The sequence below is a fragment of the Ailuropoda melanoleuca genome, chromosome 3, assembly GCF_002007445.2.
Source record: "Ailuropoda melanoleuca isolate Jingjing chromosome 3, ASM200744v2, whole genome shotgun sequence".
Taxonomy (NCBI): Eukaryota; Metazoa; Chordata; class Mammalia; order Carnivora; family Ursidae; genus Ailuropoda; species Ailuropoda melanoleuca.
In genome coordinates, this window is record NC_048220.1 from 68,627,028 (window position 1) to 68,771,206 (window position 144,179).

A 144,179-nucleotide genomic window follows, 5' to 3' on the forward strand; every position below is an offset into this window, starting at 1 on the left:
CCCATTAGCCTCTTTAGTAAATCCCTTCCCCTGATCACCCACCAAAAACCACTGATCTGATCTCTGTTTCTTTTTTTTTTTCCTTTTTTGTAGTAACAAATTAATTGAATCATTCAGTATGTAATCTCTTGAGTCTGACATTTTTCTGTACATAATGCTTTTGAGATGTGTCCATGTTGGTGCATGTATCTGTAATTTTTTTCTTTTTTGTTGCTATGTGGATATAACAATTTATCAGTTCACCAGTTGATGAACATTTTGGGTCATTTGTGAATTAAGTTGTTGTAAACATTCATATGCATATTCTTGTGTGGATATAGGTTTTCACGTCTCTAGGGTAACCTACATGTAAGTTTACCTTTATAAGAAACTGTCAAACTTTTTTTCCAAAAGTAGAATTCCCACCGGCAATACATAAGTGTGCTAGCCATTTTGTATCCTCATCAGCATTTATATTTAATTAGAGCCATCCTAGTAGGTGTAGAGTGGTATCTCATTGTTTTTCAAGTTTTAATAGTTAAGTTTGTAAGATCAGTTATGAAAGACACAAAAATGATTGAAGGCATGTCAGACTTCAGAAAGACGGTTTCTGTTGCTCTGTTAGACTTGGATGTTGGCTCTTCGCCATGTTCTCCTACTGATGCTACACACTGGACTATCACTGCTCATAAATTATGACTATGCAGTATTCAAGCATACATAGCTCTAGCAGGCACAGAATCTTTGCTTTCAAGCCAGATTGAAATCTTGCTAACACAGGATTTGTAATAGAATCATTGGAAGTGTTTTGCTCCTTTTTTTTTTCCACATAATATGGCAGGGTAACACCTACCTGGGAAATGTTTCTGCTCATCAACTCCAAAATTGAAAAGTAGCCAATTACTTTCTGGAACCCTCCAAACCAGTCTAACATGGAAAATTGGCATTTGCCTCAGTGAAGTGGGAATAAAAGTTGTTAGAGCTACAGCAGAAATTTACTTTTATCTTTACAGAAGTTAGACATCTCTCCTTTTGCCTTTGATTATTTGTTGGGCCTTGTGATCGCTTGCTCTTAATACTCTTCCTCTTGCTGTTAATGAGTTTTGGCTTGGACTGAGGCCATCCTTCAACTTTCCTATGTAATAGTAGTAGTAGTGAGACTGGGTAGGGCTTTTGTCCCTCCTCTGAGTTTTGACTAGACCAGAATCTTCTCTGCCTCATAAGCATAGCAGCTCCTTCTTGACTTCATGATTTTTTTTTTTTTAAATCCCTTCTGAGAATCCCTTTGCTCTTCTTCTCTGCCTGGGAAGTTCTTACATGTCCTTCAAGACCATATCAAATGTAACCTCCTCTAAGATCCACAACTCCTTGAGTCCTGTTAGTCACACCCACTGAACTGTATTTTTGTTTTGTTTGAAAACCAATCACATTGCTTGTGATTATCTGTTCATATCTCTGTATCTTTCCTGGATTCTGAACTCCTGCCAGGCAAGAACCATATGTTAATCATGATTAGCACCTAGTACACACTCAATAAATATTTTTGACTGACTGTACATTTGCTATATAGCTATATTTAAATGCAAAGATTTTCTTCAGCTTAGAAAAGGCATGATTAAAGCATCTGCTAAACAGAAATGTTTGGCAAAGTGGTGGGTGTAAGCTTTGTTTGATCTCAGATAGAACTGGATTCCTCTCACCCTCACCCTCCCAATGAGACTATAAACTTCTTGTAATAGGAAAGAAAAGTCAAAGAATTCAAAGAATTCTGTGATTTTCATCTTCATTATTGCACTTTGATATGTATATAAGTAATTGCTTTAACCATGTCACCAAAATGTTAAGGCTGTGAGACTACACAAACAGTTGTTTAGTATGAGTATATCTCATGTAATATTTGGGAAATACTTACACTAAAAAAAGGGGGGGGTTTTTGTTTATCTGAAATTCAGATTTAACTAGTGTCCTATATTTTATCTGGCAACCCTAGCCAAAGCAAAACCTCTTCGTCTTGTATACTAGAGTGACAGATAGGGAATGGCCAGCGCTCTTGGAAGTCAGTTTAGAAATATATAATGGAAAATGTGAGGCTATTATTGCCCCCAGACTGATCAGGATGGGTCAATTCAGCTGGGTGGTCATCTTGGCCAGTCTAGGGTACAAGGCCAGGAAGATAACTGACGCCAGAAAGAGAAGGAGAAACAGTAAAGTAACTGACACTTGTGGCCATTTGTGTCATGTAGAGGTTTGTAGCTTTGCTAGATTAAAGAAGGCTTCATAATGTATACTACTCTTCTCATGAGAGATCTATTTTTTTCCTTTGAATGTGGGAAGGTTCTGTCACTGCTTTAACCAATAAAATAATAGCAGAAGTACCACTGTGCCAGTTTCTGAGCTAAGGCCCTAAGAGTCTCTCAGTTTTGACTTCCTGTCTCTTAGAACACTCCTTTTGGGAACTACAAGTCTCCATACAAGAGTTCCAGCTTCCCTAACACTGTCATGCTAGAGAGGCCTTGTGAGGGAACTTGTGTTGACAGATCCAGCTAAGCCCACCCATTCTGCCATCCGCATCAAGACAGTGAGGTTGTTGTGGACTCCCCTTGCCCCCAGGACACACCTGAGAGTTGAATATCACCAAGTGAACTCCTTCAATGCCAGAGGAAACAAAAGAAACACCAAGCTAAGCCCAGCCTGAATTTCTGACCAATAACATCTGGAGATACAATAAAATGGTTGTCTTTGTAACCTGCCAAGTTTCAAATGGTTTTATAACACAGCAACAGATAAATAGCACAATGAATACAAACAATAAGTTCCCTGACTCCGTGGTGACTTTGTCAAGAAAAGAATGCCTTCGATCATGGAGTAGTCAAACTTCTCCATTTGTTTGTTTGTTTGCAAGGAGATCTTGTTTGTAATGAAATCTCGACAGAACACTACAACTGAGACCTAACCTAGGAGACAGGTTAACAATGAGAAAATGTGCAGATCTGGGACTAGCTGCAGAGAAGAGCACCACAGGGGAGGAACACTATCAGTCTGAGATAAAGCCATGTATAACTGTGCAGGGGGTAGCAAGAAATCTGGGCTGAAATTACCCACAGCAGCTTTTGCTGTAATAAGGAAACTTTCTGCAATAGAGGGGAAGGCTGAGAGAATGCACACAGAATCTGAGAAGCTCCATAGGGGAATGTCCCTGGGAATCCCAAAGGTGAATGATGCAAGAAAGGGACTGACACTCGACCCAAGCCACCCAGGGCCAAAAACTTTACTAATTTCTCTGTGAGGAAAGATTAAATAAGACCACACCTGGGTTACATATGCTGTAAGTGCTATTTATCTAACTTAATTGTCAAGTAAATCTGTTTCCAGTTTTACTTTGGTTCTTCTCAAATAAGGTCATTTGTTTTCTGAAATATTACCCATAAGATCTCTTTTCAGATATTGCTGGTTGAAAGGTGCCCAAATCTGGGTGGTCTCAAAAGATTATCTAGTTATCTTCTTGGTGCCTCAGGAGGGACCAGATATGAATCAGCAAGGCCTCTGAATAACAGATGCTAGTAAGAGAACAGATACCCAAGGAGGGACTCACCCAGCTTGGACACTGCCAAAAAAAACCCTTCCACACACATTCAGCTGATCGGAAAGCCACTGGTTTATTTAAAGCGAGGCACACCTGCATTAGAAAGGTGTTGTTCTGTTTCAGAATTAAAGTCTAGCATATTTTATTCTTTATGTACTTGAAAAATAATTTGATTTAATGAATATGTATGATGATTATAATAATTTAGTCACATTACATGAACCCTTCTTCCAAGGAAGTGCAAAGCTTTTAAATAAGCCACTTCTAAAAACCGTCACATCCTACTGCACGCAGCAACAATCAGAGAAGCCCTGACTTGGCACGTTACTGTATTAACTTAATAAGCTGAGTGAATTCTGAGGTTAGCTGAGACAGGCCCCTTGGAGGACCTTACAAGAGTTTTATTAGGAAACAAAGAGCACATTTAAAGGTTTGGTAATATTTGTACCCTGGTATTACTCACTATATATGTTCACAGTCTACAAAGCTAACCCTTCCTTCAGAGCCAATAACGCTGCGTGCTGGAAAGCAGATCAGCAGTGGCTCAGATTTATTCGGAATCTATGATGCTGACTGCATGACAACAGAAAAAACAGTCATGAAATGCTATTGCGGAGTGGTCAGTTATTATAACAATAACTCAGTGGCTTGACATTTTCAGCAGTAAAATATCTAGGCATCTGAACTTTAAAAAAAAATCACAGCAATTTTTAGTCATGTCAGCAGAAACATTTGTAACCATGAGACGATTCATTTTCTCGCCTGTTAACCTTCCTATTGGAGCAATTTCTTCCCTGGCTGCCTTGTTTGATGATGAAGTGATCAATTTCTGGACACCTAGCAAGTCACTGTCTATTTGAAACTCTCCAGAGCAGGAGTGGGCGATTATTTTGACTTCAAGCACAAGTCAGTATGTTTGGCTAAACGCAAAGAGCTCCCTGTCAGAGATAACTTAGTGGTAATAGCTCAGTGAGTTTTTAGGAATGGTGTTTCTGGACTGATAGACTCTATTCTTCCTCCTACCTGTCTTGGCTCCAGAGGGCCATAATATCATAGAGACATTCATGGTTCTGTTCAAAGATAGGACCGATTGCTGTGTTGTGGCCACCTCTTCACCTCTGTCACTTGTTCTCTCGCACCTGTTAGGATACGCAAGGGCCACAGGGTGAGGTGGAAAGACACCAGATCCGGGGTCAAGAGACCCAGGTTTGAAATCAGTCTCCCCCTTGCATGAGGGATGGCTGACATATCACTCAGCACTTGGTTTCTTGGTTTCTTCGTTTAGTAAGAGTGAAATGGTTATGAGCCTGAACCCTATAGTCAGACTATCTGGGTTCTCTGTGTTTGGTTTCCCTATCTGGAAAATGATGGTATTGATGGCTAACTCTATAGTGCTTACTTTGTGCCAGGCCATTTCCTAAGTGCTTTCCATTTATATTAACTCATTTAATTCTACTCTTAGAATTTACGTCACCACTCAAAGCATGCCTTAGTTCCCTGCTTGGGAAAGAAGGATGCAAGTGGGAATTATAATTCTTCAGTGGCATTTTGGGAGGTCCCTACTGGCCCTGAGGGTGCTACAGAGGCTGGTGGGCTATGCAGTGAGTCAAGGGGGAAGAGGTGTTCTTGCCAGACGGTACTCAAAACTCCTATGGTCATTTGCAGAGGTACCAACAAGAAGCCTTCCCTCCTCACAGTTTGCCTTTCACCCCTCTCAGTCCCAAGCAGAGCCCTTCTCTACCTACACATGCTTAATAAGCTGCCTATTGCCAAGGAACTCCTTTTTCCCTTTGAAAACTGGCCTTGATGATCATTCTCGCCCAGTTCTACTGGTGCCTGAGTGCTTTGGGGGAAGAGCAAACATGGCATCAGAGACTGTTGGAAAGAGTTCAGCACTGAGACATTTCGGGTCTTATTCTCTACCCAAATGTGCAGAGCCTTTGGTCCAGAAACAGCGAGGGCTGGAGCCATGCTTTTGGTTTGCTGTAGGCAGGGGCTTTGAAGAAGTCTCTGCAATTTGACCTCCTTGTTTGTTTATCTCAATCCCTTGTTTCTATGCTGCTGCCTCTGCTATATTTACATGCTAGTTCTAAAACCCTCATGTTGCCTCAAAATACCAAAAATCACCAAATTGGGCAGAATGTGTAGTTTGCCCCAGCTCTGCTACTAAACAGATGACATCAGACCCCAGAATTTATTCCCTTCAACTGCAGTGGTGGGTTTACAAGGAGAAAGAGTTTACTTCAGTTTACAAGGAGGAAGAGTGTACATCAGTTTACTTCTGCTATTCTTCTCATGTATCATTTTGTGCGAGGGCTTTAATCCCCTTCCTGCTTGACACCCTCTCCCACCAAAGCATTGCTTCCTGATCTGAGGAAAACTGACTTTTTAATTGGTCTGCCTCTCCCAGTCCCTCCACTGACCCTTCAGTCCAAGTTGAGTTATCAAATTTCAGTCTAGAAACTTCCATGGATTTTCAGGGTTTTGAGCATTTTGGAGAATTGGGAGATAAACTGAAGTCGGGCCAGGCAGCTGTTTGTTTTCTCGCTTGCCTCTGCATGTATAAGATATTTGATGCCTATCTTCAAAGAAGTGTTCACCGAATATAAGATATTTGATGCCTATCTTCAAAGAAGTGTTCACCGAATCACAGAGTATTGTGTTAGCAAAGACACTTTCTTGTTGAACAAGTTCCTGCAATTTTAAAGTTTTGGCTCCCAGAGTACATTGTCACTGAGGGGATTGAACTTTGAGGTCAAGGCTTTATGCGGTTTATTATAACAAGGGGTATTTTGTTGATAGTTGTAGGTTATAACAGTAAATTATCAGGGCACCTGGGTGGCTCAGTCAGTTAAGCATCTGCCTTTGGCTCAGGTCATGGTCCCAGGACCCTGGGATCAACCCCTGCTTAGGGCTCCCCGCTCAGTGGGGAGCTGGCTTCTCCCTCTCCCTTTGCCTTTTCCCTGCTCATGCTCGCTCTCTCTGTCCTTTAAAAAAAAAAAAAGCCCAGTAAATTATCTGGTTACAAGTACTAGGAGCTGCAAAGAGAAATAAACCACAGTCTCACACTTCATTTTTCATTTTTGTTTTTCAGATGCAGGGTTGGAGAGAATGAGATGATCTCTTTTATATTTTTCTTTTTAACTTTTTTTCTTTAAAATCTGGCCTGCATTGCCTATTGGTACCTATTCAACACCAACAGCCAACAATTACCACTCTTTTTTCTGGCCCAAGGACTTATTGTTTTAGCTTTTTTTTTTTTTTTTTTTGGTTGTCGTTGTTAAGGAACCATGGAACCGCAGAGGTCATAGAGTTCAATCATCCCATTTGACTAATGAAGAAATTGAGGCTCAGCAGTGAAGTGCTTCTTTCCAGTTTATACAGCTCATCTCTCTCTCTCTCTCTCTCTCTCTTTTTTAAAGATTTTATTTATTTATTTGAGAGAGAAAGAGAGAGAGAGGGAGAATGTATAGGGAGAGAGGGAGAAGCATGTTCCCTGCTGAGTGGGGAGCCCGACGTAGGGCTCCATCCCTGAACCCGAGATCATGACCTGAGCCAAAGGCAGACGCTTAACCAACTGAGCCACCCAGGTGCCTTACACAACTCATCTCTTGCAAAGGTGAGAACAGAACTAGGGCCCTTACTCCAGACCAAATGCTCTTTTCTGTACATGATGTTGTTCGTCTTTCCCTTGTCCCTGCCTATTGATAGCTCCCTTTCTCTAGGCTCTCTAGGGCACGAGATTATAGGATATACAATTCCAAGACACCCCATTTAAGTTTTATTTGTTAGCAGATGGCCCTCGGATACTAACCTTTGGTTGTCTTAAAGAATAGCCCATATCTTATTGATAGAAATTCGTCATGCTGATCTTTATTTAATTCACTGTTTCCCTGGTTCCTCATCCTTTCCAGCTGGTTATTAATTATCAGGCAATATCCTCTTGAGCTGTCTCTATTTCTTAATTACCTTATTAATTGTATTCACATAAATTGATCTCTCTGACATGCTAAGTCTGACTCACGGAGGAAATAAGTCTAATATTCACAAGAGACTTCTACAGTCTCACTACCTTAACTTATTATTTCCATTAGGCAGACTGATATCACTAGAAGCCAGATGTGACTGCTTAGCTGAATGGGCCTTTATCCTAATCATAATTACAATGTCCTTTAACAATTCTCTCTTGCTCACCTTTCTTGCTTACTCAGACACACATGATACTTATCAGTTTATTTCTACCCTACCTGCACTCTTTAATCTTTAACATAGAAGGAATTTCCTCCCTCATATTATCTTGCAGTAATTTTCTATTTGCAATTCAAGGCAATTATGGTGAGTAAATATGAATGTATTTTAGTTCTACAGTTTTTACTGTAACACTGCATCCTAAGGGCCTGATGCCCAATTAAACATTTAAAAACAACTTTTTAAGTCAAGTTTTTACATACAAAGAGAGTTTCTTAATGTGTGCTATTTAAGAACTAATTTTCCCCTTCATGACAAAGTATGCTTCTGTTAACCCCATCTTTTCGGCCAGGTTCCATTTAACTTTTATGAAGTGACAAGAGTAAACAGGTTCTTATAAGTTGGCCATTGTTCCATAAAATCCTTTCTATATTTGCATTAGAAATGGTTGACCAATAGGAAATTAGAGCTGAAGACTAGAATCTCTACCAAAAAAAATAGATCTTAAAAAGAGAATTCTTATGCATGTTTATTTGTGGTTGGCAGCAAGTCAGCTCCCATCTCTTAGAAAAAAAAGAGTAAGATAAATTGAAAATGCCGGTGTTTTCAATAATAAGAAAAATGGTCACCCAGATGCCACCAATGGGCAGATTTTGTTTTTGCTGGGGGTACAAGCACCCAATATGATGATCTACATGACTGAGTCTCTTCATGTTGTCTCTGTGCCTGCAGAACATTCACCTGGGTTCTATAGATACCACTATTTCAAACTACTCCCGGCTGAACTCATCTTTTCACTGCCTTGCCCATTCACTCATCCCGCCCATTCCAACAACTTGGATGTCATCCTCTAGACTCTTCCTCTCTCCCTCTCACCTGCCAAGATGCTTCGTCTAATCAGGAAAGTTGACTTCCGTTGATTTGGCCTTCTTATTCTCTTCAACACATTTCTTGTGGTGCTGCCGCTTCAGCTCCACTCCTCAGCTTTTCTTTCTCAATCTATTGCATCTGATTTCAAAGGCATCCCCTCTTCCATTGAGTGACTTAAGGCCCTCTTTGACCAGCCTCACTAGTCTTACTGCCTTCTTAGTCTCTACTGCCCTTCCTCTCATTCTGCACTTGTGCCAGGTTTAGCCATATCCACAGGTCCCAAACCTCCCATGTAATTTTGTATCCAATCCCTCTGCATGTTCTCTCATTTTTCTTGGAGTGTCATTCCCACCTAATTTTATCTGCCAAACTCTTAAGATTTAGCTCAAGCATCTTTTCCTAGAAAGCTATGGTGGCATCCCAAATAGAGTTGAGCATAATGCTCTTCTTTGTGCATCTTTTTAATTTGTACAGATCTCACCATTATATATTTATTAACTGTACTGCAATCATTTGTGTGCCTGTATTTCCTTTTAGAATGTAACTTCCTCAAAGGCAGGATGTATGGTTTTTATTTTTCATTTTCAGCATCTGGCTCATTATGTCGCACACCATAGATTTCCAGTGAGCATTATTCAAATGAATGAAGAAACCTGTGATTTGTTTAAAATCCTTCAAGTTACATTCTTATACAATTCATGATTTTATACTTATGTTTGGTTTGACCCAAATGTCAATGACCAGTTTGTTGCCCCACAAGTGTTTTTGTCAGCCTCCCTACAAGCTCGCGCTTTCTCTGAATGCCTAAGGGTGAGGTAGAGAAGCAGGCACCCCACACCACGATAGTGTGCCGTCCACCATGGTAAAGTGTCGTGGGGAAGGGAATGACTTTGGAGTGAAACTGACCTCAGTTTAAATTTTGGTTTTGCCCCTTATTCCATGTGTGACTTTGAGCAAGTTTCACTGACTTTCCTGAGCCTCAAAGTTGTCATCTGTAAATGGCAATAATAATAACAGCTGCCCTCCAAAGTCATTGTGAAGATTAAATCAGTTAAACTGTGTAAAGCACTTAACCACAGTCCTTGTTGTGTAGTAAATTCTCAGTAAATGACAGTTGTTATCATTATCAGCACCTTTATTATATAAGCCTCTGTAGCGGATAGGCAGGGAGAAGTGTGGTACTACTTTCCCGTCATCAAGGGACTCCTTTTTCAAAGATAAGTGTGCTACCAGGGTGCTTATTCAAACCGTAGAACACAATTATTTCAGTAACTGTTTTTTCAATTGTCCAAGGACTGGAGCTAACTGGTGCCATTCTTTGCCTAGGAGAGATGTTAATTCATTATACAAAGTATGCCTTAGAGCATTAATTCTCTCCCTTTGAGATGGCACAGTGACCCCCATATTCTGGCGTAAGCTCAGTGGGCTAGTGGGCTGGAAATGTATTTTTAGAATCAGTAATGAAGTTTATAAGACACTTAGGGACATATAAAATAAAAGAAAGGTTTTTTTATATAGACCCTTTTAACTATTTGTGCCTATAAAGTGGAGGGAACAATTTTGTGGTCAAAAGACCGCTGGACTAGAAGTTAGAAGACTAGTTCAGCAGCTTACTTCAGGAACAACTAAAGATGGTTACTCACATAGGTGCTGAGAGCTTCTAACATCTCTATAGTGAGGGTTAGACCCATCCTGTTGACAGTAGCAATTCTTGAGTGTTTTAAATCACATCATATATTTGAAAGTGTTATCCAGTTTATAAAGTGCTATACAGATCTGAGTTATTTTGAAGATGATTATTCTGCTTTACTGCTATCCTGCTTCCTTCACCAGATAACACTAATCAGTCCCGACGTCTAAGAGCAACTTGACTGCTTCAGAAATGAGGAAATGAGTGGCTTTAGCTAAAATTGCCCAACTTTTATCTGTTCTTGTCCTGTCTTTCATTATGTGCTGCTGGGCTTCCCTTGGCCTTTTCCTTGACTATTAAAGATGTATTCATGTGATACCAGTTGCTATTTCTAACTGCTTTTCTGAAAATTGTTAAAAATTCAAAGCATTTGTCCTCTCTGTCAGGCCACTTAACTAAGCTCTCGGACCACAGGGAATAGCCCAGAAAGCCCGGATGAGTCTTTTAATGTGCTGAATGGAGTTACCTTTTGATTTGTCTTTGCAGGTTGGAAGCATGAGTGAATTTAGCTATTATTTCCTTTTTTGGATGTGAGCTAGCTACTTTAAAAATTCTAGTCTGTATTTTCTACTAGCTTTCCCTGCTGGACATTTGTGTACTCTCTCTATTCAGAGCATCAGAAACCAAGGTAGATTCCAGGCCAGTTATCTTAATGGAGAGCAAGTTAACAAATCATGGATCTTTCTTACTAACCCACTGCTGGAGAAAAAGTTGCATTACCTCCAATAGCATTTCAAACCCTCTGACTTAAGACTAGAGTTAGATGTTACCTACACCCAGAAATAATCTGGTTCTTTATTTCCAGCCAAATTTTTCTATACTCAGTAATTATCAAACGTGCCATGTTCTACTCCTTCATTTTTGGTTATTGTGGCTCTCCTCTTGGTACCCTCTACCTTTTCGCTCTCACTGTGGTAAGATTTAACAAAACAAGAAACCATCAATTAAAACTCTGTCTCCTTAATGCTTCCTTGTCCCCTCCTGATCCCATTTGAAATCCTTTTTTTCTTTCTCCGATGCTATTTATCATTTTATGCATTTTAGGAATTGTTGCTAAAAATCTATCCGTATTTTATTTGGTAACTTTTAAGATAGCTTCATGAGTTCTTTTTCTCCAACCCAGATTGCAAGGACAACATCTTAAATTTTCTTTATTGGTACAGAATTTTACCTGGACTTGTAATTATTAAACAAGTTTTTTATTATTACCATTTACTACATATTATTAATACTATTAATAATAATACCTGTGGATTCACTGGTAATAATTGAGGGTCCAGTGGAGACTGTGGGTTATCCCTGAACTCACTTATACATGTGGGGGTGCAACTGGCCTCACTATTGCATTTAATGGGAGAAATGCTCAGAAAACCATGTGATAACATGGGTGTGTTTAAATTGGTGAAAGCTGAATTTTAAAATTATGTGCATGTCAGCATATTATGTTTTAATACTTTGACTCAACCACAAAGCTTTCTCTTATTAGGGACTTCAACTTTTGAAACTGAAGCAGTCCCTTTCTGGCTCCCTCAGGAAAAAGCTGAACAAACAGATGGGCCTTCCTTGGAATGTCAACCAACAAGAGCCCCGCTTCTGCTGACAGAGGTTGTAAATTTTACTGGTGACCCCTCTAGAACATAGGCTCCACTGCCCAGTTCCCCTGGGGAGCTGCAGCTAAAAATAACAAAGCCAGAGCCTATCTTTATTGTACAGTTGCCTTTCTTTAAGAGGCCCAATAATCAGCAAGGCTAACAGTGTAAGTTGAGGTCTATTCTTCATGCCCCTAAAATTTTCTGCTCCCAGCACAGCTGCAGTGGTTACTGTCAGGATTTAACAATTTCAACTACATCAAGCTAAAAAGCTTCTGCATAGCAAAGGAAACTATCACAAAATGAACAGGCAATCTTCAGAATGGGAGAAAATATTTGCAAAATCATGTGTCTGAAAAGGGACTCACATCCCTAATATATAAATATATAAAGAACTTATAGAACTCATACAACTCAAGAGCAAACAAACGAAAAACAATTAAAAACTGGGCAGAAAAACTGAATAGACATTCTTTCAAAGAAGACATGTGAGTGACCAACAGGCGTTATAAAAAGGTGCTTAACGTCACCAATCATCAGGAAAATGCAAATCAAAACCAAAACGAATTATCACCTCACACCTGTTAGAGTGGCTATCATCAAAAAGATAAGACATAACAACTGCTGGGAAGGATGTGGAGCAAAGGGAACTCTCGTGCACTGTTGCTGGGAGTATACATTGGTGCAACCACTATGGAAACAGTATGGAGTTTCCTCAAAAAATTAAAAATAGAACTCCTGTAAGATCCAGCAACTCCACTTCTGGGTATTTATCCAAAGGAAATGAAATCACTGTCTCAAGAAGATATATGTACCTCTATGTTTGTTGCAGCATTATTTATAATAGCCAAGACATGGAAACAACCTAAGTGCCCATCAACAGATAAATGTACAAATAAGATATATATGTGTATATATATATATACATGGTATATTATTTAGCCATTAAAAAAAGGGAATCCTGCTATTTGCAAAAACAAGGATGGATCTTGAGGGCATTATGCTAAGTGAAATAAGTCAGAAAAGACAAATATGATATGATTTCATTTATATGTGGACTCTAAAAAAAACAAACACATAGATAGAAAAGATTGGTTGTTGCCAGAGGCAGCTGGAGGTGGGGAAAGAATGGGTAAAGGAAGTCAAAAGGTATAAACTTCTAGTTATAAGATAAATAAGTTCTGGGGACATAGTGTACAGCACGCTGATCATAGTTAAGAATATTGTATGTTTGCAAGTCGCTAAGAGAGTAAATCTTAAAAGTTCGCATCACAAGAGAAAAACATCAAATGTGAGGTGATGGATGTTAACTGAACTTGTCGTGGTAGTCATTTTGTAGTATATACACGTATCAGATCATTATGTTGTACACCTTGGACTAGTACAATGTTCTGTGTTATTTACATCTGCACAAAACTGGGGCGGTGAAAGCTACCCAGTGCTTTAAATTTTGCCATTTGAAAAATGATCTTTTTTTTTTTAAAGATTTTATTTATTTGACAGAGATAGAGACAGCCAGCAAGAGAGGGAACACAAGCAGGGGGAGTGGGAGAGGAAGAAGCAGGCTCATAGCGGAGGAGCCTGATGGGGCTCGATCCCATAATGCCGGGATCACGCCCTGAGCCGAAGGCAGACGCCTAACCGCTGTGCCACCCAGGCGCATTAAAATGATCTTTTTAATTGATAAATTCTCTTAAGGAAAACCTGGGAACTTTGAGTTACAGAATAATTTAAATTTAAAAAATAATTTGAATAAAAAGTTGATAAAGCTAATTGATTCACATTTTCCTTTGGGTTTGTAGGAGATGAAGACCTTCCCTAATCTCACCTCTTGGATGATACTTACTAGAGAGGAACCAAGAAACTCCATGCTTGGGAGAGGCTGAGCAGCCTGACCAAATGCTTCTTTCATCCATTCCTAAACTTGTAGGAAATTTTAAACTAACTTTTAAACTTTCATAGGTGTCAGACTTCCTTTGCATAAAATAATCTTATGCCAAACCCTACCATTTTTAGTATTGAATATTATTAATTATAGAAAAATTAATAATATAAAAGGATTAGAAATAACCTACATATCCAACAATTGGGAGAATTGGGAATTAGTTATGGTATGTCCAGACTAAAAAGAAAAAAAAAAACTAACAACTTCAGAGATGATGCTGATGATCCAGAAACCTTTCTTTATTAACAGATGATTCCTGAGGTATTAGCTATTCCATGTTTATTGAAGGATTTCTCTCTTCCTTTAAGATGAATCCCAAGAAACCCTGCAAATGTCCCTATAGCCAACAACCTGTGCTTGGTGGAAAATAGGCTCTGGACAGAGATTTGTTAAATCGAATTCTGTCAAAAGTATAACTCTATTTCCTGAGATATCCAAGAGATATCTTGGAATTTTAACATTTTTTTCTTTTTTAAACATTATTATAATCATTATGAATGAGCCAACTTGATTTCACAGTGAATTACCCATCTCTTTTTCTCCAGAGTCTTAATCATTACTGTCAAAGAGAGATGAGCCAGGAACACCTTGTTAATGCCAAAATGGCTAGACTGTCCTGGCTTTTGGAGGTATTCCATATCCTAGGCTGCACCATATGACATTGCCATATTTGGCCAGTTTTTTATTTTCAAAGGTGGTAGTTTTATATGGTTCGCATTAAGACATCTTTTCTCCCCATGTCTGGTGAGCATTATCTGGCCTTTCAGATGTGGACAGAAGAGCAGTTCTTCCTCTGGCTTCTCCCCATTACCGTGCCAACAAGGTAGTGGAGAGGGTTAGTGCCAGCTTGTTTCTCTCACTTAGCTTTATATATGAGTGAATGTGGTAGCATCGCCAGTGGGCTTTAGTTTATGGACAAATGTACCAATTTGGGATTTTTAATTGTCATATATTTTCATTAGCTCATCGTTTTATTATTGTTTCTTCTCACCCCTGTCCTTCCCAGTTCCCTTTCAGTTTTTTGGCCTCTGTACTTTTAGAAGGCAATCAAAACCAGGCTTTTAAGAAGCCTCTAACAATCAGCATGTGGTTTCAGTCATTCCAAAGCTTCACTTGATAGAGTCATGAAGGATTTTCCTTTCAGACAAAGCTAATGGAAATAATATGTGGCAGTTGTGCAAATCTGGTTTGTGAATGTCCAAAATTTATTTTATTATTTAATAACAACAAATGTGGTACACCTTGCATTCTGCACATAAGGTTCCCTTCTTCTGGGGAAATAGGCCATTATTTATGGGTGTGTGGACCGTGGAGGGACTTTGGGGTTGGGTGCAAAACCCAGAGGTGCTCAACCTTGATGGAGGAATAGGGACAGCAATAACTTCTATGCCTGTCTTCTGTCACTCGGATCCGTGCCTGTTTATTGCTTCCTGTGATTCTCTATATCTTACAATAATAAAATACGAGTTCAGGAATTGACCTTAAAAGTCACCTAAGACCGCAGTTGTTGACACTTGCAAATCGCATGAAAATAATGGATTTTCTACCCAGAAAACTGAAATTATATAATGACTACATTTTGAGTTTTATCTTAGAACTTTTAGGCAGCTCTTACAGAACCTGGGGAGTCTGGTGAAGATTTCATGACTTGGGAGTCCTACCAGCGTTTTTATATATAGGGAAACTGAGGACCAGGATGACGTAGTGACTTGCCCCAGAATATAAAACTTTCAGACACAAATTGGAGGGTGAATAAAACTCAGTTCTAGTAGCTCCACTTCTAATTCTCTTCTCTTCCTTTGAGGTTATTGCCTCCTTGTCATTCACTTTCTTATGTGTGGAACCCCATAAAACCAGACTGTAGGAAGAGGTAAGAGAAGTTGACAGAGGGGAGTTTTGTGGGATCCCCACTTCCAAACCTTGCAACCAGGAAAAGTGGGCAGAGACTATACCAAAAGCATTCATAAACTTGGTCAATTTGTTGAAAAAAACATTCAACTCTTTTAGAAAATAACCAAATCATTCATGTTTTTACTTTTTGGCTGGATCAGCTCATGCCCTATTGTAGCTTATTCTCTTTATCTCTGCATATTCACCAGCACTGACCTAGGTCTAATTCTTCTTGCTTTTATTAATTTTCTTCTGAAAGAAACAACCTAAAACAAAGGCTGTACTTTAGGGAAATTATTGCATTAACAATGTCATTTTCTGAATGTCAACTTTATCCCAGCACTGAACCAAATTACCAGCTCTGCCTGGATTTGTTTATAGACAGAAATGTCATGGATTTGGAATGCTTTTTCAATGCATAGATCACTATGCATTAAATCCTCCTCTAACTGGTTTTGCTTTTCCAGTCATAAAAGATAAAGAAATGAAGGGGAAAGATGCGGGTATAATCATTTGTGTGCCAAAGTTTGTCTTATATCACATATGCAAATTAATGTGGCCTTCCTGTTTGGTATTCAACATGTCATTAGAAGAAGGTGGAACAGTCACTTCTCACACTTTGCCATTTTTTGGTCTGAGGCCTTTGTTAGGAACCAGAAGCCCTTCATGGCTCTCCTAATCACTTTCTCTCTAAGTGACCTGGGATAAAGGAAGCCTCAGAGTCCCCCAACTATAAACTGGGGAAAAAACCAAAACAGAACGTCCTCCTGTCTGAGGAGTTTGAACAAGAGATCACCAAAGAGCCTCCCAAAGACAAACAAAACAAAAGAAAAACAAACTTCCGGGAGAGCCACACAGGGTAGGATGCTTCAAACCTGGCATTTTTGCTTCATGCTTATAGTGAGACGCAGCTGACTGCAGTTGACATTGCTCCTCGTTTGGGAAGATCCTGGGCAGCATCTTCCAGATTTCAGGCTGTTATATATCACCTTCATTATTTTTGTCAGAATAATTTTCTCTAAATTGACTCAGACCTTTTTTTTTTTTTGAGTAAATTTTTTTTTTTCATAAAGGGAAAATTAGGGGGCGCCTGGGTGGCTCAGTCGGTTAAGCGTGTGCCTTCGGTTCAGGTCATGATCTCAGGGTCCTGGGGTCACTCCGAGTTGGGCTCCCTGCTCCGGGGGGCCATCTGCTTCTCCCTCTGCCTCTTTCCCCTCCCCCCCCAGCTCACTGTCTCTCTGTCCCTCAAATAAATAAACAAAATCTTTAAAAAAAAAAATAAAGAAAGTTAGTATTGCTTATTATAACTCTTAAGTGACTGTAAAAATAAACACATAACTATGACAATAAAAATTATTGTGTGCCTTTAAAATAGTTTTACATTCAGAATATGTTTAACCTCCTTTGAGATGCCCTGGTCTTGGGGATCTTAGAAACTGGAAACCGGCTTATAGGTCCTGGCTTAGGGATGGAGTAAGGACCCAAAACTCCAAGAATTCGAAGTGACAGAGTGGTTTGATTTCCAGGTGCAAATCAGGGAGAGGATGATGGACAAACTTAGCCAGCTCACAAAGCAAACTGACATGGGCCTTCGCTGGCTCCACCCAGCCTGTTCTCTCCTCCCCCCACCCCCCCGCACCCCGCAACTTGGTCGCCTGGCTCGGACCCCATCTGTGCCTTTGGCTTCAGCCACATGGTTTCCTTTTGGCCACCAGCACTCACAGTGTTGATTTCTGCTTTGGTCCCTGTTTGCCCTTCCTCTCCTGAAGAACCCGGGGCTTGGGCTGCCAGTTTTATAGGGGAAGCCCTTGTCTTTTTATAGCTTCTTGCCTTGCCATGCCTTGATTCCATTAACATCTCAACTGAGTGCAGAGTGCTGCTTTTCCCTCCCCCTTCCTCAGCAAGAAGTGGGGTGTGGCCAGTTCAAAGGAGGCAGGAACACAGGGTTCCTTTGCCTCTGTTAGCACTTCCAGGACTCATGTGGGCCAGAGTTATACTGACCTGTACAGGGCGTTCTTGGTGGGGATTCTAATACTGAGAGGCATTTGCTGTTTTCTGCATGGTCAGATAAGGAGCTATATGTTTGGAAAAGGAGTTTAGAAGAACAAAACCCAGAATGATCAGGCTTTTCCTATGATTTAGACTCCCAAGGTCTGTGTGCAAGTCACTGGGCTTCTCATAAGCCTCAGTTCTTTAACTGCAAGTGAACTGGGGGAGAAGAATGGGAAACCCCGAGGCCTTCTCTGCTCTCTGATTCTCCAGTCCCCTCCTTCCTCCCTGCCCAGTGCACAGCTGAGACCTCCATCTGCCTGGTTCTGGCAAGGGAGGCCTCCTGGTGTCAGGTGGAGCCCGGACCAGGTCCAAAGCCTTTGTCCTGCTGCCAAAGGTCAGCTGTGAGAAGGAAGCTGGACGGTCCGAGAGCTGGTCTTACCTTTTGTGGTGAGACCTGAAGTCAGGGCAGCCTCTGGGGTGCAATGGCGGTGGGTAAGGGGGGGTGTGTACAGCTCAGGGGTTGCCCCACATGCGTGCTGGAAAGGGCGACTGCTCGAACTGAGGATAGAATGAGGAGCAACAGGCCAAAGTTCTGCTATGCTGTGTGGCCTTAGATACAACCCTTAGCTTCTCTGAGCTTTCTCATCTATAAAATCTATGTGTGGAAGAAACACAGCAAAGTCTGGACTAGCTAGTTCAGTAGGTCTCTTCCAATATCAACATTCTTTGCTTCTGTGAGTCTAAAGACTCTGCATTTAATAAATGATTTTATGTGTCTCAAACCTTCAATTCAACATTCATTCCATAGTCTCCCTGCTATTAGCAAACTCTCTGTTTTATCAAGAACATAGATGTGTATTGGAATGAAGGTTCTCTATGATACTCTGGTGCAAGAAATGCCATACTGCAATTTAAAGAAAAATAAGTTCAAATTCTCTCTCAAGAGTGGCAGTGCTCAGTAGCTTTCATTACTGGAGCCCATTCTCTCAAGGGCTGTCAGGCATCCGAAGAAGATTGCTCAGTCAAAAAATTTGAGGAGAGACATTTTTTCTCCAGCCTATCATGGTCACTGCTTAGTTGTTTATTATCCAGGCCAGAATGATCCATTCTATGGCTGGAGCCTCTAATCCCCAAGCTCACCCACCCCATTCCACCCCTGGCCCAACTCAGCTCCAGTGGCCCGGATCCCAAGACTGGAGAGCTCAGGACCCCTTACAACCATATACCATCTGTTCAGAGATCCTGCCATGCTTCAAGGAAGGGCCTGGCCTTCAGCCACTTGCACAACTTGCTGCACTGGCCCCTTTCTCTATTCCAAGAAAGTCACCTCCACGGTTTTGTCACTCACCCCCTTCAACCCCAAAACCAGCTCTACCTCCACTGTCTTAGATATGAACATAGTCACATGGAAGTTTAATGACTCTTTGTAGAATCCCAATTAAATAACAACTTCAAAGGAAAGCCTGTGAAGGAGCTGCCATTCTGGTATCCCAGAAACTTGCTTTCTGCCCCAGAAGCACAAGTCAGTCTAGCCCTTCCAGGCAAGACCAGGAAAACACAGCATAATGGCTGACTTGTTCATTCATTGGAGACTACTTGAGTAATAGGAGTAATATTAAAAAAAAAAAAACCAATAAATGATTCTACTACAAGGGCAATTGAGCATGAGCTCCTTTGATTTCTTGCCTCCTCCACACCTACTAATTGAACTGTACCTACACCCATTATTCTTCTCCAGTTTGAGATGTGGTGCCCCCCTTTGGTTCTGGGCCCACCCAGTTTTACTTGCCAAGATCAGACTCCGCAGCCACCCTCCCTCTTGAAACTTCATTCTTTCCTCTTGTAGGAGTGTGTTCCCTTCAAATAAAGCTTATTTGGCTCCCTCCCGTTCATTGGAAAAGAAATCCACCTTTGGCCTTGTGTCTCTGGCAAATGTCCTATATCTTCTTTCCTGTTATCCAAACTTCTTAATGGGGTAATCCATACTCAATGTGACCACTTTTTGGGTTACGCATTCACTCTGCACCTCCTGCTTCTTCTGTTAAGGCCACCAGTATTTTTGTAATTACAAAATCCAATGGCCATATTTTTCTTTGTGTTTCTATACATTTGGGGGGCATTTGGCAATGTTGATTGTGCACCACTGTCCCCCAAATTAATATACTTTCCCAGTTTGTCTCATTCGTTTCTGCTCCTTCTCAACCATGGGTTCCTCTCTCTATCCACCACTTCCACGCTAGTGTTCCCAGGTGCCTGTTTTCAGCTCACGGCTCTTCTCACTGTTGACTTTCTTGTTGGGTGAATTTGTCAATTCTTGGGAGTTCAACTACCACCTGTATGCAAATGACTTTCTAATTTAATCTCCATCTGAGATTTCTTCCCCCAAGCTTTGGACTCACCAACTCCATTACCTTTCAGTCCTCTTCACTTGGATACTCTTTAGGTATTTCAGATTTGATTTCACAAAAACTAAGTAGCACTTCCCTCTAACCTTAGTCTTTATTTACTGTTTCACCTCTCTTTACCCTCTTTAAAATGTGAGCTCTGGAGCGCTGGGATGGCTCAGTCAGTTAAGTATCTGACTTCTGCTCAGGTCATGATCTCAGGGTCCTGGGATCCAGCCCCCACTCTGCATCGGGCTACCCACTCAGCAGGGAATCCGCTTGTCCCTCTGTACCCCCCCCCCCCCCCCCCCCNCCCCGCTCATGTGCATATTCTCCCTCCCTCTCTCTCTCTTGCAAATAAATAAATAAATAATATATGTGTTTTTTAATGTGAGCCTTGAGACGCCTTGAGAGGCTCAGTCAGTTAAGCATCTGCCTTCGGCTCAGGTCATGCTCCCAGGGTCCTGGGATCAAGTCCTACATTGGTGCTCAGCAGGGAGCCTGCTTCTCCCTCTGCCTGCTGCTCCCCCTGCTTGTGTGCTCTCTCTCTGACAAATAAAAATAAAATCTAAAAAAAATTAAAAATTAAAAAAAATGTGGGCCTTGACTATTCTCTCTTCCTCACCCTCTTCATCCAACTGAGCATTACATACTCATGGTTTCTTCTCCCTTGGGTTTCTCAGATCCATCCTCTCCATGCCACTCTTACTAACACTGCTGTCCTATGTCAAATGTAATTTCCCTTGTGTGGATGATACAATAGCCTCCTAACTGGTCTCCTGGTTTCTAGCCTGTTTCCCTCCATTCTACTCTTTCCAGAGCTCCCCAAATGATCCACTTAAAACACAAATCTGACCCTGCCCCTCTCTGCTAAGCATTCCATGGCTTCCTGGATTCTATATGAGGAAGTACAACTTCTTTTCCTGGCATGCATGGCTCTCTGTGGCCCTCTCTTGCCTACTTCTCAGGTCTTGGCTCCTACCACTCGGACTCCAGCAATACTCAGCTAGCAGTAGTCCTCTGCATACAACCCATTCTCGCTTTTTTTTTTTTATTCTGCTTTTAAAATTAAATGTTTTACTTCAGGGTGTTAGGTTGGTCTTACAATGGAAGCTTCAAGTTCATTTTATATTAAATATTAGAGCCTTTGAGCTTAGGGAAGGAGAAAAGAAAAGGCCAAAACTACATACCTATTTCAATGTCTTTTTCTCCTACAAGGCCAAAAAGGGTACCGGACCTGAGATATTTGTGCACTCTGTTTGATTTAAAACTCTTAAAAAGTATGTCAAACATTTTAGGTTTTCACTCCAGGGAGTTCTTCTGAACCCCAGAGAATCTATCTGTTATGAAGAGTGCACTGCCCTCTAGAGGTATCTTCCAGGGAAGGAACATAATAAATCCAAAATAACGAAAGCATTCTGCAGTTTCTCATGTAAAGCAAATTTTATAAGACCTTTACTATTACTGCCATTTGTCCCAAATGTGCTTTTCCAGATGACTAATTCTTATTCGCAGATTTTCAATCAACTTCAATAATAGTGTTTGGGGAGAAAATACACTATTTGGAGTTAAGGGATTCAAGTTCTAGTCCTGGTTCTCTCACTAATGTCTGCAAACTTAGATCCCTCATCTGTTAATCAAAGTGTGCAAGATCCCATCCACAAAACTGAATTATCAGAAAGTATATTTTAAGAATAAGTTTAAATAGAAGTATCAGGAAATATTAATCATACACTAAGTCTATGCAAGGCACTAGGCTCAGAGATGTTTTGCAGAAGTTAAATGTTTACATTTGATCTTTAGAAAGTTAAATGAAAAGTATTTGAAAAGAAATTTGGAAAACATTTGGGGTTTCAATTTAAATGGAAGAGGTTAGCACTGATACCATGAAAACCTGAAAATGAAACTGAGCTGAAAGTAAAACTCTGGGGTTTCCAAGAGTCTTTTCCAGTTTGAAAGCAGAAATGAATCATACAACCACACACACACACACACACACACACACACAGATACACTTTAATTTTCCATAACGCTCTGGTATAAACTCCATTTAGCCTGATTTCCCCTCCCCTATTTTCAATGAAGAGAAGAAAAAGAAAGTCTTTTGTTTAATGATAACAACCAACTATGATCTCTATACATCTATGTAATAAAGATTGATGATAAGTAAAATTATATTTATCATCTTACAATGGTGGTTGTTTCCTTAGAATTTCTAGTATGTTGGAGAAGGGGAAAATAATTAGGATGCCATTTGTGTTCATAGTGACACCGGGAGGAAGATGCCACAAAGCCTGAAACACACTACCTGGGAGACAAGACGTCTGCATTCCTGTGACTCTACCTGTGCTTGGAGAGATCTGGGGACATCAGGAGAATCTCCTGTCATGCAGGGAACCACATCTGTATACCACACTTACAGCGCTGCCTCCGTGCTGTGGGGTGTAAATGCCTTCTTTGGCATCCATGTTCTTAGATGAAAGATCCTGCCAAATTCAGAGCTGTCCTGCTGTTAGGAGACCAGCAACCTGAATAGACAGAATATTTTCAGTTACAGATCTAGGTATCTTAGACCTGATTTCTGACATCAAGCCAATCAGTTTACCTCTCTCTTTATCAGATTACTGTCTATAATTTTACAAAGTCCTGGGGGCATTATCAGAGAGATGTACCTAAGACACTATCCCAAACATTTTGAACACATACAAGACATTATTACCTAAAATTCTTCCTTATGATTTCATAGCTAAGGAACCCATTAAAAATGTGTGTGCAGGGGGTTGGTCTCAGCCTAGTCTTCTCATAATTCCTTGCTTGAGGTAGTCTTGAAATGAGGAATGAAGGGAGTAAACAGACTTTACTACCAGTGTCCATATTTTTATTCCTGCGAATTGGGGCTCAAGAGTTGTTAGACCAGAATCATTAAGAAATTCTCATCGGGGCGCCTGGGTGGCTCAGTCGATTGAGCCACCGACTCTTGATTTCGGCTCAGGTCATGATCTCAGTGTCCTGGGATCAAGCCCTGAGAAGGACTCTGCACTCAGCAGGGTGTCTGCTTGAAGATTCTCTCTGTCCCCCTCCCTTTACCCAACCCTCAAAATAAATAAATAAATCTTTAAAAAAAAATTCTCAGCATCATCTTCCAAGTGTTAGGCTAAAAACATACTTACATAAATAAATAAATAAATAAATAAATAAAATCAAAGACAAGGACCTTGTTTTATCCTGCTCTCATATCTCAAATGTATTTCAAATTTTGGTTTCAAATATTGTTAAGGTAAGAATCTTTGCTTGCTGCTACAGGATTCTCTGATTTATGACCTAATGCCATGTGCCACCTCATGCTGCTTTGTCTGCCCTCTCTAGGGTTTGGTTCACTTATTATTCTTTGCCCCCCGTCATCCCCCCCCTTTATAATCTTGGTTTACTATATATTAATAGAAGTTTAAACTCCTTTGTGTGCAGTCACAATGTAAGTAACTCACGAGACTGAACAGTATATTTAGATAATGGAAGGTATTGAACGCTGAGTCTGGAGGGGGCAAAGTTGTTCATATCACTTCTCCCTCAGAGAAAACTGCTCTGAGATTCCGTCAAAAGAGACTGAATTCTCAATATGTAGAAATGTGATTTGGTGGACGGTCTTGCTGCTCTTTCTGAGGTATATTCTGTTGCTCTTCCTAGAGGTGAGCCCTGGGGAGGAGGCTGCATTATGGGCTGCAGATGCCCTGCCCAGAGGCCAGGGTAATTGGAAGTGCAGCAGGACATCCTGTTCCTGGGAGACCTTCTGCCTGGTTGTTTGTACCCTAGAGGTTTGGCTCCTGGCATTCTCGCCCATCCTGTTCCTGGGAGACCTTCTGCCTGGTTGTTTGTGCCCTAGAGGTTTGGCTCCCGGCATTCTCGCCCAGACCTTTGGACTTTGGCAAGGCCAATTCTTTGTTTCTGTCTTCGTCCATGTGCTAGTCTGGGTCTTTAGGAGGTTTCGTTTTGTGTGTGTCGAGGCAGTGCAGGCTGCTCAGACTGCCTGGCCATGCGCTTGCCCGTGGACACACTGCTAAATTTCATCAGCAGCAACAGAATATGCACTTAACTTGGAAATAAAAACTATGGCTTGAGCAAAAATATTACAAAACATCTTTCCTAATTCTTGCCGAAACAATGAGGGCCAGTCTCCAGCTTTCATGGTGACTACTGAAGTTTTTGACTACTGCCAGATACCACTGCTGAATACTTGTAGCTATACATCCTGATTGGAATAGTATATAAAAAGAGCACACTCAGAAACTTTGAACACAGTGCCAAGTGCGGAAATATGGTAACACATTAACATAGGGAAATCCTTCAGACATCTTGGTGCCTTGGTGTCTGCATCTATAAAATGGAACCAGAATGTAAAAACAGCATAACAAAACCTTCCTCATGGGGGTTTTGTAAAGGATACCAGCTAGTCCTCACGAAGTATTTTAGGTCTCCTAATTATTGGTCGTATCAGTGCATACTATAGATGGGAAATGGAAGAGAGGAATGACAAGATAAAATCACACAGTGACCTGGGGAAAATCCCAAAGCAGAGAGAAATCCAGATTTCAAGAAACATAGCCATATTTGGGCAAAGCCCCAGAGTTTAAGTAATGAGAGCGCTTGAAATAGAACCAGAAGTCACAGGCATGTAGATAAATTGTTAAATGCAGGCAGAGTCATGCTGCCCTCTGTCTTTGGAGGTGAGTTGAAGTGGGTCCTGTGATTGACTTGCAGGTGCGCGGAGCAGGTGACCCTCTGGGAAATCTCCCCAGGTTCCTGATAGAGACATGTAGGGAGGCTGTAGGCAGAAAAGGACGAAACGCCTGCAGTTCTGTGCGGTGGGATCCTATCTTCGACCCCCAGCCACTAACAGTGTTGCCCAAACTCATGGCCTTTTAACTGGGAAAGCATCACAGAGAGACTTTATGGCCATTGGTTATGGAACAGGAAAAGATGACTAGGCAAGACTTTGTAAGCAGTGTGAAGAGAAAGAAGGAAATTCAGGCAAGGCAGTCTTTGCTATTTGCCTCAAGGCTTGTATGTTGCAACACATAATGGCAACAATTAAATGAGAACACAATATTATCTAATTTGTGCTGTTTACTTCCCAGGATGTGGAACATTTTCTGCAGCAGCCCACCTTTATCTCTAGGAGCCTCTGGCAAACAGTTCCATTTCAGCTCAGGTCTTGTTGTAGAAGCAGCTTGGCGTTAAAAGCAGCTGGCTCCTGCCCTCAACCCCCTCTGGTGGTTAACAGGTTTTTCATCTTTGTCCTGAGTTGCACTAGTCTGATTCAATTTTTATTTCCGTTAATTTTTAATGAGTTAGTAACTCAATGATCCTGGCTCTGAATCTCTGGAACCGTGAATTGTTAGTAAGGATTGAATCAGCTTGTTGGCTCGTAATAGGCTCTGAAATCCAGTAACATTCATGGTGTGTTTATTTACTTGGGTGGTTATTGGATCCCAGTAGGAGAAAGAGCTGAAGAGACGAATCCAGTCAAAGCCTCTCCGGTTGCCCAGAAAGCTCTAGTTGCATAAACTCTGCCCTCACTAAAGCATCACCCTTCCAAGGAGGATGTTATTACCCCCTTCTATTATTACTTACCTGACTTTACGAGAACTTTCACGTCTTCCAAACCAGTAAGCATGTAAGACTTTCTTCAAACTCATGAAATGTGTGTTATGATGATCTTTTGATTAGAAATCAACTTACATTATAGCTGTAATTATAGATACTGAACCTTAGGCATAATGATAATGGAACTTAACTGAGTAGTCAGTAATTTGTACCCAAAAGCTACCATCATCACATATGCCAAGGGAAGTATTTGTGAGTATATTTAAGATGCATTTAAATGAAAAACAAGGGGTGCCTGGGTGGCTCAGTCTGTCAAGCATTGGACTCTTGGTTTCTGCTCAAGTTGTGATCTCAGGGTCCCAAGATAGAGACTGCTGTGGGCTCTGTGCTCAGCAGGGAGTCTGGTTAAGATTCCTTCCTCCTCATTCTCCCTCCTCTTCTGCCCCTCCCCCAACTCAAGGAGAGTGCATGCCTGTGCTCCCTCTCTCTCTCTCAAATAAATAAATAAAATCTATTTAAAAAATGAAAAAACAAAACAAAAACAGAAATAGTACACTAGAGAAATCCTGGCTGTAGGATTTAAAAAGCCATATTTTCAACTCAAATGCTTACAAGATTATATACAGAAGGATAATTTGTGCACAACACGTAAATAATCATGATTCTCAGTGGGAATTATTTGCATTTTAACTGCTACTAGTAATGGAGAAAGTTGTGTCTTCTTATTAGTCCTCTTGTCATTAGAAATAGTTTACCATAAATTTAATTCAAGCTTTTATCTAAAAAATGGTATTCTAAAATCTTGGTCACAATCTCCTATTGTTTGATATTCTCTATCTCTGTTTTGTTTTTGTTTTGTTGTTGTCATTTTAAAGCAACTGTTCTGATTGAGTAGAGCACAACGTAGTAGGCATGTGTTTTACTAAAAGCCAGCCTGAAGGCTGAATGAGGAATAGCAATCGTCTCTTTGAGGAGAGGAGCTGAATTTGAAGTCTCATTAGTTGAAGTGCCAGGGTAACAACCCACAGCTGTCCTTAATATAGTGGTTCCTTTTTACACACTAGATCCTCAAACCATCTCTACTATAATTTTCGTAATGTTTTTTTTTTAATGGAGCACCTTTCACTTAAATAAACTTTCTTTAAATGAAATTTTTAGATGATGACTTCAGATGGGAAACCAGTATCCCCTGCCACAATAGGTGATAACCACAAAAAGAATTAATGGTGAAAACAAGAGAGCATTATTGAATTCTAGCTAAAAGCTGGAGCTTGCCAAGGCACTGAGCCTAAGGCTTGCTCTCTTTTGTTTTTGTTTTCTCTCTCTCTCTCTCCTTCTGTTTTGGTAAAGTGTTAAAGATGTGTTGAAGGCACCAAACGGAGACTTTCTCTAGACATACCGCAGAGTGCAGGGAAATTGAAAAGGGAAGAACTTTCTCACAATATGATTTAGTGAGACTAAAATCTTCCCCCAACTCCACATTACCTTCACCTTAGAAAAGAGGAAACAGGTGCCTCGGGAAAACCACCTAACATCTCCCAAGTTTAACTATTGGGGGCGATAGCGTAGGGCTCTCCAAGTGAAGCCAAGTTGGACCCAGGACTCTTTTTCTCCAAGATTCTTCTTCCTCTTGGGGAATTCTCACAGATTGCAGCTGCTGCCCCCACCGCGCCTCAGGCGAGCCCTCCAGGACATTCTTCCTCAAGCAAGAACACAGCCTTCCCTTCTTATTTCTTCTGAGGATACCTGAGAAAAGACTGGATCTTTAAATAAGACTTTATAAACAAATGGACTAACAAAAAGGAAATACAGAGAATGACTTAATCTTCCTTTTTATCGTTGGACTTTCCCAGGGGCAGTGGTTCTCATACTTTAGCTTGCATGGAAATCACCTGGAAGGCTTATTAAAACGCCGTGGGCTGGACCCCTTCCCACAATTCAGTGGGCCTGTGCTGGGGCTCAGAAACTACGTTTCAAACAAGTGCCCAGAGGAGGCTGGGGCTGCTGGTCTGGGAATCACACTGGGAGAACCACTGTCCCGAGGAGACCTGTTGCTGCCGGGCGTCTCCTGCCTGTCTCCTTTTACGAAGGCTCATATCTGAGGTATGTGGAGAGACTCTTTGAGGGCTGGATCCTAATTCTAAAAGGGAAAGGCAGCAGGCCTCATAAACAAGGGTCGAATTCACTGTCTCTCAAGTAAGCAGAGATCAGCTCTTTCCTCACAGTACCCGCATGCCTCCCTCTCACTGAAGTCACCCAACCACATTTTCTCAATTCTAAGGAATTTCCTATCCCTGCAATTGGCATATGTTCCACAGTTATTGTTGGTCATGTCGCAAATGCCCCAGCACGCAGAAACCCGGTCCTGATTATTCAAGTTATTGTTGCTTCATGAGTTAGGTGTGTTTTTGGTACTGCACGAATGGATTTCAGTGTCATCTAAAATGTCTTTAAGATTATAATATTGTGATTAAGCACGAAAACAAAAAGTTATTGTGGATGAAGAAAGGCGTGGGAGTAGGGCAATAGGGCTAACATTTGGTTTTGAAGCAAATATTTTCTCCCTAGGATGATTGCAATTCCGTATTTTTAAGACAAGCTATGATAAAAGTTTTATTTTTAAATAACATTTTCAATGTACCCATACATAGTTTATGTAAATGGTGTGATGGTGAAAAACATTAATCTCACCTTAAAAATAAGGCATGTATAGATTTTAAAAATTCCATTAGGGGATGCATAAGCGAAAAAAATGTGAAGACCTTAGCTCTAGATTACAATTTTCCAAATGACCCTCGCAGTACTGGCACCTGGCCAAAATAAATTCTTTATCCATGGAAAAATGAGAAAGTAAGGACAACTTACTCATTTTTTAAAATGAAGCTGAATGTTTTCAGTTTAAAGTTCTGGCTTGTATGCTGAAATAAGTTCCTTTCTACATTTTTGGAGGGGAGGAAGTTAAAACATCCTTTAGTTTCAAAATTATGGTGTTAATAGTTAACGGGCTTTTTTTTTTTTCTTTTCCACATTTTCTTTTAAAGCAACAACTGCCTGCTTTATAGCATCTACACGGGGAACCTGCCCATTAGTAGATGAAACCGAGTTTCATCTTGCTGCTGAGATACACACAAAAGTGTGGCCTATAACTTGCTAAGCATTGCGGTTGAAAGCAGAAGAAATTCCTAAACCCCTGAGAATATACAAAATAAATTTCAAAGCCACAGGACTATCATTTTAGGCATTGCAATAGTTTAATAGGCGTTATTCTTTTCTTAGCGGTTCAGAAAACAGTAGTGTGATGTACAAAAGACGTTGCTTTCGGTGTGATCAAACGTTCGTCTGAGCACCTAGATAAACCAATGCTCAATAAATCCGTGCTAAAGGCCTTGGGCTGAAACTCCCACTTGTCTGTGATTTTACATTTACCTTTGTGGCCTTGATAGAACGCATAGCCCTGTGTGATCAAGGGGATAATTTTAAGGCAGACCCACATTTTAGCGGTACTGGGAGATGGGGGAAGGGACGATGCTAGAGAACAGTACCACAAGCTCTAAAGCCGCAGGGGGATATACACACCCAGTTTCTGATGGGAGCCAGTTACACAGGAGGGCAGCGGGTGTTAGGGTGAGGAAGGAATAAGGGGTATTTTGGCATGATATATTCCGGCATGTAATCAGTACTGTTCTGATGACTGGATGAGCAAATGAAACATTTGAACTTTTTTCCCATGATGAATTTTTTCTCGTGAAAAAATTAATATTAATTTAATTTAATATTACTCTCCTCACTCTTCTAAGGCTAAGTAAGGTATCGAACAGTGTGAGAAGTAAATCGTGTATTACCCATGAAATGGGTATGAGCAGTGGCCCATATGTCATGAAAAGAATTCGGATTTGAACAAGTGAAAACCAGGTAGCTGGCAGGGTAAATATTTCTAACAACTGGATGGTGACTTACTGAGAAATGCACCGTATTCTACTTTTCCTTTATGTCCTCATTTATTTTTGTTTGGTTTTGTGGGGGCATGCTGCATTCATTTGCTTCGGATGACTGTATCCTTCTTGGGAGAAAGGGAACAAGCGACTAGTGCCCAGCGTTACCTCTCTACGGATGGCACATAGGCCGACGGGACTGACTGCAGGGCAGCTGGCGTTTGCTTTCTGTGCTGAGCACGATTTCCCAGGCTGAATTACATTCGAAATTTGTTTGTCTTGGTTCCTTCATTATTACACAAACAAAGCTAAAAAACGGGATTGAGTGTTTAAGCACAGAATCACATGATTTAACGTCTTATAGACACAAGAGGTCAGCATTTCAACACAGATGATTCTGTTGAAGCCTCTCCTTTCTTGTTCAGCTCTGGGGCTCTACAGTTGGCTTCATGCACTTCTGTGTATGAGGGTGGATAGGGAAATGAGACTCAATTTGTATTTTGCACATCGCTTTCTTTCCAGCGGAAATGTTGACGCGTCTCTTGTAGATATAATCAATCTGCTCTCGCCTTGGGAATGATATCCTAACAGTGAATCTTCCCAGCCTCACTGGTCCTTGTGGTTTCAACAAGCTTCAATGAATTATTGATTGACATAAATTTTCCTCTCCCCCAATGAGGCTCGTAACTCAAAGAGTCCTTCATCTATGCTTACTTAATAAGTATACATTTATTCCTGAACTGTACTAATTTACTGATTCCAGTTTTCCAGGAAAAGGGGCCCTGGGGCCAGTGAGATTATATGTTGATTATATGTTGATCCTCCCAACTCCCATGAAAATTGAATACGTGTATAGAACCTAGATTCCTGCACTCAGAGAATATTCGTTCATGCACTTACAGAGTTTAGGCCGACACAGTAATGACATTTTTAAGTGAGAAGAGATCTTATATAACATTTAGACCTTATTTCATAAATAAGCAATGTGAGGCCAAAAGAAAGGAAGGGTTTTGCTCAAGACAACCAGCCACAAATAGATCTCTGGTTTTCTGCCATTGTTTTCAGGACTGCCCACTCTAATTTTCTTGCCATTTTGGTAAAGAATGATAGTGGCTTCCAAATAGAAGTAACAAGAATAATTATTAATCAACGGTGTGTGCTTTTATAATGCTTATAATATATTAAAAGTATTTTTATTTTGTGGTAACTAGCCCCTCCCCCGTCTTTCCCATCTCTGTTAACAGCACCACCATCCACCCAGTTACTCAGACCAGAAACTTTATTATTGTCTTTGATGCTCAGACCTTAGAAAGTTTCCTGTCACAGAACAGGCTTTCCATAAATAATTGTTCAGGGAAGGAGTACTTGAACAAATATATGCACTTGAATGTCTAAAATCTGGTATAATTCACACTTCTTTCATATCATAGGTTGAAAGATTCACATGAACAGTCAGTCTCAAACATTTGGCATGAAAAGCATTAGCTGCCTTTTGGTGTGCTTATTTTTAAAGTGATTTGAAATAATTGACTATGTTTAATAATGCAACATGAAATATCTATTTTTTTTTTAAATTTTGTAAGCGTTCATTTATTTCTGAAGCTTGAAATTAGTCTTATTGGTGGCTGGTAATACCCAGAATTCTGTTTACTCTTATGCATTTTGTTACGCTCTTTCAAATGTCTCTCCACCTTTTAAATAACAATTTGAGACAAGATGTTTTAACATAGAATTACTTTTTATAGAACACATACCAAACAAATAAGAAGATATTTTTTGCCATGAGTGTGATATTTCTGTTAAATGATATATAATTAACAGTGTTATATTAGTTTCAGGTGTGCAATATAATGATTCAACAATTCTATGCATTGCTCAGTGCTCACCATGATAAGTGTAGTCACCATCTGTCACTAAACATTATTACCATATAGTACCATTATATACTTACATATTTATTGACTATATTCCCTATTCTCTACTTTTCATCTCTGTGACTTAATTATCTTGTAACTGGAAGTTTGTACTTCTTTACGGCTTTCATCTATTCCTTTAGTGTATTTTTATCATTCATTTTACCATCTATTCCCTTTCTTCAGGAACTGTTTACAAAGTTCTTAGCACATGCCGGACACTGTGCTAACACTGAGGTTAAAGATCTGAATAAGAGAGTTGTCTTCTCTGCCCTCAAGGAGTTTACAGTTTGGCAAGAGAGTCTGACAGAACAGTGACAAATGTCCCTTGTCATGTGGCTGTGATATGTAACGAGAGTATGTAGCAGGGGGCTCAGCTTAGTCTGGGATGGAATCAGTGAAGCCTACCGAGGGAGGTCGCATCTGAGGAAGATCTAAGGGAAGGAGAACAATGAACACAGCAAGAGTAAGGGGATGCACAGTCCAGGCAGAGGGAACAGTGCAGGTGAAGTAGAAAGGAATGTGCTGCATTAAAAACAAACGGCCAAAAAAAAAAAAACAAAAAAAAACAAAAAAAAACTCAGACAAGTGTCTGTGGGGTTGGATCAGGGTGAGTGAGGGGAAGAAAAATATGATATGAGCCCAAAAAGGCAGGTGGGGGCCAGATCATGGGGGCTTCAAAGGCCAGGGTAAGGATTTTGGACTTAATTCCAACAGCAGTAGGAGGCAAGTTAAGGGTTTAAATAGGAAAATGACACAATTATAGTTTTACTTTTAAAATAAAACTTTGGCTTCTGTGAAACGACTGATTGGAAGGGGTAAGGAATGCACAAGGGGAGACCAGCCGGGGGGCTGTTCACAGAATCTACTACCGTATCACAAATTTCTCCAAAACTTAGCTTCCAACAGACACTTACTGTCTCATAGTTTGTGTAGGTCAGGAGTCCATGCCCAGCTTATTTGGGTGCCCCTGGCTCAAGGCCTCACAAGGCAGCTCTCAGGGCGTCAGCCAAGGCTGCTGTCATATCTAAAGCTCAACTGTGGGAGTTGACACACTCATGCTCACTCACGTGACTGTTGGTAGGCTTCATTTCCTCATGGACTACTGGACTGATGCCTTCAGTTCCTTGCTGGTGGCTTCCCTCAGTTCCTTATCTTTTGGATCTCTCCATAGGACAGCTCACAACACGGCAGCTGGCTTCCTTCAGAGCAAAGGAGAGTGAGAGACGGAGAGCAAGATGAAAGACAGAGTCCTTTGTAACCATTTCAGAAGGGGCATCCCATCATTGTCCCATGCATTCTATTTTTATTAGAAGTGAAAGGAGAAAGGATTACATAATGGCGTGAATACCAGAAAGTGAGGATCATTGGGGATGATTTTGGAGGCTGCTGCCGTGTAGGGTGTTGCAGTGGTCTCATTGAGAAACGACACAGTTTGAACTTGGTAAAAGCAGCAATGTCAGTGGGACAGTGGGCCCAGGAGCCAGATTTAGAATGAAGAGTGTGTGTGTGGGGGGATAAAGCCAAATTTAAAAATTCGCAGTGGAAGGAAGGAAATAAGATGATGGATGGGGAGGCTATGGAGTTAGGGAGGATTTTTTAAATTGTTTATAGAGAGAGCACATAGCTCAATGCTGTAGGAAAGAGGGGAAGGTGTGGAGAAGAAGAGGGTGAGAAGAAGAGGGAGGCTGCGCATGATTTCTGAGAAGAATCTAGAGGAGAAAAATCTAAGCCTAGGGATGGCTTTTGCTGCTAAGAGACAATCACCACACTGAAATAGGGGAGAGGAGAAAGGGATGGTTTAGGGATTTGGTGGGGGGAAGTTGAGGTTATGTAGTTTCAATATGATGGCTTATTTTCCCTGAATGGGAGTAAAGGTCATTTGATAAGAGTTAATAGGTTAGAGAAGGTAAGAGGTTTGAGGCTGATGGACAGTGTCTGAAAGTAAGCTCAGTTAGTGTGCAGAAGGTGGGTGAATGACAAGAGCCACGAGAGGGACAGAGAGTGGTAGGCTAGGCATTTAACATGAGGCTCAGCAGGTCCAGGGTTTGCATAAGGTAGAAATATTTGTCTGGAACATGGACCTGCTTCCCACCTAAGATACTTGGCAAATTAGGAAATATGTAAATTCTATTAGAAAGGGCTATAAAGGAATTTAGGTTTAGTTATGAGCAGAAAGTAGAGCAAAGACAAAATTGAGAATGTAGAATTATTAAAGAGATGGGTTTTCTGGAGAGTAAAATAAGGAGTTTAGGAGCAAGTATTGAAACAGGGATTAGGTCAGAGAGGAGAAAACCCAGAACATGACTCAAACAAACAAAAATACACTGTTCTGGCTTGTTTTTCTGGTCTTCTCTCTCTTTCTGTCTCTCTCTCTCTCTTTGAACCAATAAAGACACCATTCTTTTCTATTCATTATTACAAACTGTTCCTTACCCAAGGCAAACCAATTGGGATGGATTGCAAAATTGAATTAAAAGAAAGCCTAACTGGAATTGGCATTTATCGGCTACGCAAGTCTAAACTGAGGTGTTGTTTTTAAAGATGCATTTATGTTTAGGCATTAGTTCAGCATTTTGCTGTGATTTTTCACTTAATAAAATCATCTCCTTTCTCTTTCTTTGACCTCACCCTGACATGGTTGAATATTCGGCTGTAATTTTTAAGTGATCTACATTTGTTTGTAAATGCAACATATATAATTGTTCATCAAAAATTGGCTAAAGGTATTTTTGTCTTCCATTTCTATGAGAAGGCCTAACTGCTACCGTGAGTCTTTCAAAGACCACTTGGGTCGGAGAGACACAGAGACTTAAAGAGAAGAGTAGATAGACCTATATCTTTCAAAATAAGGGCATGTCTGCAGGTGAGAAATTTCATCATTGTTAATTTCACACTTCATTAAACCTGAGAGGGTGGATTGAACAATAAAGACCAAAGAATAGGTTGGCTTTAAGCTGTTGAAAGAAGACCGTGACTGTCACCATCAGAACAGGGCTTTCGTAAGATAACTCCCACTGCTGCCTGGAAGGTGGAATGCAAAGGGACAGTTTGGAGGTTAAAGGAAAGTGGGAAGCTGCTGTAATAGTCTAGGTGAACAGTAGCATGAGTGTAATCTATCACGTGACCAGGAATAAAAAAATGGTAAAAGAAAAAAAATCCTCTGTTTCTCCTCTAGTTTTGAAATTTCTGACATCAAATGTATGGGGTTTTTGCCCACACCAACCAATTTTTCAATTCTCTGGACACCAGTTGAATGTCCCACAATTCACTTATGACACTAATAACCTGGAATTAGCACAGATCCCACAGTTTAAGAGCTCAGTCCCACAGGACTGTCCCTTGCTCAACCTGAGATGTCAATCACAAGTCCAGGTTGTCACCCGTGCTTCTGACTGACCAGCTGTAATTAGAAGTTCCTGTAATTCCCCGCCTCAGGTTTGATAATTTGCAAGAACAGCTCACAGAACTCATGAAAATGATTTATTTACTTAGATTTTATCAGTTTATTATAACAGGATACCACTCAGGAACAGCTAGGTTGATGATTGATTACATTATTGGCCATTGGTGATTGTCTCCTTGGAGGTCAGGGGGTGGGGATGGAATTTTTCACCCTTCTTATTCAAGAAATTCCAAGGGTTTTAGAAGCTTTGTGCTAGAAACTGGGGTCAGAGATCAAAATATGTATTTATTGTATCACAGTTTCACTGATAGGGATGGATAAACTGTGGATATACAACCCACACTTGATTGGCAACTGACTAAACTGCTTGACTGGCCCCATGATATTGGAAAGATCATGATCCCTGACCTTACATTTTCTTCTCTACTCTTATTCCAACTTCGTCCTTCCCCATCTGCCCCCAGATAGCTTTCTGAGCCATGTAGAATTTGTGTGATAATGAAATCGCGTGTTTCCTGACATCCATAACATTAAGGAGGAGGGATGGGAAACAATTGCATAATTACTGTTGCACAATCATGATGGGAACTGATACTTCCAGCCTGAAATTGGCTCTTGGTTTCCCCGGGTGACATTTTCAGACCTTCATTATAAGTGAAGAACCTTGGTAACCATGTCACACGTTTTCCTGTGATCTGGAACACATTAATTTAATGAGCTGATGACCTTTATTTATCTCCAAAATGTGACTCCATTAGCTGTTAACCAAACATAGAGAGTGAAGTTGAAACAATGACTTGAATCTCTGAATCTCAGGATGGTGATGTTTTTCTAAACAGCATCTGGCTAGAATGTACAGAAATTGCCCCCATTACTAGGGATTTTGATATAAGAATACATGTATTATAACTCTTTAGTTGAGTGTGTATAATAGGCCGTATAACTCTTTTCTAATAGTCATTGCCCCACTTGCAAAATATTATCCTCCTCTGAGCCTCTGAAGTTAGGTTTGGTCATATGACTTGCTTTGGCCAAAGCCATGTATGGCAGTGACTGACCAGCCTATCCTTTGTAGGTGTAAGTTTAAGAACCTGTGCATTTTTGCAGTGCTGCCTTTACCCTGTCCTTTGGCAACTGGCAATGCAGCTGGTGGCTGCTTTCTCATGCTGAGTCCCTGAGTGAGGACTAAGTGATGTGATGCAGAGCCCTCAGCTGCCATGTGAGGGAAACGTATTACGGGCAAGATATAAACCTTTGTTGCTTTAAGCCACTGACGTTGGGAGTTGTTACTACAACATAATGAACCTATCTTGACTGATAAAGGGTATATATTTCTACTGCACATCTGTATTATATATCTGGAGTCATTTTTAAAAGAAAGAAACACTGGGGGGGGGAAGGTAGTGTGGGTGTAACAAGAAAAAATTGGTAGAAAATAGTCTTTAAATTGTCACTAGAAATAGGTGAAAATAACCCACTTGTTCTTTTATGTTTAACTACATCCTGCTATAAAAATGATCAAATATTTTGTTTTAAGTGCTTAACGGTAGAAGAGGGGGTGGAGGAATTGGAACTTCAAAATAATAAATGTATAAAGAAACAGAAAGTTCTCCAGATTTTGTAAAAGGATCAAAGCAGAGTGAACGGACAGAAATGCCTCTAACCACAGAGAGCCGAACAACCGTTGGTTGAGTGTTTTCCTGACTCATCATCTGAAATTAGCCTTTGTCTGTATTGCCCACTCTGCCACTCAGATGTTAGAGGACCATTTCCACACTTGGAATACTGGGGGGTCTATCAGAGCTGCCCATCACCCATTAGGTGGGCAAAGTGTGATACTTGAAGACTGGTTAGAAATCAAGAAGTCCCCAAAGAGCTTTTCTCTAAGGGGTTTTAGACTTTATTGGGTTGATATGTTTTCTTGGTTAGAAAAGATTTCCTTTGTGTTTCTGGAGTATTGTTCTTCAAAGAGAACTGTGTAAATTTGGATTAAAAAATCTGATAGGATACATGTGTATATTGCAATATGATTACCACCATAGCATTAGCTAACATCTCTCACATCACATAATTGTCATTTCATTTTTGTGTATGGTGTGAGAACAATTAGGATCTAGTTCTCTTAACAACTTTGAATTTTATAATGCAGCACTGTTCATTATAATGATATATAAATATATCAAGTCAATCCATTGTATACTTAAAGCTTATACAATGTTATATGTCAATGATCTCATTTTTTATCCTTTCATTTATTTTTCTCTTTTAAATATGTAAAAATGCATGTAACTCAAAAGTCAAAATCATGTAAGTAGGTAGACTCAGAGACGTCTCCTTCCTATCCATACATCCCCATCTGCTTCCTACCAGTCCTACCTATAAATATTGCCATTGGTTTACAATTTATTCCTTCTGTATTTCTTTCTGCAAAAACACCCCAAATATATATACATACATATTTTATAAATATACATATATACTTAAATTATCCCTTCTTTCTTTTTTTTTCAAGTTTTTATTTAAATTCTGGTCAGTTAACATACAGTGTAATATTAGTTTCAGGTATAGAATTTAATTCTATCTCACTTTTTTAAAAAATCTGATGAGTGGTTAAAATCAGGGCCTGATTTTAGTGTTACTTTGAAGAAAGTAAGCATTAGTTGCTTTGTCTAACTCAAATGTATTTTTCTTTAATTGCTTTTGAGTGTGCATATGTGTGTGTGGAGGAGCTCCAAGGAATTAGGCATAATGTCATTGACCAGCAGTGTACCAGTCAACTGTTTCCAGGGGTTGGTGAAGCTTATTTAACCGTGTTATATGAGAAATGTGGCCTCCAAAGTTCATTGCAACAGCCGATCTGTTGTTAACTTTTTCTCCAAGTAGAAAGTATCTGTTTTCTCCAACAAGGTTATAACATCCCTTTTACTGATTGATTGATTGATTGATTTAAATTTAGAAGATATTTTATTCTTTAAAGCCTTACATCTGTAAGTAATGGACTGCCCATAACGAGGGCTTAGCCTTGAATACGCAGTTAGGCTTAGGGGCCCACAAGCCCCTAAGATTGTATGTAAAATCTAACATGTATATTGGCATGTGTGTATTTTTGGGGAGAGTTCATAGTGTAATTAGATTTTCAAGGAAACTTATGACTGGAGAGGTTAAAAAATTACTGAACTTGAAGCAATCACAAAGTCTTTTAAACATGAATTTGTACAATAAAATAAAATCCAACAGCCCCATCTATAGATAAGTTACCGCTCAGGAGAAGTGATGGCAACTACCAGAGGTCATAACATCCCTTTTAATGCAATACCTAGAATAGAATTAATTCTGCCTGAAAGAACCAAACCTAGGGAAGGAGTGCTTAGGGATTTGGGCAGGGATGCAGTCTTGCCTGGCTGTGGGTGGCATGTGCTGAAATATCAGAAGGAAGCAAACGCTTGAAAATATTGATTAATTAAAAACCTGAATACCTAATACTTCTCTTGGAGTGAGTGCATAAACAAAAACCAAGACTTAGTTTATTACTACCTATAAAAGCAAGTAAAATGACTACACTATTTAAAGGGGTAGGTAGGCAGGTGAAGAAACCCAGATTTTCTCTGCGGCCTAGCTGAAACAGTCCTCCAGACGTGTGTGTGTAATCTGCCTATGAAGCACTTCCACTCATGTCTAACAGGCATCCAAACTTACATGGCCCAGCTGCATTCTTGGTCTGCCCCCTTCCTTCACCTGCCTTCCTGTAATCTTCGCCATCTCAGGAAATGGAAATTTCATTCTTCTAGCCGCTCAGGCAAAAACTTTGCTGTCAGGTTTGACTCTCCTCTTTCTCTCACATTCTATATTCAGTGCATTGGTACATTTGGTCAGCTTTATTTTAAATACATAGCCAAAATCTGACCGCTTACACTATCTCCATAGTACTCGGTCTGGTCAAAGCCATCACCAGTCCCTTTCTAGACAAAGCAAGAGCCCCTACTCCTCTCCTTCTTCCAATGTTGTTTTTTTAGAGACGCTTCTCCACAAAGCAGCCAACAGGGTTTTGTTTTTTTTTTAACATTTGTTTTTTTAAATAAAGTATACATAATTTAAACAGTCAAATAATTCCTGGTTGTTGTTAAAATAGCAGTCCCTTAATGCCACCACCTCCCTCCGCCATTTACCACTTCCCAGAGGCAGCCACTTTGAACTCTTATCTGATTCTTTAAGTAATGACCACATTTCATTAAATAAACAATGGCTGTATTTATATGAGGCAACACAGTTACACTGTGACCACTGTGGGTTGAGACATATCCTAATTATGGGGATGTTAAAATGTGAAAAGATAATGTCTCTCAGAATTGAAGAAATATGGTAATAGCATTTCTTTGAATAACGTACTCATATGTAATTTCATATTTGTGTGTGTGTATACATATACATATATATATACACACACACACAGTACATATATATATTTCACCATGTTCCTGGGACTTTCGATCCCTCTCTCAATGACCCCTGTTCGTTGGATCCCACATGTTCTTTCTTGATTCTCTTCCTTGTGTAGATGCTCGTTGTATTACTTTTCTGGGGAAGTTTCAAAGTAATGTTTTGAAAGCTTGCATGTCTAAAAATAATTTTGTTCTCCCCTACACTTAATTGCCTGGGTATGGAATTTCAAACTAGAAAGAATTTCTCCTAGTATTTAGAAAATATTCCTCCATTTTTTCCCCCTAAAATCCAGTATTCCTGTTAGGTGAACTCTCTTTTCTCCCTTTTTTGAAAGCGCTACTTTCTTTGTGGCCAGGGTTCTGAAATTTCAGTGATTTGTCAGTAATTCCTTGAATTATTTAATTGATTTCACCCCCCCCCATATTCTCTTCTCTCTCTTTTTAGATTTTTATTATTTGGAATATTGACTTTTAGATTATTGTCCTTTTTTTACATATACATTTTATGTATTTTTTCTATTTCTGATTTCTCATCTTTGCTTACTTTTCTGTATTTTCTCCATCTTTTACTTATTTCCTGGAAGATTATCATGTAACCTTCTTGCTGGATTTTTTCTTTTTATAGCATGTATTTTATTTCTTAAAATTGTCTTCCCCAGATGTGTTTTTAAACAGTTAAGTATCTATTTCTTTTATCTCTGAGAACATTGAAATTTGTTGACATTTTTTTTTCTCCTTGTGAAGACTTCGTTTCCTCTAAGTTACTGTTTCTACTGGTTGGTTTTCTCTTCTAATCTTGAGATTAGTGGCTCTCCTCAAATATCTGTCAGTCCTAGATACCTGTTCATATTTAAGTGGTGGACACTGAAAAGCTCTTTTGGAAGCTGTGGGACTAGGCCTCATTCTAATGTAACCTGGCCAAGCCATTTTGTTAATGAACATACAACACGTGTCTCTTTAGATCTTTTCTTTTGGGGTAATCATATACTTCATAGAAGGATCCCCTTTTAGTCTCCTTTCTGATGTCTAGTTACACCACTGCCAGAAATCTGGGAGTAAGGGAAGAAAGCTGAGAGTCTCAACTACTCAACACTCAGTAGTAAATTTCACTCAATCCCCCCTGTTTTCAGTTTGGTGCTCCTTCCCTCAAGTGACTCTGTCTCTTTGTCCTGCTTTATTTTCCTTCTTAGCCCACTTTACTGCATGACCCATCATATTTCCAGCTGTTAATTTGTTTATTCTTTGTCTTCTCCAGTTGGAACGTAGGATCAATGAAAACATGGCTTTATCTCTTTTTGTTCACTCCCATTCCCCCATGTCTGACAACGCCTTGTACATAGAAGGTGCTCAATAAGAAATTATGTGATAAGTTAGGTTAAATCATAGGAAATGTCTGTTATTCAACTGTTTTTGACCTTCAAAATGCAACATTATATGGTTCAATCTAAATAAAAGAGGAGACAAACAGCTAGAGATTATCAGCATTTTCCTAATGATATGGAAGTGATTATAGGAGGTATTGAATATCTTTTATAGTTTGTTGTATAAAAGTGATCTAATAGTGAGAAAACCGAAGACCAGAACTTCAATGACTTTCCCAAAAACCGACTATGTCAGGCAGTCATAGAACCAGGATGAGAATCTTATGGATACCAGGCACTATTCGAGGCTCTGAGGATAAACCTGTGACTAAAATAGACCTGGTCTCAGCTGGGTATTTCTGGAGCAAGAGAGAGAAGAAACAAGCAAACAAGGGTAATAGGGCATTGAGTGGAATTATTTTTATTATCTTGCAGGTTTAGTTAAAGGCTCCAAACTGGAGACAATAGGCAATATGAACCTCCATAAACTAAAGAGAACAACGTGGAACTGCCAAATACCCATCCAGGGCCAGACTCGGTTCTTCATCTTTCACCCCCCCAAAAACTGCCTTTAGTCTATGTCTGCACAGTACTGAAATTCACAGGGAGAGGGACACTGATGCACAGTAAGGTGTAGACCCAGGAGTGGAGAGTACTGTTTGTGCCGTCTTCATGTGTGTGCTGGGGTATGGTAGAGAGTTTGGATTATAAGTGCCCGCCCAGGCTGCTTCTACTATATGGTGCAGCTGGTACTCCAGAGAGGTTGGTTGTGCTGAAATTATGAGCACAGGAATAACAAACCTTCAAGCAAAATGACTGAAGGAAGCATATATTCCTGCTTCTCCCATAGAAGAATGAGAAAGCTTAAAGTGCTAAGTTCATGTGCCTATTCATGATGTAAATCACATTGGAGGGCTCTCCACCCATGTAGGCCCAAAAGAAACAAAGCTGATGTCCATAATACACTAACTTACACTTCTAATTCCTGGTATTTGTCTTCATATTTAAAGGAAATGTAAAACATTGATTGAGCAGATGGCAGTCTACATAAGCGCCCATGAAATACACCTGTGTCTCCCAGGCCGCAGTTACAATGGAAGCAGCTGTTGACCTGGACCAGCATGTGTTAGTTTTCCATTAGCTCACAGTGTTCACCAGGCCATCTGTAGTTCAGAGCTAAGTAAATGGAGTCATTTTCCATGGTTGGCTCATTTCCATAGGTCGTTATGTAGAAAAGCTGATAAAGCATGATTGCTTGGAAAGGTAGAGGGGGGGAAAACCCTCAGACATTTTGGCAAAGTTTCCAGGAAGGTCATCATTAACAAGGCTGTTCAATAAAATCCCCACTGCCTGTAGATACCTCACTAATCCTGTGGGAGAGGGTAGGTCTACTTAGATTGCTGCCAAATGTCAATGAGGTAGGGGTCAGAGGCTTGGCATATTCACGTTTATTTTATTTCCTTATGGTACACGGCCTCCTCTCTATCCCTTCTTTTTTTCTTCCAGAAACATTTTCACCAGTGACATCCTGATGAGGTATTTTATAAAGTGACCATATTTGCAGGGTGTGAAATAGCATGTCTCTTCATCTTGAGGTTGGGAGACTCTGTGTCTCTTTCATCTGTTGAACTATACTTTTCAGGAAGGAAAGAACCATTTTGAGTATTGGGTCTCTATTGCCTATCATAGCAACTCTCTAGCACATAGTAGGTGCCCAAAAAATACCTTCTGGCTGAAATTATGAATAAATTATATATATGCATTGTGAGGAATTTTGGTCATAAGCCTAAATGGCCAATCTATAGTTGTCCTTTTTATTTTATTTTTTTAGTTTCAGAGGTAGAATTTAGTGATTCATCAGTTGCATATAACACCCAGTGCTCATCACATCCAGTGCGCTCCTTAATGCCCATCACCCAGTTACCCCATCTCCCCACCCACCTTCCCTCCAGCAACCTTCAGTTTGTTCCCTAGAGTTCAGCGTCTCTTATGGTTGGCCTCCCTCTCATCTATATTAGTCTTTTAATAACACAGTAGATATATAGGTTAAAAATACAATAAAAATTAAGACAAGCAGAAACAAAATACTTAAACACAATAGGATTTATAATTTAGATAGAGGTAAAAGGCACTTTATAGTCTAATAAATACTAAGGTGTTATACCTGGTTGCCTTTGTTATCACTGATATAAATTTCTCTAACTCACTTTCTGATTTTTCCTTGATTAAGAAATTGCCCTTGATTAAGTTTCTTTTTAAATTTTCGCTTCAGTGTACACTAAAGAAAGTGCCTTCTGCATCATCCTCTTAGAAGAATGGCTCTTGGATGTCTCACAGATGTACGCTCAACCCAATGAGATAGAACTTCACTGATTTCCTGACAATCTATGTCTCTACCCAGCTTTTGGGAAACAAGAATGGAGCCACTATGTGATGCTTCCTGTAAGCTCACAGTGTTCTCAGTTTCCCACATCTCTGAAACCTCACTTTCAGCCCGTCCCTCTCTTTGTTCTTTCTGATCAGTCTCCTAAACTGAACTGCAGCAGTTCTTTGCTTCCTGGCTTTGGCGTTTCATTTTGAATTTACTTCGTGAAATGTCCAGGCTTAGCTAGAAAGGAAATTGTTTGCTAATTGGGGCATGAACCCCCACTCTTTTGAGCTAATCCTCCATTTTCTTTGCTTTCTGTCTCCTGAAAAAATCCTTAACATCTGCTTGAATTCAGGCATGCGGATCTTTCCACTGTAATACTTTGCGTTTGACAGGCAGGATTGTCTTACAAGGAAAAGCTGAGCACTCAGACAGCTGATTACGTTACATGCCTTTTAAATTTTTGCTCCTAAAAGAGCACTGGATGACAGTGATGATGACCTATGAAAAGAAATTAAGGCTTCAGGATCATTTCTACTTGTGAGCTGGGAATGAGACGGCAGAGAACACCAAGGAACTGTTTGTAATGGGTAATAGGCTCTTTAAGTAAGGCACGGGGTAGGACAGGAAATATCTCAGGTTCTGTAACAATGATTTGTTTTTCTCTGCCAAAACAGGTAGACAAATGCAATAGAACTCTCTAACTTAATCTTTTCTTTTTGTCCAAAAATATTCCACAGAGTAAGTATAGCTATTTGTCTTTTTCAGGAACAGCGGGTTTTTCTCTTAGTAGGGTAGAGGGCTTTTAGAAAATTGTTTAACATACTGGAAGATTTGCAGCCCTGTGGACATTTCCAAAGGGAATAAGAACAGCTACTGCATTAGAAGACAGACTTGTGAGAAACTTCACATTTAAGAAAGGAGTTGTAATATTTAAAAGCATACCAGGAGCGGGTTTGTCATCTATGAGGGTGGTTGTATTGGACATGGAACATGAGATTTCACATTGGTGGAATCTGAGTTATTGGAGTCTTGTCATTCTTTGACTCACTGGAGGAAGTATCTTGAGAGATTACTTTCCTATTTCAGTGGTGGGAAGAAGCCTGAGTATGAAATTTCAATCTATCGGGATACCAGAAAACATTGGCCTTGCCCACTATCTTCTTGAACTGGTTGTTTTTGCTGAAAAACATGGATATTTTGCCTATTCTGAATATGGGTAGTGGGATTTGCTGTTCAATGTAGCAAATGAAGTTGATATAAAACTTTAGTAAAAACACTAAGATGGGGTACCTCATGTAGAGAACCCATTACGTGCCACTCAAAATTGGATGCTTGCCAGCTATTCAAATATTCTTGGTGGGAAAAGATGAGTTTCCATGGTACCAAAGCAATGTCTGCCTGAACCATATGTTTTCCAATCCAAATGCAGGATTTTTTGGATTCAGAATGTTCTCCCCCTATATTTATCTAATTTTTGCTGATATTACAAGTGAGAAAACAGTGGGAAATATTTAGGACCATGTAACACAGATCTATTTCCAGAAAACAAGCCAGTCCTTTAGAACAGGGTATCTTAGAAAAACTTTTATATGCCTATGCATATGGATAAAATTGAATCTATTCTGGAATTTTCGACATAGAGAAGGTATAATGGGAAGCATTGTGGACTGAAAGAGTTTCTGATTTGCCCTTTCCAAGTGAGGAGAGGTGGGAATGCTACACAATGAGAACACCATCCCAAGCCTTCTTTGTGTCTCACCATATCATGTACTTCAATCTGAGTAATCCCTGTGTCAGTGGGTACAATAGGCACCTATGGCTGCTCTACATCTTTTGAAAACACTCCTAGGTCTTGATAGTTTCCACATTTTGAGTCCTGCCTTGTCAAGATATGATGCAAAAGTTCGCATCAGAATCCCTTGTTCCTTAAGGTACAAAAGCATAGGACCTAGATTACCCCATTTGGATGCTACCCAGACAAGATATGGATGAGGAAGGGAGCAGTGTTAGGATATGGTCACACAGAGATCCATTTCCTTGTAGAGAGCAGAGGGCTTCCGCGTCTTCTGGGTTTGCAGTGGTGGCATGTCTATCACCCAGTACCACGGGTGCTCAGTACCTGGTGTTTTCACTTGGACATTTCCCTTATTATGGATGGGCATGGTTCTTGTGTATTTTATTACTAGCTATTTAGCATTTTAAGTCTAGGTCTCTGGCAGTCCTTGAGATTCGGATGAAGTTCCTAATATACATTGACCTATCCTCTTCTGCTTAAATTAGTTAGAAATTATCCTGTGATTTGCACCTAAAGAATCCTGACCAGAACAATGGAAACAAAACATGGTAATGGAGAAGTAGTTTAACTTCAGCTACAATAGACAGACATTGGAAATGGAAGGTTTGCAGTGTCCATAGAATAAAAGAATCTGATAGATTTCAGGGGTCTTCAAATTTGGAAAGGTTTTTTTTTGTTTTGTTTTGTTCTGATAAAATATGGGATTCTCCCCCTTTCACTTTCTCCATGGTTGTAAACAGAAAGGCAATAGGGAAAAATTCTTGAGTATCCTCAAGAGTCTGTAAAAATAGCATGAAGAAAATAAAAATTGTTCCCGTATCATCATCTGGGATAACTTATTGGCTCCTTCTGCCACCAGTTTTACTGAGATATAATTGACATATAAAATTGTTTAAGTTTAAGGTGTACAATATGATGGTTTGATAGATGTACATGGTATGAAACAATTACCACAATAGGGTTATTTAATACATCCATCACCTCACACGGTTATCTTTGTGTGAGTGCACATGTGCATGCTCATGTATTGAGAACTTCTAAGATCTACTCTTAGCAGTTTTTAAGTATAGAAATACAGTATTACTATAGTCGCCTTGTTGTACATTAGATCCCCAGAACTTACTGTCTTATAACTGGAAGTTTGTACCTCTGCACCACTTTAACCGTCCCCCTCACTGGCCCCTGCCTCTGACTTCCTTCACTTAGCACAATGCCTCAAAGTTCATCCATATCCTCACAAATGGCAGAATTTCCTTGTTATTCCTTGCCTGGACATGTTTCTCATTTTCACTGAAAATTTCACGAGAATGACCTTTGCCATCCATATTACTACCAACATTCTCTACAAGATTATTTATGTATCTAGAAAGATGATAGCTTTGCTTTCAGGTCTTCTCTTTCTGAGATCTCACCAGAATCACCCTCAACATCCATATTTCAACATGCACCTCAAAACTCTTGTAGCTTCCACCCCATATCCAGTTCCACAACAACTTCTACATTTTTAGGCCTTTGTTACAGTAGCACCCTCACTTTTTGGTAGCAATTCCTGTCTTAGTCAGTTGGGGTTGCTATAGCAAAGAACCACAGACTGGGTGTCTCATGGCAATGAAAATTTATTTCCGACAATTCTTGAGAATGAAAGTCTGAGATGAGGGTGTCAATATGGTTGGGTTCAGTGAGAGCCCTGTTCTGGATTGCAGAATTCTCATTGTATCCCCACATGGTGGAAAAGAGGGTTAGGGAGCTCTCTGGGGTCTCTTTTATAAGGGCACTAATCCCATTCATGAGGGCCCCACTCTCATGACCTAATTACCTCTGAAAGCCCATACCTCCTAATGCTAACACATTGGGGCTTAGGATTTCAGCATGTGAATTTGGGGGACACAGTAACATTTAGTCCATTGTACCATCATTAAAACAGAATATTCAGATGATAACCATAACTCCAAGTGTTATGGCTTATTTATATTGTTGATGTGACATTGCTTAGTTATCATGGTAATCAAAGAATGATCAAGAATCACAGTTTAGTACACGGGTGCCAGAAATCTTGTTGACATAGAGTATTTGGCTACTTGGTCTTCCTAGGTATCCTAATCTTAAAGTGAAGTGGAATAATGGATTATGGATTGAATAATGGAATAATGGATTAAGGCCATATGTTTGTGTAAAATGCAAACTATGCTTGAATGAGTCCACACCATTAAGAGGACAGAAGATTTTAATGATAAAGACTTTTGTGCATTCTCTGTGTTTTTAAGGAGGGAACATTTATAATATTCCATGATTTTATATTTGTCAAGTGGATCTATTAAAATGTCAATATCAAAAAAATGGCAGAATTTCCTTCTTTTTTGGCTAAATAACACTGGCTAAATATGTGTGTATCATCTTTCTTTATCCATTCATCTGCTAGTGGATACTTATGTTGTTTCCATGTCTTGGTTATTATAAATAATGCTGCAGGGAACATGAGAGTACAGATATATCCTCAAGACAGTGATTTCATTTTATTCAGATATATACCCAGAAGTGGAATTGATGGATCATATGATAGTTCTATTTTTAATTTTTTAATGGAAACCCCATACTATTTTCCACTGTGACTATACCAATTTACATTCCCACTAACAGTATACAAGGATTCTTTTTTCCACATTTTCACCAACACTTGTCATTTCTTGTCTTTCGGTAATACCCATTCTAACAGGTGTGAGGTGATATAGTGGTTTTGATTTGCATTTCACAGATGATTAGTGATGTTGAGCACCTTATCACGTACCTGTTGGCCACTTATATGTCTTCTTCGGAAAAATGTCTATTCAGTTCCTTTGTCCATTTTTCATTTGGATATTTGGTTCTTTGCAATTGAGTTATATGAGTTTCTTATATATTTTGGATATTAACCCCTTAGCAGGTATGTGATTTGTAAATATTTTCTACCATTCTTCAGTTTGCCTTTACATTTTGTTGATCATTTATCTGGCTGTGCAGAAGCTTTTTAGTGTAATGTAGTCCACTTGTTGATTTATACTTTTGTTGCTTGAGCTTTTGGTGTCCTATCCTAAAAATCCTTGTCAAGACCAGTGTCAGAAAGCTTTTTACTTAGTTTTTTTTCCCCAGGAGTTTTATGGTTTTGGATAATAGATTTAAGTCTTTAATTCATTTAAGATTAATTTTTGTGAGTGGTATAAGTGTCCACTTCCATCCTTTTGCATGTGAATACCCAGTTTTCCCCAAAACATTGAATAGACTGTGTTTTCCCCATTGAGTATTCTTGGCCTCCAAGAGTATAAGTTGACTGTGTATTTTTGGGTTTATTTCTGAGCCCTGAATTCTATTCTATTGGTCTGTGTATCTGTTTTTATGCTAGTACTATATTGTTTTGATTACTATGGCTTTGTAGTATAGTTTCAAACCAGGAAGTGTGATGCTATAGCTTTGTTTCTGCCAATATTTCAACAAAATACCGGCAAACCAAACTCAACAGTACATTAAAAAGATCACACACCATGATCAAGTGAGATTTATCCCTGGGATGCAATGATGGTTAAACATACGCAAATCAATAAACATGGTATATCTCATTAATAGATTGAAAGAGTAAAAGATCAAAATTATATGATTTCAATAGATGCAGAAAAATCTTTTACCAAATTTCAACATTCTTTCGTGGAAAAAAAAACCTCAACAAATTGAGTATAGAAGGACTGTACCTCAACATAAGAAAGACCAACTGTAAAAAGCCCACAGCTAACAGCATACTCAATGGTGAAATGTTGAAAGCTTTTCCTTTAGGATCAGGAACAAGACAAGGGTGCCCACTCTCACTACTTCTTTTCAGCATAGTACTGGAAATTCTGGGAGTCCTCTCAAAATATAGTCTACAGACACCTGGCAGTCCCAAAACTCTTGACACCCTTTAAGGGTATCTGCAAAGCGACAACTCTTTTCATAATAATCTTTACATTAGTTGCCTTTTTCACTTTGTTGACATTTTCACTGATGGTCAACACAACAGCAAGATTCAAGGCAGTGGCACCAAACTGTACTAATAGTCATTGTATGTTTCACCATCACACATTCACAGTTTAAAAACAAAACAAAAGAAAAAAGACAATGGCAATCAAGAATACTCTGGTGAAACACTGAAATACTGATACTTGAATATGTACCTTTTTAATAGTTCAGTTGACAAAATGGGAAATCTATATAAAGCACTATGCTGTATACCAAATTATCACGTTGTCATGAAGACAGGATTTGTGCAGTTGTTTGAGATGCAAGTTGAACTACTGGGCTTTGTTTTGTTTTATTTTCACAGCATACTATTTTCACTCCAAAAAAAAAAAAGGGGGGGGGCGCCTGGGTGGCACAGCGGTTAGGCGTCTGCCTTCGGCTCAGGGCGTGATCCCGGCGTTATGGGATCGAGCTCCACGTCAGGCTCCTCTGCTATGAGCCTGCTTCTTCCTCTCCCACTCCCCCTGCTTGTGTTCCCTCTCTTGCTGGCTGTCTCTATCTCTGTCGAATAAATAAATAAAATCTTTAAAAAAAAAAAAAAGGTCCAGCAGATAAAATGTGGTTACTTACTCTGACCTGGATATGTGGCAGAAATGTTATTGCAAATGATTAAAGGGAGCCTGTTCTTTCAAAGAAAACAATTGGCAGACTTTGTTGCTAATGATAAAATTCAAACTTTCAGAGGAAATTAAAATTTTAGAAAACTTGTATCTACTATGATGTGTCTGACAAATTCTTAATACCTGAAGACTTGTCTGAGATTGGTGATGATATTAACTAGTGTGCTTTTAAAAATATAAAGTGTGATGAAATGTCAAAGTTTGGGAAATCTGCATTGTTCATTGATTCAGTGTTTCCCAAATAACAATGCATGGTGTTATAGAATTATGCATTTGTAAAAATGCTATTCGAAGTTCAAGAGAGACCATTAGACTTCAGTTTGAGTGTAAAAAGTTTGTTGATATGACTTCAGAGTCTCCAATATATCTACCCTTTAAGCAACTACGTCTTGAGTCTTGCTGTAGTATCAGAAAGGAATATCTACAGCTACACTCCTTCCTTTTTCAGTTATGTCTATGTGAGGTTACATTTTCTTCATATACTTCAACCAAAACATCATTTTGTAGCAGATTGAATGCTGAAGTAGATAACAAAGTCTAACTTTATTTTATTAAGCCAGACATTAAAGAGATTAGCAAAAATATAAAATAATGCCATTCTTGTTACTTTTTGGTTTGGGAATAGTTATTTTTCATTAAAATGTTATTTAATTTGCAGTGGGTTTATTATTGTAACTTAAAAATTAATAAATAGATTTTCTCACTTTTAATTTTTCCAATAGCTGTAATGTATCAACAAAAACTCTTTAGGATGCTTAATAATGAATGTCCAAGGGACTTGGTTTCAAAAAACCGTAGGAACCATTACCCTAATAAATGTCTCCTGGGGAATTTTGCATGTGAATACCATGAGGCTATGCCGAGCAAGTTAATATATTCAGCAGTGGATTAGGATGACCTCCTGATTTCAAAGTAAAATTGGGTGTAATGACCAATAACAGTCACATAAATGACTAAGAGAAGTCAAAAAGAAAACCAAAGCTTTAAAAGTCCGTTTAATACTTTGTTCATGTGCACAGATGACTCCTGGATTTGGTTACTGACCTGTGACAGTGAATGGGTGTTGGTCTCCTAGGGAGGCTGTTTGCTCTGCCGTGTCACATGCACACTTTTTGGATCTCAGATACTCATCGTCTGACTTCCTTGTGTTTAATGCATCTGACATATGACTTTTTTGTCTACCTTTTATGATGTGATTTCAGCAGGATTCTTTGAAATCAGTATGGGGAGTGATCAGCAGACTATAATTTGGTTTTAAGTGCACTTCCTTATCAAAATACGTGAAATTATGTGGCATTCTTATGTTATCAGTTGAAGCATGAATCCTATAATGTAAAGTTGGATAAAACATAGTCTAACATAGTTAAGTCTATTATTACCTAATGTGGAACATAAAAACAAAAGAGGTAAAAAGTTGTACAAGATCTTGATAAGTAAGCAGCTGGACGAAAATAGAGAAAGAAAAGAAAGATATCTTCCTGCTGATTTTTTGATGTCAGTGTTTGCCTTTGTGAGCTTTAAATTTCTCTTCTCATTTCCTTTCTCCCTGGGACTCTGGATTCTCAGCTAGAGTTTAATATAACTGAAGGGTGCTATCAATATAGTGAAGTTACCTGTGTTCAAATGTGTCTTTACCATTTACTTGACCTTGATCAAGTGACTTTAGTGTGTTCTATTTCCCTTTCTAAAAAATGAGGATAATATGTGGATCTATTTCACTGAATGAAGATTAAGTGAAACAATGCATGAACCATGCTCAGTATTCTGCCTGCCACCTATTGAGTCCTCCATGAATATCAGCTATGATTCTTCTCTACTTTTACTCACTGGCAATTTCATTTCAACTGTACACTAAATGGGTTCGAAAATAAACTCAATTAGATAATTCAACAATTGCGTATTAAACTATTATATACCAGGCATTGTGCTAGTAGTGCTCAGGATGCAAAGATGGATAAAAACATGTCCATGAAGTTGGAGGCTATGTCCATGTAGCACAATTACTCATTTCTAGTCTGTCTCAGGGTGCCTGACATATGGTAGATGTTTAACAAGTATGTGCCAATAAGCAAACAACCAACCTTATGAAGTAAGTGTAATTACTCTCACCATTTTATGGATGAATGAGCTGAGACTTGGAGAGGAAGACTCATCCAGTGTCACCCAGGTAGTAAGTCACAGAATCAGAACTGAAACCACCTCCGTTTGATTCACCATGGAGCCAGTACCTATGCTGCATCTCTAGGAAGGGAATGCTAGCACTAGTTATCCATGCTGCTTGAGAACTGTGGATTTGGTTCCTTAGTTCCTAATTTTCAAAGCATACCATTGCCCCGCAGGTAAATCAAATGCTCAATAAACGTTCCCTAAGTGTTTGAGTATCCACCTTCTCAAGACACTTTGAGGATAGAGCAGTTAACATGAGAGATGTTAGTGGAACTGACATTACAACCAGAGGGACAGAAGCTAAACAATGAGGTACGTGATCATCCCTGTGATGAATGCTCTATAGGAGCATATGTCAGAGGTTCTGACTTAATCTGGCACACTGGTCAGGAAGACTTCCCCAATGAAGGGATTTTTAAATTGAGTTCTGAAGGGCAAGTAGAAAAGAATTAACTAGAGAGGAAGTGGAGAAAGAGCACTTCTTGCAGAAGAGCATGTCCCCAAGACTTCTTTGGGACATTGGAGTAAAAGAAAAAAGGCCAGTGTACTCTATCCAAAGAGTGAGTTAGACAGTAAGATGACATGAAGCTATAGAGACACGTTAGGGCTGCAACTTTCAGGACTTCCAAACCAGGTCAATGTTGGTCTTTTCCTAAGTGCAGTGGGTTTTAAAGAAGAGAGTGATGTAATAAGATACACAATTTAGAAACCTCACAGTATGAAAGGAGACCACTGAGAACTTTGGTGAAAGAAGATGGTAGTGTGGACCAGGATAGTGGCATTGGAGATACAGATAAGTGAGTAGAGACAGAGTTTATAGACTTGGTGACTTAGATCTGAAAGATGAGCAGGAGGCAGATCCAGGTTTTGTGAGACCCAAAGCTTGTGGAATTAGGGAGCTCCTCTAGAAATGTATTTACTAAATAAGGGAAGGTTTCTAGAGAGCTGGCAAGGTCCAGGACAATGTATGCAGATGTACCGAGGTCTGGATGAAGAAGGAGAGACTTCCTTGTCTGCATTCCTTTTTACAAAGGGACAATACTTTGTCCAGAATCCTTCTGAGCATTGACTCTCAAGTGTAGAAATTAAGTAGAAAAATAGATAAATGCTTTCTAATTTGGAGACTCTCTGATTATAGTGGGTAGAAAACAATTTAGGTAAATTCATTATCTGCAAGTCAAGAAGGCCATCCATACCTATGCATTACTAACAGGATATAATTATTGTCCAACAAGATACTTTTGAAATACTAATTAATGCTCAGACACAGAGATAAGCTGAGCTGTCCTCAACAAAATTGGGACGGTGGCCACTCTGTATATTATGGACACAAGTGACTGGTAGTTTACCTCTTTTTATTCCACATCTCAATAGTCTTCCCTCAAGAAGATGAGTTCCAGCTGTCCCTCGGTTACAAGTTGAAGGGTTCTGACTCATTTCTTGCCAACGGTTGGCACCTGTTTTCTGTCAGCTGACTGGCACTGCAGCATTTTGCTCTGAGGGGAGGAGAAGGCATGAGCTGTGAGCTCTCAGAAATGATCAGGCACATGGAGATCATAGCCTTATTTCTGGTGGAACCCAGAGTCAAACTGGGAAATTATTAACTGAAGAAAGCTGGAGGATAATGTCTACCCACGAGAGCTAATACTGGTCCTGGAAGATAGTCCGGAAAAAGTGATTCTGTCTGGATGAAATGCATCCACATCTTAGAGAGTTACAATAGGCTCTAGTATATTAAAAGTACTTCTGAAAAATACAATGAAGAAATATGAAAATCTCAGTTTTTAATTTAGCATTTTACAAATGTACATGACCAAGAAATCCTTTTTCTACACACACACACACACACACACACACACACACACACAAACACTCACACTCACACATACATGCACACAGACCCTACTGATCAATATGCTGCAGAGCACACTTTGGGGAAACAAAGGGCAAATTAGCATCAACGTAGGAAGGCCAAGGAATGGGAAGGGAAATAAAAGTCCCCAACACAGGAGAAAACTCTGAGAGTTTGTGCCTAGCCTGTAATGTCCTAATTCTCAATATGGTTTGGCAGCTCTTGGTCTGCACTACATATGAAGTCATACGAAGTTGATTTTTGAGTCAAAGATGCCTGAGCTCTTGGGCTGGCCTGTTGCTCCCCTAAGAGAACTTTGGTTTATTTCAAAATAGGTCAAGGAGTGATGACTGACAAGGACAACTCCCTATATCACTTTTTAATTTATTGGGGTTTCTAAAATTGCTGATAAAGAAACAATATAAAATCTATCTAGTTGTTTCTGGAAGCATGAGATTGCCTATTAAGGCATCAGTTCAAATAATTTAGATACAAAGCTAAAAGCAGTTTAGCATAGTGAAACAATGGGGTCAGATAGGCTAGTTTTAAAATCCTTGGCTCATCCATGTGACTTTGGGCAGGTGACTTAACCTCTCTGGGTCTCAGTTTCTAGATCTATAAAAGAACTCCACTTGCAGAATAATACAAACATTAGAAATAGTAGATCTTCTTCTCATGAATTAACTCATCCTTGTAAAAATATACAGTATATGTGTTTAATATATTCTAGTTGTAATGTAATAAAAGTTATTTCTATTTCAAGTAGCAGAAAAGAATTGGTAGTATATGATACACAGTGCTTATTTGATTCTCATACTATAAATATCTTTTAAAATGTTATGTCACCTTTTTATCTTGCTAATACAAGGTATACAACCTGGTTTCTGGAATAACTGCCAAGTTAAAATCTCAACTCTACCGCCGAGTATCTGTGTGACCTTGAACAAACCACATTACCTCTCATTACCTCAACTTTCTTATCTAAAATACAGGAACAAAAACGTTATTTATCTCCTATTTGTTTTATAATCCTTAAGAGAATTCAGTTAGAAAATGTACTGTGCTATGAATACAGTTAAGAATTCATTGCTTTTCACTGTTTTTAATATCAATACTTCTCAGTGCTGGATAAAATGTTTATATTTGAAAACTGGCACTCCAACTTATTACACACACACAAAAAAAGATTGGACGTAAGACAAAATTAAGCAAATGATTTCCTTTTCTTAATACCTCCTTGCTCTTTACTTGTCAGCTCTGGCTTTCCCCGGCCTAGGGTAACTGCTCTTTCAGTGCCAGCTGTCACTCTGAGCGCTTTCTTGTCATAGCAGTCTGCTTTATGTTGGCTATAATTAAAGGGACTCCAGTGTGAGAAGAAGGTTTGCATTGGAATGACAGTTCCCCAGGCAACACCATCTTGACTGGTGACACTTTATGGTATTCCTGTCTTTTTCATGGATTCCAATATTTTCTTCTGTATTGAATTTGTAGATAAGAGCTACAAATTCGAATCTGTTTGGCTCTAAAGTCCATTTCCTTTTCACGACACCACAATAATAAGAGCATCAGTCTCACTAATAATAAAAGCTAAGACTTATTGAGCTTTTACTAGGTCCAGGAGCCGCACTAAATTATTTATCTGCATTATCTTATTTAATCCTAATAGCAAACCTTTAAGTGGTAGACTTCTTTGTTATAGATGAGGAAATAAGGCCCAGAGAGATGAAGTAACCTGCTCAAGGGCACACAACAGGGAGACGGGAGAGCTAGGATTCAGATTCACTTGTAACTGGCTCTAGAGCCCACCCTCTAGCCACTTTGTGTTGGTGTTACATTTTCAGAATTTTGGCGGCCCTTTAATGATTAGAACAATATCATTTACAGCAACTAATTGATAAGCTTAAGGTTGATGGCCTTTTGGTTTCTGTAAGTAAAAAGAATATCATTAACAAAGTGGCAGCAGATTCAGGACCATTCATTTATGTTTAGTAGTTGCTCGTAAGGAATGATCAGAGCCATGGAGTGCATGTTCATAGAGACAAGGTGGGCTTGATCCACCTATAAGAGCTCTGTTGGAAAAGATAACATTCTTCATTCTGGTTCTCTCTGGTAAGATAACTTGAAATAGCCCATGCATTTCTCTTTCACTTCAAGCCCCTTAAAAATTTTGGTTCAAAATTTCTATCCAAAAAGCACTGCATCTTCCAAAACAAACTGGCACACTACTGTGGAACACCCAAGTGACACCTGCTATAAACTGGAAATTGTGCATGAAGTAGGGAGAGTGCTAGACCCTCTCCAAGAACGAGTTTCAGGCTGGGCCCTGGTGGTGTCTGGAAAAGAAATGATGATGCAACAAGTAACTGTAAAGGATTTAAGGCAACACCTAAAGGCTACCTTGCTCAATTTGAAACTCCACCCCTGTCACTGGGGCTCCTAGGGACAAAGATAAAGGAATGGAATGTAGAAGGGAACAGTCACAACAACCCTTCAGGAACAAATCTGAGGAGATTTCCCCTACCCTCTTCAATGAACAAGAGCTCCTTTTGAGCTCATGTCGCCCTCTTCAGGTAAATATTCAATGAAGATACTTGCAATACGGGTTTAGGTGAAGGTAGAGAGTATGTAGACGTGGAGGAGAGTGGAAGGGTTTTGTGAAGTTCCAGGCTGCAGATTGTGTGGAAGTACCTAGTTCTTCCTGGTACCACACCTGGTAGAGGCTCAGCATAGAAACCAGGAAAGTGGGGTGCCGGGGTGGTTCAGTCAGTGGGCGTCTGCCTTCAGCTCAGGTCATGATCTCAGGGTCCTGAGATCGAGCCCCGAGTTGGACTCCCTGCCCAGCAGGGAGTCTGTTTCTCCCTCTGTCCCTCCACCTTGCTCATGCTCTCTCGCTCTCGCTCGCTCTCTCTCTCTCTCTCTCTCTCTCCTCTCTCTGTCATAAATAAATAAAATCTTTAAAAAAAGAAAAGAAACCAGGAATGTGATTTCTGCTTTCCCCAGACATGCCATGACTAATAACTATAGTCAGTTCCTTGTCAGACATTGATGATAGAGTAATGCCTTCATCATATCTATATGTAGCAATATTCAGATAATACAGACCGTACAAATACACAGATTGCAAGTCAAAACCTAGGTGAGCAAAAATTACTTCATTTTTTTAAATAAGAGATCTTTGTTTCTTTTAAGCATTGCCTTTCTAATAAGTAGTATAAACTTGATCTGAGCAAATCAAGTTTTCTTTCCTTGCCCTAGGTTTACATCTAACTTCTGAGAATAATGGAAGTATCAAGACATTGGATGGAGTAGGGATGGGAGAGTAAGGAGAGCATAGGTCTGTTCTGAATTATCTTCTACCAATGCCATTATCAGTTGAAACATCAGTTCTAGTCTTTGGGAAGTCCTGGGCTGATCAGTGTCACTTCATGCAACTCGCTATGTGTGAGTTGCTTCTGCTCTCTACTATTACCTCCTGAATAGATTACCCATACAAAAGTTATTCATTATCTTAGTTCTGATTTCAGGATGAACTAAGGTAAGGCATACCTTTAAAAAATGAAAATTTCAAGGTTAGGGCAAGGTCTTTGTTTAGCTGTGGGATCAGCATTAAGAGGTGTACGATTTAATACTAACTCGTGTGTGTGTGTGTGTGTGTGTGTGTGTGTGTACGCGCGCTCTAGGCTCAAGAAGGCACAATTTGAAATGGATGGATGGCATTGGTAGTAGAATGAACAAATGGAACTTTTATTGTATTAGTCAGTTTTGTTGGCATAGTAAGCCTGCATGGCAAACTACCTCAAGACTCAGTTGCTTACAACAGGTATTTATTCTCATTCTCTTAAGTTGCCATGGTGACAAGTTCAACTTATTTAGGCAGCCCTCACCTGGACAGCTCTGTTTCGTGCTGTGAGTTGGCTGGATTTAGTTCCATAATGTGGATCTGCTGCATATACATTTGTTCTGGAAACAGGCTGTAGGGGCAGTAATTCTCTGGGGCATATACTCTTCTCAAAGCACTAGAACACAAAAGCAAGAGCCAAGCCAAACTGTGCAAGCACATTAAAGGTCTTTGCTTGCATCACATCCATCAGCCAAAACAAATCACAGGGTCAAGCTCAACATAGATGGCCCAGGAAACTACACTCAGTCCACAGAGGCTGCGGGGGTAGAGTAAATAATAATCATCATCACGTGTATTAGTACTATAGCCTTGCAAAATTAGCAGGTGGTTTGGAAAACATTACTCTTCTTCCTTATGGATTTGAAATGGTATTTAAGAATTAACATTTATCTTAGTATGTATTTGGATTTGTACTTGCAGTCTACACATGGCTAATCTAAAAGTTACCTCGTGGGTATTTAAAAGAAAATAGAGAGTTATCTTCAGCCCTCCTAGTGCGTAGACTTTGAAGATGGCTGGATTTCAAGGACAAAAGCCAGATCGAACAGGTTTCCTGGAATTCTTGAAAAATTATTTTAGTTTGACCGAGTATTTATGATTCAGGAGAAAGGAATGGAGTCCAGGGGGAAAAAACAACCCCCCCTGAGAGGAAGAGGTCAGATTCTGAAGCAGCGGGGTGGACATTCCAGTGATGGAGATTTGAAGCAAGAGAGGAATGTGGGCCTGAGGATGGGAGAACAAAGTTGGAAGTTGTAAATTTTTGATGAAGTGACTTCCGGGGAGAGTTGAATGTCAAGCTACTGTATCTGGCCTTTGAAGAAGTCATTTTTGATGAACTGCTGCAAGTCCTTTCTCTCACACATAGTCCCTTTAGTTTTTGTTTTTCTTTTGTTCCTCAACACTTCGGTGAAGGCTCAGTCATACAAATTTGGATGTTGTGAAAAAAGTAAAAGACTGAGGTGTGAAGAAAAATAAAACATACTTATTAAGGTAGATTCTTAAATTGCTTTTGAGAAAGCCCATTTTCCTCAAAAGGAATTAGCATTTTAATATAAACCTTCAACTTTTCTTTTTTTACAGTTAATTTGGGAAACACGGTAAGAGAAGGAGATCTTGTTTTTGTTGGAAACATGAGCTTTTTTCTTTTTGACTTAGAAACCATTTATTCTTCTGATGTATAAGCATATTTTACATAGTCTGGTTAATACATCAAGTGTATAATGTGAGAGGTCCCTTAAAAATGCTAAGACCACACACGTTAAACTCAGCTACACATTGTATTAGGCTATTAGACAAATGTCACTTTTAATAACACAACACATACATATTATACTTTTTTTTTCCACTGACAGAGGAACATGCCTTTCAAAAATATTTTATTGGGTGAAACTTTCTTATTCTCAGGAAATTTTTGGTTCTTTAATATAATTTATTATGCCTTTTAAAATTCTGATAAAAGCATTGGTACATTATAAATACCTGTAAAGAAAATAGAGTTTAAAATTCGGAGGGAAATATTATATAAGTTTCCTCTTTTACATTTTCACAAAAATCCACACAGGCACTAAGAAAGGCCGATAAAAATATTTTATGCCTGAACAATACACTCCAGGTTGGAAACATTCAAACATGACTTTATTTAAATATTAAAGCTTCTCTAGAGCGAACCTTTGGCTACAATCCAATAAGTTGGTTGGGGTTTTAACCAGGAAAAGATTCTGTTAGAAGGATAAAAAAGAAAGCTTCATACAGTGAGCATGAGAGTAGGAAAGGGGAAAAAAGATGAGTTTTTGTTTATTACCATTCATTGGCCTCTCTGGGCCTTAGCTTTGTTTTTTTAGTTGACAACTTATCTAATAACTCTCTGGTCCTTTTTGGCTTTAATACTTTTTGATGTGCTGCAATTTTCAAAATTCTGTCCAACACTCTGTATCAAACAACATGTGAAACTTCTCAGGATAGAGTGATACTGCAGTTGTTTTAGGAGAACATCCTAAAAGCATCATGGGATTGCTCTGCAAATACTTCTGTTGTGCGTAAATACAAATGGTAGGCTAGGAGGTGAAACTTGGTCTTACCCACCACACTTCAAACCATAGCAAGTGACAGACTCTAGAGTTCTCTTTCTGGTCTAGTTCATGTGTGGCATTCTGAAGTTGCAACTTTACAGTAGAATTACAGCAAACGCAATGGGAGAATACTGGCATTGTAGGTGACTGGAGCCTTTGCGAGTGCATAGAAATTGGGAAGCTAGGGGTTGACAGTTAATGAATTCAGTGTAAATGGCATCCAGGGGAGGCAAGATGAGACAAATATATCAAACTAGATTTCAGAGGTATTTTCAGGGGTCTCAAATACCATTTTTTCCCACCTATCAATTAACCAGATCATGGCAAATTCTCATAGTTATTGATTATACAGATCCTACCTGAAAGAAGTAGATGATTTTTTTTTTCTGAATACCTTTACACTTTGTGTGTGTTGTTTCATGCAGCTGTGGGAAAAATGAAGTGCTTGTTGGGTCCTGACCTACCGGTAAGGTAGCCACTGTGAGCAACATGGAGTAGGGCACCTCCGGGACCCGGCACTCAAATCTAGCTGGGCAGCTGCTCTTCAGTGCCAGCCAACTGTTGCCAGGAAGAAACATGGGGCTGAGAATCAAGTTTTATGTGAAATTTCATATTTTCCAGTAATCACTCATTTTTGAAATCATTTGGCATGCCAAAGAAAATCTACCTGAAGGACAAAATGGGGCCTGTGGACTGCCAGTTTGTGCCCTCTTGAGTTGAATCCTGGAAGCAATTCGGTAAATATTAGAATACTATCAGCTGTAGGACTGGGAAAGAGCCTTTAGTTGCAAGGAATGAACCCTCAGTTTTGAAGATCCAGAAAAACCTGTTTGAATGAATACACTTTAAAAAACAAACATAATCTCCCCTTGGCTCTCCCCATTATATTTTCCTGTTTACATTGGTTCTCTGTGTCATGAGTGGTTTCCTGTTAGTATTGTTAAAAAAAATATGACTAGGGATTTGCCAAGTCCCAAGTATAAGTTTTATTCTAAGAAAGTAATATGAATTAGTTCTCTCAGTATTCAGCTTGTGGCTGAGAAAGGAAATAGGTAACGAAAGCTTCAAAAGGGGAAACGGAGGAAGACCAGAGCACACACAAGTCCTGGTCACCTTTAGAGTCACAGAGGCCTCTACATGGCACACCACGCCAAAAAAAAAAAAGGTCTAAAACTGCTCGTACCAGGTAGCACAGATTTCAAGGACTGTTTCTGGATCTCAATGACTCAACTTCTCCCCCAAATGACCAAATGGCCGCTCCCTGAATGAGTAGTATTATGGGGTAGAAAAGTCAAGGGTATGGGTCTAATTGTGAACTCTTTCATTAGAAACTTTCTAAACCCTGTTGGGCATCACAATTCAAAGAACCATGTAGCAAAGACAGGAGACCAGTTATAGGAGCAGTTTTCTCTGCTCTCATTCTTTGCAGATTACTTCGAATTAATCTCTGGTCCAGGGGATGCCTTTTCTTTTGAGAAATGAAATGGGAGGGCTCAAGGAGGCATTCTAGTGTGGTGTGAGGACCACAAGCGAAATGAACTGTGGCTCCACAAAGAACAAAACAGTTCATCTGTGCACGCGGGGAAGATGTGTTTTGAAGGAGTCATGATCAATTCAGGAATTGGGATTTTCAACCTGAGCTCATCCCTTTCATGTGTCTAGTTTGGGGAGCAAAAGCAAGAGTTCCACAAAAGGATATTATAAGCATAAGAACCAATGGTAAAAACAAACACTTCAGACACAGGCAAAATCTAAGCGGAAGGAGGAAGCATGAATATTTCCAACTCAGGACCACACACTGATGTCAATTTTCTTCCCTCAGAATGTCCACCAGAGCCTGCAGCAGCCGGTCATCTCTGTGCTTGTAAGGTTTCGTGTTATAGAAAACATCAACATAGTCGCTGTATAGACTGTCCTCAGAGTCTTTAAGCTGGGAAGGCTTGTTCAGCTTTTCCAGGGCTTCATAGAAATTTTCATAAGGGATGTGGAGCTTTGCACTCGGAGACTTCTTTGGTGATTGCTTTGGGATTGAGTTTTTGCTGAAAGCACTTTGTAGGAGTCTCAGCATAGCCTCAGATGGGGCTGCCTCCACCAGCTCATCCCTTCTGCCCTCTGAACTGCTGCCACTGAGACTTTTTGACACAAGGGGGTTCTTTTTCAGGTTCTCTTGTGTGGACTCCTCCTAAAACACAGAATGGCACCGATAAAAGGAAGAAGATTTCTCGTTAGAGCCAAGCAAGCCAGGTGCAGCCCATGCCTACTGCCTACTCCTTGGGAGACCATTGGAGAAGCAGGGAGGGCATAAGACTTAGAAACATACTAACTTGGGGTTTGGTCCTCATTTTTATATTTACTGATGTACCCCAACACCTGTTTCATCTCCCTGAACTTCACCTATAAAATGGGAACAAGAATACTTTCATTTCTGGTGGTTTTGAAGACTGAATGAGGTGATGTATTTCTCTCCTTCACTTCTCAGCCTGTTAAAGTAGAATTCATTTTAGGGAATTTAATAAATTTGAATTCATTAATTTAAAGTTATACATTCTGGATGAAAGAAAAAAATTTAAAGAATACTATGGTTTCATCTTAAGGAAAGTAAAGAGTTGACCATTCCCACTCCCTTTCCTCCCTGCCCATGTTTTGGGAAGAAGCTGATATTAAAATATTGAATAACTCACACAGAAGGCACTAACAGTGTTTCATGGGGAAGTTTCCTGGTGGCCCCTTAGTCTGTCAGGAGCTACCCTTTCAGCCCCTGAGTTTTAAAAAAGAGGTCTTGGGAGAGATTAGGGTGATGAACCAGGTAGGGCAGAACTGGAGATGGCAGAGAAGAAGCTCTTTGTCAACCATCGCGGAAGTATCTCAACATTTTCACAACTACCGGCTTGTGAAAGAATCTACCTTAAAGAATCTTGGAGGGAGAAATACCCACAAAGTCCCTTGCCTCTGGGATTGTGAAGAGAAGGCCCTTGGGGTGGGAGGAAGCTACTTTGCAGGATATAATTGGAGCCAGAATCTGAGCTGAGGGCTTCACACAGCTAGTTTATAAGTTTCTTAGATATTATGTCTTTGTCTCTTCCAAAATACCCATCACTGAGTCAGACGTCAGGAAAGCTCATTCTGGGAATTCTGATAACCTACCTGCTACATCTGAGGCTCTGTGCTAGATGCTGGGGGATTAAGAGATAAAGAAAATGGGGGTGCCTGCCCACTGTCTGATAAGGGAGAAGCTAGCAAGCTCAGTGGGCTGAGACACAGGAATGGGAATGACTGACTAGCTATCCTATGAATTTTTTTCAGAGAAACTGTGATTCAGTAGGTTTCCTTGGAGCTGCCAAGAAATGTCAGTTAAGGAAGTGGTAAAGAGAAGCCTACAGGACCGGGTCACTTGAGCCTTGGTTTTCTTCCTGGAAAATGAACATACTAATGCCTGTCTTCTCTAGGTTACAGGGATCATTGATGACATGAGACAACATAAAAAAAAAATACTTGAAAACTAAGTGTAATACAGACGTGAGGCATGTGTGATCGAGCATAAAGAGAGCTATCTTTACAATCTGTTATGTCATAAGTGGAGAAAAGCCATGCGAGAGAATTTCATAATTTTGAATTCAGTAATTTTAATTTCTAAATTCTGGACAAAAGAATAAAGTTAAAAAACATTAGGGTTTTATGGAAAACAGTTTAGCACTCCCTTCCCTTTCCTCCCTACCCATGTTTGACTCACTCCCTGCCTGAACATTAGATCCAGCTCCCCTAACTACATTGTCAACTATGGTTCAAAGAAAGAGTGTGCGAAGAACAGAGCCACACAGACCTCCCCCAGATCCACCATCTTCTCCACCCCTCTTCTGTCATTCTGAACGGTGTTATAGGATGTGTACACACGGGGCTGTTTCATGTGTTCTGGCTGAGATGAGGTGCCATGCAAAATCAGCTTCCAGTTGACAATTCTTCCTTCATTTTGCATTCTTCCAGACTAATGAAGAAGCATACACATAATTTTAGGGTGTGTTCTGAGAAACATCAAACTCCTTAGAAATATCTATAAAATCTAATGTAAAAATTCAGCACATCCCACAGGTAGAGCACTACGTACAAAGAAGCAAGTCACTGAGGGGCGCCTGGGTGGCGCAGTCATTAAGCGTCTGCCTTCGGCTCAGGGCGTGATCCCGGCGTTATGGGATCAAGCCCCACATCAGGCTCGTCCGTCCGCTATGAGCCTGCTTCTTCCTCTCCCACTCCCCCTGCTTGTGTTCCCTCTCTCTGGCTGTCTCTATCTCTGTCAAATAAATAAATAAAATCTTTAAAAAAAAATTAAAAAAAAAAAAGAAGCAAGTCACTGGATTCACTGTTGCCATGAAAATGGCATTTTATAGGGTCAAGGATTTAAAGCCTGATTATTTGCTTCATTTGATTAAAAAAGCAAAACTCTTTATATGAATGTTCTTTTCTATTCTGTTCTTGGAAAGTCGACTGTACCTTCTATAAACAGAATTATGTTTAATAATTATCAACTTGTAGAAACATTCCAGTGGCGGGGGGGAAGCCTCTATGGAGTATTATGAATAGACTTCAATATTAACCAGCCCTTAAAAACTGTATATTTATGGGAAGAGTAATCATTTTCAGAAGCTCAACACTTATGCTAAAAATAATATGCTGAAATGTAAAATATCTAAAGAAAATCTGAAAGTGTAGAGTCAGATTTTATAGACTTGATATAAAATAGTCTCATCTTGATAAACAGATTTTCTTAGTTTTCTTAAAAATTGAGTTAGGGGTGCCTGGGTAGCACAGTCGGTTAGGTTAAGCATCTGACTCTGGGTTTTGGCTCAGATCAGGATCTCAGGGTGGTGAGATGAAGTCCTGCGATGGGCTCTCTGCTCAGTGAGGAATGTGTTTGAGATTCTGTCTTCCTCTCCTCTGCCCCTCCCACTCCTGCTTACTCCCTCACTCTCTCTAAAATAAATAAATAAATCTTTAAAAAAATTGAGTTAAAGACCAGAGTTCAAGTTCAAGAATAGGACCACTTCCTAAGAACAGAAAGCTATTCTGGAAGAAAAAGGAAACAATGATTATAGAATTTATATTAATTTAATGGAAATCTTCAGGAATTTAAATAATTCCTGAATTCTTTTTAAATAATTATCTAGACTTTGAAATCTGGTGCTGATTCTTGTAACACTTCTATCTTGGGAAAGCTCAGACCAAGAGCCCTATTCATTTATGTGCTCAGCCTGCAGAAAATACTGGAGAAATGATGCAAAAGTAGATAATTCAGATGTTTTTGGCTTTTTGTTCAGACACTCCTTACTCTATTTTTGTCACTGTGAGTTACAATTTTAGAAAGATACCAAAGAGTGTTAGTAAACAGAGTGAAAGAGAAATGAGAAATGCTTTTCAGTTTGTTTCATAACTGAAACAAAACAAACCAAAGAAGTCATATTAAATAAGATATCTTGTCTAACAAGTAAATAGCCACTGCAGTAAATATTGGTAAGAGTTTCTTCCTGTGACCCCAGCAGAATGTCAAAGCAAAGCTTTTGTAGCGTTTAACTGTCTTTGTGAATACGGGTGATTCTGGTGGCTGAGCAGGTCATGTGGCTGGCTGCATTCTGACATTGAAACACTTAGATTTGTCACACTGTGTCATTATTAACCAATGTATCTTCTTTTCTTTCTTATAGTATGGCTTATTTATTTATGTAATCAAATCAATTCAATCAATCTATAAAGCCAAGTGTGTAGAGACTGAAACATTACACCTTTTCCTTACTTTACTAGGGAGTGACCAGAGCTCCTTAGGGCCTTGATTAGATGATACCAGCGTTAAAAGTACTTTAAAATGTTTAAAAGTGAGCATGTGTTCCTATATCTTTTCATTTATACTTACCATGTCTGTAATTCGCAAAGTCCAAGTGCCTATGGGATTCTCTCCCCACGTGTGAACAGACATGAAGTCCCAATTCTTAAAGCCGTTAGGAGATGTATCCCGCTCTCTTTCAGCCAACAGTACAGTGCTGGTCCCTATTTTCATGCAACAAACATCAATTAATGAATGTCCTATCAACTCTGAGAATAGGATATACTCTAGCATCTGCTAACTGAAAATGAAAAATGGGAGAGATTACCCCTCCTAATTTTCCCTTTCTGTATAAGACCAGGATAGAGATGTTCATTAAAGAAAGTTTTTATCCATAGCAATTATCACATTTGCTGGCATATAAGAAGTTCTCAATAAATATTTTGGCAAAATATTGAATGAATATATTGATTAAGGTTTATTTGAATAAGGAGAACTCATAGAACTACATTTATAAATGGTAGAGTCAAAGACCTAAAATCCATTTAAGTGGAACTATCATTTTGAAATTTAAGAGGAAATCTTGAAAATTTAGCTGATGCCTGAGCCTATAATTTAGTGTAGACATTAAAAAAAATAAAGCTATATCAATTTAATAATCTCTTCTCATATAGAAACTAGTAGTAGTTGTTAACTCTAAATTTTCAAATTCAAACTCTCTATAGATCTAAGTGAAAGGGTCACGTTAACTCTAGGGCCACCAATGAGAAAACATTCCACCCATATTTCAGGCCAGCTCCAATAAATCTAGAAAGCATAACTCCAAAATTAACAGAGCCTAGTCCAAACCTCCGGGAAGTTTATATCCTGGAAGGAGATGATAAAGAGAGCTCATCCTTCTTCATACATCACCTATAGCAATCAAATTTAGTCAGGTGAATCCTACTAAAACATAAAAGAGGATTAGGAAGCATTTCCTGGTTGGATTATAGTTTATGGTTCACAAGCTCTTCCCCATCCATGATCTCATCTGAGTTAGTACTTTCTCAGGAAAGGGCACTTGCCTGTTCATATGGCCTTTACGATACCATCCTGGGATATTTGTTAGTTTTCTCAGTCCTCTTTCATGGATCAGAATTCCTAATTTTTCAGTTGATTCCTAGGATGTGTCTGATATATCTGTCAGTGTTATTACTTAACTATCACAGTAACTTTCACTAATGTGTTACCTGTAAGAAATGAATGATAGACCAGTGGCCTGGGAAAATGAAAACAGTTTGAAAATGTGTAACTCCAGAAAGGTTTATTAACTGATATTATTTGAATAGACCTCTTTCTCTGCTTATCTAAGGACAAGTGGGAATGAGCAGGCAGAGTTCTGATGCTAAGAAAAATGAAAAATAAGCATAATTTTTTAAGTCCTGAAAAACATCTGGGAAACTCAGTCATAAGAAAATCATTGATTTAAAATTATTCAATATACTCTTAAACATTTAAAGAAACTATTTAGAATAAACTTAAGAAGTTTTTAAAAAGCTTACCAGCAGCAGAAGTGAGTGTAACATGAAGGTCTCCTCTTCGGGAATATTCAATCGTTGCTTCAAATTGCACATGTTCCAGGGACTTGATGGCATTTTCTTGTCCTTCACAAGCTCTTGTTGGAATTTCAATGATAACTTCTCCATTACCTTTCAGGGCTCTAAATACATTTTTAAAAATCACTGAATAAAGTACATCTTTTCTTCTTTGTATTTTAGGCAAATATATACACATTAGTCTTGACTAGATACTCAACTAAGCTTGTTGTCTCTCCCTATTAATGAATAGAATCCAATTCAGTAGTAGCTATAAATAAATTTTAAAGTATAAAAAATGGTAAAGTTTTTACAGAAATAAAAAAAAATCTACAATTTTTATGGATTTATTTTTTATCTTTATACAAAAGACTACCAATAGCCAAAGCAACCCTGAAAAAGAACAACAAAGCTGGAGACATTACACTTCCTCATTTCAAAATATATTTCAAAACTATAGTAATCAAAACAGTATGGTACTGGCATAAAGACAAACATACAGACCAATGTAACAGAATAGAGAACTTAGAATTAAACCCATGCATATATGGTCAACTAATCTTCAACAAGGATGCCAAGAATACTCAATGGGGAAAGGGGAGTCTCTTCAGCAAAGGTTGCTGGGAAAACTGGATATCCACATGCAAAATAATGAAATCAGATGCGTATCTAATGTCATACACAAAAATCAACTTAAAATGGAGTTAAGACTTAAACATAAGACCCGAAATTCTAAATCTAGAAGAAAACATCGGGAAGAAGCTTCATGACGTTGGTCTTGGCAGTGATTTCATGGTTAAGACACCAAAAGCACAGGCAACCAAAACAAGTAGGAATACATCAAGCTAAAAATCTTCTGCATAGTAAAGGAAACCATCACCCAAAATGAAAAGACAACCTATAAAACAGGACAAAATAATGCAAACCATATATCTGATAAAGGGTTAATTTATAAAATATATAAGGAACTCCTACAGCTCAATAGCAAAAAAAAAAAAAAATTAATAACCTGACTAAAAAATGAGCCAAGAACTTAAATAGACATTTCTCTAAAAAAGACATACCAATGGCCGACAGGTATATGAAAAAATTTTCAACTTCACTAATCATCAGGAAAATGCAAATCCAAACACCTGTCGGGATGGCTGTTACCAAAAAAAGCAAAAGACAGCAAGTGTTGGAGAAGATGTGGAGAAATTTGAACCGTTGAACAATTGTTGGGAATGCAAAGTGGTGCAGCCGCTATGGAAAACAGTATAGAGGCTTCTCAAAAAATTAAAAAGAGCACTACCATATGATCCAGCAATCCCACCTCTGGATATTTATCCAAAATAATTGAAAACAGGATCTTGAAGAGATCTCATGTTCATTGCAGCACTATTCACAATGGTCAAGATGTGGAAGCAACCTAAATGTCTATCAACAGATGAAGGGATAGAGAAAATGTGGTATATACATACAATGGAATATTAGCTTTAAAAAAAGGATATTGTGCAATATGCAACAATATGGATAAACCTTGAAGACATTATGTTAAGTGAAATAAATAAGTCACAGAGAGAAATACTGCATAATTCCATTCACATGATATAGCTAATATAGTCAAATTCATAGATTCAAAATGTGGAATTGTGGTTTAGTGGGGCTAGGGGAAGGGGAAAATGGAGAGTTACTAATCAATGGGCATAAAATTTTAGTTAAGCAAGATGAGTAAGTTCTAGAGATCAGCTATTAAAACAACGGTACTTAGAATCAACAATAATGTGTTGTACACGTAAAAATTAAGAGAATAGATCTCATGTTAAGTCTTGTTACCAAAATAAGATAAAACAGAAAAGAAAATGGTAAGGAACACAGATATAAGAATATGATGTTATTTGCTGTGGAATTGAATTCGGGCAGGTTTGCCTTGGACCCATCAAAAACTGGTCCATTATTAGTCCAATCAACCCTCTTAAGAAATGATATCATCTCCTTAATGAATGTTCCCTAGAGCTCCCGCTCTCAGATATTTCGTGTGAGTGGGTCTTTAGTAGAATCATGGTTGCCTTGATAGAATCAACAAAACAGTTATTCTAGATTCTGCTTCTGTGGCCAGACGTGGTAGGCTGGATATAGTCTCTGTAAAAGCAGTGTGGTAGAGGATACTTCACAGAAGAGAAATCATGAATCACATAGTACTGTGGCATGAAGTGAGGCTCTTCTGGAAATAGGTTTTGGATAATACTGGTTGGAAAGTACTGCATTTAATCAATTCTAATATGCATTTTGAGAAAAAATTACCTTAACATCTTTGAATTTGGGATGAATCTTAAAACTGGTGGTTGGTAATAGTTTAATTGGCAGTGATTTTCCTTAGCGATAAACAAAACAGTGATACATCTTAAACTGAACATAGGTAGACCAGGAAATGGAAAATGGTAACATGCTAACATGATTTGCAGATTTCCGAGCTCATGGTGATTCCCATGGACCCACTGGGAACTATGGCAAAGGCTATCTCCATCTACTTCAGAAACGTAGGTGAGAAAAAAATTAGGCAGTGTGACAAACATTATCATCAAATACTTGAGCACACATTTCTTTAAAATTCCTGAAGACACTTACCTGGGCTCAAAGTCATTGTCCTTTACCACACACTCTTTCTTCTCGGGCACACTGGTCCAGGTCCTGGGATCAGCTAAATCCACCAGAGCTTTGGCATTTAGCAACCCAAATCCAAATCGACTATTCACCATCAAGCCTGCTCCATTCTTTTTCCATCCAGGGTTATTGTCCAGTGGGTCATACTCAGAGGTCCAGACAACCAAGTGTTGCATGTCTCGCCAAGTGAGATTTGGACTGGAGGGGAAGTGACCCAGAATATTTTTCAGGGACAAAATGATGTTTCCTTCTAAAAGTAAGCGTTAAAAACAAGCATCTTCTATTTACAGATAATGAAGTGACTTTTACCAGTATACTTATGTAATTCTGGTATGTATTTCTTTTGGAATGTTTTTTTCATTCAGAATTTAAAATACAGTACTGAACTGAAAACTTCTCCCATCTAAGTTAAGCTCCTACTATGAGTAAAATTTGGCCTTCAATAGTAAAAATGGAGGATTTGGTCCCTGATTTTTAATGACTTAAATTTAAGTGGAACAGAAATTTTAAATGACAATACTGCCTTGATGTCTTCAGTCCTCTGCTGTCTATTAACAGCCTTGGCACTTTCAACATTATGTACCCACAGATGAGGCCTTGAATTTTTCTTAGGAAGACTCAGATTTTAAAGACACAGTCTGGTTACCTACCTTTAAATACTTTTGCCTCTTTTCCTTATATATCAAAATTAAGAATACCCTTATCTTGATGAGCACTGAATAACATATGGAATTGTTGAATCATTATAGTTTACACCTGAAACTCATCTAAGACTATATGTTAACTACGCTGGAATTAAAATTTAAGACAAACAAACTGGGGCGCCTGGGTGGCTCAGTCCGTTAAGCATCTGCCTGTGGCTCAGGTCATGATCCCAAGGTCCTGGGATCGAGTCCCACAACAGGCTCCTTGCTCAAAAGGTGGGGGGTGTCCTTCTCCCTCTTCCTCTGCCTCTTCCCCAGCTTGTGTGTAAGCTCACTCTTTATCTCTCACTCAGTCTCTCAAATAAATTTTAAAAATCTTTAAAATAAAGTAAAAAATTGTCAAGAAACTCTTAGCTGCTTGAGATCACTTTTGCAAGGTACTACGCTGAATACTTTTGGGATATCAAAGGAGGTGTTTCTTGTCTTTAAGAAGCTTACAATCCAGCAAAGGAACTGTATAATTGTATAACGTACCTGCTGAATGCTGTATTCATGGCGTCGTGTATTACAGGAATTGAGAGGAGGAACTCTAGGGATGGAAGATGTGGGAAAGCTTTGCTGGAAGGAAGTGCTCTGTTTGAACTTTGAAGATTGGGTAGAATGTCAGGAAGTAGAGAGATGGAAGAGGGATGGGGCAAGAGGACAAAACCTACAAGGGGGAAGTGCAGGCTGTGGCTGGAGTACAGTGAGTAGTCTGGTTGGTGGGAGCAGGGAAGACATGATAAAGTACTGAGCCCGATGGTGAAGACCTTGCATGCCAGGAAAAGGAGCTTGTATTTTATCCTTTGGGCAATGGGGAATCAAGGATTTTTGAGTGAGGAAATGGTATAATCAGAAGTTTTGAGGGGCGCCTGGGTGGCACAGCGGTTAAGCGTCTGCCTTCGGCTCAGGGCGTGATCCCGGCGTTCTGGGATCGAAGCCCCACATCAGGCTCCTGTGCTATGAGCCTGCTTCTTCCTCTCCCACTCCCCCTGTTTGTGTTCCCTCTCTCGCTGGCTGTCTCTATCTCTGTCAAGTAAATAAATAAAATCTTTAAAAAAAAAAAAAAAGTTTTGAAAGATTAATTTATCAGCAATATAAGGTACATCAGAGATACATGGGAGTGTTGGGCCTATTAAAATGAAGATGAAGCCTTCCCAGATCACTGTATTTAAAATTTCAATTCTCCTCACAAACTCCTGAGCTCCCTTATCCTGTTTTTTTTTTCTTTTATAGTACTTATCACCTTCTAACATACTGTACAATTCATTTGTTTTGTATATTATTGATGTCTGTCTCCCGTGCTAGAATTAGCTGTAAGGAGGGCTGGGATTTTTATCTAATTCTCCAGTGTGTAACAGTCAGAAGAATGCCGGGCCCAGGGTAGATGCTGAGTTAAACATTGGTTGGTTGAACGATTGAATGTGCCTAAGGGTTTGGTGGCCCCATTAATTTTAAAACTTATTGCTATTAGTCATTAGATTCTTTCAAGATCACAAGTTTTTCCTTAGCTTTGTGTTGTTTCTATCAAGCCAATCAAGTATTATTTAATAAATACCCAAGTGTGTAGTCTTTAGGTTTTCCATCTTAGCACTAAGTTGTGTAACAACCATCAGGGGAATCTGGCTCAATTTGCTCTCTTTCCCCAGAGCCCCAAATGTACTGGTTAAGCAATCCCCAGGTGACAAGAAAAGAGGCAGCGTACATTCTTAAACATTGAGGAGTCTGGTTCCTAGTTAAAATCCCACACGTGATTTTCAGGTTTCTTTAGAGGCATGACAAAGACTCTGCCTGGCAGGCTTTATGGGGAAACTGCCCTCCCCCCACCAGTCTGGGTGCACAGCCCATGCATTGTGGTCTCTGGAAGGAGTTGGCATCAAGGACTTAGGCCCCCTACCCGGTCAAGCTCTTCCCATATTTATATTCCCACCCCTTGTGCCTTCATTCCTAGATCTCCTTATCCTAGGTGGTGAGCAGAGGTCTTCTTTACATGTCTGCCTCTCCCAAGGCCGCCTTGTGGGGGAAGGAGGAGGAAACCTTGAAGACACTTTCACCCACTCTGACTCAGTACCCAGGACCTTCCTCTCAGGCTTCACTCTTGCCCCACGCCCACCCCAGAGTCAACAAAACGAGCAGGGCCTTAGGCTGGGGCTCCCTCAACAATGACAGAACCCCATGTCGGTGCTACTTCTTCCCCTCAGCTGGTGCACTCTTCCCTGGGGGGAAATGGAATGCGGAGTCAGCATTTTCTCTGATTTTTGACTCTTGCTTAAAACATTGTAGCAAACAATTAAAGCCTTAACTCTTTGGTTTCTGATTGAATGCTTTAATAGGCTATTCTGATACCTGGCAGCTTAGTTCTCTCTCTCTTTCATCTCAGCTCCTGACAAACTTAACAATTAGCTCTGGTGAGTGACTGATGGAGTGCAGAGAGACTGTAGGTCAGTGATTCTTACGGGTCCCAGGCCATTTGCATCATAATTACCTGTTTCACTTGTAAATAGTGACAATTCCTAAATCCCACCCTAAACCTATTGAATCAAAATATCTGAGGGTGGGGCATGATTTTTATATTTCAAAGAACCGTCTATCCGATTCTCTGTCAGAGCTAAAATAATAGGAGTTGGAAGAAAGCACACAGGCATATAACCGATTCAGACAATTAGAAGTTATTTCAAATCATGAGGTCAGACTAGGGAGTAATAGAAAGCACATCAAACCATATCCTACTACCAAAGACCTATGTGATCTTAAGCAAGTCACTTCATTTCCCTGGGCCTGAGGTGACTCATCTGTAAGACGAGAGGGTTGAGTTTGATAATCTTCAGAATTCTTTGCAATTCAGGCCTCCTATCTGCCCAGTATCATAAATACCTCATTTAGATTGTGTTTCCATGTTGGCCAACCCACATTAAGGAATAATTAACTAGCTTAGCAGAAATGGCTACTTTCTCAATATAGAAACTAATTCTGTTCTATGAAGCATTTTATTGAAATTCTTGCTTCCTTCCAGTTTTTTAAAGGAAGTTTTAGGTAAAAGCCTCTTATCAATGTGGTCAATGGGAAACATCAATTTCCCATTTGGACCATCAGTGTGAGCAGGGGTGTATATGGAAGTTGGGAAGAGGAAGTGTATTAGGGAGGTGTAAGGAAGGCAGGGTTATAATAATCAAACACAAAGCATAGACCTTCTATAGCAGAACATTTACTTTATATTTAGTTGCAGGTTTTATTATTTTTATTTTCTTTTACCTATTCTTTGCAAAATGTTCAAGGAAGCTTCATTGCCACGCAATTAGGAAAATTAAGCTTGTTTTCCTAACAGAGTTATTCTTCATTTGTGTGATTGCATTTCAAAAATGAAAAGGAGCTGCTAACAATTCCTGACAGCCTTCCTTTGTTAATTAATGCTCAACAGCATCCACAATAATTAAATTTTTTAAAACTTCATTAGGTTGCTAATCAAGGATATGTTTATAGAAAATAAGGGTTATGGAATTAAACATTGAAATTAAGCATTGCTTCTAATTAGTGTAGGTAAAGTAAACTAGAGACAAAATTCTAATGTGAAAAATCTTATGGTTTACCTGGGTTAGCCTCTAAACACATGTAAGTAAGCCCAGATATTCAAGATTTTCTAACCTGGAGACTTTCCAACATTGCACAACTCTGAGTCAAGGATTTCTTTGACGTGCTTTATCTAAAGGTTTTATGCCATATTGAAATTCTATTTCCCTTCCTCTAGCCTTTCATGAAAATGGAAGATTGGTTCATCTGTATGTTTAATACCTCCAGAGGTGTAAAGGGATTTAATGTTTTACTTCAGAATTTTGCTCTCTATTAAAAATTATTCTGATTCCTTTGCTCTCACCTCAGAAGACTGGGGTTGTTGCCTGCTATCTTTCTTAAGTATTCTGACTGCTTAACAATAACGGTGCCAGAGTCATTAGTCTAAGGAATTCCTATCTCTCATTATATATATCTATAAATATATAGAATATGCCTATTAACTACCCTATCGAGCATCTTTACAACCACAGCTGGATGAGATTACAGGAAAACCTTTTTACAGCAGTTATTTCTTGAAATATAGGGAAGGTACTACCAGCATTAAAACTGGCTGGGATACTTGTTAAAAACGAGGATTCCTAGGCCACGTACCAGACACTTATGAATCTGAGTGGCTGGCACTAGGATTTGGGAGCCTGTCTACTAATTAAACTCCTAAGGTGACTGATTATGCAGGTGTTCAGAAACCACTCCTCCAGGAAGGGAAAGTATTCCTCTAAACATATCTGAGCCATCTACCATTCTTTCTCCTTCCTTCTCTTCCCATTCCCCGGCATTCTAGCTATGTCGTCTTTAAAATAGCATGAAAAGTAATCTGCCTGTAACAAGGAACCTTTTATGAAAAACTCAGCAGCACATGAGTTACGGCAGTCCTCTATCAGGATCGAGTTTCTTAAGGCCCCTTTCTTAGAGGGGATGATAGACTGCCCTTCAGCATCTCCTCCCCCTTGCAGTGCTGTGGGAAAGGGTGAGATACCCTAGCTCAGGGCACAGGTTTGAGGTCACACAGACCTGACTGTGCATCTCTTTGTGGGATCTTGGTTACATTCCTCAACCTCTCTAAGCCTCAATTTCTTCTTTTATAAAATGCAACTGATAATTTCTTTTTCACAAGGTTGTTGTAAGGATTTGAACTAGTATTATACACAAAGAAGTTAGCGCAGTGTCCAGCCCATAGGAAGAACCTTACAAATCCTGAATGTTCTTTTTCTTGATAAAATAGCCCACCGTTTCTCTTCAGTCTCCATAGTTGTTCCCTGAGCAGCACTTGGTTAAATGATTTCTCCCAATCTTGATTATCTAGGGGCACTCTTAGAAATACTGGCTTTCAGAGTTTCTGAAATAATCATCTCCATATAGACAATTGACTAGAATTCAGAAAACGGTCTACTTGAGAACAGACACTTGAAGAATTTCCATCTACTTTGGCAGACAGTATATGAAATGTAAGCTAGATCATGTCCATCTTACTGATGATTGAATCAGAAAGAAAGGAATTGAATTCTTATTGTATGTACCAGGGAGATCATGGATTCTTAATCTCTCTTAAATCATAAACAGTGTGAGAATCTGATAGACCTTACACACCATTCCTTCAGAAAAATGTCATATACACACAAGCAATTCTGCACCTAGTTTCAAAGGAGTCCCTGAACTGCCAGAGCCTCAACTTTGTTATCCCAGAGCAATGCATGAAGCTCCTGCTTTAAAACTAACATATTAAAGATTAACTGAAGTTAATGAGGCTAGATCATTCTTAGGTCATTTCCTCCTTGCACAGAAAAAAGTTTGAAATTTTAGAAATCAGAGGTTACAATTTTAAGTTTTCAGTTCTTACACGAAATTAATATTACAACTGATCAGTGAGACAGGTGTTTCTATTATACTGGTCACTAGACAAGGATGGCTTGGGCCTGGCTAGTTATATTTATATGTATCTGATAGGTGTTGGGTAGAGAAGACTTAAAATTTTAAGGATTTTTTAATAGCTCCTTGGAACTAACAGCTTATATCCTCAAATCATAAATATCATAAGACTATTTTACCACCTATGTGAAACTGCTTGCCTTCATTGAAACTTATTTTCTTCTTCTCTGGACTTTTCACCACCAAACTCAACAATTAATGTTGGTTGACCTTTATTTGCTGATTCCTTCAATTTCAAATCAGAGAATCTTAAAAAGGGAAGAGGTTTGAAAAATTGGTCTGATCCAACCCCTCCATTTTCTAGATGGTAAATTAAGCCCTCAGTTGGAGATTAACTTGCCTAAGGTCACACAGCTAATGATATGCCTAGAACTTGAAGCCATGTGTTCCTCGCACTTTTGAGTGCTTAGATTATTCTTCCTTGAATCCAAATTCAAGGATCTGCTGGTGCCATCTTCTCTTGTATTCATAGGCTCCACCCCCTATCCATTCCCTTCCTGTCACAAGTGAACTCACATTCTGAACATAGCTCTTCTGCTGGGCCCCAGAGCTTCCAGTGTCCCTGCTTCTGACTGAGCCCTGGGATTTGCTCTTCCCTTACCAGACATCTTCCCAACCCCTCCAAGTAGGTAAACTCTTGGTACAAACCTTGCTAGGTCTGTCTTTCTTAGCCACTGTGGTCATCTCCTGGCTGAGATACCAGGACCAAACTACAACTCCATAGGTGGCCCAGGGCTCTTGAATCTACGCTGGACTCTCCAGAACAAAGACTTAGCAATTCGGGGGTTTTTCCAGCTGTGGCAGAAGCTGAGGTGTTCTATTTTCTGCTATTATGAACCTCGTCTACTGAATATGACATGAGGAGAAAGCTTTGTTCTCTCTCTAGAGAATATAGATATTCTTCTAGGATAAGCTTCTTATTAGGAAGGATAACAGTAACTTACAAATTTAACCACTTCCTCTATCATGCAACCGTAGCACCTGACTTGGTGTTTAAAGTGTTCTCCCTACCAGAAAGCAGAAACAAGGACAAATAAAAAGCTGTGGCTCCAACGTGTGCAGCAGTTAGATTTTTTTCCCTCTGTATTAAGAGGTGGACTATTGGGTAACCAATATGAGGAGCAAAATACTGTTAAATATCCTGTTAAATCCCTTTTTAACATCATACACTGAAATTCCAGGGGAATTTAGAACTTAAATATGGTAAAGGAACCATAATAAAAGACAGAAATAAATGTCAATGAATTTGGGGTTGTAAATATTTTTCTGAGCATGAAAGCAAAGGAAAACACCTTAAAGAAAAGTACGGGCAAATGTAACTATGTACATACTAACTTCTTTGCAATAAAAATTACATATAAATAAAATTAAAGGTAAATGTCAAACTAACCAAGCATTAATAGCTTCTCTAAACTAAGGCCATAAAACAAAATCAAGGTCATAAAAGAGCAATCACAGATGACAAATGGCCAAAGAATAGAAGATACTGAGCTTCATTGCTAGAGAAATGAAAGCTTATAAAGTTGAGATGCCATTTTCCCCTATCAAAATAGCAAACATTTAAAAGATGATAAGAGTAACTTTGGTAAGGAAGCTGGTGCTTTCACACATACGGTGTTGGTGGGAAAATAAAATGATATAATCTTTCTAAACAGTAACTTGTCAATGAGCACCAAATCATTAAAACATGCACACCCTTTGACCCAGAAATTCTAATCAGGGGTGTTTGTCTTGAAATTACCAGAGATGACAACCAATATTTATGGACAAGAGTGGGTATCTAAACATAATTCGATGACTTTAATATAATTTGCATTTATGTAATGGGATACTACAAAAAGATAAAAATTCTGTTTTTAATTCTCATGTCCCCTGATATGTTAGATCAGCTTGAGGACTGGGCTTATATAATCTTGGGGGGGGGGCGTTCTATAAGGTTGTTGTTCTCAATACTACCCACAGGAAGTTATCTGCACAAAGTCTTTCCTGGTGAGAAGAAACAGAAGTGAAAAGGCCTTTCGGCTGAGTGGGAGAAAAATTGGGAGGAAAGCATGAATTTGTAAAGGTCAGGGAACACTGAGTTAGCCATGAGAACATGCTCTTAAAAGATTATAGGGTAGATTTTAAAGAATGACAATGTGTTTACAAAGGTCCCAATTTTGTAAGATGTGTGTGTGTTAAATCTACACTGAGACGTTAACAGGAAGCGAGCTTATTTTTGTGATTATTTTTTATAGTTTCCTGAGTTTTCTATTGTAAGCATAATTCGGAAAACAAGATACGTTGTTAAGGAGAGGCAGCAAGGGTGACTACAAGTTTCCTGGGCCTTACTTTGCTTCCAGCGCCAGAGCGAAGATGCCAGCAGCCAGGGGTGCCGAGGCCGAGGTGCCCGTGTGGGTCTCTGTGCAGTCATTGTGCAGGTCAGCGCTTGTCTGGGTAGCATCCGGAGGGAAAGAAATGTGGGAGAACATGTGAAGAGTGTGCCCCTGTCCCTGGGGGTTAACCCTACCCATGGCCGCATCTGCTCTGATCGGGAAACTCAGCTGATTTCCCTCCCTCCTTCCTCCTCTAAACCACGGGCGGATGTTTGCCATCTGCGGGTATTTTAGTTCACTCTCCTCTATATGCAACTTGTCTATAATTCTGGCATCAGGCTGCCTTTTCTGGGGATGAAGTACTCCCACTATGAATATTTTCTCTTCTGAGATTCCCAAACGACAGTCTGTCTGTGAAGAAGGGACAGTTTCAAAATCACTGTGAATCATGCTGGCCCATTAATCATCAGGTCCATTGTGTTTAGTCTGGCATATTTAGAAATTCTGCCTCATGCAAAATTCCCTTTTGCCTTCAGACTGACATCTGACTGTCTCTTGGGCACAAGGACGGGAAGCCACCTGCTTTGGGCCACCTGAGCTTCTTGCACAAAATGTGTTCAGTGTGTAGTTTGTGTTCATTGTTGACATAATTTGATGGCCCTGACTTAGTGTCCATATTCACCCTTTGGTGAAAATGGTGTTTTTCAACTGAAAAATGTGCTAGACTCTGATCTGGTTTCAGATTGTCCCATGGGCACGTCACTCGGTTTCCCCATCTGTAGAATCGGGTTGACATTTCCTGATTCATATCCTGAGGCCGAAATGAGAGCCTGTCTGTGAAAGCATTCTTACACAATGTTACTGCACGTAAGGAATTACCCGGGCTAATTTTAGCTTAATGAAGAGGTTGCCGAGACTGAAGGGAAGAAACCAAAAAGACTTCCAATCAGGCTGCCTTAAGGACCACAGTGGTGCTGGCTGAGCAAGTAGTCAGGCCAAAGGATTACTAACAAGACACCCACCCGGGCTCCCGCATTATCATTTTTAGCTAGGGATTTCAATGTGTGGGAGGGAGGTGTAAAAAAATAATTTGTTCTATTATCACCTCCTTTGGCTTCCCACTTGGAGTCGCTGAGTTTCGCAAGTTATGGTGGCACTGCTCCTTAGAGGGTTGCGGAAGCAAGGCTGCCCTTTTTCCCTACTGACGCACGTAGGCCCCCAGAGCTGACTGAGCTGAGGCCGGGGTTTGCGTAAGACAAAGCCTCTGTTATTGCCAACGTCTCAAATAGAATCCACCAGCTGTCTCTCCTCTGGCTGATTTACCTAAGGAGAGATCTTTACAAAGATGGAAACTTCCTCCAGCTTCAGAGCACAGTAGCTCAGCTGAGGGCCAGTCTGTGAAATGCTGACTGAAATGCCTACCAGGCCATTTTCTGAGAAGCAACTCTAGATACCCCCAGGGACAACAAGAGCCAGGGGCTCTGAACACAAGGGGCACACTTGTCTGCTAGGCCTCTTTCAAAGGCTATCAAATAGGCTGGCCGTAAGCAATTCCTGGGGAGAACATCACCATCTATTATTTGAGTAACTGAATACAAGGGCAAGAGAGGGAGGCCAACGCTCCTAGGGTTTTACCATCGAAACTAGAGTAAGTTGCAGAAACGGCAGAGTTCCAGAATAGTGATCCTGTATGAAAAAAGAGTACTGACAGTTTTTTTGAGATGCCATTCATAGGAATTTTACACACATTCCAGTGTCTAATTGTTATGGGCTTCACCCACATTCTAATTGGATCATGACCTATTATTCCACTGAGATTACCATCTACATGCCTTAGCCAGTTGGTTCTTTCTGTATCAGGAGTTAAATTTGGGGCCATACATTTTAGAATTAAAAGTCCCTCTCTTTGTTCTCAGAGCCCCCAAATGGCCCTTCATCATTGTGCCCTTGAAGGGAAATCCAATAATTGCCCTTGGCAGTCTGAGTCACGGAAGGGACGGCACAGCCAAGTGTGGGCTAGAGACACTCTCTGAGCATCTAACCTGCCCGAGCTGTTTATTCAGATGCTGAGAAGTTCATCTCCGGGGAAATTGAGACTGTTATGTTCCTGCAGGTCATCCGTTCTTAGGAGATGGAGCTAGTGTATGCTCTGTATTTTTATCATCTGCTAAAAGGCAAGTCAGACCAGATCCCTGCTATTAAAGGATCAACAAGGACAAGGGTGGTAAAAAGCCCCTTCAACCCTGAAAGCTCCTTTAAGGATATTTTCAGGGAGGCGTCACACAAGCAGAACAGACATTTGGATTCTTGGCTGTATGTAATGACAGCTTAGTGGCTTCTCAGGGCTGAGTTTAAAAATGACAGGCAACATCATCTAGGAAGAGGCGTCATTTTCCTTGAGAGAGAAAACTTCCCAATATGTGCCCACCTTTAAGGTGAGTACAGCGCGAGTCTTTCCAATTTTACTAAGGGTACTGACCAAAGGATCTTGTTGAACGGAAGCCACGCTCTCCTATGTAAGCAGAGGAGTCAGACAAAAGCAACGTACGATTCGCTGGTCGGTGTAATCCCCGCTGCTGTACGAGGTGGCCAGGGTGGAGGAGCACTTCTCAGCATACCAGGGGGACAAGCCTTGCTGTGAGGCGCTGCTGATGGAGATGGTGTAGATGCTGTCCGTGTAGCCGTCGCAGTCACAGTTATCGCCCTGACGTCCCCCGTTCCCAGAAGCCCACACGAAGATGGAGCCCTTTCCTTGTCTCCCCTAAAGGAAAAGCCAGACTATATCACATCTGTCATCTTTTGGTATCACTGTCACACCCCGGTGAAATTCCCCACAAATTCATGCATGAGGTTCTCAGAGATAAGTTAGAAGGAGTCAGTTTCAACTCCAGGTCCTCCAGCCTCCCTGTGGGAAGCCTCATGAGACTGCATATGAGAAGCCCCTGGGCTGTGACTCGGCCAGTCTTCCTTCCTCTGGGCCCTCTCTGGCATGGGTCTGAGTGAGTGCTTTTTTTCTTTTCCTTAGTGTGCAGACTCACACTCTGGCCTTTAGCACTCGCTCATATTTTTGCACTCTTCCCTTGGCTTATGTCACCGTGTTTGAATCTTTGAACTTCCTCTCTTTCTTTCTGCTTGCATCTTCTGGCTGACTGATAGAATGACAAAATCAGACATTATTCAGATCTGTTTTGCAGCTGCATTAAAAGGGACTCTTCAATTGAATGCAACTCGTCAAGGCTACCCTTTCTATGACTTCTCAGTCTGTGCTCTGCAAAGTTTCTACTTTTGTTTGATCCTGTGCAGAACGAGGCCTTAGAATCCTGGTGAGAATGCAGGAAACAGAGCAACACCCTCAAGGCACAAGTCCACACCAGGCACATACAAAATGGGAGGTAGCACATAGCTATATTTAAGGGTGCGCTTCCAGAGATTTGAAAGAAGTCTGGGTAGTAGTTTCCCTACCGTCAAAATCCAAAAGCAGCAGGAAAATGAGAAAGGACATATCCAGAGTATTTCTTATTTTTTATTTATTTATTTTTTTTGTCTGATTTACTTTCGTTTATTTGTTAATTTTTAAAAATTTTATTTCCAGAGTATTTTTAAAGTAAATATTCTAAGAGTAAAGAATCTCTGTTGAATGTCAGACCCAAATCGGGAAACTCTCTTAACCCTTAACTTCCACCCCTCTGAAGAATGCTTTCAAATTGTAAGCAACGACAGGAAATTCAAAGCCATTTCTTTCCATATAAGCTAAGTGTTCTTCCCTTTCCTTCATATCCAAGTGGCCAGGTTTCATTTCAGTTGGGTCTGTGTTAAGCATCTTACCTGCTTGACACCATATTCAAAAGCCTTCTGGGCCAGTCGGCCAGGCCCCTCCACGGTTTTCCCATCATCATTAGGGCCCCAGCTGGCACTGTAAATGTCCACATGTCCGGGATTGAATCCAATTGAACTGGCTTCAATAGCGTCAGTCACAATGCCATCCAGCATTCTTATGCCTGAACAGTCAATCAAACAAAAAATACATAAGTGGATGTCAGCGTGTACGTGTAGAATGGTGCGATGCTCTTAATATTCATTTTATTTTTATTTTTTTAATATTCATTTTATAGAAGACTCTCAAAAAAGTTAAAAACAGGGTAACCGCTGGATGTCTCAAGTGCCCATGAACCAGGCTGCTATGAGCACAGAAGGAAGATACAAGTCACTGTCTCCATAAGCTTCCATATCTGCCCTTTGGAGACAACTATATGCACTAAGCAGTGACTATGATTGTTACTGATTACAAAATGTCTCCCCTCCCTTCGCTACCCCAATAACCTGAAAATGACAGGACAGCTTTCGGAAAGAGGCATCAAACAGCCCTCCTTTGACCTGTCTGTTAATGACTATACCATGGATAGACCGTTGCCCAGCCTGTGCCATATGAAGGATTCTGTATGGGACACTGTGTAGCTTGAAAAGACCTACCCACAGTAGGAAACTAACAAGTAGGGAAGGAACTCGTTTCTAAACACTGATTAAAAATAACCCAGAGGCCATTCTTTTATGTGTTTGCTGAGAAACATTTTCAAGGAACATGTTTCCTTTTCTTCTAAATAATCTCAAGGAGGAAATCACTGCCATGGATTTTGCTCCTGAGGGGGAATCATTTTTCATTAGGAGAAGGCAGATGTGGTCGCTCTTTGTACTTTCTAACAGGCTGTCGCCCGTCATCAGACTCATGTATTCAAGAGCCAGGAAGGCAAAAGTAATTTAGACAGATACGGGCAGCTACCTGGTTGCTCCTGGCTTCAGGCAGATCACGTAGCGGAGTGCCCAGCCTTACATTTGTGCGCTATTATTTACTATAGAGCACAGGTAAAAGAACATATAATTAACACAATTAGTGAAAGTCATATTGACTAAAACAAAATTGGTTAAAAATTTATTTCGGGAAAAAGAAAAAATCCCAGCTCTGCTTGCTAGCTGTGTGATCTTGGGCAAGCCACTTAACTTCTTGTGCCTCAGTTTCTTTAATTTTAAAATAGTAAAGGTAGCAGCTTATGTGCACTGAGGATATACTGTATGCAGCTCCCTTGCTAAGGCCTTTATCATATGGGTTCCTCTATCTTTAGGACAACAATTTGAGGCAGATGCCATAATTTTCCCCGTTTACGGGTGGACCATAAGTCCAGAGAGGGACAATGACTTGCTCAGGACCACACAACTTGAAACTGGGGAGCTGGGACTTGAATCCCTGAAATTTGGCACCCAAATCCAACCTGTTAGCTTAGAGTATAACCTGTAATGTGTTGTAGAGTCAGTGGTGCCTAATAAGTGAAGTGTTATTAAAAAAATGCACTTGGGGCTAGACCATCAATGGGGAATGATGGGGAAAAAATCTCAGGAGGCTTGGAATTAGAAGTCTTATGTTTCAGTTTTGCATTGCCACAAACTAGCTGTTACCTTGAGAATCTTGCTTCTGATTACTTCTCTATAAATGAAGGGATCAGAAGATTCTCTCACAAACTATAGCTAGATAGTTCATCGTGACTTAAAAAGTGAAGTATTTCTCTAGGTGATTGCCTGATTTGTGCTTCTGCCTTCATTTTAAAAAAAAATTAGCATAGCACTTAAAAAAAGGGGGGGAAACACACAGCATTTTGACAATGCTATTATCAGAGGGATCAGGAAATGACACAACATGTGATAGTGTGATGTATTAGGGAGAGATTCATCATATGTACCATGATGGGTATTTATTGGATTTCTTAAAAGGAAGTCATAATCAAACTCAAGGTATCCTTTTGCAGAGTTTAAAGGAACTTTACTGTCATTGGCACATTCTACAGTTGATCTTTTTTGTTGTAGCTTGGAAAACAAACTAAATTCAAAGCATAACTGAAAACCCAAGGTAGGAATAGTGAAAAGAGGAAAGACAATGATTATATTCTCTGTGAGCCCTTGCTGGTCCACTGTCTACCCGTCCTCACAAGAACGTGGACTGCATCAATGGGTTCTCCGCACCAGGACAGTGGAGGAAGAGAGGAGAGTGAGGTACTCACTCCCCGGGATCCTCCTTGCCTAGAAGAAGCCCTGTTGTTTTACCCAGGGCCACAGCTCCTGTCCAGTGGTTCTCTCTATGGCCCCAACTTTCTCCAGTTGCTGTTGATCTCTTCTTCCCCTTGCTCCTTTAGGCCTAAAGGTGATAACATCTGTTTTCATTTGTTAGCCCTTGTTGGTTTCCCTTTACTTTTTTTTTCTTTTTAATTTTAATTCCAGTTAGTTAACATACAGTGTTATATTAGTTTCAGGTGTACAATATGGTGATAATTTCCCTTAAGTTTTGTAAATAGTTCCTCTATTAAATTGCCCGGATGGAACTTAACCATGCTTCCCCACAAAGACACTCACTGAAACAGCTAGATTCTAAATCCATGCTGTCGAAGATAACCTTTGGCTTCTTCATGTAACCAATATGTATTCTTTTATTTTCTTAAGACAGTTACTTGCTATGAAATGAAGAACGACAGAATTGAGAGGCAAGGAAAGTGTTTGCCTAAATTTACCTCATCCTTCTGTTCCCTTAGCAAGTACTCAATAATGAACCCTTGTAAATTAGCACACAGAGAAAATCAGATTTGGCTCAAAAGCTTTTCAACATTTCTATTTTTCTCCCCACAAAGATGTGTAGGCCATATTCGGCTATCATTTTTTAGGAATCCAGATCCATTGATTTATCTGCAAATAACACTTAAATCCTGCAGCATATTTTAGGTGGAATTCATTTCTTCCACTGGTTGTTGAAAGCCCCCTTCCCCCCTCATTTACACCAGGTGATGCGAGAGTCAAACTGAAGCGCAAAAGTCCAGGACCAACCCTCTGCTTTACCTCCAACTTTGGAATTGTATGCAACTCCGACCCCACACTTGTGATTATTTGCTTGCATGGCAATTTCTCCTGCACATCTGGTCCCATGTCTGAAGATTTAAAAATAGGAGTTATAAAACATAAATGAGGGCAAAGTGTCATTTGCACATGAATCCGTGGTACATGGCCATACTAACTTTTTGTTAGCCTTGTTGCCAGTTTCCTGCCCATCAGTCTTAGATGAAGTGTAGGTATCAGATGATGTAGTTACTGGAGCCAAAGTATGTGATTCACATTCCAGCCTCTGGCACTCCCTAGTGATGTGACCTTGGGTAAGTTATTTGTCCTCTCAAGTTTCGTGGCAACACATGAGATGCTGCACATAGAGCACTTAGAATGGTGGCTCCTATAATGTAAGAGCTTGGGAAGTGTTACCTATGGATACTGTCATGAGCACCTCTGACACTTTTGGAAGCCATTTCAAAGAAGTGGCTTCTGCGCCATACATTTTGGTGAGGTTTCTCCTCACTCCCTGTTTGGTGACTTCCTTGGAGTAGGTTATCCTGGACCAGTCCTAGTCTGGTAAATAGACTGGACCTCGCCGAGTCTAAGATAAATAGAACAGAATTCTCCTCTCAAGCCCTCTTCCCCTCCTCTAACCATCCTCCACCAAACTAAAGCAACTGAGGGTTTTCTGGTACCAAGGGGAGTTTGAGATTTTAACAGGACTCTACTGGCTATTTGGGAAACCAGGGTCATCTTGCAACTCTGATCAGGGCCAGAAGCCTGAACAAGACTGGTTTTCTCATCAGACAAAGAGGGTAATTGATGATTTCAGAGTATCTGTAGGGAAAAGTCCATCTCTAAAACAGAGCTGAGTCTACCATTAAAGCATCAGTTCTGAATATCTGAGAACTGATATCTTTTCCCACCACCCCCGACCTTGGGAGAGTCAATAAGTCAACACAACTAATGTGAATTGATTCATTCCATTGTGGAAGCACCTGGGAGTAGTGTAGAGGCTGTTGGTGCTTTGGAGGAGCTGACATAGGAAAGACAGGAAGACTTAGCTTTGAGCAACACTGTCAGGCACCTAGTTTCAGACATTACTACACTAGACATGTATTAATTTAGCCCAGCAGGGAATATACAAATTCTAAATTGACTATCCAAAATAATTCTGTTTCACTTCTCTTTTTTTTTTTTTGTCCTAAAGTACCAAAGATGATTTCTTGGTCTCCTTTTACTAGATGATGTTTCTGTTTTTTCACATTAATACTGGAGAGGAATCCTAATATTATCTTTAATTCAAGGTCTTTCCTAATGCAGCAGACATCTGCTGCTGCTTTTTTTTTTTTTTCCTTCTCCTAGCATTTTCTCCTTTAGGGAAGTAGCTTTCCCTTATTCTTGTGATTCTATCATGAGCCTCCTCTTGTTCCCAGACAGCTTTCAAGGGTTGTCGCATATTCTGTGGAAGAGAATTCTATTCTTTCTCTAGAATCTACAGCTTTAAGTTCCATGTGAGCCATGTGGATCTTGCTGCCAGGCAAGATTGATCAATTGATTGATTGATTGATTGATTGATTTTTTGAGAATGAAGCTAATTGGAGGCAAGCAGCTAAAAGATGGAGATAGTGATTGGGGTCCTAGTAGCATATTATTTGAGCTCCTGAATCTTGGAACGTGTGAAGCTAGACCATCCCTTGGGTGATTTTTTTTTTTAATCCCCATTTTACTTCATCTTTGAATTAGGATTCTCTCACTTGCAACTGAAGCTGCCCTGACCAACACACCCGTTCTCTGAGAATTGTGTGCACATTGAACACCTAGAAGGAATCTCACGCCTCTTTGACGGATTAACTCTCTTTGCTTTTATAGAAGGAGAAACTGAGTTGTCACCTTCTGGAAAGTATGTTCCTAGAAGTCCCACCACCTGATTTTCCATTTACGGGAGATAGGGCCAGGTTAGCAGAATCTCCAGCCTGAGCCAATAGAATCAAACTGTTGGCAGAAATCCCCAGCACAGCACCTCTGTCCTAAGAATGGTGCAATGGGACAGCACCTATGATTTATCTCTCCTTACATACTGAAAATTATTTTCTTGAAAAGTGCAGTAGGATCATGGTAAAAAAAAAAAAAAAAGGATTGATATTTTTCCCTCCTCTTACCCTCACTTCCCACCTCCACACCTTGAGAAAAATGGAAGGCTTTATCAAAGTGGTACTATGTCATTCTTTAGACCTGTAGCTTTTTTTCTTTCTTTAAATTAGGCTCTGAGATAAAAGAACCCTTTATTATCTTAGAACAGTGGTAGTAACTGGCATTTAAACAAATTGATTTTTAAAAAATTATTCCACGAGATAGTTTAAAGACTACTATTATCCTAGTTAAAATACCCTTGTCACACATGTTATTTAACCAGAAAAATAATCTGTAATTGGTATTGAAATTCTGAATATAGATTCATGCCAGCTTAATAGTAAGAGTTACCTGCACTTTTGAGATTTTATTATTTAGTGATTCCTCTTTTGATTTGCAGAGGAGAATTCAAATGCAGCTTCTATTAATCTCATTTCCATAGTAATATAGAACAGCAGCAACACAGATAGTTTGGAGAGATAATGCCCTTGGAATTGGGAGATAATAGGTCTCTAACTGCTATAAAGTCCAAGACGAAATGGAGTCATTCATTTTCTAAACCTAAGAGATTTATTTCTGACGACATGCTCGAAGGGCAACTCTATTTTTCATTATACCTTTTGATAAATGATAGGGATGCTACCTTTTGGGTTGATAGTCAAGAGGACCCTGAGAGGTAGTTACTTATTGTATAATTTTCAAAGAGCAGATTCTGAATTGGCTCAGAAAATTGACTTGTCTCTGTCTCTACTCCTCTCAGATGATATTATTCTTGTCATGTTGGCTTCTTACTGGAAGGAGGTCTATCTTAGTTGCTAAATGAGAAGGCTTCATCAACATCATAGCAAACACAACTTTTTCTATGTACCAGACCACTATACAAGCCAATTACATATGTAAACTCATTTTATCCCCATAACAACCCAACAAAGTAGCTACTGTTATTATCCCTTTTAAATAGATGATAAAACTGAGGCACAAAAGCAGTTAAATAATTTGTACGAGGTCACCCAGCTATTAAGTGGCAGAGCTAATACTTTAACCTAAACCGAGCGACAAAGCCCGTATTCATAGCTGTTTGGCTGTGTCACACTAACTCTATGCTATGTGGGAGGTCCACGGCAGGCTGTGCTCTGGAAACTCAGGGTTTTCAGCCACAAAAGAAGTACCATTATATGGGCTACTTCTTTGAAAGCTTTGGAGCTCTGTGAATTGGGGAAAATGTGGCTATTGAATTGGCTATCCAGTATTATGAATACTGCATATAAGACTCCCCCTTTGGGGGGGAATAAAAAGGGAAATCAGAGTCCCTCCTTCTCATGAGTAGAGAAGCTCTAGAGAATATCATTTTACCAACTATTCAGCTATCATGCAGCCACCACATAATTTATCATCCACACTGGATCCTTGGACCAGACCTAGAGGACACTGCCTGGGAAGAAGGCTGCCACCTCCAGCTATAAGTCTCTTCAGCTGCACCCACTTGGCTGAGAGCAGATTTCTCTTTTGGTCTTGACCAAGGGCGTAGAATGAGAGTTGCCATTTTTACTTTGTTCTAACTTCTTAGAATAAAGTGCCCCTTTCTTCCAAGAACTTATTGCCCATTTCCTTAGGAAGTTCCGTTCAGGAGAGTAAAGAGCAAATGCCTCATCACCCATTTTAGGAGACAAAATGAAAAATAGAGGCAGAGAGAGGTAAGTGATTTCCTCAAGGTCTCCTTCTATACTGATAGTTGGTGAAGCCAGGACTACCAGCCAGGACAACAAGGTCACGCTCCAAAAGATCACATGTTCCTCCTGGCCCTGCACTGCTCTGACTTAGAACTGTGGCTGAAAATTTGTCTGGGGCTCCTGCCATAAGTTCCTGAGATATCCTGCTTTCCTCCAAGGTACCCCCTGGTGGTTCCCATTGTACTAGTACTGGAATATTCTAACTTCTAGGCATTGTTTGTAGTTAACCCCTTTAAGAAATAAACCCTAGAAGTAAATGGTACTGAAAGAAGCAGCATCTTGGAACCCTCCTCAAGCCTCCCTTTCTCCCCAGTGAGGAAATATACACCCAGAAGTTGAAGCTAAGTGCATGAGCCTCAGCTCTCTTCCTGGTGTTTTTCCTTCTGGAGGGGGGAACCATCCAAAGAAAGAACTTTAGGTGAACATTACTGCACCAGTCACCTGGGAATTCTGAGTGAGAATATGAAAGAAAAGAAGAGGGAAAGAGGGAGAAAGAGAGCAAGCAGGAGAGAATTCGATTGACCCAAGTTGGGTAATAGTCTGAGAAAAAGAAAGCCATATGGATGGAAAATGTAACCCCTTTATGTAGAATGTTTCCATCCCAATTGTAGCAATAAGCCCTAATTTTGCCTTGGCTTTGATCTATTTTGGTGCAAGTCTCTTCTGGGTAGAGCAAATGAAGAAGAAAGTATGGAAGTCTTCTTGAAGTTATGAGTTATGCAAAAGACTTCTCATATGGGTATAGACACTTGAGGTCATGTGGCTAGAGGGTGAAATTTCTTTGTGGCTAGGAAAAAAGGTTAAGAAGTCTCTTGCCTCTGGCTCTTTATTTGGCCTCTTGCTTTGTCAGTTCTGCCTCTTGGCCTACTTCATCACATTGTGGTTGCTAGAGAGAATTATTTTACGAGTCAGAAGATACTCTTTTTCTCTTCCTTTAGCTTTATAATACCCTGAAGAAACTCTGGGAGAGATTACTGAGTCTTCCAATGCCCCCAGAAAATGTGTTGGATTTGAGGGCCAGACCTCAGAGTACATCTCTCTTGTCTGGTATCTGGCCATACTTTTCTGAGGGAACTGGTGAGCATGGCTGTGGTCATCGAAAGAAGTCATGAGGATTTATTATCTTTGTCATCTACTTTTATTTCCACAACTAACATCAAATATGTTGCTAATAGGAAGGGATTCATAGAGGAATTGGGGTTGAGCTGGAAGATTTTACTCTTTATGACCCAAACATTCTTTCTAAAGCTATGACTATTCTGTGCCATTCGAGGGGAGCATTTCATAACATAAGAAGAAATTTTAATTGAAATATGGTCCTGTAAGCCAAAAGAAATATAAAAATAGAAGCATTGGTTTCTGTTTTAAAAGCAACAAAATACTATGGTATGAATGGTGTGCATGAAACCTTTTCTGAGAGCTGAAATGTGGATCATATGTATAGTGTAATTTTCTCAAATCAGATAAAAGCATTTTAAAGTACATATTCCCCCCAAATCCACATTTACTCACTTGTTCTCATTTGTGGGATCATAACGGGGAAATGGATCATGGTCATTATCGTTAAAATCATAACTAGCCTCTGGATCCTAAAGAGACAATAGAAATAACCCTGTAGCATCATTAAAAAAAAAAAAAGGTAGCACTTCCCAAGCCTTCTGCCTCTACCCCCTCCATCCTGGCAAATAGCTCAGAAATCTGCATTTGAGAGTTTCTGGCCCAGTTGCTGATCATTTATTATACCCATAAACCAGGCATAAATGATGTACACAGAAGAGTGAGCAAGCACCCAATTCTCAGTGAATGTTACCAAACCTATATAACTCTCTGAAGCTCATAGGATATTAGGACCAGAAGGAATCAGAGTTTACTTAGTTTGACTACCTCATTTTTTAAGTGAGAAAACTGAGACCCAGAGAGGTTGAATGACTTAACTAATCTCTAGAGCTAGTTGGCGATACTTGGACACTCATCTCCCTTACGATTATGGGTGGAAATAGGTGACTGTGGGATGGGGCTCAGGTCCACAGTGATCTTCAGCCTTCCCAGTTACACTAAATAAGCGTAATTTAATTAAAGAGAGCGTGCTTGAAATGTAAGACAAGTTTCTAGGTCGCACCTCCTTTTCCAAACAGATTGCTATATTTAAACACCTCCCACATAGAAATTCTATTACCACTATGGCGTCTTCTCTACATTTTCCATATCTTTCAATAACTCCTACTTTCTACTAAACTTTTTATCTCTCCTTTTTCTTCCCTTTCCCTTTGCTCTCTAGCTGGGGAATTTGGAATGATGAGAGAAAGACAAGGGACAATCTTAAAGATGAAACACTGATCTAAAGGCCTAAGATAGCATGTAGTACTTAACAGACAATTAAGTAGTTTTCATTTACTTATTTTCCATTCATAATAAACGTTTCTTTTCTCAGCTTGCCATTTTTACACTATGTGGTGTACATTTTGAATGTGCATGGAAGGAATCTCATTCACATAACTTCACAATGTCAGAGATATTACACCTATAAAGGATGTGAGGAAGAAGACTACAAAAATGATCTCAGGCATTATTCTTGATTTGATGGCTTTAATGCCCCCAATACTGAGTGATGTAGAGTCTGAATGGCTTTTAATAATTTAGTTGGTATAGGTGCCTCCCCCCTTCCTCAACACACAAGCCTTTGTAAAATCCTCGGCTCTACTGAATGCTTTCAGTGCCCACTGATACAAAAAAAAGTTCACATGTGCTGGCAGGAGGGTGAGGGAAAAAACAAAACCTTGGCCCATAATTCTCGGGGCCAATGTCAGAGCAGTCTTCCACTTGAGAAAAGGAAAGCCTTAACTCTGTGTCTGTGTTGACTTCTCCCTAAGTTGCAGTCATGGGAGGGCCCAGACTCACATAATTTTCATAGATGTCTGTGTGATTCCACTCCAAGCCATCGTCCAGTACTGTGATAACAACTCCTTTGCCTGTGATGCCTTTTTGCCAAACAGGTATCACATGGAGATCCAGCTTGGGCAGGGCTGCAGTCATCCTAGTATCTTGCTGATAAAGAAAAACAAAGAATTGGTGAAATCATGATTTACTTGCTGCAAAATGAGAACTGAAGCTCAAGTCTGGAGACCCATCTTTTTTTTCCTAGGGTTACTCTACGTTTTAGAAGAAGGCAATTAGGTGAAAATAAAAAACGAAGTTGATGGTGGAGCCAAGTGAATCATCAGAGGACTGTTCTTTTCCCAGTTGTTCCAGTGGAAAATCACTTGAAAGGATGAATCACTCCTTGCCCCTTCTCACTGAGCTACATAGCTTCTGAGACGAAGTTTATCCCTAAGTTTCATTCATTTATAATGACATGCTTAAGCTTTTTTATCTACCAAAGTTTTATTTGGTGTCCCATGTTTCCATCTCTCCCCAAATCCTGAGCCACCCTTGCCACACTGAACCTACTTTATATTGTCTGGTTCATAGTCATTCATGGATGTTTTAATAACTTTTCTAAGAGCAGAACCTGGAATGCCCAGGAGGCTGCTGTCTCACCAGAACTTGCAATTTAACTGCCTGTTTCCAAGTATGAGTGATGTATTTTTTTTTTCCAAGTATGAGTGGTTTAGAGAGTAAGTATCTATGCGAGGTGATTTGGAGTTTTCTTTTTCAGATAAATTTTCCGATAGTTACAGTGTATGGGACTATAAGTGAGAAGAGCTGGACAGCAAGGGAATAAAGAGATGAGCACATTTCTAAGCATTTGAGGGAGATGCACTTGAGGGAGATGCTTTAAAAAAAGTGCCAGGTTTCTGGTGAAAGGGACAGTAGGAAATTTATAAATAATAACAGCCAAAAGTGTCAATGAATGAATTTCCCCCTGGCTGATTCTCCTCAGAAAGAAGTTGGGAAAAACTTTTTTTTTTTTTAAGACGTTTTCATTCACTTTAGAGAGAGCACATGCAAGTGAGGGGGGGAGGAGCAGAGAGAGAAAATCTCCAAGCAGACTCTCCACTGGGCATAGAGCCCAAGATGGGGCTGATCCCACAACCCATAAGATCTTAACCTGAGCTGAAAACAAAAGTTGGTTGCTCAACAGATTGAGCCACCAAGGCACTGCAGTAGGGGAAACCTCTTCAAAGAACTTACTAGGCCAACATGAAGCTAAATCACAGGAGATTGGAACTACACATAGATTTTTGGCCAAAGCCAGAGAAGGCTTCTGTGTCAGTCGCAAGAACAGCCACACAGTGTGGTGGTTAAGAGTATGACCTCTGGAACCATGAATTATGGTCCTACTGCTGATAATCAGATGACTTTAGCAAGTTACTATTGCCCATGTCTCTGTCTCTTCATCTGCTAAATGGGTATAATCATTATATCTACAATATGATGTGAGAACTAAATGAGTTCATTCATATCAAACACTTAGAATAGTATTTGACATGCAGTCAATACACAAATGTTAATGAGTCTCTTCCGCAATGAACAAGTATTGCCTAGGTTAAGAGAATGTTAAGAGTAATTGATCCCTTTTCCCATCCTTTGTACAACAAAGATGTCTAAGCCTTAGCTTATGGTTGTCATGAAAACTTAGCTTTTATAGTATTCTCAACAAAAAACCACTTCTATCAATATCTATTACTGACATAGAGGCTTAATATTAAAATGGAAGGGAGAACACTCTGCAGGCAAGAAGGGGCACCTAAAATTTCTCTACTCAGGGACAACTGGGTGGCTCAGTCAGTTAAGCCTCTCCCTTCAGCTCAGGTCATGATCTCAGGGTCCTGCCATTAGGCCCCATGTCAGGCTCCCTTCCCTCTCAATCTGACCCTCCTCCCGTCTTGTACTCTCTCTTTTAAATGAATGAATGAATGAATGAATGAATAAAATCTTTAAAAAAAATTTCTCTACTCAACGCCCACATACCAATGAGGATTTGGTATCTTTAAAGTAAAACAGTTTGCAAGTCTAGACATCTGCATGTAGATGTATTTCGTCTCTCCTTGTGTTTCTTCCTTTAGCTTGGTTCAGAAATTCTCACTTCTTAGCATGTAAGAATTGCCACTCAGGGCTGTATATACTGAATCATGTTCACGGTACCCTTTGGATGATTTAAAGGTTCTCAAGGGTATCTTTGACCGATGTGATTTTTGCCATGATTAATGTTTTGGAACTCTTTTTTTTTTTAAAGATATTATTTATTTATTCGACAGAGATAGAGACAGCCAGCGAGAGAGGGAACACAAGCAAGGGGAGTGGGAGAGGAAGAAGCAGGCTCATAGCAGAGAAGCCTGATGTGGGGCTTGATCCCATAACGCCGGGATCACGCCCTGAGCCGAAGGCAGACGCTTAACCGCTGTGCCACCCAGGCGCCCCAATGTTTTGGAACTCTTAACTTGCAAGACTTGATTCTTCTGCATTTGCTCCAGATAAGTTTAAGAGAAGAAAGTAACAATCCTTCCTCTCATAGCAGCTAAAGATTGTGTTTCAGACACTTCCATCTGGTAAAACAGGAGATCCAGATCATGGAAGCTCCCATCAGCCCTAATCTCCAGGTAACATACCCCTCTACTGAATTGTCTGTCATTAAAAAAAATCTATTTTGCTGATGTAACAAAATAAATGGCCCAGGTCCTATACAGTCCTTCTGTAAATACTTACCAAGTACCACTGCTGATTCCACATTGGATCATTGAAGAGATTTAGTGCTGAGTCTCTTAAAACTGAACGTTTACTTCTCTCTTTTTCATACTGTTGTTCAGCCCATATTACCTACAAGGAGTTTTATAGCAAGAAAACCAGCAGTCAGATAGTCATCTCTGTGTAACCATCTTCCCTCTAACTAGCTCCAGTACCCTCCCCATCAGAGTTTTTGTTTGACTGCAGATCAAACTGGCAGCCCAGTGAGAAGAAGGGATTGCCCACCAGGGAGATGAACATTTCCTCTATTACAGTAAACTGTACCTTTAGGGGGAGGAGAAGGAGTCAGTGAAGTGATGATTCCCTCAAATTATTTACACTATGATTCCAGTGGAAGTAAACATTCAGCCTGCTTTCATCAGCAAATGGACCATAATACTGATTTTTTTTTTATTGTGGTCTTAGGGTTTTGTAGCTGAAAATTTGTCCATTTTCATGGAATGAGTCAACAAGCTAAGAGATTCCAGAGACTGCTGTTATGGTGCTCTTACAGCTTAATTTCTCTTTCTTTACACGCAAAAGGTAGAAATTACAAATGTTATGCCGGACAAGAAAGGTGCTGTGTCTTTGCAAATCTGAAACTCTGGCTCCCCTGTGCTTTAAGCTCCTGCTTAAGAGTATTTAATATGAGCAACAGATCCAGGTGATGAATGAGCACTACTGACCATGCACACTTACCATTAATTTAGTCTCATGTATTATGCAAAGAGATCTGACAATACAAAAATTACCTTTCCCACATTTATGGCATAATCCTATTATGTTTGAGACCCTGAGAGGGTGAGGGACTGCCTTGTGGTTATATTCATTATGAAATAATACCATGCTCTTATTTCACTGGGCAACATGACTGTTTCCTACCCGAAACATATTCTCTCTGTCGTATACATGATGATAGTCCAGTGTCTGGTGGGATGTTGTTAACGTGAGAATACTCATGAGTCAGATCCAAAAATAAAAACTAAAAAATAATTTGTTGCTAAAGGATAAAACTATCCACTAAGACTGTCCTGAATTTTGAATTAGAAAATCTATGGCAAACCTATTATAAATATTGGGAGGGACTTGAAAGCTAGACATTAGTCGCTATAATTTATTTTTAAAGAGCCTGTATGTTCAAGCTTAATTATTTTGGCTTAAAATACCTCAATGCTTGGAATATACTGCCTGTCATCTGAGTTGGTCTTTGGAAGCTGGCTGCTAGGGAACAAGTACTAATCTTTGATAGAGTCACTTACAGTTGGAGATTTCATTAACAGACTTGTAAAGACAGCCTATTGCTGCATTTCAGAAGGCTATTTTGAAAGAATATTATCCCCCATTAAAAAAAGAGCAATAAAATGAAAATCAAAAACAATTTTTAAAAAATGGAATATAAGAAGAGGCACTCTGCCATCTGATCAGATAAACATTCAATTGTTGGAAACAGTGTTATGATTAATGTCATTAACTCCAAATCCCATATTAAACTCTATAATAGCAGACCAAATGCAACAGAGGAAATTAGTGATATCTTCCTTTTAAGGTATCATGTACTTAATGTAAATAATCTTTCTGATTTGGGAAGAGCATTAAAGATCATCTCATCCAGCTTTCCACTGCTAGCTTCTACGGGTGCTAGGATTTTTTCTAAAATAAAGTTATTCTGGGGATGATTTTTCATAAGATTATATGGACTCCTTTTTTTCATGAAGGTATGTTGGAGAATAAACTCTTAGCCTTTCTTCATTATCACTTGAGACTTTTGCTCCAAAATCAATTATTAAAGAAATATCTAAAGAATACAACTGGGTCATTTGTTCACTTTAGTGAGATACTTGCAGTAATAATAACAGGTATTGCTCCACTCTTCTTCTGTGAAGATGAGAAGGGAGGTCAGTTTGACTTCCTTGTGCATTAATGTCAGGCATGCATTTAGGCAGACAAGGAAATCTCTTTCTTGCTTTGCTTAAGGACTAAGCCTAGCCAGTTTTGGAAGTTGTCCTACTTTCACAGTCCATACAATGAGTCATCTGCTTTGGGATGGCAAAAGGAAGACTTCCCTGGACAAGAAACTTTTCAAGTAATGTCGGGCCTCTGATTTCGTCTCGATTTGGTCTCACACATCTAGCCATTAGCCCGAGTAAAAGCTGGGGATAGGCATAGGAGCGCTGGTTCGCTGTCCATGGTCCTGATGTAGTGTTCTTTGCCTAGGTGTGGTTGCTGGTAACCCAGACCCAGTCATTCCCTACCCTGATAATTTGCCTTTTTATTCTTCCTTTTAAAATTCTATCAGTTTCAGGACAAATAAAATAAATAACAAATTATTTCACATGGTTTATAAATTCCATGTACTTTCAATAGTTTTATCACCTTTCCGTCACTTATATTTTCTTTCTAGCAAGTTGAAAGATGTATTCTATCTCTCAAAAAGCTTCCATAATTTTCTGGAGTGTTCTAGGCAATAGAAATCATGATAACAGAAAACAGGCCAGCCCGGAAAAATTTCTACCAGTATGTCACATTCTTGAGAAAAGGCAACATTGTGTATGCAAATTTCAGTACTCCCAATATAGTCACCATTTGTATTGATATGTTTGCTGATCTTGAAAACAGACTTCAAAAATCGATAGGTACACTAGATATACATTCAAATTGTTCTCACTCTATTTACCTGTATTCATTCTAGACCTTTCCTGCTCTTGCCTAATCACTGAATATGTATACAAACCAGGATAAAAAGAGATCAAATGCTTTCAGTGAAACAATACAATACTTATGGAAACATTTGGCTCATAAAGACATGGATTTAAAACTTGCTCAATAACACTAGTTTCCCATATAACCAAACCAAACAGAAATGGCAAAATGTGTTTTCAGTTTTGCTGAAATGTATTAAAATTAGCGTTCACATGTTAAATTTCTTTGACATCCTCACATTGGACATTAAAGTGCTCAGTAAATAGTAGGCATATAACAAAACGTTGTTAATTGTATCGGCAAATATTTTTATTAGAGCTGAAATTTAATTTTCAGTACTCATTTTCATACTCTTCAGCTGGATTTGTGAGCTAGTATTTTAAACATATATTTTTATACATATTATATATAAAATTTATTTAACTCAGTCTATCCAATCCAATCCAGTTATTATTATGTGCAATTATAACCCTATAGAAATAACAAGAAACAATACAGACAGATAATTGTGACCACATAAAAAAATAATCATATTTGCAAAGTGCTTTTTCCTCATGTTGGAAATCATTAAGCAGAGAAGTCAGGTTACTGGTTTGAAGACAAATGCATAACACTTACACGATCATCATCAGATAATCTCTTAGTAATATGAAAGGCACTCCTTCGAGACCTTCGGGGATGGTTTTTATGTTTGAATAAGTAATGATTTTCAAGTGATCCAATCTATAAAAGAAAAAATATTAAAATAAAAATCCACTTTATCCAAAATAAGTATATATGGGCTAGATTGAAACCCATGTAACTTAGAGACAGGCAATTTTTATTGAGCCAATTTTTATTCTTTTTGAGGAAGACACTGATAGAAGCCTTCGCTCTCTTGTCACTGTGTTGAGTAAGTTGAGCTTAAAATATTATCACTTGGGCTCACTGTATGCTTGGGGGCCAGTGATACCTCTTTTTCACAAATTTCAGAGGAAGAAAATTTGTTTCTGTGTGACAATATTCTGTAGGTAGACATTTCTTTTTTAAAAAAATCCACTTTATCAAATTTTTCCAGTCAGAGAAGAATAATTTGTGGAAAGCTGGCAAACCCTTTGGGTACTCTATACAGTCAGGGTTACATTCAGCTAAAATGATTTGTCATTGTTACAAAACACAGCCACTGAATCTACAGTGATAATTGTTATAAGCTACTAGTAGAGACCATTTGACTTTCCACTAGTTCAAGGTTTTCCATACATGGAGCTGGGGAGAGGGAGAAGTAACCCTAAGAAAAGATCATCATTGCTTAGCTCTTCCTCTGCTATCAATGGATTTTGCTTCTGGTCACCTCTCTAAGTCTATCTTTATCCTGAGGCCTTCAGGAGCTCAGGGTAGTGATGCTAAATTACTATAAACAAAGGAGAGAAATAAAACAGAATCAAGAAAGTACTATCAATCTTTTACAAAGAATTATTATTTTAAAAATGTTAGTAATGCCATTTTAGCTGGAAATGGCTAGAGAAAATATAACACATGTAAATCATATGTAAATATAGATTTACACGCACACACACACACTTTCTTATAGCTTCTTGTGAACATTCCATCCCTTCTTTGAAGATCCTACTAAGAATACTGATTTATTGTTGTTTGGTTTGGAATTTGTGATTTTGAAAGCAATTCCCATAATGAATGGTCCGGGTTTGGAAATATGTCTGGGTCTAACAGGTGAGAAAAGAAAAAGGGGATATTTTTCTCTCTTACCCAATCTCTTTCCACACAGTTACCAGTACTGTTTAGCTGCCCAAAGGATATAGGATTAAGTCCCCAGGTTTCCCCCCTAGGACACACAAGATTTCCATGATGTCCACAGAAGCTACCAATACAATTCCACTTACTGCTCACACTCTCTTTAGATCCCAACAGTTCCCTGCACTTTCTTCCATGCTGCTTTCTTTGTATCTTCCTTGTTCCTTACAATCTATTTTCTATGCCTGAAGTGCCTTCTACAATCTCACCATGTTCTCCTGGCGACCTTGACTCTTCTTCCTAAACCCTTTGCAAATGTTTCCTCCACTGGGCTGTTCTCAACTCCTGTCCCTCTTCAATCCCTCAATGAACAAATATTGAGACTCCAGGTGCAACTTCTATTACACTAAGTACATGCAATTCCAATTATTTGTTACTAAACCAGTCTCCGCTGGATTCTTGAGTCCTTGAAAGTTTCTTTTCCTCCTATTATTCCTCAGCCCCTAACACGGAGCCTGGCACAGAACAAAATCTGGGCAAAAGCAAAAAGTCTTGGTCGGCTCCTGGGACACGGAGAAGTGAATCTGCGTATTGACTTTTCTCCTGGGCATTTTAAAGACAATTTGGCTCATAAAGTTGGGGAATGAAGCCTCTAGCAAGGAGAGGCGTATTCCCCAGCGGATTCGATCTATGGAATCGCCAACGCCCACGCCGATTACTCATCCGTGACTTCAGCTGCATCTCTACAACCACCTCCAGAAAAAACGCGCCAAAATGTTTTACAACTCCCTCCTCCCCCGCTTTGAGGCACAGTTCCAAGGCAAGGGGCGAGGGCTCGATTCTGAGCCAAGGAAAAAGAAAGCTTAGATTAGAAATCACACCGCCCTGGGGTTCCCCCAGGAATCGCACACCTAAGCTGTCACTCTAGTAATGTTTTAGCGCCCTTACCCTCCCCCCAGCTATCTATTAAACCAGCTCTCCCTTGAACAGGCAAGTTTTTATCACAAGCTGAAACCCTCCGGGAAGCTATTAGGCATTTGGCTGAAGAACAAGAAAGAAAGAAAACCTTGCCCCACAATCATTTTGGCAGCTTGACCCTTCAGGGGGACTGACCCAGCAAAGTTGTGAAGCTGAGACTTTGCAAGTTCCCGGTGAAGACCCACACCTCCCGGTAGAGGCCAGGGGAGTTGGTCCCGCGTCTTTCACCCACCTCTTCTCCCGCCGTCTTCCCAAGCCGCTCCGCGGGCCCCCAGCCTCTGGGTCGCGAGTCCCGGCCTCTGGCGCTCTTCCAATGCCCTGGGCGTGCCCGAAAGGCTGGGGGCGGACATCACGGAGCCCGTTTGACCCCTCGCATCAGGACTTAGATCTGATGCTGCCATATTGGGAAAAAAAAAAGGGGGGGGGGAAACAGCCGGCTCCTGACGCAGAGACCAGCTGAGTCCCAGGGGACAGAGCGCACTGCCTCTCCCGGGGGCGCTTGGTTGGTAAGAGCCTGCGTGTATCTGAAGTTCAGTGTACAAGCGTGGAGGGTTTTTTCTCCCAAACCACGCGGGAATGGATTTAAATGCCAAAGCGGACGACAGCAAGAATAAGCTTTACCCAGCTGCAGCGGCTTCGTTCTGCCTGGCTGCTTCCAGCCCAAACAATAAATAATGCAAGCCTCCTTTCTCCAAGCGCGCCAGGGGCGAGAGCTGCAGAAGCTTCTGCTCTTTGCCACTGGGCTCAGGAGAGTGCAACCTCGGGCTCCCACTTGGGAGATCGCGCGTCAGTATCGCTAGTCCCTGTGGGCCCCAGAAAGTTTCTGGAAAGTGCAAACTCTTACCTGACCCAAAAGGTCATAGCCCAGCTCCTCCGCTATGGCCGAAGCTGCCTCCGGTCCCCCGGGGATTTCTGCCGCCCATTCATTCACAAACTGCTTCTTCGCTTTTACACTGTTCAGTGCACACCAAGCGCAAAAGAGAGCGAAAGCAGTACGCTGCAGAGTCCAGGCTCTTCTCTCCATGGCTCACACACTCGCTTGCACACAAGTCGGAAGGAGATGGGGGAAAGAAGCAAGAAAGGAGAAAAGCCAGGAACACTAGCCCTTTTCGCCCTAGGACTCTGGACCACTTCTCGCTCCCGGTGACTCTGCTGAGATAGGAGGCGCGCGAGGAGAGGCTGGGCGGTGGCGAGCGCTCTTTGGTCTCCCGGCTGAGTGGAGCCCCAGCCCTTCCAAGCCGGAATGGAAATGAGTGTTTACACGTCAAATCGACGAAAGCCATCTCTTGACGTCAGATCTACCTGGACTAAGATCTGGATGGTATTCCCGGCGGGGTGGAGAAGCGGCTAAAATAAGCAGGGAAGGATTAAGGAAAGGAAGGAACCGTTTGCTGGTATCAGTTAAGTCTGCTCCCTCACTGACTGTAAATTCTGTAGCCATGAGAAACATCTTCATTTCTCAAAGAGAAGTGTCCCTATTTGAATATTACTACCAAGAACCAAAGGCTGGGAGTTACAGTACACTTTGCCTCCCTCCTGTCCATTTTCTTTACATTTTCTTACTTAATTATCTCATGGGGGGGACAGGAAAGGGGTGAATCGTTATAATAGCCCTGTGGAGATCAGCACGTGCTATGAAGAGCAGGGGTCTTAAGTCTGAAATCGGGCAGAGGCTGGTAGAGCAGAGAGGAGGGAAGCTTCTATTGCCCAGATTCTGATCTAAATTGCCTAAGAAAATAAGCATGCCTGGAAAACATTGTTAAAGCAGTAATTTTAAAAATGCATTTTAAACTAGCATTGAAACCTTAAAAAAAACAAGTTTAGTTCATCCTCTCCTCAGTTTCTCAATTTAGTAAAACAATATCTAAAATTCTATTCTAGATATTGCAAAGCCTAGTATCACCCCCCCCTTTACTGTGCTTACCTGAAAAATGATTAATCACATGATTTTTTTAAAAAGAAAAATTTTTTCTTTAACCATCAACAGGGGGGTCTAGGGATCCAAACACTGTTGTGTTAACTCAGGGAGAGAAAGAGCAGGTTTTATTAACTCTGAACTTTGCATTTTTTTCTTCAGTAGATCTCCTCACTTTAGTTTTGAGCTGAAGCTGTGCTATTACTTTTCCATAAAATGCACAATGTCACTCTGTAGAAGAATTTTTTTTCATGGAAAGAGAATTAGCAAAAGTCTAAATGCCCCCTCGCATCTCCCACCCACCCCCACACAGACCTCGAAAATGGGTTCAGTCTACCTTGGCTGACTGAGCCTATCTCCATCCTGAGGGGTGGAATCTGTCTGGAAAAGTCCGTGTGTAGTATTCAGCACCAAACAATGGACAGCGCCACACGCGGCTGTGGCCAGAGCTGCCCTTCCGTTTGAGTCTCAGAAACTGCTCTTTTTGCAACTAGCCAGCACCAAGCTATTTCTCATTTGGCCTGTGTCTTTCCCCTCTTTAAAACAGAAAAAAAAAAAATAGGAAATTAACTGTAGGGGGGAACTGTGGTTAGGTTCCTGATCGCGACTACTTGCGTTGAGCTCCCAGGAAGGTGTTGGACTCATCCCAAAAGTGAAATTGCGGAGGCTTAAAAGTCTTGTCTGTGAAAGGTTTTTTTTTCCTAAAGATTTTATTTATTTATTCGACAGAGACAGCCAGCGAGAGAGGGAACACAAGCAGGGGGAGTAGGAGAGGAAGAAGCAGGCTCATAGCAGAGGAGCCTGATGTGGGGCTTGATCCTATAACGCCAGGATCACACTCTGAGCCAAAGGCAGACGCTTAACCACTGTGCCACCCAGGCGCCTCTGTGAAAGGTTTTTCTTTTCTTCTCTTTTCTTTCTTCTTTTTCTTTCCTTCCTTCCTTGCTTCCCCTCTTTTTTTTTTTTTAAAGCTTCCAACCACGGGGGGGCGCAGCCTATTATAGAGAAAGAAGAAAAAGGGTAAGAATGGAAAGAAGGCATATGAGATTGAGGAGAAAGGAAGCAAGAGATATTCTATACAGGAAGCAAATAAGACTTGGTGGAGGATGACACTGAATAGTGCTAATTCTTCATTTGCTTTCATGTTTGCAGAAATGTAGACTAGACTGATAATTTCTTTAAACATAAAGCTTTTTAACAAAAACATGTCAGGGTTAATAAGCCATGTGATCCAGTTAAGTGTATAATAACAATGTGTAACTCTCACATGAGATATTGTGGAATGGGCTCAGATTAATAGCTCTTCTGTCTGCTCTGTAAATTCACATGTGTGAGTGTCGATGGCTGGGTGAGCTTTCTTTTTTTCCTTTTCATGTCTCAGCCTGAGTTGTGTCCTCAAGCTCTCTAGGGTATTTCATTCTCAGAGCAGACAGGTGCTAACTGTGTGCTAGCAAGGCAAAGAAACTCCTGGTACATATTTAATAAATATAGGTATGGTTAGACCAGGAATAGATCTGCCCCTTTCTTATTATCATTCAAGTAAATCAGTTTGGCAGAGTGTTGGCAATGAGTGTCTCATTAATGAGGCATTTGTGTTAAATGGAGCACAGTACAAACTTGGAGTAAACATTTGATTGATATGTCTAATAGGGTAAACTTAATTCTCAGAGCAAAAGCAGGATATTCCTATCCAAACTGTACATATTATCTCAGTGATTTATTTTGAAATTGTCTCAATTTATCTTATGGACCTTATTTGCCACAATTTCTGGGATGCAGAAGAAATGAATGTCTGCCAAAGCTAAAGATGCAAATAGATATAGAAGTCATCTTTGTCATATCAAGGGCTAGCCCTGTTCTGCTTTGTGCATCATGGTAATAACCTCCAGGCCCATCAGTGTTATATTTTATACCACGAAGTAAAAGAGCCAATTATCACAATTAAGTTGGTTTGAACAGCATTAGAGTCACCTGATTAACTTATATAGAAAACAGGATAATTTGAAAACTGAAGAAAACCGTGTTTCTATTCTGAATTATCAAGTGAGTGTTATGCCTTTCGTGACCGCTCCCAACTGCAGAGGAATAAGGTTAATTATTTATTAAGTTTTCTTGGAGAGTAATAAAAGCAAGGCTAGTATAAGCAGGAAGTAAGAATATACTCAGAGATCAGTAATCACCATATCTTTTTGGTATTAGAAAACAAATTTTTAAGAAACTTTTGTTACTGTGAAATAAATATGTACACTAAAGGGCACAAAACAATGTGAGCAATGATTTATCACAAAGTGAACATTGTGTAACCATTCAGGTCAAGAAAAAGAACATTATTAACCCTTCAGAACAATATCCCAATATTTATTTTCAAGCAGCATAGGAGGAGTAAGGAAGTAACTTAGGTTTAACATTTTTTTTTAGTTGTTATGTATACTTGTTTCCTTGGAGTAACAGTAACTATACATTAGGACAAGTCTGTAATTGATTAGTCTGTAATTGCAGTTGAAGATACTTAGTAAAATAACATATTATAGAAGCAAATCTACCTATTGCAGTGCTTCCCAACGTAGAAAATAGCAATATTTGTATGGCAAACTGGGGTAAACTAGAGGAAATTTGGGGCCATGTGTATGGGATTCTGTAGAGAGATTTGCTGCATTGTCTTCATATGATACAGTTTTGATAAGAAAATAAGATAGAATATTTAAAGAAAGATATAAAATGGAACAGAGATAACCTTAAATTTAGAAATATGAATATACTTCCATCAATATAACTTTTTGTCTCAATTTTTGTGTTTGAAAGCTTACATAGCATTTCTAATCAAAACACTTTAACAATGATCTTTTCAAATTTATAGCTGCTGTCCACAAAAAAAATTGTATTTGCACAAGTAGAGATTAAAAATTTTGCAACAACTTTTACAACCATTAAAAATTTTTCAACATTTGATTTTATAGCAATTCTTTCATTTATTTCCTTTCCAAATTTACCATTGGAATTTCATGGGGATGCTATATATATCTAAAATTAACCTAAATTTTATATGTCAAGTATTACAAAATGATATTGAAATACTAAATTAGAAAATACATGTTCTTTAGAGATGTTACCCTTCATCTACATTGCCACGAACGGGTAAAAGTATTTAACATATGGGAAGATACCTAAAGATACACCTACCAGGAGCTCCTGACTTTCTTTCTCATTATCTATTTTCCTATGGCCAAATTTTGGTAGGCATGTTATGCTAATTAAGCACTTAGAATATGAACTCCTTGAGTGAATCCACAAATCCCTTTCTCATGATGAAAAGGGACATGCTTGCTGCAAGTTGCTGATGTAGATAGCAAGGTGATACACATTCAGCAGGTCCAGCTCACTGCCCTGAGGCCGCACCAATTAGTGATAATCATGACTGCCTAAATGCCAATCTAGTTGGGTCTTTTACCCAGGACCCCAGGATAAAGCTATTTGCCTGGCCTTCCCAATGGTTGAGAAGACAAATATCTTGAGAGACGTCTATTAATTCCACCATTTGGAAAGCTCTGATCTACAGAAATGGAGGAAAGAGAAAAATAAAGCAAAGTCTGTACACTGAAAGACTTTGATTTGAGGCGGATGAATAATTACGAAGGACTTTTGTTGAATAAACCAGACAGTTTTGACTTTAATATAGAATTGAATTACTAAAATTGAAGAAATAAGTGCTATTAATCCCAATCATTAAAAATGATTGGTTGTTTCTAGTGAAATTAGGTAATTAAACGTACTCACATACAGGTATTTATCAACAATTTTTCTTCTTTAGAACAGTTCTTTTAAAACATACATTTACTGACAGTTTTGGAGTATTCCTGCTTCCATTTTCAAGCATGTTCCTGCTTCCTTTATGCTCTCAAATACTGACATTTTCATATGGAAAGTCCAAGATATAACTGCTTTCAAGGTCTCTGAAGTGCATTTTTCTATGAGAATTGTAGACTCCCAGTAGTGAAATGTGATCTTAAAAGTTATCTGGTTCCTTGGTTCTCAGAGTGTGGTCCACATACCAGCATGATAGACCTTACTTTGGAGCTTGTTAGAAATTCGATCTCTCAGCCCCCATCCCAGAACTACTAAATCAGAATTTGCATTTTTAATAAGTCCTTGGTGATTCATATGCAATTGAAGTTTGAGAAGCATTGATCTAGTTAAGCCCGCCCACTCACCCCAATATATGACATTCCTTGGGAATATTCCTGTCAAGAGTGAGGTAATTCATGGTCTCCCAAAGCAGTCCTTTCTTTAGTTTGAATTGGCTCAAGTGGTTACAGAGTCCTTCCTTATAATGACATAAATCTTCCCTCATTACCTACTTCCAGTCAAGCATGCTAATTTTGCCCTATAGTACTACACTGATAAGTCTCAATCTCTTTTATATATGACAGCTCTTCAGACTTTGAAGACAGATTTTGTCTTGCCTAACATTTTTCTACTCTAGGTTAAACATCCTCAGTCTTTTTAATGATGTTGCGTCCTGGTTGGTCCTGTCTGGACAGGATCTTTTTGCGTATACTTTTTGAAATATGGCATTTGAAATGTAATGTAGTATAGTTGGCTAAATCCATGCCAATCAGGGCAAGAATCTCACCTCTTTTTGGAAACTATCCTTCTGCCACTATAGCCTAAAACTGAGGCAGTTTTATTTTTTCTTATTGAACTCCGAGTTGACTAGGATTTTTATTTATAGTCACATGTGCTTCTAAGTCACACCTTCACCCAGACTTGTACAGTTTTTGTGTTTTTGTTATCTGTATGGAGGCAGCGGTCTAAGTGTAACACTCATTTCAGCCTCTCAAGGTATTTTGAATCTTGATGTCATCATCCAGTTATTCTCTCCTAGCTTTATACTATATACAAATATAGTCAGTTGCATTGGTGTCTTCATTCAGGCTATTAATAAAAAGATTTGCAAAGACAGGACTGAAGATAGAGCCACCAGAAACTTCCCTACAAGTTGACTGACTTAATAATTATTATGCATTAGAAACAGTTACTAATTTACCTTACTAGTGACTGTTCAAAAGGATAGCAGAAGGACCTTGTCACATGACATGCTGAAGTCCAGATATACGGTGACTATAGGACTAATTCTTGCTGTCATTAGTATGACTTGCTCTATGTCATGCTAGGCGCCGGTGATCAATATTTATTTTGTGAGTAATAGAAACCAAAATTTTAATAATTTGTTCTGAAATTAATGGTAGTCTGCTGACCTCGTTCATGGAATTTTCCTTCTTTTTATTCTTGAAACTGAGAATTTTTGACCATCTCCAGTCTTTTAGTCTTTTAGTACTCATCCTTGTTCTGCTTTCTAATATTGCACACCGCATTCAGGTTCCTCCCTTTTAGAATGAATTTATTCTTGAATTGAAATTTACCCGTACTACCTGCCTCCTCATCTTGAATCAGCCCCAACTAGTAGTAATATAAACAGCATCACCTGATATATATAACATTGTCATCTATCAAAACAAAAGTCATCTTATAGGAATCAAAATTATTTTGGTTTCACGGGATGCCTGGGTGGCACAGCAGTTAAGCGTCTGCCTTCGGCTCAGGGCGTGATCCCAGCGTTGTAGGATCCAGCCCCACATCAGGCTCGTCCGCTATGAGCCTGCTTCTTCCTCTCCCACTCTCCCTGCTTGTGTTCCCTCTCTCGCTGGCTGTCTCTATCTCTGTTGAATAAATAAATAAAATCTTTAAAAAAAATTATTTTGGTTTCAAAAGACAAAGAGGTATATCCTAACTGAAACTAGCTTAAGCAGGAAAAAAGAAATTTATTGGTTTGTGTAATTGAAGCATGAAAAAAGAGCTGCCAAGGACACTGTACCCAGAGACTTAAATAGCATTAGTGAGTGTCTCTCTCTCTTTCTTTCTTCCATCCTCTTTTTCTCTCCCTCACTTCCCAGTTTCTACATCTTTGTAGCTCTCATTTCTCAGGCTCTTCCATGGGGTGAATACATGACTATTGGCACTTCTGGGATCAGGAGCTTTCCAGTTGATAATACAAGGAGAAAAAGAGGATCTCTTTTCCATGCTCAATATAAAATCTCTAGAGAAAAACTCTAGGTGCTAGGCTTAACCAATATGTCCACCCTGGACCCACCACTGTAGCCAGGAAGTGTTAGTATTTGATTGGCCAGATGTAGGCCATGTAGCCAAGCTTGTTTTTGAAAGTGGGAGGACTGTATTAGATTCACTAGGATTTGCAGCCACATGATGTGTTTTCAGTAAGAAAGGAGCAATTCCCCAAAGGAAGGGCAAGGTGGAGTTCCCTATAACAACAGAAGGAAGAGTGTTTAGGAACATAAACAATCATCATGCCCTTCAGCAGAAAATAAGTAAAGAATAAGCATTGACAATCCTTATTGTTCCATCCTGAATATTATCCCTCCTATAATTCATGCATTATAGCATCATTTAAACTTTAAAATATCAATGTTGAATTAATTTAGATATAATATAAATATAACAATAGATTTAAATCCTTTAAAAATTATTTCAAGAGGACTTCAGGGTAGGGTTATGAAAAAAAGATAATTTCTTTTTCTTATTTTTAATTTGAAATAATTTTAAGTTCACAAAAAGTTGCAAAAATATTACACAGAGCTCTTATATATCCTTCATTCAGCTTTCTCAAAAGTTTACATCTTACCTGTGGTACAGTCAGCAACCAGGGCATTAATGTTGATGCAATACTATTAACTAATCTGTATCTTTCTTCACGTTTTCTCATGACTAGATTGGAGTTATGCATTTTTTAGCAAGAAGTCATGTTATGCCTTTCTCACTGCCTAGTATCAGGAGGTATAGGTATGCATATGTCTAGTCACTCACGATGCCATCTCTGATTACTTGGTCAAAGTGGCATTGGCCGGGCTATTCTCCACTATCAAATTACTATTTGAGAAAGAATATATCACTGCAAAAATAATTGTTGAAGTCGTGAGGAGAAGAGCCACAGTATATTAATAGTATCTAAATTTTTATGTTTAGATAAAAGAAAAATAATTTCACTGCCATAGATATTTGTGTTTATGACCCTAACTATTTATTATTCTGCACGTCAGGAGATTGCTTCTCAGTCTTGCTGACTGTGTTTCTTGCTTGTCATATCTGGGATCAAGGCTGGCCCACCCTTTTATAGAGACAATTGTTTAAGGCTTGCTTTTCCTTGCTTGTTTACAATAGCTTCAGTGCAATCCTTCAAGAATTGCATTTATTTTTTTCTTCTTACAGCTAGTTCATTTTCTTTGTTTAAAAGATAATAGGTGCACACAATAGAAATACACTTACATTCATTAAGAGACATGCTACCATTTCACGGTAAACATATCTGTGCTTGACTTCTATTCCTAAACTCTCTTTATGTCCCATCTTAAGAGAAACTCAATTACTAACAGCATGAATCTCTTGAATAGTTAAGATCATCCAGTTTATTGCCTTAATTTTCTTTTTTTTTTTAAAGGGTATATACTATATTATCTGTCCTTTCTCTCAAAGCTCTCTGAAAAGCCTCTTGTTCTGATTTTCTAAAGCGAGCGCATTTATTTCAATGATAAGCAGATTAATTCCAACATTCACAGGAGGGAGATAAGAAGCAAAGGTAAACTTAGGCTCAGTCCATTGGTGCGTGCCCCTCAGTAGCCTTGCTAGAAAGAAAACCTAAAGAAGACCAGTCTGGTGCTGGGGGAGGGGAGAATTCAGCTGCTTCCCACCCTAGCACAGACCGCTCAGTTCTCAGCTGCTTATCTCTGCTCTCCCCTCCAGGGCCTCTTTGACCACCACCTACTGGAAGGGGCAAAATAAATCCATGAAAGCAGAATCAGTCCGCAGCACATTACTTTAAAAATTCTAAATTAGTTTCTGACAAACTCAAGAGATGTCTCATAAAAATCTGGAAAATGTAAGTTTGAATTCCCTTACAACAATAGGAATCCCCAACATTCTCATACAAGCAGACAGAGTGTCAATTCTGCAGCTCTGTTTACCCTCCACTTTTTTTTCTTATGGTCAAGTTCAGGTATCCTTAACTCTATCAAAAGTGGGAAAACAAGAAAACAGCAGAAAGAACCAAGTGTTTGAAGACAATATTTTCTCTTATTTTCTTTTAAGATTCTATTTATTTATTTGAGAGACAGCATGAGAAAGAGAGAGAGAGAGAGAGAGGATGAGCAGGCAGAGGGGAAGGGAGAAGCAGGCTCATCGCTGAGCAGGGCCCCACCCCACCCCCGCCATGCGGGACTCAATCCCAGGACCTTGAGATCATGACCTGAGCTGAAGGCAGACGTTTAACCGACTGAGCCACGCAGGTCCCCCAGAAGACAATATTCTCTTAAGCCTGACTTCTTCCATTCAGTTATGGTATCTGCCTGTCTCCTCTGAACATTTGTGTCTGCATCCCTTTCCCCAGAGCTACCTGCACACTCTTTCCTATACTACTCAGACTTGGCCATGCTCTGTCCATATCATAACAGGAAAGAAGCAAAGATCAGTGGGTCCAATATCTTAAGCAAACATGAATTAACCAGGTCTGGGTTGTTACATCCCAGGGAGAAACTAACAGGTGGCGAGAGTTCATTCCCAGGCCACTGATGGAAAGAGATGGAAAGAGATGAGCTTGGGGGACGTGAAGGATGTTAGCAAGGCAAAGAGGTCAATTGAAGGCTATTTACACTCTTCTGACTCTGCCCTCCGGACTAATCAGGGATCAAGGGTGGGGCCACACCTGTATGTGGGGGAATGTGGTAGTTTGGCCATGGGAAAGCTGGGGGGAAAATGGGTGTGAGAAAATGTTTTGTGGGGTGCCGTGGCTGGCGATCCACTCTCTCTTCTCCTTGTGTTCTGTTGCTGGACACAGCAGAAGCAGTGGCTTTAATTTCATTTGTAAGGTTAGTTGAGAGTTCACTGGAAAACCGGCATTTGACAAACTGGGCCCAAACTCTTAGATGGACACTATTTCAAAAAGCAGTAAGCACAGAAGGGAGAGCAGACCCCGGAGCCGGATTGCCTGAGTTTGAATCCCAGTTCTGCCATTTAACGGCTGGGGATGTTAGGATGTGTCTTTAACCCTTTTTTGCTTTAGTTTCCTCATTTGTAAAATGGGGCTACAATAGGAACTTTCTTGATGCAGTTATTGTATATAACATACCTCCAACATTTTCCAGTGCAAATAATAACAGTTATTTTTACTGAGAAAATAGCTCCCTGAAAACACCTGCTCGTTATAAAAGCAGTTTTCAAATGGAGAGGGGGTTGTGGGGTTGTGGTGGCACACTGGATAGGGAGGTGATCTCAGAGCTTAAGCCTGCCTCGCTCTGACACCCACTTCTCATAGCTCCCTCCTCTTTTCCTACTCACTAGTTTCCAGCACGCTCCTCTTCTTTCTATCACAGTCTTGCGTATTTCTCGATTGATTTTTCTCGTAAGCCTGCTGAGAGAAGCAGGACAGATTTGATTAGCTCCAGTTCACTGAAATGCAGAAGAGGCAAGTCCTTTCCCCACAGCTCACACAGCCAACTTTGGGTAGCAGATCCTTCCCCTTTGAACATTTGGCATTTGATTTCATGGTGGAAGATAAACAGTGACAGAGTTCAAGGTAATGGGAAGACCTAGAGAGTTGCTCCTTCTAAACACATTCTGTAAAAATGGCACCTTAAACAAATAAGATAGTCTGTTGACTCAGTGCTGTCAAGTATGCTGGAAGGGTATTGTGTGCAAGCATGAGTCAGTGTGTTCACCAGCCTTAAGAGCAGCCATCAGACCTCGAGGCACATAAAGAAAATAGACACATTTTTAAAAAAATTTACCCCTTCACCTTGTCCTCCTGATATTAGAACCAGCCTGTGAATCTGTGTGATTGAATAGTCACACAATTCCCTCCTTTTTATTTCCTACCTTCGTGTGGGAAAGTTGATATCTGCCTCACACGAGCCATGATTACAGGAATATAGTGATAATAGACGTTCATATGGTTCTTTATACTTTTCACAAAGATTTCACAGCTACCGGCTTCTCACTCCATCATTATTCCCATTCTCATTTCACAGACAAATAACCGAAGTGGCAGGCAGGGAGGCCACCCGAGTTTGCATAGTTCGTCTGGCATAGCTAACGCTACAGCTCAGGTGGGCAGTGCTCCTCTGTCCGTTTGCGTGGACTCGTTTGACGTGTCTAATTGGAGCGGTGGCGGGTGTGAGTCCTCTGCCCCTTGCTCGCATTGTTAATTAGCATAATTTACTTCCCCCGAAACTTCAGTATCCTCCTCTGTGCAATTGGGAAAATATTACTGAGAACCGCTTATGAGACCTGAAGGTGACCCTGATGTCAATCACTTAGGGCAGGGTTTGGCCCAGGGCACGTGCTCAGTAAAGGCTAACCATCGTGATTACTGGTCTGTCTTCTCTTGTCACTTTATTGGCTTCACATCAAAGAGAACTGCCCGTGGTCTGAGATTAATCCCAGAAGCACTGTGTCCCTGGATTTATATTATTTCAAAATATTATTGCCCTTTGTTGTTTTGGAAAGCTGGAAGCTTAAAAAAATGAATGGGATATATTGGAGAGCATCCCTGGCATTACTACCAGCCTATTGTCAGCCAATAATTTTCAGCTTATAATGCTTAAAACTCACCTGGGAGCTTGTTTAAAATGCACATTCCTAATCATCCTTCTTTCCATCATGATTTGGGGATAGTGTGGGGCCTAGGAATCTGCAGACTTTAGCAAATACCCTGAGAGGTCATGAGAAACATATGAAAGGCCCGTAACTGGAGTTGGTCCAGCGCCCCCCCCCCACACCTCCTCCTCTGTTGTGGTCATGTCATCATAACCTCTTCATCCTCCTCTTCTTCTTTTCTTTTCTTTTCTTTCTTTCTTTTTTTTTTTAAGCATTTGAAATAGACGGCCTGAGGTTATTTTCCACTATTAGGCTAGCTCTATTATTATCTCTTTAGAGAAAATGCCACTGAACCTGGGGGAAAAATACAGAGTAATTACTCAAAGGAAAAATATATATATAACTTCCCTGGAACCAATTAGAAAGACAATCATTAGGTTGAAGTGATCATTTGCTCACACTTCACTGCAGGGCTCCAGCCTTCTCACAAGGAGGAAAACAGCCCATGTTTCTGTCCAGAGCTTGTTAATGTTAGACCCAAATGTAATGCCCTGACAGTAAGTTTTGAAGTCTTTCCTATAAAGATGCATAACTAGACGTAGAATCATTATTCATTGTCACTTTATTGGCAATCCAACAGAAATCTTATATATCTTCAAGTCAGCCAGGCACTCCAAGAAAGATGTTATCAGTCCCCACTTCCCACCCCACCCCCACCTGCTTGTCGCTAAGCGCTGGGAAACTAGAGAAGAGGGCCCAGGGCCAAATACGAAACCACTTAAACTAAAAAAGTATGGTCACCTACTTGGGCATTATATCTACAGCTTCAAAAAAAAGTAGATATTTGGCAATAACTGGCTTTTAAAGAAATAAAAACAGCCAATGCCAAGCACAGGCTTCCAAGTGTTCTTTTAGCCTCAATTATGGATTCGATTATCAGTGGTTGTCAATTCCTACTGCACATTAGGATCATTTGAGGAGCTTTTAAACAGCACCGCTGGCACACCCAGAGATTAAGATTGAATTGGTGTGGCATGGAGCGTTCTAGGTGATTCCACTGAGCATGACTGTGAATATACATCAATCAGATTTACTTGACAATTGCCTGCTCTCTGCACCCCTCTGCGAGGTATAGATATTGATTAAGGCTAGAAGTAAAATAAAGCAGAGAATTCTAAGAACATATTAGTCTCCATTTCTGCATATTTTAGGGAAAGTGAAATATTAGGTCTAGGATTTCTTCCTCATTGTCTCAGTTCTCTATTTTATTTTGCTAGAGTATCCTTGATCTTGTCAAAATACTCTCAGCACCTAATAACATATAGAACCTCACAGACATTCCAAATGAATCTTGACAATACAAGGAATGAAGGTAAAAAAAGTTAAGTCTGTTGGTTAATAATGTCACTTGGCTGAATCACAGCAGTCATAGGAGAAGCCAGGGGAGTTAAAAGTTTATTCAAACCACCCCCACCCTTCCTGGAGCTTGTGAAGACTAGCTGGGGGGATTTACATAAAGAAGGTATTCTTTGAATGGTTTGCATTTCTGGTTTAAGCCTTTTCAGTTCTCATCAAAACTAGGTGCACTGAGATCATGATTTGCCAATAAGCCTTAGGTAACATATTTTTTTTTGTTTTAATTTTGTTGTTGCCAGGCATAAAATTTTGTTTGATTTAGAAAGATTGCTAAGAGTTCTACTACTTGTTTTTCTGTATTTTTAAAGACATTTTAGAAATTAAATTCTTTCCTGATTTTATCTCATGCTACAAAATCTGCTGGTTTATATAATTTGAATTTTCCTCTCTCTAATATTTCATCAAATCATTGTCTATAATACATAAAAATTCTCTTTTCTCTCTCATTTAAAATCCTTTTTCTTTTGCTGTTATTATTTGGAAATTTTTCTTAATTCATATTCCATTCTTCCCACTGACTTTTTCATTTTCATTTTTGCCATCATATTGTTTATTTCCAAGAGAACTTTTTTGTTTGTTTGTCTTAGGAATATTCCTTTTTATTTGTTTCTGTTTTTCTCTTATGGTTGCCATATTTTTTTTTCCATGTCTTTGAGAATATTCATACCAGGTTTTTTGTTTTTTTGACATTTTCCTCCCCCTGTGCCACTCATCAGGTTGTTTTTTCTCGTTTGATTTCTTTGGCTCCCTCTGTCATAACAAAGTCATTCCTCTGATCTCTGGTGATCCTTGGTTGCTGGGCTTTGTTTAAGAATAAGGTGAGGAAAAGCCAGTTAGAAGTTGTGATCATTTCAATGAGTACTGACAGTGGCAAGCTTTGCTGTAGAATGGTCTAGCCAAATAATTGAGTTGAGAAAATTTGTAAGTCAGAGTCTTTTAATCTTTCCTCTTGGGTCAATCAGGTCCTACAGAGAAGACTTGCTAACCTTCAATCTGGAGGCAGAGGGTTGGCTGCCAGAGGGAAAAGAAGCCTGGAGAACTCAGGATTCCTTAGACCTCACTTAGCTCCATATGAAACCTCCACTTTTAACTTTGACTGTGAATCCCTGGAGAATCCCTGTTTTACTCTCTCTGGGGAGGAAGCCTTCTGTCTTTGGCTAGGGTAGCAAATGACTGGTCTCCTGCCAGTGGAGAGTGATGAGGGGAATCAGGAGTCCGGTTGCTTCTAAAACAGACATTCAAGTAATCCTTTGCATTTTAGCATCTCTTTTTGTTCAGGATTCCAACATAAATTAGACTGTTAGAGCTATATGTTGTTATGTATAATATATGCAATCACAAAGCAAAAACCTATAGTAGATACACAAAAGATAAGGAGAAAGGAATATAAATACACCACTAAAGAAAGTCATCAAAGCACAAAAGAAGAGAGCTGGAGAAAAAGAAAGGAACAGAGAGGAACTACAAAAAGCATCCAGTAAACAATTAACAAAACTGCGGTAAGTACATATCTATCATTAATTATTTTAAATGTAAATAAGACTAAATTCTCCAATCAAAAGGCATAGAGTGGCTGAATGGATTTTAAAAAGATCCAACTATATGCGGCCTCTAAGAGACTTGCTTCAGATGTATGGACACATACAGACCAAAAGTAAAGGGATGGAAAAAAATATCTCATGCAAATGGAAACCAAAAGAAAACTGGAGTAGCTATACGTAGACAAAATAGACTTGAAAACAAAGACAGGAATAAGAGATTAAGATGGGTGTTACATAATGATAAATGGGTCAGTCCAATAAGAGGCTATAACATTTGTAAATATTTATGCATCCAACATAGGAACGCCTAAATATATAAAGCAATATTAACAGATTTAGAAGAAGAAATAAACAGAAATACAATAATAGTAGAGGATTTTAATATCCCACTTACATCAATAGATAGATTATCCAGACAGAAAATCAACAAGGAAACATCAGCCTTAAATGACACATTAGACCAGATGGACTTGGTAGCTACATGCAGAACATTACATCCAAAAGCAACAGAACACACATTCTTCTCAAGTGCACATGGAACATTTTTCAAGGCAGATCACATGTGGGCCACAAAATAAGTCTTAATAATTTTAAGAGGACTGAAATCATATAAAACATCTTTTCTGACCACAATTGTATGAAATTCAAAAATAATTATATGGGGACACCAGGGTGGCTCAGTCACTTGGGAGACTGACTCTTGATTTCATCTCAGGTCATGATCTCAGGATTGTGGGATTGAGCCCCACGTTGGGCTCCACACTCAGTGCAGAATCTGCTTGAGATTCTCTCTCTCCCTCTGCCCTTCCTCCTGCTTGTGCACGTGCTCTCTCTTTCCCTCTCTGTTTCTCTCTCTCTCTCTCTCTCTCAAAATAAGTAAATTAGTAAAATCCTTTTTAAAAAAGAAGTTAATTATATGAACGAAACTGGAAAATTCACAAATATGTGGAGATTAAACATGTTACTAAAAAAAAAACCAGTGGGTCAAAGAAGAAACCAAAAGAGAAATCAAAAATATCTTGATGGAAGTACAAAAATGGAATATAACATACCAAAAATTGTGGGATGTAGGGGAAGGTAGTTCTAAGGGGTAGGTTTGTAGCAATAAATGCTTACCTGAACAAACAACAAAAGTCTCAAATAAACAACCCAACTTTATAGCTAAAGGAACTAGAAAAAGAAAAACAAACAAAGATCAAAGTTAGTAGGAGAGAGGAAACAAAAAGATCAGAGTGGAAATAAATGAAATAGACTAAAAAAAGATCAATGAAACTAAGAGCTGGCTCTTTGAAAAGATAAATAAATTTGATAGACCTTTAGTCAGACTCATCAAAAAAAAAAAGACTACAATAAATGAAATCAGAAATAAAAGGGGAAACATTACAAATGATACCACAAAAATACAAAGGATCATAATGTTATTATGAACAATTATAAGCCAACAAATGGAATAACCTAGAAGAAATGGATAAATTCCTGGAAACATACAATCTTCTAAGACTAAATCATAATGAAAGACAAAATCTGAACAGACTGATTACTAGTAAGGAGATTGAATCAGTAATCAAAAACCTAACAAAAAAACGTCCAAGATGACTTCACTGGCAAATTCTACAAAACATTCAAAGAACAATTAATACCAGTCTTTCTTATACTCTTCCAAACAATAGAAGGGAACTCTTTCAAACTCATTTTAGGAGACCAGCATGATCTTGATATCAATACCAGGTAAGGACATCACAAGAAAAGAAAATTACAGGTGAATGTCCATCCATGCTAAACGTAGATGCAAAAATCCTCAACAAAGTATTAGCAACCCAAATTAACAATGCATTAAAAAGATTATACACCATGATCAAGTGGGATGTATTCCAATGATGCAACATTTGCAAATCAGTCAATGTGATATGCCATATTAACAACATTAAGGATAAAAATCATATGGTCATCTCAATAGATGCAGAAAAAGTATTTGACAAAAATCATCATCAATTTATGATAAAATCTGTAAACAAAGTTGTTTTAGAGGGAAGGTACCTCAACATAAGAAAAAAGCTGTATATGACAAATCCATAGCTAATATCATTCTCAACAGTGAAAGGCTGAAAGCCTTTCCTCTAAGATTAGGAACAATACAAGAATACCTACTGTCACCACTTTTATTCAACATGGCATTGAAAGTTCTAGCCAGAGAAATTTGGCAAAAAAAAAGAAAAAGAAAAAAGAAAAAAAAGAAAGAAAAAAGGAAAAAAAGAAAGAAAAGAAAGAGAGAGAAAGAGAAAAAGCATTCTATTGGAAAGGAAGAAGTTAAATTATTACTATTTGCAGAAATGGATTATAATAATAATAATAGAAAACCCTAAAGACTCCATCAAAAAATTCTTAGGACTAATAAATGAATCCAGTAAAGTTGATACAAAATACACAAAAATCTGTTGCCTTTCTATATACCAATAATGAACTATCAGAAAGAGAAATCAAGAAAACAATTCCATTTACAATTGTGTCAAAAAGAATAAAATACTTCAGAATAAATTCAACCAAGGAGATGAAAGACTTGTCTATTGAAAACTATAAGGCATTAATGAAAAAAATTGAAGAAGACCTAAATACATGGAAAGATATTGCATGCTCATGGATTAAAAGAATAAGTATTGTTAAAATGTGCCTACTACTCAAAGCAATCTACAGATTCAACGCAATACCTATCAAATTTCCAATGCAATTCTTCAATGAAATTGAATAATCCTAAAATTTGTATGGAACTATCAAAAAACCCCAAATAGCCACAGCAATCTTCAGAAAGAAAAACAGCACCAGAGGCATCGCACATCCTGACTTCACACTATATTATAAAGCTATAGTAGTTAAAACAGGATGGTATTGAAATAAAAACAGACCAAAGATTAATGGAACAGAAGAGAGCACAGGAATAAACCCATACACATGTGGTCAATTAATTTACAACCCAGGAGTCAAGAATATACGATGGAGAAAGGACAGTCTCTTCAATAAATGGTCTTGGAAAAACTGAACAGCCACATGCAAAAGAGTGAAACTTGACCACTCTCTTATACGATACACAAAAAATTAACTCAAAATGGATTAACGACGTCTCCCTTCTGCGTATAAAATTCTTTCATTTTGTATAGTTCCTCAGAAATCTTTTCTATCTGTTAGATGGGATGCTGCTCGATACACAAATCATTGAATAAAGCCAATACCATCTTTTAAAAAATAAAGGATTAGGGACTTGAATGTAAAACCTGAAACCTTAAAATTCCTAGACAAAAAAATAGGCAATAAGCTCCTTGACATAGATCTTAGTGAAGATTTTTTTAATCTGACAGCAAAAGCAAAAGCAACAGCAACATAAAAATAAATAAGTGGGACTACATCATACTAAAAAGCAAAGGAAACTATTAACAAAATGAAAAGGCAACCTGAAGAATGGGAGAAGATATTTGCAAATCATATATCTGATAAAGGGCTTATATCCAAAATACATAAAGAACTAATACAATTCAATAGTAAAACCAAACAGCAACAACAACAGCAACAGCATCAAAAACTAATCTGATTACAAAATGATCAGAGGATCTAAAAAGACATTTTTCCAAAGAAGACATACAGATAGCCAACAGGTATATGAAAAATTGCTCTACATAATTAATCATCATGGAAAGGCAAATCAAAATCACAATGAGATATTGTCTCACACCTGTTAGGATGGCTATTATCACACAGAAATAGCAAGTGTTGACAAGAATGTGGAAAAAAGGGAACCCTCATACAGTGTTCGTTGGAATCTAAATTAATGCAATTGCTGTGAAAATAGCCTCAAAAAATTAGATACAGAACCATATGATCTACCAGTTCCACTTCAGGGTTTTACCCAAAGAAAATGAAAATACTAACTTGAAAAGATATATGCATCCCCATGTTTGTTGTAGCATTATTTACAGTAGCATCATTTATGATTATTTACAGTTCACAATATTGTAGTAACAGGCACAATAGTCTAAGTGCCCATCAATGGATGAATGGATAAAGAAATTGTGGTATATATACAGTAGAATATTATTTAGCCATAAAAAAATAGTGAAATCTCGTCATTTGTGTCAACACGGATGGACCTGGAGGGCACTGCGCCAAGTGAAATAAGTCCGAGAGAGACAAGACTGTACGATCTCTCTTGTATGTGGAATCCCAAAACAGAACAAACAGCAACAGTTTAGTTTGGTGGTTGACAGAGGTGGGGGCAAAGGGTGGGAGAAATGGGTGAAAGGGGTCAAAAGGTAAAAAGGAAAAATTAATAAATAAATATGCTCCATTACTAATCAACAACAACAAAAAATAAAACAGAGGGTCTTACACTGACTTGAGTTGTTTGTCACATGTAAAGCAATCGACTTTCCGTTGTGTAAGAGCACATATATACCCATCTTGGGAAAAAAAATTGAGAAAAGAGCCTAGCTCATCCACTCTTGGGACCGTAGCAGGCAAGTGCGGTCCAATACACCTGGAATAGGTACATTCCTAACAATTGTTGAAGGGCCTGAGGTGGGTATGGCGGTGAGCAATTAAGGCTCCGTCAACGCGCAGTCCCTTGAGTCTGAGGTGACTTCGCACCCATGCTGGCTGCCCGTTCTCTTTGCGACCTGACTCTTCTGTTGAGCTCTTCATTCTCGTTGCTTTTCCCTGATTGGCAGAAACCGGCTTTCTTTTAGAGCTATTCTTTAAAATAAATTCCATTTTCTTAGGTCTGCTAAACTATTTGCTTTTCTGCTTCCACAGCTCTCTTGCTATTGCTTCCACTTCTGTTCTCTCTTTTTTTTGAGTTTATGCTTTTAAGAAATCCCTTCACTGTAGTTTTTGAGCGATTTGGGAGGGAGTATAGGCACATGTATTTAATCTACTAACTTTACTTGAAAGTATGATAGGCAAACAAGTAGGCACAATCTAAATGACTCCCAATATTTGATTGGTTCAATAAACCATGGGGCACTCATATAATAGAAAACTTTTCAATCATTAAAAAGTAGGGCAATGAATATTGTTATTGACCTGGAAACCTATTGATTTCCATGTGGGAAGTGGCAGGTTAATAACATTAATCACATTAGCTAACAGTCCTTTCTCTGTCCTCACCATTCTGCTAAGGACTGTAATGGAGTTTTCCATGTAATCTCTCTCTTACGCACACAAAATTCTGTAAAGAGGCTACCAGTTTATCCATTTTATAGATAAGGTAACTGAGGCTCAGAAAGATTAAGAAATTTGCTCGAGGTCACAACGTCTCGGGCCCAGATTTGAGGAAACTAGAACTGGGTTCAAAAATGACACACAGAGAAAAAAAAAAAAGACACGCAGGCACAATACGTCCTATTCCCAAGCTACATCACCCATCAAAACAGCATGAGAGCAATATCGACAAGGATGCCTCCAGTCAAGCTCAGCCTCTGGTGTTCCTCTTCGTCCCCAGGGACAAGACAGTGGTCGGCAGCTTGAGGAGGTGAGAAATCTGACAAGTCCGAGGGGCCCAGGACAAAGAGCAGTCAGGCTTGTTTTCTTTCCTGTTTTTCAGGCTGTTTCATTGCCCCGAAACATTTCATTATATCGTGTAAGGTAAAAATGCTGTACTTTAGTAATCCTGACATCTGGCTCTGTCCAGGTTCTGGGCCCGGAGATGCTTTTGTGAAACACTTGTGTGATTTACATTATTCTACTCTGAATTATGGGAATCTTCCATTTATGTGCATTTAGTGGCTCTCCGTAAGCAGGGATGGCCACAGTCTATTTTACAGATTTAATAAGCAAAATTTGTAGCCTATGATTTAATTTCTATAAAATAAAAAGTGTGTATTCATAAGCCATATGAAATTCTCTCTTTTGAAATCCCATGGGGGCATGTCACCAGCTCTCCTTGAGGGTTGCTTTGGGCTACTAGACGCAGTAAAACCAGTGTCCCCATTCCTGTGGATTGTCTTCTCTAATCCTGAGCCCACAACGAAAACATTTACCAATACCACGGAGGAGGGACATTCTTCCCTTCCACTTTTAGGTACCACCTTGGCCACTGGCCCCTAGACTGAGCGTACATAGGATTTCTGGTAGTAAATTCACACATGCAGAGTGAGGTTGGTGGAAGATTGAAAAACAGGCTGGGTGTAGCTGCAGGTTGCCCTACAGAAAAGGACTGGCCGCCTTGCCCAGACACGAGTTGGCTCCCTTTTGAATTCTCACGAGACTGCCAAAGGCTTTTGCTTTGAATTGTTTCTATTTCTTCAGCCTCACCTTTCCTCTCTACCTCTTACAGTCTACTCCTCTTGGAAACTCGATCTCCTCACCCAAAGTGCCACTCTCCTCTCTATTTCGGGCATATTCCATCCTCTTACTCTGGAATCATCATATCCCGTTCAGTCTTTGTCTTATAAATTTCCTCAAGCTCCTGACTTTTTTGCAGATCTCAGGCAATCTCTTCTCTGCCTTTTTTGATACTAGCTTCTAGGAAAGATGAGCCCAGGTCCCATTGCTGTGTGAAGCTAGGGTAGGAGTGAGAGTTGCTGGGATTATATTTGGAATTATGAAATAATTTTAAATACCCAAAAGAACGTCAGAGAACTGCTAGGATTACCTTCCTGCCAAAATCTCTCATTGGGTCTCCGTAAGAAACCCATCTTCCTATTGTTAACTTGATTTTATTGTGGGACAAGAACTGTTTGGTCATTGACCATAGGTTACATTACAAAATGCTCCACCATTAATTAGACTTTGAAGGGTACCATGGCCAGTTGTTTCTCTGTAATTTTTGGGCTTCCTTCTGTGTTTGAAAAAATGAGGGACTGGGCAGACACATCACTCTTACAGATGTGATAGGATGAAATTTTGAGACATTAGCCAGGATTCCCTCACTTCATCTCCTATTTAGCGAAGAGCAAACATTGCTTCAGAGAGTATGTAGGACTTTATGCCAAGGACACAACACACACACAAATAAGCAGTCAGTGCTCAACTTTTGAATCTTTAAAAATAAAGTTTAGGGGGGCCTGAATGGTTCAGTTGGTGGAGTGTTTGGCTCTTGGTCTCGAGGTCAGAATTTGAGACCCACGTTGGGCATAGAGATTATTTGAGAAATTAAAAAAAAATTTAATAAAATTAAATTTAAACCTCACTGCAGAGAAGGTAATCTATGAAGTCAAGGGTATTGATATTCAAGATTCAGTTTCTTTTGATCTGCAAGAGGCCAAGCTCTAAAGGAAGTCAGGCCTCAAGGTTGTACCATAAACAGTAGAATGGAAGGAGACTAGATGAAGAGTTTGGTGTCCTGTTCTGGAGACGAGATGAAGTTTGCCTAGACTAAGGGGAACATGTCACCCTGAAGAAAGAGCAACAGTAGTATATGGACATGGGACTTCGGCTCCTGTCCCCATCAGGTTAACATGCAGGAGAGAGAAAGGGTGACTGAGATTTCTGTCATTTTGGGGATTTGAGAGTAGAGCGAGCATTCTAAATATCTAACAACCAGAAGAGCACAAATATTGGCCAATTAGAAGAGATGCCCAGTCAATCCAAATGATCATTCTGGTGCATGTTGGCTGAATAACAGACCTGGACAGAGACCTGGACAGACCTGGACATGACCAGGAGTAATGCCTGATTCCCATTTGAGAATTCAGGGTGGTGGCACCCTGTACAGGCATTTTACAGGACAGTGGTGAAGGAAGAAGAAAATAAAATGAGCCAAGGCATAAGAAAACATGAGATACCTCTGAGTTTCTGTCGGACTTCCATTCATACGGTGACGCCTGAAAGTGTGCGGCCCCCAGGGTGTTGGAAGTAGTTGAGAGCACCAGAGACTCTAAGAAGCTTGAACTCCCGTTAGGACCTCAGACGGTAGCAGAGGTAATGGGCATAAGGACCAGCTTCCAAAGGGTAGATGAGACGATTTAAATAGCAGCTGATTCCAGCAGAGAACAAAGAATGCCTCTTGACCATATACACTCAACACACACACACCCCTACACCTGCACAAGCCCTCTGAAATAGAAATGGGATTTAGGGGAGAAAATGAAGGGCAGAACCTTAAACGTTGCCTGAGTTCAAAATTTTAAAAAACTGAGCAATAATTTTACTGAGTTTACTTGGGAAAATGTGATCAAGTTTCCTGCTTTTAAAAGGAAATGTGGGTTTATGATAGAAATTATTTTTTTGTTAAATAGAGCTGCATTTTACCTCTTGGGTGCCTACTCAGGGCATGTGTGTGTATGCGTGTGTATGTGTGAATGCACACGTGTATATAAAACCTAGATGTCAGTTGAAGGGCCTTGTCCTTTGAGATTCTCATTAAAGTGGCTCAAATGCTGTCCATCGTGTGGTGAGATCCCATATTCTTTCCAATCTCTCCAAAACACATTCAACAAGAAGAAGAACCCTTCTCTGCTAGAGCAACCCCTTCCTGCTGCAGTGATTTCCAAACATTTTAAAAGGCAGGGATGCTATTTTGGATGGAACTGTCCTATATTAGAGAAAAAAAAAAAAAGATTTAAAAAAAAAACCCCAAACAACCCAGGGTTGCTCTGACTGTGCGCAGAGGCGGGGCCAAGAATCCGCCCAGAGCATCTCTCTCGAATATTCTCGTGGTATCAGAGTACTTTTGTAAAGAAAGGCTTTCTGAAAACTATTACTCTACTTCCTGCCATACTGGGTGTGTTACAGAAAATGTCTTAACTGGTGTGTGGGCTATACATCTGAAAGGCCTAGCTAGGTTTAACTCCAAATGGAACAAGAGAATTTGTACACAAAATGTTTCTAATTATTTCCCTTGGGCTTTTGACTGTATCTAACTCCTTGCCTTACTGGATTTAAAGAAGTGCAAGCAAGTCACCAAATATTTTACTCTGGCATATGCAGACCTGTCAGCTGTGCCAAAAGCAACTGGCTATATTTCTTTTTCTTTCTCTCTTTCTTTCTTTCTTTCTTTCTTTCTTTCTTTCATTCATTCATTCATTCATTCATTCATTCATTCAACAAATGTTTATTATGCTTTAATCAAGTACCAAGCACTGTGTGAGTTGGTATGCAAACCATTTCTCTGTCCTGTATTGACTGTTACATCTTTACCTGAATTCTTGGAAGTTCTGCTGCTGCTGAATACCTTTTCAGATCAGAAGAAGCTGTGAATGTGTAGATGTGTTTCTGTCAGTGCCCAAACTCCTGAAGTTCTGATGGATTTAGTCCCCTCCAGCAGGATCAGCCCAGAAACCCTCAGTATCTAGAGCCTGCCCTGGTTATGATATTCACATGAAGGAGGACTCTGGTCTAAGACACAGGGACACAAAGGCCATATCACTGATTGGAAAAGGTGGGCCAGCAGAGACCTTCACAGACTTTCTCTTTGCTGCTGAATTGGATCGTCTACCACTTAAAAAATGAAGCGCTTCCCTAGACCTAGGCTCTTTAGACACATTGTGAAGAAAAATAGTACCTTCAGAAATATCTGATGGCTTATTTGTAGCACGTTATGTACATGGTTAGATCAACTACTGCTAGGCTTGTCCTGAACAGCCCTCCTCAGTCCATCCCGCTTCCATCCCCTCCAAGACAACCCTTTCTACATTCTCAGCTTTTAGTATTTTTACCTTCATTTTATTTCCTTATCTCTAAATAGTATTTTCTTTTTTCTTGGTGTTTTTTAGCTTTAAACATTATCTGGCCTAAAACCATCTAGCTCTCTAACCACCGTTGTACTCTAGCCAAGCACAGTAAATTCTGTCTCTTCATCCAACTATGTCACGACCCTAACTCGTGGTTACTTTGCATGATTGGACTGAGTAAACTCTCTTCACCCCCAAGGCATGCTGTCTACCATGATAATCTTTCCCTTCTTATGCACTTTGTCATGTGTGTTCTTGCTTACTTTTCTATATATTTGTCACCATTTCATCTCTAAATTCTCCTCTTGTTATGTCCAAATACACCAACTAATCCATCAGTCTTACCTTCCTGGGTCCATTCTCCCAGAGCCTTCTGGCCTGGCCTGTCTGGACAGCATTCTGTCCTTCATGCCTGGTGCACCTTTGGGTACCTTCATGGGACTCTCTTCACCTCCCTCTTGAGTTGAAAACACTTTTCTGGATCCTGAATCTTTTTCCCTCTTTTTTTTTGTAGAGCACTTCTTTTAGTAGAGTCCTGAAAAAGGGTACCCATCTGCAAAAGCCTTCAATCTACCCTCATGTTAGACTGAGAATTTAGTTCCATTTATAATTACCTTTTGGAAAAAAAAATTTTCTTGGAATATTGTAGACATGGCCCTATTGTCTTGCTGCTTTCAGAGGTCTTGTTGAGAAGTTCAAAGTTATTATGATTCTTGTTTTCTTTCTGGAGGTCTTAAATTTCCTTTTTAAAATTAGCCCCAGTGAAAGTGTCCATTGTGTTGGACATTCAGTGTATCTTTCAATCTGGAAACTTACGTCCTTCAGGAAATCTGAAGGACAGCCTAGAAACTCCTTTCCTGGGATGCCTGAGTGGCTCAGTCCGTTAAATGCAGCCTTTAGCTCAGGCCCCTGGGATCAAATCCCACATTAGTCTTCCTGCTCAGTGGGGAACCTGCTTTTCCCTCTGCCTGCCACTCCCCCTGCTTGTGCTCGCTCTCTCTCTCTCTCTCTCTCTCTTTTCCTGGGACTTCTGTTATTTAGATCTGGACCTCGTGGACTGGTCATTCTTATTGGCAGGGATTACTTCATGTTATTTTTTTCCTATGGGACATCATATAGAAATACCACCTTAGAACTGCTTTACATTAAGTTCTTTTTAAAATTTTTTAATGTTTACTTTTTATTAAAGTATAATTAATATATAGTGTTATGTTAGTTTTAGGGGCACAATATGATTCAACAATTCTGTACATTTCTCAGTGCTCATCACAAGCGTCCTCTTAATCCCCTTTTTCTATTTTACCCATCCCCCCTCCCACCTCATATTCGTATTTTTATCTCTCTGAATTCCAGATATCTTACCCTTAGCAGTTGCTCAGTCAATAATGTTGAATCTGACTACCTTGAGTGAGTTTACATTAAGAAAATTCTCTCCTCCTGGGATGCCCTCCTTTTACACCATGTTCATTTACTGACATTATGCCAGCTCTCTAAAATCTGACCTCTGTCCTCTCCCATGATTCTTCCAGTCTTTCCCGGCAGCTCTGGTGTACCTATCACTTACCTCTTTGGTATGTATTTAACTGCTTATATGAATTCTATGTAATTTTATTTTATTTTTATTTTAAAGATTTTATTTATTTATTTGAGAGAGAACACGAGCAGGGGGAGGCTCAGAGGGAGAAGCAGATTCCCCGCTGAGCAGGGAGCCAGATGTGGGACTCAATCCCAGGACCCTGGGATCATGACCTGGGCCAAAGGCAGATGCTTAACTGAGCCAACCAGGTGCCCCTGTACATAATTTTAGATTGTAAGCCCCTGGAAGGTCGGGACTTAGTCTCAAGCCAGTCTTTCCCGGCAGCTCTGGTGTACCTATCACTTACCTCTTTGGTATGTATTTAACTGCTTATATGAATTCTATGTAATTTTATTTTATTTTTATTTTAAAGATTTTATTTATTTATTTGGGAGAGAACACGAGCAGGGGGAGGCTCAGAGGGAGAAGCAGATTCCCCGCTGAGCAGGGAGCCAGATGCGGGACTCAATCCCAGGACCCTGGGATCATGACCTGGGCCAAAGGCAGATGCTTAACTGACTGAGCCAACCAGGTGCCCCTGTACATAATTTTAGATTGTAAGCCCCTGGAAGGTCGGGACTTAGTCTCAAGCATTTTTTGTGTATTACCTACCACCCACATATTGCCTCCAATAATCTAACCCAGTGTTTACCACTACCTATTTCATAATAAATGTCTGTTGAATGAATAAGCGAAAGAAAGTAAGGAAATGGATGTCTTCTTAAAAATCCTGTCACAGCAACTCCAGGGAGCGAAGGAGTGACTTCAGCCTATGAACAGATGTGACCCTCAATAGTTATAAAGAAAAAAAGAAACTTGTTTATTTTGGCTAAGGGAGAATGAATACAGAAAAACAGGCTTACAAGCATGATGAAAAATAGGTCCTCAAATACATTGTTTCTGAATCTCAAAACACAGCAGAAACAGCTATTTAAAAATGCCAGCTAGAATACTTGCTTTCCTGCATTTTCACTGCAATGTGTATACACAAATCCCATTTGGAATCCTGTTGGCATTGACTCAAGCAGAGTTATTGTATTTAAGGAAAATGTATAACCAATTGGCTGACAAAAATATTTTCCAGATGAACTTTATTTTGCCACTACCTATGTATAATGAAGCTTAACATAGTACTTCTAAAGGGGACTGTAAGTAAAGGAAACTGTGCATTGGCATTCTACTTCAGGGAATAAAATTTCCTCATGAAATCAAGCGTGGAACAATGTAAAAAGGAAAATGACCTGGGGATACTACAATAATGTACCAGTGTAGCTATGGGAGTTATTTTCAAACATCACCATAAAGCACCATTGGAGGAGACCCACGTGTGGTTTTTCTCTCAATGATGACGGTCTGGGCAATGTTTTAGCTGAAGTCGGCATGGTAATTGTTTCCAGAGTGTACACGGGGTATGATTCATTGACCTTTCAGGTAATGTAACTCACTCAAAAGTTTGGGTATACATAATCAGAAGAAATGCTTTGGCATCAAGTAAAAACCTCAAATCTAAAAATAATTCTTCTTCAATATGCAAAAATATCCTTGAAATTAGGATGGGCAAAATGGTGTGGGCATTGCTCCACACTAGTGCTAGATCCATGTTGCAGAAGAAAGAAGATTTCAGAATTATTCAGATGAATCCAGACAGAATCCAGCCAATGCAAACTGGCCTTGGTTAGTTCTAATGAGCAGGTTTTTAACTCTGGAATGCCTGCATTATTTCCTCAATATTTTTCTCTAATATTATCCATAGAAATGATTTTTTGACTTTGGCTAATTCTCCAAATGCATTTTTTTATTTCTCAACTGTCATATAACCTAAGGCCTTAGAACTCTTGTAGCCTATCTGTGTGTTATCTTCAAAAACAGCTCCAAATTATTGAGACCCTACTATCTGACGGCCATACTGAATACATTACCTCATTACTCCTGACAGCATTCCTATGGGAAAGGTGTTATTAGATCCGTATAACAGACAAGGAAACCAGAGCCAGAGAGAAGAAACAACCTAGCCAAGGTCTGAAACTAGTGAGTTTACCTAAGCTTAGATTTGAACCTAGGTTTAAAGTTAATTTCCCTTTAAAAATGCTATATTGCTACTTTTAGGTAGTTATATATAACACGAAAGAGCTGTTGGTGATTCACTGTCAGCGGTCCCAGCACTGTGATTTTATTGTCTCCGAGTTCAGCCATCTCACTGGGTCTGAATCTTTGTAATCAAAAGAACAGTTTGCAGATGTCTGCCAAAGGCAGGGAAGCAGTTCTGGTTGTCGACATCAAGCTGGCACTTATGGGGTGCCCTGTGCTGAGCTTAGTGGGACCCACAAAACGCTGGAAGATCTAGTCCCCTTCTTTGATAAACTGAAGAAACATTGTTTCTTTGAACATTTTTTCCTACTTTGCAAGCGTTCACCAGTGTCATTTAAAATGATTTGAGGTGGTTCACCAACCCCTGAATGAAATAATATGGAATCTTGCACCGAGATATATTCCCTTTTCTGTCCTTCAATAACATCAAGAAGAGCGGCTCAGTGTGGTGCTAGTATGCTTTTAAAACTCCTGCTAATCTCTTTTGTCAATAAAGTGAAAGCAGGCATTTGGCTCAAATGCTTTGGCAAGCAAGAGAGCATTTATTTTATTGATATTCTTTATTTATGACAATTGGTGCTAACCTTCCATTTACCATAGGGAATAAATTGTCCTTTCTAAATGAATTTAGGCTAAAGACTGAGTCATTGAAATAAAGATAATAAAAATCTATAATACCGGCATATGTCAATAACACATGTTAAATAATAATAAAAGGATATGGCAAGAACACTAACTCTGAAAATCAAGAGAGATCAGGCAGGGTCTTGGGCAGGCCATCCAGCAGCATGGCTTGGATAAGGCTCCCAGCTCAGTTGCAGGGAAATGCTGTCTCCAACTTCTGTAAAGAATAAACAGAAGCGAAAATTATTTTTTACAGAAAAGAAATTGTACATTTAAACAATTACTTATATAAGCCTCGTTCTCCGTGACTAGGTGCTATCACAACTAGAGTGACCAATAAGTGACTTTCATTGTAGGGAAAGTATAATAAATCTCTGGAAATACGATCAATCTGTTTATAAAAAGATACAGATAATAAACCTTGACATCATGGCTCTAGCGATTACAAGAGTTTCGTTTGAGGAAATACAACCAGAATAAGCACATAATTTACTACTTTGTTATAACAACTGAAGAGCATCTTGCCTTCCGTACAAACTTTCTCCTTAGGACGCAAATCCAGGCAACTTAATGAGGGCCTTCCTGCCCAGCGTCAGCCAAGAATATATACCCCACATAAAGCAAATGTCCCAAATGCAAAGCTTAGTGATTTCATCCCATTATCTGGCTTTAAACACCTTCTATGTAGGGGCGCCTGGGTGGCTCGATTGTTAGGCGTCTGCCTTCGGCTCAGGGCGTGATCCTGGAGTTCTGGATTCGAGCCCCACGTCAGGCTCTTCCTCTGGGAGCCTGCTTCTTCCTCTCCCACTCCCCCTGCTTGTGTTCCCTCTCTCCCTGGCTGTCTCTGTCAACCAAATAAATAAAATCTTAAAAAAAAAAAATCTTAAAAAAAAATTTTTTAAACACCTTCTACGTGCTAACACTCCTATGTCAGCTCTGTGAGGATGGGATTTTCAGCTCTTTGCTGGAACATGTGGGAAGCAGTCCTGCATATATGCTGATTGAATTCATGAAGACTGCCACTGAAGGTCCTGATTTTATATAATCATTCCAGAAAGAAATCCATCTGTAATGTTTTTCACTCTTCCCCCACTCTCTCTATAGCGTGACTTAACATTACCTCCATGTGTCAGGGTTGTCACTGTGGAAATTAAATAAAAACAGAATAGTTAGAAAGCACCTGACCTCCTCAGGTGCTCCAGAACTTCCAAACCCTTGCCACTGCCTTTTACGTTTTCCAATCTCTGCCATTGTTTCGAGACTGTCAGCTGTCATCACTGTGCACTGTCAAAGTACCTGATTTTTGCAGCTTCCTTTAAAAATTCTGGGATAGCTGCTTCTAGATCGTCAGGCTTATTAGAATTCTGGGTTATGTATATACACATACAAGTATATGTAAGATATATATGTATTTATAAATAAATCTATATGTTTTATAAATATATATATTTTATAAGATAAATGAATATTTTATAAAATTTTACAAAAATATTTATAAAGAAGTATATAAATATATTTTATAAAGAAATATATAAATACGTCAAGATATTTTTTCTGGTTGGAATTGAGTGGTCTGGAGAGGCAGAGGGAAGCTTTGTTATGATATGGTTAGTGGAGGGCTACCTAAGCTCAGTGCAGGGACTTTGTGACGTCTGTTTTAGCTGCTGAGAACCATTTCCTTTACTTTCTATTCCAAGCTGAGCTCAATCTAGTCGAAGTTTCCAGATAATCTCTGAATAAGTAGGGTGCTGATGTAAATAATAACCACAGCCTAATAATATTTTAAATATCATTCATTTTCCACAGTTTGAATTTAATCCTCTGTCAAGATATTTTCTAAGGTAGAATCTGTTTTACCCAAATATATCATTTCAGAGATAATGGGGTCTTCATGTTCTAATTTCCATGAGTTCTGCTGATTTATTTCATTTTGCCATGTCAATTCTTTCAATTAAAAGTTTTGGTTCCAATAAACATAAAAAGCCATCTCCACTGAGAGAGTTAACATGGTAACTCCCACTGGTGCGTTTAGTTTAACCTAAAACATTTCAGATCCTTTCCCGAAAGCAAGCTTTGATAATGGTTATGGACCTATTACACATCAGACGGCCTTCACACGGCGCCAAAAATAAAACAGAAACTCTTCCCATACCCCACAACATCCTGCAAGATTCGACTTGCTGCCTCTCTTCTCATCTTCCCATGTTCTCTTCTCTGGTTCAGAATTGTCCAGACCCCTTGGATCCCTTTTTATTAGTGCCTCAAAAGCGCCAGACTCTTGTGCACCTCAGGAACCTGTCTTGATGCTCCCTTAGCTCACAGCCATCTGCTCCCTGGCTTTTCACATGGCGAAGCTGTCACCTCTTCAGAGAGGCCTCCTTTGAACATCTTATTTAAATTAAATATTATCCTCTTCTATTGAAAATTCTTTTTCTCCATAGCTTTTACCATATTTGTAATTATTTATTTATCAATTTGTCCTTTATTTTCCCCCTCTTCCCTTGAGCTTCAAGGTCTGTGATGGCAAAACCTGTCTATTTAGAAACCACCGTAACTCCATCATCCGGCGCAGCAGGCCTTAAATCTTGATGGTAGGAAGGAAGGGTGGGCCACTGGGCTCCTGAAGGCGGAGGAAAGGGAGACTTTGTGGGAAAAATACTGCATAGAGAGAAAGAGCTCACTCTGAAGACCCAGTTGACAACACAAATTCCCTCTGGGTCTAAAACAGAAAGCATAAATGAGTGAAGAGGGCCAAAATGAGATGACAGAAGGTAACTTCCCCTCATTTTCAGTGTCTGGAGGACAACAGAGAGTAGTGCGGCGGCTGATGACTTGGGAAAAGTGACTTAGTCCCACTGAAGATGGTGGATGGCACTTAGCGCATCCAGTACTTTACATGACGGAATAAGAGGCCAATAAAGTCAGAGCGTGATTTTTTTCAAGAGAAGCTAGAAATGTAAGATTTCATATGGATTCTGTTGATTTTAATGTTGGCAACTACATTGCAAATTTTAAAACTTTGTGAGGGCCAGTGTCCAGTGAGCCAAACACACCTATCTAGACTTCCACTCTCACAAAAATTTGCGTTCCCTTTGCAGGTTTCCTAAAGGCAAAACCTCTTAAAAGTATGTAGTGGTATGTGATAACTCCCCAAAACTCACTCCCACCACTTTGGAAATCTAGGGGCTTAAAATCCAACTTTGCCAAGACATCGAAGACCATTCTGAGTTCTGCGTTCCAAATTTATCTTGGTTGTGAAGTAACTCTTTACTGTACCTACCTCAGTCATCAGACAGCTGTGTGCCTAGACAGGCAGCTATAATTTTCCTCTTTGCTGGGTTTATAACTTATTTGTGCAGCTTACAGCTGTATTTTAAAACTTAATGCATTTTGTCCTTCTTATGTTACTGATTTTGCTCTGGAAAATTGATTTTAAATGATACATAGATTTACATGAAAGGAAATGTCAGACTAAGTCTTATTCCTTATTTTCATAGGCTTGATGGCTTCTCCAGTCTGTTGTCAGTAACCCGTGCACCAGGGGCCACCTCTTTGCAGTCCCTATTTGTGTATGGCCTGAGAGCTAAGAATGGTCATGACATTTTTACATGCTTGGAGCACTAAAAGAATAATATTTTGTGACACGCACAAATGTTATGAAATTCAACATTTCGTGTCCATACATTGTATTGGAATGCGGTCACACTCATTTTCAGTGTGCTGTCTGTAGCTGCTTTTGTACTACGGTAGCAGAGTGGAGTAGTTGCAAAGCATACCATACGCCCACAAAGCCTAGAATATTTAGCGTTGTCCCTTTACAGAAATTTAGATCTAGAGAAGTAATTACTAGACTTCGGGATTTCATGGATCAGTAAAATTAAAGAGGTGGAGGGGAGAGTAAACAAACACAGAGCTGCCAACTTTTAGTTTACTGCCAGTAAAAACACTTAAACAAATGTTGTCATCACCAGAATTCAATAAAAGAACGTATATTACAGCACAAAGAAATAAGAATGGATATACTCTCAGAATAAAAGGGGAGATGTACACTTAAGAGCATGGGGCTTCAGAGTTAACCCTAACTAGTTTGAGCACAGTGTCCATTTTTCTCTGTCATGAAAATGTTCAGATTAACCCTTTTTAAGTATTATTTTAATAAACTAACAAGTTTCTAGATTTATTCCATTTTCCCACAATTTTCTTTACCCAGCCCACGCTCCTGGATCTCACCCTACTAAAAATGCCTGTTATATGGGAACGCGTCTCACTTTTTTGGCTTTAATTATTCATCACCTTTATTTATGCATCCCAAGTACCAAATTACTTTTAATACCCTTGAACGCAGAGACTATAATTTGTCATTGTTTTCCATCATTTCAGCATCTAAGGTGATATCAAGAATATAGTTAGTGTTCCTGTGATATATAGAAATAGGCCCCTTGGTGGAGAATTCTCCTGGCTCCCACACTGTCCCTACTGCTTTATCCAGGGAATATACTGAGGTTGAGAAACAAATAAAATCATCCATCTTTTCTAGGTATCAGAAATAAATTGTTGCTTTCTGAGGCTGATTAGGATGGTCCAGTGTTGGCAGTACAAAATGGCAGAATGCCTCTCTTATAATCTCTTCTATATAGTTCGTTTCTCTTATGGTCATATAATCTGATAGAGATCACAAGTTCAAGAGCATTTTGCATATTATCCATGTGGCACAGGCAGGTGAGGTCCCTATCAAAATGGGTAGCTGATTATAAAAGCCTGTGACAATCTAGAAATAATATTAAGAGGAAACTTAATACAGTACTTGAAATATGTAATTTTCTGGCTTAGAAAAAAATGGGCCATGATGGCTCTTAAAAAAAAAAATTAGGTAATTACAGGATTCAGCTGCTTAAGCTTTGATTCGGCATAGGACCAAAGAGCCCTTAGGACTCCTGTGGAGTTTCCTCTCTGCCTCTCTGCCAGAGCTAACCCTTCAAAGTAATTAAGAAATAATTTCATAGTAGCCACACATGTAGGCAATCAGACCCAATATAGGAAACACCTGTTTTTACTTCAATTCTGGCCTGCTTACTAATAGGGCATATTTGTCTTGGGACATTGTGTTTGCTTGTGTAATTGTGCATAGCACATTTTCAGATTTTACCACAGATGGATCCTGAAAGCGGTTCTGAGTGAGTGTGTCTGGGTAAACAAGACACAAAAAGCTTTCCTCATCTTCTGTACAAACAGACGTAAGCAGAATGAGGCCCTGCCCTACCCTCTGCCCACACTGTGCAGGGCAAACAGGAAGCAGTTGGTGAGCAGCTCTGGTCTTTCCAGGCTTAGCAACCAGGTTTCTTTTGTTTGGTTAACAACTCCAGGCCCATCCAACCAAAAAGAGTGGAAAATATGCAGGTCAACAGCCAGACAGTGGCAAGTGCTGACGAGTAGCCCTGTTGTCCGAGAGGCGGAAGCTGCTCGCTGGCAGGATATGGTCCAAGTGTTTGGAGTTTCAATATTGTGCCTCGTAGCCGCACTTGGACGAGTGTTCTCGTGACCGAGCCCAGAAGAAGATGTTCTGAGAGTCACAAAAGAATGGGAAGAGCTATTTGAGAACATAGAGACAGGGAGAAGAATTGCAAGGAGAACATGGATAGAGGAGAGTCCAAAGTCCCAAGAACCAGGTCAGAAAGAGAAGTGGCGTTCAGCCGCTTTGTTTATACACATGAATGGAAATGAGGTGGAGAACAGGGGCAATGGAATGGAAAAAGTCATGCTTGCAAAAGGTGGATGCATTTTTATGTTAAGGGTATTTTCGGCTTGAATTATCTCACATTTTTCTCAATTTATACTTTGTTTGGGGTGTATAGAAATATAGGAACATATTAATACTCGTGACTTCTATATAAATTGTGTCCTTAGACATAATTGTTTAGATAGTAGTTTTATTGAGGTATAATTCACATACTGTAAAACTTACCCTTTTTACATGTACAATTTAGTGGGGCTCTTTTCATATATTGCCAGAGTTGTGCCCCTAGTTTTAGAAATTTCATCACTGCCCCCTTGAAAAGTCTATGCTCATTAGCAGTCACCCTCCATTCCTCCACTCCCCCAGCCTCTTCAACTCCTAATCTGCTCTCCATTTCTATGGCTTTACCCATGGTGGACATTTTATACACTAGGAACCATACAATATGTGGCCTTTTGTGGGTGGCTTCTTTTGCTCAGTAGGATGTTCTCAAGACGCGTCCGTGTTGTAGCATACAACATTATTTCATTCCTTATTATGCCTAAATAATATTCCACTGTGTGGGTATCCCACATTGTGTTTATCCATTCATCAGTGGACAAACACTTGGATTGTTTTCATTTTGGGCACTTACGGATAACGCTACCATGAGCACTCATGTTCAAGTTTTTGTATGAATTTACATTTTCAGTTATCTTGGGNATGAATTTACATTTTCAATTATCTTGGGGACATAGGAGTGGAATTGCTAATCACGTGGTAACTGTATGTTTCACTTTTTGAGAAACTACCCAGAATTGTTTTCCAAAGCAACCATGCAGGGGCGCCTGCGTGGCTCAGTTGGTTAAGCGTCTGCCTTCGGCTCAGGTTATGATCCCAGAGTCCAGGATCGAGCCCTGCATCAAGCTCCATGCTCAGAAGGAAGTCTGCTTCTCCTTCTGACCCTACCGGCTCTTGTGCTCTCTCTCCCTCTCTCAAATAAAATCCAAAGTGTCTGATTTTCTGTTCCCTCCGGGAATGAATGAGGGTTCCAATTTCTTTGCATCCTCTCCAAGGCTTGTTATTATCCACCTTTGGGTATAGCCTCCTTACTATGTGGTCAGTTATAATGATTCTGAGTAGTCCTCCAAGATGCCCTAGCACAGGGGAGCCAGGCCTGGGTCATTCATTGGGTTTTACCATCTGATCCATATTATTTGGAAGTTGTAGACCAAATCAATTAAATTAACAGTGTACATTTTATCTTAATTTAGGACTGCCTTTACCCTCTGTCAGTAGATACCACTTAATGTGGATGATGTTTTAGTAATTATTATGGACATAATATACATGTGCTTTTATTTGCAAGGTCAAGCTTTGGGTTAGGTGCTGGTGATGGACACCAGGCGATGAAACTGATACCCACACTGAAGTAGATAAGCACTGTGTTTGCTGGGACGTGACCAACATGGGCTGTAACTGCATGCTAACCAAACAGAATAGCACACGTGGACCACCCTAGCAATGGCTGATCAGGCCTTTTCCTAATGGAGGTACACTGAGGCAGTACATACAGTCCAAGGTATCGAAAAGAGGCCTGGCCTAGCAATCAGGGATTTGGATTTCAGTTCTGCGAGTGACTGTACCCAGCCTTGTTCCCCAGCACCGACTCTTTCCTACCAGGTTACATATGACTGTTATTTGCTCACTATAGCCACCCTGTGCTTCCACTGACTGCGCTTAAAAGGTTTCACGTTATTGCTTCGTTCGTTGACTGCCCTCGGCTCGTCAACTGTAAGCTCTATGAGGTCAAGAATCCCTTGTGATTTGTCTTCTGTTTCATTTTCAGGGCTTTAGTCCAGTGCCTGACATAAAGTAGCTGGTTATTAAGTATTGTGAGGATCTTGTATACGCAATGAATTGCAACTTCAACTTGACAATATAGAGTGTTATTTACCTAAATACTAGCTCCCTTACAGTTTCTTATTTGTAAAAGACAAATTGGGAATATTAGTAGTACCTACCTCATTGTGTTGTTATGAGGAACAAATTAAATATAAATTAAGACACTTAAATTGGTGGCACATAGTCAACAATCAATAAATATGCATCAGTATCATGATTTTGATTCTCATTCCCCACTATGATTTTCTCAAAAATTGAAAAGCGTTGAATGAAAGTTTCCTTAACATGCCTCCCATTGCCAAGATTCTGGTAATACATTTGCTAGCATGATCAGCCATTTGCACGTGTGTATGAAGATGCTGTTTCTGGAGCAGGTGACATGGTGATATGGTATTGACATGTGTACGTAGGAGCTTGTTAATAATGAAAGTTCCTGATTTCATTCATGGAGACAAAATGACATTTGACAACTGCTATTTTTCCCTAAAGCATTTGTGGTTTGAAACTCAGCTTTATTTTTCTCTTGGACATTGATGATGTACAGCGAAATAGTAGGGTGGGTTTAGAAAAGTTTCAGAAAATGTCAAGTGTCCTTTGTGGTGAAATCCAATTCTGGGGGTTGGTTGCTTTTCCATCGAGAAAAGGTCATCCTCATGGACCGTTTCAGATTTCCCAAGTAACTTTGAGGGCACTCCACTTCTCTGGGTAACTGCATACTAGGGAAAACACCAGCTCTTTCTGGTTTTCTAACTATGCTCTGAAACTCCACCTTGAATTCCTTATCTTATCCAGGAGGAAAACGCAGTATTAGTTCCCACCTTTCCGATAAGATTTTCTTTAAAATAACAAACCTTCAGTTAGGGAAACCGGCTATTACTCAGATTCAAACCATTTATACCAAGATTGCTTTATGTTGAAGGACTATCTAATTGACATTGTCAATCATATTTGGATGACTGGAACATAGGTGATTCCTACCCCAGTTAAACCCCATGGGTAAATTTCATTCCCCTCAAGCTATCTTTGAGTTTCTCTTTCCTCTTCCATCTTCCCTACCCAAGACTAAACTTCCCAGGTCTCTTCTATCTTTCTTGGTTTTGCCTTCTATAATCACTTGATTTTTATTTCATCTCCATCTTACTCTTTTTCCAACCCCCTGAGGTTTCTGAGGTTTTCAAAAAGTATTAGAATAGGGTGAAAACCATAGAAGAGGAGAAGAGAAATCTGAAGGAGAATGTAGAAGCAGAGAGCATTGCGATTGAGGAAGATAAAATGAACGAGAGGACAGGCCACCAAAATACTTTGAGAAACATAGGGGATATGTTTTCTTGGAAGACTTGGGGCTAAAAGGTTTAAAGACAAAGCACCAGGGCTAGATATCAACACACTTTTACTGACACTGGAGGGGGGAAAAAAACCTGCAGAAAATGTTCTGGTAAAAGGATCATGCTATTTGGCTTTTTAATAAACCTATTCCCTCTTTAAAATAGACAATTATAGACAAAGTATTTTTCTGGATTGTTTCCCTCCAATTATTACTTGGGAACTCTTTTGTTCAGCCAAAAATGACAGTATTTACTACCTCTGACATGTTTAAATAGGCTTTCCGATAAAGACTAGTTATTTAATTGAATTCAAGGACCAAGCCCAATCTGTATATTAAAGAGAGATTTCAGTAAAAGTCCTAGTTTTTACATAGTCTATTCTTAGAAGATAATGTCGCTATACTTAAGATTTCTATAGCTAATTCTACTCAGGTCAAGGAGCATTTAGCCAAAATACCACTGAGCAAATCACATATTACATGGCTTTGAGACATTTGCAGTCCAAATACTTAATCCCCATGAATAAATCTTGGTTGGAATGACAGAATGCCAAAAAGTGGGAATCTTTTTTTTAATCCCCTTGTTCAGATATCCCTTTTATTGTGAAATGTAACTCAGGAGAAATTGTTCCAAAATAAAGTGAGTAAACCTAAATGAATAGGGTAAAGTATATTTTAAGTACTTATGTAGTCATTATATAGGTCAAGAAATGCAACATTACAAGCCATAGATTCATAAGAATCTTGACATTTCATATGGTCTGAATGTTTCTGTCTCTCCCTCCCTCCACTTCCCTCCTGCCCCACAAATTCATATCCTAATCCCCAAAGGTGATGGTATTTTTAGGCGGAGCCTTTGGGAGATGATTAGGTCATGAGAATGGAGCGCTCCTGAACAGATCAGTGTTCTCATGAAAGATTCCACAGAGCTCCCCAGCTCTGTATCTTGTAGCTCTATGTGAGGGTACAACATGTCGCCTACAACCCGGAAGGGGCCCTCCCCCATCCGTGCTGGCACATTCACCTCAGACTTCAGTCTCCAGAATCCTGAGAAATATATTTCTGTTCTTTAGAAGCTCTCCTGTCTGCGGTATTCAATTAACAGCAGCCCAAAGGGACGAAGATGACATCCAATAGACCAAGTCCTCCCAGCTTGTTCTTCAGGAAGGGCTGAGCTCTTCACCTGTTGTTACATTTACGATTTAGAAATAGATTTTCATCTTCTAACAAAACTCCTGCTGGGATTTTCATGAGGGTTGCATTGGATTTCTAGATTTATCTGGAGAACAAAGTATATTTATCAATTATTTATTTAGGTCTCATTTTTGAGTAAGTTTTATAATCATCTCTATGGAAGTCTGGCATATGCTTTGGTAGATTTATTTCTAAGTATTGATCTTATAAAGATTATCTCATAAAATTTTGTAATTATATGTGCAGAAGTGTTGAACATACTTTGATGGGTTTTTTCCCTGGGTATTTGAATTTATAATATTGTAAATGCTTTCTCTATTTAAATTTTACTCTTTTATATTTTGCCATTTAGAAAGAAAATTAATTTTTATATATTGCTTTTCTATCCTGCAAATTTGTCCTGCTGTCTTTTTAATTCTAAGAATGTAACTGTAGATTCCTTTAGTGTTTTTTTTTCATTGATTTCTATTTTCATACCTTTGGGATAAGAAAAGATGCTTGGTATGATTTCAATCTTCTTAAATTTATTGAGATTTGTTTTGTGGTCTAATGGTCTAACACGTGATTTATCTTGGAGAATGTTTCATGTGCACTTGAAAAGAGTGTGTATTCTGTTGATTTTGAATGGAATGTTCTGTATATATCTGTTAGGTCCATCTGTCTAATGTGTCATTCAAAGCTGCTATTTCCTTGTTGATTTTCTGTCTGGGTGATTTATCCATTGATGTAAGCGGCGTGTTAAAGTCCCCTACTGTTATTGTATTAATGCTTAATTTCTCCCTTTATGTCTGTTGGTTCCTTTGGATTTTTTTAATTTACAAAACCATGTATTTATAAATAATAATTTTTGCTCTTCCTTTTTAATCCTTATAATCCTTTTCTTACTTTTACAACACCATCTAGGACTTTCAGTGCAATATGAAATAGAAGTCTTGATGCCAGACATTCTATCTTAAAAGAGAAACTTTCATTATTTTTACATTAAGCATAGTGTATGTTATAGGTGTTTGTAGATAATCTTTGTCCAATTAAGGGCATCTTATTTTTTCCTCATTTTGCTATGGGATTTTGTTTTTTAATCATGATGGATATTGAATTTTGTCAAGATCTAGGTACTTATTGTTACAAATCTTATTGTTTCTAGAACTTTTTAGTGAGCTAGTAAATATAGGTATGGATACAATCACATATATACATAAATCTGTATCTTGATATCCATCTGTGTGTGTGTGTGTGTGTGTGTGTGTGTGTGTTTGTACCCCTGAGTTTACAACTGATACCTTCAATTTCAATCCAACACCACAGGATTTATTTTAGTCTTCCTCCTTTCCTTCTTTGCAATTCCTTTCTCCATTGAGAGAAACCTAGATTTCATTATCCAGAATATATTTATATATTTATGTATTTTCTCAGTCCTAGAATACATATAGTTTTAGAATTTCTTTCTTTCTTTCCTCTTTGTTCTTTCTTTCTTTCCTTTTTTTTTTTTTTTTTTTTTTTTTTTTTTTTTTTTTTTTTTTTTTTTTTTGTTTTTTAGAGAGAGAGAGAGAGAGAAAGTGCATGAGGGAGCAAGACATTAGGGGCAGAAAGAAAGGGAGAAAGAGAATCCCAAGCAAGCTTCATGCTCAGCATGGAGCCCAATGCAGGGTTTGATCCCATGACCCTGAGATCATGACCTGAGCCAAAATCAAGAGTCAGATGCTTAACCGACTGAGCCACCCAAGTGCCTCTAGTTTTAGAATTTCTAACCCATAATCCTGTGAATACTAGAGTACCGTACTTATATAGTTCCTTTTGTCTTTAGCCTTAGAATTATTGTGAAAATATTGTTTTACAGTTACGTAGGTCCCTTCCTCCCACCCCTTTCACTGTGATTATGTTGTCGATTTGTATTGCACTTGGGTATATTCCTTATTGCTTATATTCCCACTTGGGTTTGCTTTCACAATGTAGATTAATTTTTTATTTGAAATTAAATTAAAATAAATTAATGTTTAGGAAACATTACTATGGTTCTAAAAGTCAGAACTTTATGAAAGGGCACACTCAGAGCCATGTCACTCTGATCACCGCTCTTTCCTGTTTCCTGTTTCACTTCTCCCATTCTTTCCACCCCATTCCCACCCACCCTTTGTAGGTAACCTGTCTCATTATTTTTTGTTTTATCCTTCCTGTATTTTCTTTTGCATAGATGAACAGATAAATATGTTTTATCTCATACCCCATTTCTTGTACAAGATAGCATGGCATAGATACTCTTGCATTTTGCTTTTTTATATTTAATGTTATATCCTAGAAATTATTCCATTTCAGCTCATAAATAACTCTTTCAGCCTTTTTATTACCGCTGCATGGTACCCTATGATTTACTTAACCACTCTTCTTTGTATAGAGATTTATAATGTCTCCAACATTTTGCAATGCAAACAACGCCCTAGTGACTCATTTTGTACATGTGTATTTTTGTATTGTTAGAGATGTCAGTTCCTAGGTATAGGATCACTTGGTCAAAGGCAAATGCATGTGTAACTTTGTTAGAAATTGCCAGTTTCTTCCAGAATGGTTGTACCAATTTACATTTGCATCAGCAGTATATGAGGCATTTTCCCCCCGGCCTCACCAAATGAGTGTGTTCTAATGTTGCTGATCCGATAGGCAAGAAATATCTCAGTATTTTAATTTTTATTTATCTAATTGTTAGTTATTTTGAACATCTTTTGATACGCTTCAGGACCATTCTATATCCCTTTTTTTTCCTGTAAACTGTCTTTTATGTCTTTTTTCCATTTTCTTGTTGGTTTTTCATTTTTTTGTCCTTCGCATTTTAAGAGTTCTTTGTACAGTACAGATGTTAGTCCTTGGTCTGTGATATTTGTTGAAAATATTTTCTCTTAGCATAGCAGTCCTCTTTTGACTTTGATTGTGTAGTGGTTTGTTTGCCCTGCACAAGTATTTGCTGTTGTTGTCAACTTTATTGTTTCTTTTATTCCCTTGGGATTTTAAGGCATAGTTAGAAAGACTTTTACAATAAAAGGGACATTCACTCATGTTTTTCTTCTAGTATTTGTGTAGTTTCATTTTCTGCATTAGGTCTTTAATTTTCTTAGAGTTCACTTGTATGTGGATCAAATTTTATGTTGTCCAAATGGCTGCTCATTTTTCTCAGCACCATTTATTAATAAGTCCATCTTTATAAATGCATTAGTGTCTGGGGCTCTATATCTTCTTTGGGACATTGTGGATAATATCTCTTTCAAATACTGGTGTGAAACTTAAATGATGTGACCTACATACTATGGTGGACACTGAGGAAGTGCTGGTTGCCTTCCCATTAAACACCTTACTATCTGTTGATTTAGTGTATCAAGATGAAACCTGCATCTGTCTCGAGCAGCGGTTCTCAAATAGTAATGGTCATAAAACTCATCTGGGATGCTGGCTAAAATGCACGTGACTTGGCCCTGTCCTTTAGCTGTTCTGACTCAGTGGGTCTGGTGTGGCTCAGGAATCTGCATTATAGCCAGGCACATGTGTGATTTTGAGACCAAACCCTGAGAAGCATTAGCTTGAGGGATGTGCCGATCTCATCCAACCCCATGTAATGATCACAAATATGCAAAATTTATAAACCAGCTAAGGTAGTAAATCCCTATATTCATAAAACTATTTTACAGTAGTTACAGAGCAATGTGGTAAAAATGCTGAAGATTTCAAAAGTGAAAGCGTGATTAGCGTTGATTTTAGTTCCTTTAAAATAGGTAATTTCTTGAGACAGATCATGAGGAAAATGAGGAATGCAGATATAAAGGGAGCAGTTGCGTTGTGTGTTTAGTGATTCTTGGTATGTTAGTATGCTGTCCGCGTCGAAACATCCTCCCTTAGAATCTGACAACATGGAGGAAAAAGATGGAAAGATGTATTTTTGTATTGGCATTTCAAGGCTAATTAGAGAAAATAAAAGATAAAGGGAATGTCTTCTAGAGCAGATATCTTTTTTAGTTCCAGTTAAACTAAAAATAATGTGTGCTTGACTTACGCGTGAACTTACATTTTATGCCAGAAAAATCTCTCCCCAGCTACCTACTTCAATAAATAGATTGATGCTTAAAGTGCATTTGCTGTTTAGAGCCCATTACGGCGGAATGCTGTCTGTCTCTTACTCCATTACTGATATATGTAGCAGGTGACAGGGAGACCATAGCTATGATTCATTTACGAGTATTGTGTCTAAAAGTAATTTTTGTAGCAGCTCAACCACTGCGTGATTTCAGATTTCTAAATAGCTGGTAAAGCACAGCAGCGTGATTAAACGCACTCCCACAAGAACAAGTGTTTGTTCTCCGTATCATCATGTAGCCTGTACAACTCCGATTTGAGAGTCTAGATGTTCAAAAACACCTGTCACAGTACATTGTACATGATTATGTTTTGTGTGGTGGGATGATGTGTGACAAGCTGAGTCTCTTGACTGAAAAGTAAAATATGAAGTGGCCTCCTTCCCCCAATAAGAATTCAACTGCTAAAGGGATTTTTTTCTATTATCAAGGAATTTTTATTTTTTTTATTTTTATTTTTATTTTTTTAAGATTTTATTTATTTATTTGACAGAGACAGCCAGCGAGAGAGGGAACACAAGCAGGGGGAGTAGGAGAGAAAGAAGCAGGCTCATAGCAGAGGAGCCTGATGTGGGGCTCG

General features: G+C 39.4%; 1 protein-coding gene across 2 annotated transcripts; it reads right to left on the reverse strand.

Moving 5' to 3' along the window:
* Positions 1 to 58,631: 58,631 nt before the first annotated feature.
* PCSK1 (proprotein convertase subtilisin/kexin type 1) lies at positions 58,632 to 101,108 on the reverse strand. 2 transcript variants are annotated; one of them, XM_002926423.4, is made up of 14 exons: positions 100,718 to 101,107; positions 97,783 to 97,887; positions 94,447 to 94,557; positions 91,699 to 91,845; positions 90,313 to 90,389; positions 84,953 to 85,041; positions 81,905 to 82,077; positions 80,628 to 80,840; positions 78,096 to 78,196; positions 69,550 to 69,783; positions 66,910 to 67,067; positions 65,459 to 65,592; positions 63,380 to 63,541; positions 58,633 to 61,741 (listed from the first exon to the last, which is right to left on the reverse strand). In XM_002926423.4, the coding sequence occupies exons 1-14, from the start codon at positions 100,895 to 100,897 to the stop codon at positions 61,364 to 61,366; spliced, it is 2,262 nt and encodes a 753-aa protein (XP_002926469.1). In that variant the 5' UTR covers positions 100,898 to 101,107; the 3' UTR covers positions 58,633 to 61,363. The 2 variants fall into 2 exon arrangements, with proteins under 2 accessions (XP_034512424.1, XP_002926469.1); XM_034656533.1 differs by lacking the exon at positions 63,380 to 63,541 and having other exon boundaries at positions 58,632 to 61,741; positions 100,718 to 101,108.
* Positions 101,109 to 144,179: the final 43,071 nt, after the last annotated feature.

Excerpts from the sequence above, each read along its gene's own strand:
- PCSK1 (XM_002926423.4), bottom strand. The coding sequence starts at position 100,897 with ATGGAGAGAAGAGCCTGGACTCTGCAGCGTACTGCTTTCGCTCTCTTT. Across the intron at positions 91,846-94,446 it reads GGAATCAGCAGTGGTACTTG|CAAGATACTAGGATGACTGC; the intron begins GTAAGTATTTAC and ends TTTCTTTATCAG. Across the intron at positions 85,042-90,312 it reads GATCCCACAAATGAGAACAA|ACATGGGACCAGATGTGCAG; the intron begins GTGAGTAAATGT and ends TTAAATCTTCAG.